This window comes from Callithrix jacchus, chromosome 13, assembly GCF_049354715.1.
Source record: "Callithrix jacchus isolate 240 chromosome 13, calJac240_pri, whole genome shotgun sequence".
Taxonomy (NCBI): domain Eukaryota; kingdom Metazoa; phylum Chordata; class Mammalia; order Primates; family Cebidae; genus Callithrix; species Callithrix jacchus.
This window is the reverse complement of record NC_133514.1, coordinates 122,116,151-122,238,897: the sequence shown is the minus strand read 5'-3', so window position 1 is coordinate 122,238,897 and position 122,747 is coordinate 122,116,151. Positions and strand designations below refer to the sequence as shown.

Sequence of the window (122,747 nt, the reverse complement as noted above, 5' to 3'; positions counted from 1 at the left end):
CTCATGAGACTCTCATGTTAACCAGCCCTCACCTTTCCTCATGGTTCTACTGCATGTCTGTGTCTCTAGGTCATGTTTGGCTTTGCCTGTGTTTAAACTTTACATAAGCCGGATCATTTAGTCCGGTCCTCTTCAGCTATGTCTAACCTTTTTGGCCAATTCATCCTGTTTCTAATGTTAGTTATCCTGATTTTCATTTCTGGGAGTTTCACTTTTTTAAGGGAAACAGAGCATAAAAGTTTAGAAAATCTGCAGCCTGACTATGAGATAGAAAAGAAAAACCCATTTTCTGCGGAGAAATTCAAGCCGGCTGCAGAACTCTGCATAAGTCATGAGGAGCTACTTTTCTTTTTCTTTGAGACAGCCTCCCTCTGTGGCACCACCTTGGCTCACTGCAACCTCTGCCTCCTGGGTTTAAGTGATTCTCCTGCCTTAGCCTCCTGAGGAGCTGGAAATACAGGCACCCATCTCCACATCTGGCTAATTTTTGTGTTTTTAGTAGAGACGGGGTTTCACCGTGTTGGCCAGGCTGGTCTCAAAGTCCTGATCTCAAGTGATCTGCCCGCCTCCCAAAGTGCTGGGTTTACATGCGAGAGTAAGGAGCCAAATGTTAATCACCAAGACAATAAGAAAATGTCTCCAGGGCATGTAGGAGGTATTGACTGATTGGTTATTGCTTGTATACGATTTTGTAGGAATTGAGAAATAATTGGAAAAACACAGGGTCCAAATAAGAGAAGGGCAAAGATAGTATTAGAGGACTAAGTATTGGAAGAAGCCTTGACTCCGTTAGCGAGTGTCCAGCCAGTCCAGCCAGGTCCAGAACAACCATTTGCCTGACTAATGAGCTTTGGGGCTCCGTCTTTTAATTTATTGATGGCATTATATACGAGGGCAGGCTGGTTTACATAAAAACAACATTCTTCATTTAGAAATAGGCGCAGATCTTTTTCAGCAGTCAGTAAATAAGACCTCTGAGGTTTTGGAGGACAAGTGCAGCCAGGGAATTTACTTGACCTTGAAGGAGGAATGACTGAATTAATTCTGCAGTGTAGCAGAGAAATCACTGGAGAGGCTACAGAAGGTGCCCACTGAAGTGGGAAGGCCTGTGCCGAGCGCAGCAGTAATTCCTAACCCTACAAGTAAGGGGATCAATGGAATGACCACAAGGGGAACAGGGAGGCTTTTGTCCCCGTTGGCAAACTGAATTTTAGGAGTAAGGAAAACCAGGGTACAAGTGCCTGTCTAGTTGGTAGGAAGGCAGATGTAAGAAGAACCACAGAGGAAAAAAAGGTCCTTGGCTTGGAACTGGAAGTGTAAACTGAAAAGGTGAGAAAGGGTCCGAGGGGGCTGGAGCTTTGGACCCAAATGCCAAGGGAACCAGCAAGGGCTGCTGTAGCAGGGCTCAGTGGGGTAACTGGAGGGAGAGCTTTTGTTTTCATGGTGTGTGAGGAAGCATGTGGTATCTATAAGCAACCACGGACTTCATTAACCAGATTGGGTGTGAGCAGAGAACAGGAGCCCGATGAAGAGTGAACAATCATTAGCTGTAATAGCCTGGAGGAAAATTGTAAACCTGAGACTTAAAAGCAGGACATGTGAAAGTTAACGCGTGCAGTGAATGTGGGCACAGTCAGACAGAAACTCATAGAAGCAGAGACTTTCTGAGGTGTGGTTTGAGCAGAGGGGCAACTACATAAAGCTGGAGAAGGCGAGGGGCTGAACGTAAGTGTGTGCGGTGCAAAGAGAACACTATGGAGGCTGTGAGAGCTAGAGGGTAAGTGGGAGCCTGTGACTGAGGGATTCTAAGAGCATCAGGGCCGCAGCTGCTGCCTTGCATGGTCATGAGGGCCAGCCCAGGACTGTGAGGTCAAGTTGTTTGGATAAAAAGGCTACAGGCTGTGGGCCTGGCTCCTGTGTAAGAATTCTGATGGCACAGCCTTTTATTTCTGCTGTGTAGCTAGAGAAGGGTTGAGAGGAGTTGGAGAGTGCCAGGGTAGGGGCTGTCTCTAAGGCCTTTTTTAGCGACTGAAAGAAGAATGGGGGACTTTTTTTTGGTTTATGGGGTTAGCTAAGTTTCCTTTTGCAGGTTTATAAAGTGGTTTGGTTACAGGGGCAAAAACCTGGTATCCAGAGGCAAAAGTATCCTACAACGCCTAGGAAGGAGAGCAGCTGTTGTTTACTGGATGGGGTTGGGGTTTGGGAAAGTAACTAGATACCGTTGGCAGGGAGAGCTCCTGTATGCTGGTGAAAGATTGTAACAGATGGGGAGGAAATCTGGGCTTTAGAAAAAGCGTTTTTGAGGTCAAGAACAGAACAGTGAGTTGTGGAAGGGGGTATGGGTTTGGAACAACCAGGCGGATGGTCTGATCTGACAGATCATCAGGTATGATCTGATTGATGAGGCAGAGGTCTTGGACTAGCCTGTAGAATTTGTCCGGTGTTTTGAACAGCCAGGATAGGGGAAGAAATTTGGGCTTTGGAAGGGGATACACTATACCCCTTTGAGTATAGATGCTGAAGAAGCAGGAGAGTGAATTAAAAGGCCATGTTGCAATAAACAGGTGATAACAGGCTTTATGCCTTTTAAAGCCTGTTGTGGGATGGGGTACGGGGCTGGGCAGGGTAAGGGTGGTTACGTTCCAAGGGGATCAGAAGGGGTGAGTGACTTGTAGCAACGGAAGGGAAGGCGGTGTTTTACACCCTAGGGTTAAGGTTGGGGACATAGGGCAGCTATTGAGGGAGGTGCAGGTTTAGGGAGGAGGGTGGCAATGAGGCGTGGCTGTAGCCCAGGAACAGTGAAGGAGGCAGACAATTTTTCTAGCATATCCCAGCCTAATGGGAACTGGACACGCGGGGATGATTAGGAAAGAATGTGGAGAGGAGTGCTCTCCTGACTGACACCCGACCTGGAGAGTTGTGAGAGGCCTGGAGGCCTTGCCGTCAAGTCCCACTACAGTTATGGAGGCCAAGGAGACAGGTCCGTGAAAAGAAGGCAGTGTGGGGTGGGTGCCTCCGTGCTGATTAAGAAGGGGATGGACTTGCCCTCCTCTCTAACAGTTACCTGACGTTCAGCGTCTGTGAAGGTTCGGGAGGCTTCCGAGATGCTCCGGCAGCCTTAGTCTTTAGCCGCCAAGCCGAGGATTGGAGCTCTGAGAGCAGCTACGTGAGTCAGACAGTCGACTTTCTGTGGGGGCCCTGCACAGAAGGGGCAGGGCTCAGGAGGAATCCTGGGCTACGGGCATTCCTTGGCCCAGTGGCCACGTTTCGGACACTTGAAGCAAGGTCTGGGAGGGGCGGCTGGACACGCTGCAGTCTGGGCACCTTGGTCTTTGTGAGCCAGTGGTGTGGCTGCGGTTTGTCTTACAGAGGAGGCAGCATCTGCAGTTCTGAGATGCGCTGCCGCCGGGCTGATTTTCCGTTACTGAACACCTTGAAGGTGAGGTCGCTTAATTCCTGTTGTGGGGTTTGAGGACCAGATTCTAATTTCTGTGCCTTTTTGTAATGTTGGGGTTGATTGGGTGATAAAATGCATATTAAGAATTCTTCAGGGATAAGAGTAGAAGTAAGGATGATATTTAATCACTCCAGGTGAGATTATAGGACTGGGTGAAGTATCTGAAGATCTGATGAAAAGGAGCCTAACTGCTGGCCAATTTGGGAAAGGTCAGGTAAAGGGAAGGAACATGCACCCTAACTATGCCTTTGGCTCCAGCCACCTCTGGAAGGGGGATTGTTGAGCAGAGGCAGAGGAGTCAGCTGAGGGACTAACTGTAAGCTGGGCCATGTATGAGGTGGGGAGAGGAGGGGGCATGAGGAAGAGGGTTGTAGGCAGAGGAGGAGGAGGAGGAAGGCTCTGGGGGTGGGGTTAGGTCCTGGATGAGGGCCTGGTTCAGACAGGCAGGGAGGAGAAAGGTCAGAAGGGCTGATGGACAAGGGGGATTCTGGGTTACTGGCAGAGGAAGGAGGGGCAGACAGAAGGGAAGAGGAGTAGAGATTAGGGAGGGACTGGTGTGTAAAGAACGGCCTAGAAGTAGGGAATTTCAGACCATTTGCCCATGTTGCGACAAAAATTGTCTAAATCTTGTAAAATAGAGATAGATGTCAAAGGTGCCATTTTTTTGCCAATTGGAGCCATTGTCTAACTTGTATTGTGGCCATGCAGTGTTACAGAAGAAGATGAGACATTTGGGTGTTAGGTCAGGAGACAGTTGAAGAGGCTTGAGGTTCTTTAGAACACAGGCCAGTGGAAAGGAGGGAGGGTTAGAGAACAGACGATTGCCCATGGTTCTGCAAGGGCAGCAGCGACAAGCAAAATGGGCACGTAACCCAGCCGCTCAACAGAGTCCCTAGTGGAATGTGGGCTGAACCTCCTTGTTGGTGAGTGGCCAAAGAGAGCGTCCTCTACATTAGCCTGAAACCAGTATTGGCCATGAGCCTGGTGGGCGAGTGACTAGGGTGAACGTCTCCACAGCAGTCAAACCCCTGGGGAAAACTGGGTCCCCGGATCTGTGACCTAGGTAAGATTTTTTTCCAGTTCTGAACCACACAGAAGAACCTGGTTTACCTGATTTTCCTTGTCTTTGTGGTGGAAAAAGGATAAAACCGAAAGGGAGAGGAAGTGGAAAGGAAAAGACAGAAGGATGGGAAAGCAGAAAAGAGAGACTGCTCACCACAACAGCCAGTGGTGCGTGTGGGCTGGTCTGATGGCTCCAGGTTGGTAGGTACATCCCTTTTATGAAAGCTGGAACAGGGGACTAATCACCCATGGGAGTTCCCGTCCCAGGCTTCTGGCACCAGACGTTATTCACGTCCAATGGTACTAAATATTAAACATTTAATAAAGAGATCTTCCAAACAGGCTTTGTGTGAGCACCATGGCTGTTCCCTCACCTGGGTGCAGGTGGGCTGAGGCCAAAAAGAGCATTAGTGAAGGATGATGGGATGGCAATTGGTTTTATAGGTTTGGGGTGGGCAGTGGTGTCACAGAGTAAGATCAGTTACAGTGGTGGGGGTAGAGGCATAAAGTATACAATACCATAAATTCAGTTACAATGGCAGCCAGGGTAAGGCGTAAGAGTAGTTCAGACGGCAGGCTGGGGCGGAGGGATATTCACAGAGCAAGAACAGTTAAGATGGCAAAGTGGGGTGAGGAGTATTCACATTATCATAAGAACAGTTAAGATGGCAGGGTGGGGAGAGAAGTTTAATGTCTGGGAGAAGCTCCTCTTTGAGATCAGGGACAATGGCAAACACAGGCAGGGGGTGGGGGGGGGATCAGCTGAGGCAGGCAGGACTTCAGACTTCCTGGGTCTAGGCTTGCACATGGAGGCCTGACGTCGACCACGTTGGGAAGTGTGTGAGACCCAAAGTGTGCTGCCAGGGGACCCAGCTTTTCAGTCCCATTTTTCCTTGAACCAGTTCAGTCCACCCTTGCTGCTATCTGGCACAGTGTGCTGGGTTTCAGGTGTGGGAGGGGTCATTATATGCATCCACTAGGTGAGATTAGACTCTAAGTATGTTCTTCTGAGGGGAAAACCGGCTCAGACTGCTGCATGTCTTAAGGGGCTTTCCTCACAGACACCCTCACATGATTCTTAGTCGCCTGAGAATGCCCCAGAAGGCAGTAAAATACTCTCATTTCTTTGAAATGGAGAATTCCACACTGATAAGCTAGAGGGTTTGGAGTTGGTCAAATCTGATAGGGAAAGGACTGAAATAGATACACACACACACACACACCCCAACACGGAAACATACAAGAAAACAGCTAAGCAAAACTAACAATGATCACACAAATCATATGATTTCTGAGCATTCTAAGCATAAGCAGAAATTAACCCCAGCTGGTTGTTAATGCTAACTTTAGTCATTTAAAAAGAATCTGCGAAGAAAAAAGCGAGGGAAGATCCAAGATGGCGGTTTAGGAGCAGCTCAGGATTGCAGCTCCCAGTGAAAGCATAAAGGGTGAGGGGACGCCACATTTCCAGACGGATCTTTATTGCCCACAGATCAGGAGATTCCCAGGCGGAGGAGCCCCATGGATTGCCAGCGTGGCTATTTTGGCCGGTGCAGCTATTTTGCTGACGCCCTGGTGTGGCGGTTCTTTGTACAAAACACACTGGTCTGGTTGCCCTTTTAAGCTGGTGATTGGAGCTCTGGGAAGGCAGAGTTGCCCATTCATCTGATTAAATAGGGAACAGAAACAGGGAGCCAGGCCAGGAGGTTCCCAGGCAGCGCCATTGTTTTAGCCAGAGCAGTGGGTCACCGCACAGGAAATCACACAGAAATCACACAGATCCCGGAGCCTTTTCAGCAGCCGACTGAACACCTGGGAGAGAGTCAACGGTTCAACTTAAAAAAAAAAAAGAAAAGGCTCTGAGGCAGGGAGCCAGGTGATCAGGCTCGGCGGGTCCCACCCCTACACACACCAAAAAAGAAAACAGCAATTGGAAATGCCCTGGGTTGAGAGTTTCACTGCAAGCACAGCGGAACCTGGGACGGTCCAGCTCTGTGGGGGAGGGGCGTCCGCCATTACCATGGCACGCCACCATAAAAAGATAAATAACAAGAATTTGCAAGGCAATATCCCAAACCACTTCCTTACCTGGGGATAGTGCCCAAGCTGAAGACTGCTCTCCACCAATGCAGAAGCGGACAGGCTGCCTCCCTTGATAGAAGCGAGTGGAAACTCCCAGGAAAAAAGGAGGGTTTTTTTTAAAAAAAAAAAAAACAGCAAATAAACCTCTGGTCCCCAACTGAAAAACACTGGAAGATCAGGATCCCTGCAATAAAGAGGTCCTGGACTTCAGCAAATTGTCCTGTTGGTTTGGCTATGTGTTAATGTACTTTGTGTAGGTCTAACCAACTCAGCCTTAATTGAAGAAGCTGGACAAACTCCATCTTAGCTTCTTCACTTACAGTTATTTTCCCTCCATTAGCTATGTAGCTGTAGGGTGTAGCTGGGGCCGGATGACACCAGGCACACCCAGGAATGCATTTGCTGATAAGATACCAAGTCAAGGGGTACCAGCAGCCCTGGGAATGCAGATGTTAAGTACCCAGAGCCCCCCGTGTCCATACATGGGGGTTGTATGTCTTTTGTGACAGCTTAAGCCCCTGCACCTGGTACTGTTTCTAGTTTATCTTTTAACTTTTTGCTTGCTCTGCTTCTGTGAGAAAAATTGCTTCAGTTAGGTTCCCCCTCCTTTTTCAAAGTAGGGCATATAAAACCACCTAACTCTTTGGGGCCGAGAGAAGTTTGGGCGTTAGCCGTCTCTTGGTCGCCGGCAATAAAGGACTCGTAACTCAAACCTCAGAGTGTGCTGCATTCCTTTACTTGCTCGGGTATAACAGCTGCAAGGCGCTGAGACCAGTACCAAGCACCAGCAGGAGAGCTGCTGCCGGCCAGGCCGGCTTCACTCAGGTGCCCTTAGTGGTTACCAGCTATCAATCGAGAAGAATGATGAGACCAGACTCAGTCATTTTAGGAAGCTTATTTGCCAAAGGTGAGGACTTGTGCTTCGGAGGCAGGTCTATGCCTTTCTCCAAAGATGATTTTGAAGGCCTTCAAATTTAAAGGGGAAAGAGTGGGATATTGAAAAGTACACATTTTTCAAGACGCGGGTAGGGAAAAATAGTCATTCATGCCTTTGTCTGGCTCAGTGAATCTGCATTATTATTATTTCACATAAGATGACATAGACAAATGGGGCAGAGGAATCTGCATTATGTAAGATAACATAGACAAAACAGGGCAGGGAACAATCAAATATGCATTTGCATCTGGTGGTGGTGGGGTGACTGTACCTGCAAAGATAAGCTATCAGTTCACATTACCATGGTGAAATTTTAACAGAACCACCTTAGGGAAAAAATCTTAGGGCTCACTACCAATTTCCTGTGGGCTTTATGGCTGGGGGAGGGGGGGGGGCATGTAGGTTTTCATCTTGTAGGCATCTTATTCAGGAACCCAAAGCGGGAGGCGGGTTTGCCTGACCCAGTTCCCAGCTTAACTTCTCCCTTTGGCTTAATGAGTTTGGGGTTGCAAGATTTATTTTCCTTTCACGGCATGTAAGCCCAGGGTCTAGGGGTGACGGCTGGGGATCGACCATCTTGTCTGACCACTGCCAGAGACACAGATGTGGTTTCTGTTCCTAAGTCCCTATTAAATGTTTCTCTCTAAGAAACTAGATTTGCCAGCCTCTTTCTTTGGCCTCTCAGCTTCCTCTGACTTTGGGACAGATATGTACTGGCCTGGCCACTGAGGAACAATCACTAACCGTTAGCAAAATGCAAATCAAAACCATAATATCATTTTATACCTACCAGGATGACCATAATACAAGGTTGTGAAAAGAAAAGATCTTGGGTCCCTTCCAGCTAGGAACTGCTCATGGCAAATCTGCCTCCCATTCTAGTCAGTCATCCCTCTGCTCACTGAGATAGATGCATATCTGATTGCCTCCTTTGGAAAGGCTGATTAGGAAGTCACAAGAATGCAACTGTTCATCCCTCACCTGTCTGTGACCTAGAAGCCCCTTTCCTGCTTTGAGTCTTCCTGCCCTTGCTTCAAGTTGTCCCGACTCTCCAGACTGCACCAGGCTGCTTCTTACATACACTGACTCGTGTCTCGTGTCTCCCTAAAAGGTATAAAACCGGGCTGTGCCCGGACCACCTTGGGCAAATGTCGTCAGGGCTTCCTGAGGCTGTGTCACGGGCACATCCTCAACCTTGGAAAAATAAACTTTGTAATTAATTGAGGCCTCAGATTTTTGGGGTTCACGAGGTACATGAATAACAAGTATGGGCAAGAATATGGAAAAATTGAAACCCTCACACATTGCTGGTGAGAATGTAAAATGGTGTAGCCACTTTGGAAAACAATTTGGCAGTACATTAAAATGTTAAAGTTACCACAGGAAAACTTAAGTCAGGCCGGGTGTGGTGGCTCACGCCTGTAATCCCAGCACTTTGGGAGGCTGGGGCGGGTAGATCACCAGGTCAGGAGTTCTAGACCAGCCTAGCCAACATAGTGAAACCCCCGTCTTTAAAAAAAAAAAAAAGAAAACTTAAGTCCACACAAAAGCTTGTACATGAATGTTCATAGCAGCACTACTCATAATAGTCAAAAAATGAACAACCCAAATGTCAATCAACTGTTGGATAATAAAATGTAGTATACCCATAGAATAGAATAGTTTTAAATTTTTTTGTTTTGTTTATGTAATGAAGTATTAATTAGCAATAAAAATAACTAGCTGCTGATGTCTGCTATAATATGAACCTTGAGAACATGATGTTAAACGAAAAAGGTCAGTTACAAATGACTCTGTATTTTGTGTTTTCATCTATATGAAATGTTTAGAATAGGCAAATCTATAGAGGCAGAAAATACATTAGTGGTTGCCAGGGGCTAGGGAATGGGAGGGAAATGGGAAATGACTGTTAATGGGTATAGGGTTTTTTTGGGGTGACAGCATTCTTCTAAAATTAGATTGTGGTATTGGTTCCACAACACTGAAAAACCACTTCACCTCAGATTGGCAAATTTTATAGTACACGGATTAGATCTCAACCAAAATGTTTATTAAAGATGTATCTGGAGATGGACAGTGGTGATGGTTGCGTAATATGAATGTACTTGATGCCCTTAAAAATTAAGGTGATAAATATTGTTATAAATAACACAATAAAAAAATGAGTTTCAATAAATGATCAGGGAACATTTGAGTCTTATACCTTAGCTTGGAACAACCCTTCTGTGAATAAAATGCTTGTGATGTGTTAAGCAACTGTGTTTGTATCTGAACTGTATGACTAACAAAATGACGGTAATTAATTTTTTAGAAGTCAATAACCTGACCTTAATAAGGGCTCAGATTTCTCCAGTGTGTACCTTGTGCCAATGAAGTACAGGGGATTTTGTTTCTTCATCCTATCTAACAGATGAGGAAACTGAAGTTTATTGAGATAACTTACACAAGGCACAGATGAACCTGAACACATCTTTATGAGTCCTCAACCACGACGCTTATGTTCTCTGCCTCTGCTTTACTCAATTATAAAATGAAAGAGAGTAAGATGATCTCTAACACCCCACCAACCTGAAATTCTTATTACAATAAAGCATTTCATATATAATTGGGAAATATTCTGTATTATGTAATAAACTTAATCTGGCCGGGAACGGTGGCACATGCCAGTAGTCCCAGCTACTCCGGAGGCTGAGGTGGATCGCTTGAACCCGGTTCTGGACTGTGGTGCGCTAGGCCAATGGGGTGTCTGCACTAAGTTCAGCATCAATATGGTGACCTCCCGGGAGCGGGGGACCACTAGGTTGCCTAAAGAGGGGTGAACCGGCCCAGGTCAGAAATGGCACAGGTCAAAACTCCCGTGCTGATCAGTAGTGGGATCGCACCTGTGAATAGCCACTGCACACCAGCCTGGGCAACATAGCAAGACCTCGTCTCTATTTAAAAAAAAAAAAAAAAAACTTAATCTGGCAGTCAGCTGCACTTGTGATTCTAATATTTACACTGTGGGTGCATATTATCAAAGCACCTTATGGTGCTCTGCCCCAGAGGAAACCAAACATGGAACCCATTTTTATCCCAAGGCCAGCAGGCTCCTCAGACTGCAGTTCTCACCATGCCACAGCCCATATGAGAGACACCACAACATCTGCATGATTTTTTTTTCTGTTGGTGGTGTTTTTGTTTTTTGGAGTTTTTTGAGATGGAGTCTCACTCTGTCACCCAGGCTGAAGTGGCGCAATCTCGGCTCACTGCAACCTCAACCGATTCTCCTGCCTCTGCCTCAGTCTCCTGAGCAGCTGCGATTGCTGGCGCGCCACTATGTCTAGCTAAACGTTTCTATTTTTAATAAAGACGGGGTTTCCCCCTGTTGGCCAGACTGGTCTCTAACTCCTGACCACAGGTGATCCGCCGGCCTCAGGCTCCCAAAGTGCTGGGATTACAAGCGTGAACTACAGCGGTCGGCTGTGATTTGTTTTAAATTTGTCATTCAAAGGAACAACAGAATGGCTAGACAGTAGACAAGAGTCCTACTGTCAATATCAGTTTGCAAGCCAGGGAGAGTCTCTAGCATGAACCCAAAGTGCCCTCTCAGAAGAACAAAGAGGTTAGAGGTTTTATTTTAAAAAGAGAAATGTTAACTTATTCCTCTTTGAGAAAGTTCATTGGCACTAATAAGGGCTTGGGGAGCTCTGACTGGTGAGCGAAGCCACAGGGCAAGATCAGGCCTGGAGGTGCTGCAGATTGTGCCGAAGCTATGGAAAAAAAAAAGTGGCTTCAGATCTGGCGCAGCGGTTCTCTCCTGTAATCTCAGCGCTTTGCGAGCCCGAGGCAGGCGGGTCACTTGAGGTCAGGAGTTCGAAGCCCCGCCTTACTAAGTACAAAAACATTAGCCGGGCTGGTGCCTGTAGTCCCAGCTACTGGGGAGGCTGAGGCATGAGAGTCGCTTGATTCTCCTGGGAGGTGGAGGCTGCAGTGAGCCAAGATCACACCACTGCACTCCAGCCTGGGCGACAGGGACTCCGTCTCAAAAAAAAAAAGTAATTTTTTTTTATAAAAAAAGAAAAAGAAAACCTGGTTTGGAGTTACAAGAGGTAGCTCCGCAGCCGGCCCGCTGGTGACATTCCTCATGGACCGCCCGCCCAGTGCTCACCCCATCCCGCCGCCCGACTCTGCTACGGCTGGACACGGCAACAACGACACAGCTTTTATGATCAAGTTTCACAAATGACACACGTGAACCATCTCCCTGACACACGGCACAAACGACCCGAAACAGGCACCAGAACGGAAGAAAACCAGCCCCATGACGGCCGTTCCGGGCCTCTCTGAAGACGTCCCCATCCGTGACGCGGGGGCAGCCCGGGCAGCAGCCGGCGGCCTCGGGGCAGGGCCCGGCGAGCCCGGGCTTCTCAGGACCACCAGGCCGCCTGGACGCCAGAGAAGAACCTCCATTCCGACACCTACCTGGAGAACCCCAACCGCGTTCCCACCAGCCAAAGACGCGCTCGCGCGGCGCCTACACGCACATGACGTCGGCACGCACGGCGCCTCTACGCGCATGACGTCGCACGCACAGCGCCTCTACGCGCATGACGACGCACGCACGGCGTCGGTGCGTGGGCGCACAGAGGTTCCGCCTGGCGGGAGTCCCAGTGGAGCTTGCTGGTACGGGCCGGAGTGGGTGTAGTGCGAGGGCCCCGGGGCTGCTAGGGCCGGGGAGCGAGGGACGGCTGTGCCTACTGCGCGGGGTCCTCCCTGGCGCCCGGCCTTGGGCCGCGGCGAGCGCGCGGGCCGCCATGTCGTACATGCTCCCGCACCTGCACAACGGCTGGCAGGTGGACCAGGCCATCCTCTCGGAGGAGGACCGCGTGGTCGTCATCCGCTTCGGTCACGACTGGGACCCCACGTGCATGAAGATGGACGAGGTCCTGTACAGCATCGCCGAGAAGGTAGCGCGCCGCGCCTCCCGCCCTGCCCGCCGCGCCTCCGCCCTGCTGGCCTCCCGTGGGGGCGCGAGCCGTTCCCCGAGGAGGGGCGGTGGCGCAGGCGTCGGGCGAGCGCTCTCCGGGATTGTGCCGGCGTTTCCCGCCTTTGTCTGGGGGGAGCGCCTATGTTTTTTCACATTTTAAAGGGTTTATGATACCCCTTTCCTCAAATGAATTAATTTCTGTTGATAAGGCGTTTTTCCCAAACTTAAGAGTGCAGTGAACAAAATACACTTGCAGATTTTTTTTTTTTTTTTTAAATTTTTTATTGGATTATAGGTTTTGGGGTACATGAGCAGAGCATGCATGACAGTTGCGTAGGTACACACATGGCAGTGTGCTTTGCTTTTCTTCTCCCCTTCACCCACATTTGGCATTTCTCCCCAGGCTATCCCTCCCCACCTCCCCCTCCCACTGGCCCTCCCCTTTTCCCCCAATAGACCCCAGTGTTTAGTACTCCCCTCCCTGTGTCCATGTGTTCTCATTTTTCATCACCCACCTATGAGTGAGAATATGCGGTGTTTCATTTTCTGTTCTTGGGTCAGTTTGCTGAGGATGATGTTTTCCAGATTCATCCATGTCCCGTTTGCGAATTCAACGCGGGCTCCAATCCTGGGTTGTTCTCACAGCGCCATCTTGAGTCCCCCTCCACACTTGCAGATTTTATTGAGAGTGCGGATCCTTACTTTAAAAGGATGTCATTTTTTGGTGCCTTATTTATTTGTTGTATATATAAAGCAGAACTTGGATGTTAATAGCATAAGAAATCTGTTTTTCTATTGGTGTTTTATCCCACCACGATTTTTGTAAGTCGTGTGATTTATAGCTTAGAGTGATTAAGAGGCAAAAAACAGGAGAAAATACAAATATGCATTGTTAGAACTAGTTTTCTGAATTATTATTTTTGAGACGGAGGAGTCTTGCTCTGTAGTCCAGGCTGGAATCCTGTGGCGCCATCTCGGCTCACTGCAACCTCCGCCTCCCGAGTCCCGGTTCAAGCAATTCTCCTGCCTCAGCCTCCTGAGGAGCTGAGATTACAGGCACGACCCACCATGCCCAGCAAATTTTTGTGTTTTTAGTGCAGTTGGGGTTTCACGATGTTGGCTAGGCTGGTCTTGAACTCCTGACCTTGTCATCCACCTGCCTCGGCCTCCCAAAGTGCTGGGATTACAGGCGATAGCCACGGCCCTGAATTTCTAATATTAGTACACTGAGTGGCCTTGGCACTTGCTTGCTGACGATAAAACTTCTAGGACACTATTTTATAACCAGAGATTTCATTCTTTTTCAATGGTTCCTCATAGCAATTTTAGGATGACTTTTATTTGGGTTTTGCAGCTGTAGCAATAGGGCAAAGGACAAAAAATATTAGGGTGTTAATAAAATATCTGCCATATTAATTTTTCATAAGTAATTTGAGAGGTTATTCTTTTTAATGAAGAGTAAAAGTAACATTGAAGCTATCTTTTATTTCACAAATGCTAAAGTAGGCTGGGTTAAAATAACTCCTTTGAGTAAAGAATAACAGATATAAGGATATATTTTATATTCAGGAAAGGAAAGACTATCTGGACTGCCATTTATTAATTTTTGCTATTTCTTATTTAGTAGGAGAGGCATGATGCTAGGAGCTGTTGGTATATTTTAGTTATCACAAGAATTTCTTGGCGTCTTACTAAAATGCATCAGAGATTCTGATTCTGTGGGTATGGCTGAAGTCCAGAAATGGCTTTTTAAGGAAGCCCCTCAGGGAATTCCGATATGACTTGACCTTGAACCACACACTGAGAAACCCTTCAGTGGGGTTCATGGACAGAGGAGGAGTGCTTTGATTACCAGCCGTCTCCCAGCCTCTTCCTCTTAGACACCAGGACGCTGACCACTGGAGGAGGTACCTAGGGGACTCAGGAGAGCAGCACTTCTCACACACTGGGGGTCCTGCCAGCCAGGGATTAGAGATGATGAGTGAGGCAGTGCGACGGCATCAGTTTTTCATTGCTTGAGCTGTAGTGGACAAGGGCAGATACTGGCAGTCCAGCCAAGAATTGACTAAGAGCAGTTTCCCAATAGGTAAATCACTGTGCTATTGACTGAGTTATGAGTTCTAGAATCTCTCACTGTTCTACCTTGCAAGTGGTGGCATAAACATCAGGTGGGGTTCCGATCCTGCTGCCTGGCAGCTTGAGGCTAGGACAGCTGGAGATGTGAGGGCCTTTGTCTCATCACATCCAAGCAGAGCTCAGCAAGATGCTCCTAGCTAGGAAACAGATTTTAGGTGTTAATGTAAGTGTTTAGGGTCTTCGGCAGCTTTGCTTTTTTCCCCCAGTTCTTCTATGTCTGTTACAGACCGAATCGCTGTATCATTAGTGGCCATACATAGTGGACACACACAAAATGAGCTCACTTTGGGTTTTTTTTTTTTTTGGTCTTTTAAAATAGTCTGATTTTGTTTTTGTGCAAAAATTTGCGTTACTTTATTAATTTTTAATGCAAATATTATAGTGTAGTTATTAAAAGCTCAAACCTAGTCGAGGCGTGGTGGTTCACCCCTGTAATCCCAGCAGTTTGGGAGAAGAGTGTGGGCAGATCACTTGAACCCAGGAATTTGAGACCAGCCTGGACAATATGGTGAAATCCCTTCTCTATTGAAAGTACAAAAAATTAGCCAGGTGTGGTGGCATGTGCCTGTAGCCCTAACTACTTGGGAGGCTGAGGTGGGAGAATCACCTGAGCCCAGGGAAATCAAGGCTGCAGTGAGCCATGATTACACCATTGAACTCCAGCCTGGGCAACAGGAGTGAGACCCTGTCTCCAAAAAAAAGGTGCAAACCTGAAATGCATGAAAAGACTATTCGTGTTTTGTGTTTTTCTTAGTATATGGGTAAAACATGACTTCCTAATTCTGGACGCACTTTTTGGATGAGCTCAACAGGAATTTTTGAAACGTAATATTTTAGTATAAAGAACAATATAACTATTTAAAAATTCCCCTGTGCAGAAATGGCAGACAATGAGGAGTCTTCCTTATTTTGTTATGAGTCCTGTCTGGATATCCCAGCTGTTTTAAAGTGAGTAAAAGTTGCAAATGTTCAGGCGGGACTTGAAAGGATTTCTCCTAGATGTGTTGTATTGATTTGCTGTTTCCGCAGGGCCCCCTTGACCTCATGCTGGATTAGAGTTGAGCTATAAACTTCAGGAAGAAAATTAGTCTGGAAACAGCTATGCTTTAAAGATTTCACAGGTGCCTAGGGTTTGCTAATAAGTGTGGGGCAATTCATTCGATAAAGTGATAATAAAAAATAAAGTTTTCAGCTGGGCACTGTGTCACATGCCTGTGTTCCCAGCGCTTTGGGAGGCCGAGGTGGGTGGTTCCCTTGAGCCCAGGAGTTTGAGACCAGCCCAGGCCACATGGTGAAACCCTGTCTGTACAAAAAATGCAAACATTAGCTGGGCATGGTGGCACATGCCTGGGTTCCCAGCTACTCGGTAGGCCAAGGCAGGAGGATGTGAGTCCTGGAGTTGAAGGCTGTGATGAGCTCTGATTGCACCACTGCATGCCAGCCTGGGCAACAGAGTGAGACCCTGTCTCCCCCGCAAAAAAAAAAAAAAAAAAGATTGGCCAGGTACAGTGGCTCATGCTTGTATTCCCAGCATTTTGGGAGGCCGAGGCGGGTGGATCCTGATGTCAAGAGCTTGAGACCAGCCTGGCCAACATGGTGAAACCCTGTTACTACAAAAAATACAAAAATTAGCTCGTGTGGTGGCACACGCCTGTAATCCCAGCTACTCAGGAGGCCAAGACAGGAGAATCGCTTGAACCCAGGAGGCGGAGGTTGTGGTGAGCTGAGATCTCACCACTGCTCTCCAGCCTGGGCGACAGAGCAAGACTGTGTCTAAAAAAAAAAGTTTTTTGTTTAGCAGCTGATTTAATGCACAGTTTTGAAGAGAGACAGTTGCATTCGTGTACCTTTGAGCTGTCTTTCCATTTTGTGGGAACAGTTTGTCACAGTAGTGCTTTGGGGTTCATTGTTCCTAAATCTCATGATGGGTGAGAAGACCGAATGGGACGTTTATTTTTTGTGTTAAAAAGCCCATGCAAGCCAGGCTGGCTCACAGATGTAATCCCAGCACTTTAGGTGCTGAGGCGGGTGGATCACAAGGTCAGGAGTTCAAGACCAGCCTGGCCAGCACAGTGGAACCCTGTCTCTACTAAAAAAAAATAGAAAAAGTTAGCCTGGCATGGTGGTGTGCACCTGTAATCCCAGCTACTCGGGAGGCTGAGGTAAGAGAATTACTTGCACCCAGCAGGTGGAGGTTGCAGTGAGCCGAGATCATGCCACTGCACTCCAGCCTGGGAGACAGAGAGTGAGACTGTCTCTAAAAAAAAAAAAAAAAAAAAAGCCCATGCAAATAGAGTCTAAAATAGCCTGAGTGAGTTGGGCATTGTGACACGGGCCTGTAATCCCTGCTTCTCAGGAGCTGAGACGGGAGATGAGCCCAGTTCAAGGCTGCAGTAAGCTGTAATCGTGCCATTGCGCTCCACCCTGGATGACGGAGTGAGATCCCATCTCTAAAATGAAACAAAACAAAAACATTCTTCAGTAGTATTACTGACTCATGATAGTTCGTTCTTTTTGTTTTTGCAAGAGTCATGTGTTGCCCAGGCTGGAGTACAGTGCCACAGTCTCAGCTCACTGCACCCTCAGCCTCCCGAGTAGCTGGGACTGTAGGCCTGCACCACCCCCACACCCTGCTAATTTTGTATTTTTAGTAGAGACGGGGTTTTGCCATGTGGGCCAGGCTGGTCTCAAATTCCTGGCCTTAAGTGAGCCACTCACCTCAGCCTACCAAAATTCTGGGATTACAAGGGTGAGCCACCATGCCTGGTCCATGATGGTACATTGTGATAAAAAGTGCATGAGGCAGAGAGATGTTTATACAACTTCATAGGTGCCGTATTGAGGGGGTCTATCTTCAGGGTCATGTTAAGGATCACAGCATGTCCATTGAACCAGCGGGAGTCAGCACTCAGCTAGATGAGGAATCTTGTAGGAACAAACGGGATGATTTTTGGTGTTTCCTATGGATTTTTGTCTCTGGATAAAAAGCCTTGTAGCTAGCAGCAAGGTACAAGGGGTAGTATTGAGTGGTGGTTGAGGGCGCAGACTCTAGCTAAGCTCTTGGTACTTTGTAACTGTGTGAGCTTTTCTCACCTGTGGAAAGGGGAGACCTGCGCCTAACTCACAGGGTTGTTGTGGGATTAATAGAAAGGTTTCTAGAGTACTCCTGTCACATAGTAATGTGAGAGAAGTAATCATAGTAATAACAGTGGCATTATTACCTAAGTTTGCAAAAGAGTTATTGTGAGAGCTGATTAGGACAAATATTAATTTAGGAAATCGAGTTTCTCAGTTTTTTTATGGCTTTGAAATGAATTACCTAAAAATGTAAAAAATCAACACTTCAAAAATTTGTTGTGCTGATCAACTCCCCAGAACACTTTTTCCAGAATTTCCAGTGTTTTCTTAGCTGGTTGAGGGAATCCGTACGAAAGTGTAGAACAGTGGTTGGTGGTATCATCTGCCAGCCTTTGGCTGTGTGTTTTGTAGTTATTTCATTGTAACTTGGAGGTGGACTTAAAGGCATGTGGAAGAACTGCTGAGCACTTTAATAACTGACTTGTGTAAAGAGAAAGAAAGTGGCCGGGCGCGGTGGCTCACGCCTCTAATCCCAGCACTTTGGGAAGCCAGGCTGGTGGATCGCAAGGTCAGGAGATCGAGACCATTCTGGCCAACATGGTGAAACCTCGTCTCTACTAAAAATACAGAAAAGCTAGGCATGGTGGCACATGCCTGTAGTCCCAGCTACTCGGGAGGCTGAGGTAGGAGGATCTCTGGAAGCCGGGAGGCAGAGGTTGCAGTCAGCCAAGATCATGCGCCACTGCACTCCAGCCTGGGTGGGAGAGTGAGACCCTGTCTGTAAAAAAAAAAAAGCAGCCTTTGTTGAGGAAGTCATGGGTGACTTGGCAGAGCAGTGTGGCTGCACCCCCAGCTCCTCCTCCGAGTGCTTGGTCATTGTGGAAATCCTGCCGCAGATGCTGCTGGCTGTCTTCTGATGTTTGCCCTCAGCTCGTGCTTCTCCAGTCACCCCACAGATGCCATTTCACCAAGAAAAGAAGGGAGTGGGGGTATAGGGAGCTCCCTTCTGCCTGCGTCTTCCAGCCTCTCCTATCTCAACTCCTAAGTCCCACAGCAACTTCCCTCTCTGTCCGTAGCCACGCTTCCTGAAATTTGTCCACACTGAAGTCCTCTGTTCCTCAGTTCTTCAGCCCCTGCAGTGTCACCGTCCTGTCCAGCCCCCTTTGGTGACCTTTCTGGGGCACTTGGCACAGCTCCCTGGAGTCTCCTGCCTTCGTTTCTGAGGCTGCCTCCCTGGCATCCCTTTCCTGCCCCCAGCTCTAAAGTGGGCTTCAGTGCTAACTCCCAGGCCTTTCCTGGCACCCACCGTCCTGGCTGGGGTCATTGCTGGGTGCAGGTGGCAGCGGTAAGGTAGCTCTCTCCAGCCCAGACTCCTTTGTCCAGCTTCAGGCCAGTCACTACCCGAGGGCCTTTTTCTGTGGGTGTCCTTTAGTTTTCTCAAACTCAGTGTGTACAAAACTGAACTCTTCAATCTCTTCTTTCTTAGAAGTAAGTACATACATAGCCCAGAATCCCCCAAGTGGAAAAGGTCCTCTGTAGGCCAGTCCACCTGCATGTCCCTCCCCATTGTCCTGCACCTCTGCTTCCTTGCCCTGGTGCTGGATCTGAGACCTGGCTGCTGTTCCTGTGTCTTTCTGTTTACACGTGGAATTCTCTGCAGACAGTTATTCCCCACCGCCCCGTGACTGTGCCACTGCCCCTGCCTCCTGTGGGTAGGCTGATTCTGTCGAGGCTTGGAGGAGGATCTGTCATCCAGAGCTCGGGTGTTGGAGCCAGACAGGGTCCATCGCAGCTCTGCCCCTTCCCTGTGCGGCCGGGTGTTGCATGACGTTTCTGAGCCAGAATTCCATCACTTAAAACATCAGTGACATCTATTTAGAGGTGTTGAAATAATTAGAATCCATGAGTGAGAAGTGCCTGATACATAGTGGATTCTCGAATGTTCATGAAACCTGTGGTGAAATCAGGGGACATCCAAGTTCTCGCGACACATGAGCTTGACGTGGTAGTTTGCTTCTGTTAGAATTGTCTGGGTTTGATGCAGTGGGCCAGAGCTTGAAGGCTAGAAGAGATTGACATTTGTATCTTTAAAGTGACATTTACTTAGTTGCCCTCTAATTGTTACATTGTTGCTGCAGCAGCTGCTACTGTTGTTACTATTATTTTGAGAAGGAGTCTCTGTCCCCCAGGCTGGAGTTCAGTGGTGTAACTCAGCTCACTGCAACCTCCGCATCCTGGGTTTAAGCCATTCTCTTGCCTCAGCCTCCCAAGCAGCTGGGATTACAGGCGTGCACCCCCACACCGGCTAATTTTTGTGTTATTAGTAGAGACAGGGTTGCACCATGTTGGCCAGGTTGGTCTTGAACTCCTGACCTCAAGTCATCTGCCTGCCTCAGCCTCCCAAAGTGCTGGGTTACAGGTGTGAGCCACCTCGCCTGGCCCTGCGCTCTGATTATTAAATGCCTACAAATTATTAAAAACCGCAGATGGTTATAATATTTACTATTTTTTACATGGAAGAAAAGGGATGATAAAAATTTGTTGTGACCTTTCTTTTTTCTAAGTACACAATTTACAACCCTGTCCAAATGATATTTCAAGTAATTTAGTATTTGCAAGGTAATTCCATAAGTTAATATAATGTTACTGGTGTTTATTGCATCTGTCCCTGATCAAGGTATTGAAAGGATAAAAATTAATATTATTTTGACTTTCCTAATGCCTGTGAACATTTTATTGGTCTATTTATTTTAGCTTCTGTAGGGAAGTACGTTTTGTTTAAGTCAAACCAAGACAGTTTATTAGTTTGCCATGAAAATAAAACTGAGTTCTGGCAACCTGACCAGCACATTCTCACCATGGGCATTGCAGGAAACCAGAGTTTCAGAAACGGGTGTTGTCAGAGTGACCGCACCCAGAGGGGCCCATGTCTAACACAGGCGTCACCTTGGGGTTTTGAAAGCAGATGGATGGCGAGGCACATGCTCATGCAGTGTGCCGTGTGCTGGAGTTCTGAAACAGTTTTCTTCTCCAAAGCTGAAGGCCAGTAGAGTCCTTGCGAGGTGTGAGCTTTCCCATTCCCCCCTCCCCACCCTGCTCTGTGGTTTAAATTTCCATCTTAATTTTTTTTAGAATTCCCAAAAGTAGAGAATATAGTGAACCCCTCTGTCCCTGTTGTTCCACTTCAACACTTGCCGGTGTTCGGCTAGTCTTGTGTTACTTACCCCTCATTTTATTAGGCTGCATGTTTCATGCAAAGCCCAGATATTATTATTTTGCCTGTAAGTTACAATCAGGTTTTAAGAATTAGTTTTATGTAGAGAAATGTTGTGCATATCCCATAGATTTCCTGTGATTGCTGTGATAGGACGCCGAAAGCTGAGGGGCTTCAAACAGCAGAAACTCACAGTTCTGGACACCAGGAGTCCAGCATCACGGTGTTGTCTGGGCCAGGTCCCTTTGAAGCCTGCCAGGGAGAGTCCTCGTGCTGCTCCCAGCTTCCAGTGCTGCCAGCAGCATCTTGGAGAGCCTAGGCTTACAGACGCCACTGCAGTCCTTGGTGCCCCCAGGGCCCCCATCCTATGTCTTCAAGTGGCCATTTTTCTGTAAGGACGCCAGTCACAGCAGATTAGGGCCCACCTACTCCAGTGTGACCTCATCTTCCCTTAACTAACTACGTTGGCAGTACCGCTTCCAAATAAGTCACGCCCTCAGTACTGAGGTTTAGGACTTCAACTGTTTTGGGGACACAGTTTAACTCATAACACATGTAAGTGGCTACAAGCTTTCTAAAGGGCATTGAGTCCGTATTTATAAAGAGCCTTTAAAATGTCATATTCTTTATTCCAGAATTTTAGGAATTTGTCCTTAGGAAATAGTGAAGCATGTATACAGATTTAAGGGGAAAATGTTCACAGGTAAATAATTGACGTTAATGAAAAATCAGAAAATAACAGAAGAATGGCGTAGGAGGCTCTTCTCATTTCTATAAAGAAATACATGAGACCGGATAACTTATGGGAAAAGAGATTTAATGGGCTCACAGTTCTGCAGGCTGTGCAGGAAGCGTGGTGCTGGCATCTGCTTCTGGGAGGCCTCAGGACCTTCCAATCATGGCGGAGGCAAAGGGGCACAGGCACGTCACATGGTGAAAGCTGGGGCGGAATGTCCCACACTGAAACAACTGCAGCTCATTACCCCGAGGACAGCACCAAGAGGATGATGCTCAACAATCATGAGAAATCCATCCCATGATCCAGTCCCCTCCCACCAGGCCCCACCTGCAGCACTGGGAGTTACGTTTCAACCTGCGATTTGGGCAGGCACAAATATGCAAACTATATGGAATGGTAAAGTAATGGCACAGCCGTTGGATGAATTTTTGGAAAGTAGGTAATGTATGTGAAAGTGCTCATAATTAAAGCAGGCTACAAAATATTGTAGTATGATCACAGTATGACCACATTTTGCTATGTAGTAACAGAAATCGTATGAACAAATTATTAAAAATATATCCATAAGAAAGATGGGAAAGAATATAGTAAAAATATTGCCGGATGTGGTGGCTCACGCCTGTAATCCCAGCACTTTGGGAGGCCACGACAGGCATATCACCTGAGTCTAGGAGTTCAAGACTAGTCTGGGCAAAATGGCAAAACCCTGTCTCTACAAAAATTAGCCAGGTGTGATGGTACGTGCCTATAGTCCCAGCTACTTGGAAGGGTGAGATGGGAGGATCGCTTGAGCCCAGGAGACCCAGATTGCAGCGAGCCAAGATCTCACCACTGCATTCCAACCTGGGCAGCAGAGCCAGAGACATCCAAAAAAAGATAATAGCAGTCACTCCTGGGTGTTGGGGTTGGAGGTGATCTTATTTTCTTTTTATTTTTCTGGCTTTTCTAAATCTCTGATAAACTTGCAATTTAAAAAAATTACAGAAAATTAGTTATATGCATTATTGGGGGTGCTATTAGTATTTGTAAGTGCTCAAGCCTAACTGAGGGGAAATGATGGCAGGATTCTACAGACATATTTTAGAGCAGCTGTGAGATGCATGTAACTATGTTTTTTTTTTTTTTTGAGACGGAGTTTCACTCTTGTTACCCAGGCTGGAGTACAATGGCGCGATCTTGGCTCACCACAACCTCCGCCTCCTGGGTTCAAGCAGTTCTCCTGCCTCAGCCTCTCGAGTAGCTGGGACTACAGGTATGCGCCACCATGCCCAGCTAATTTTTGTATTTTTAGTAGAGACGGGGTTTCACCATGTTGACCAGGATGGTCTCGATCTCTTGACCTCGAGATCCACCCGCCTCGACCTCCCAGAGTGCTGGGATTACAGGCGTGAGCCACCGTGCCCGGTGTAACTATGTATTTATAAAAGTACAAATTTTAAAAGTTCATGTAGATGATTATTGCTAGATCATAAATGATATATCTGTGGACATTTTCTGCAGGACTTCCATAACTTGTTACGTGAATGATATTTAATTCCTAGACTATTCTGGGAAATGGTAAAATGAGGCAGAAGGAGCCAGTGGCCGAGGTCCCCCTAGTGTCTCATGATCTTCTCACGTGTTTGCTGCACTGGGAAAACGTTGAATTAGTTTGAAAATTTCCCTGGCATGGTGGCTTACTCCTGTAATCTCAGCACTTTGGGAGGCTGAGGTGGGATGATCACTTGTGCATGGGACACATGGCAAAACCCCATCTTTACAAAAATTAGCCAGGCATGGTGGCACATCCCTGTGGTCTGAGCTGCTTGGGAGGCTGAGGTGGGAGGATGGCTTGAGCCGGCAGTGAGCCATGATTATGCCACTGCACTCTAGTCTGGACCACAGAGTGAGACCTTGTCTCAACAAAACAAAACAAAAGTTACCCTGTTCACACAAATTCTTGGTTTTGTTTTTTCAAGTGTGCTTTTATAAAATGAAAGCAAAAGTGTCTGTTTTTTCAGTTTGTTTGTTTTTTTTTAATCTCCTTTTAGGTTAAAAATTTTGCAGTTATTTATCTTGTGGATATTACGGAAGTACCTGACTTCAACAAAATGTATGAGTTGTACGATCCATGTACTGTCATGTTTTTCTTCAGGTACGTTGTCTTCAAGTAGTTACTGAAATTCAATGTTGTCAGTTTAATGTAACCAAGATCGCTTTATTTTATTTTGAAGGAAGTTGGTTAGAGAGTCATATTCCAATATCATTTGTATCACCAGGCAATCAATCAGTGTGAATCCTTTAAATAATTTTCAAAGTAACAATTCTAGTTTTAGCATTTACTCAGTAACAAATTATCCTTTTGAAATAACTTTGCCGGGAAACTTAGGTGAAGTGTAATTCAATGCAAGACATTTTACTGACATTTTAGCTACCTTTAACTATAATCTGTTCCTCAAAAATGTTTTGTAAAATAACTAATTTATTAAATATGATATCATCAACTTTAGTGGTCCTTTTTATACCCAAGAGGAACACCGGAATTACTTTGCTTGTAAATACAGTATTATTTTAACAGCTCAAAAATTTCATTATGAAATTTAATTGGGAAAGAAATCACCATCTGATGCTGTTTTTACTTCTCATAGTTACCATAGAGGTTCGCGAATTAGCTGTATGAGCATTAGCGCATTCTCTTAGAGCGGGGCCTCCTACCTGGTGAGGAAGGTCAGGGGGGTTGTGTAGGGTATGTATTAGTTTTATACTCGTTGTAAGGAATTAGCACACATTGAGCAGCTAAAATCAATACCCTTTTCTGAGCTCACAGCTCTTTAGGTCAGACGTCCAGGCAGGGTCTGCTGGATTCCTGCTCAGGGTCTCACAAGGTCCAAACCATGGGCTGGGTGCTTATCTGGAGTGTTTGGGGGTTTGTTTGGGTTGTGGGCAGAGTCCGGCTCTTTGTGGTGACGGGTCTGAGATCTGCTGCCTTGCTGCTGTTACCTGAGGCCACTCTGCTGCAAGAGACTCTGACTTCCCAAAAAGTTCTGCCTGAGATAATGCTCTGATTTTAGAGGACTGTTAGCAGATTAGACTTGCCCAAATAATCCAGGATAATCACCTCATTTTATTTATTTATTGATATGGGGTCTCTCTCTGTCACCCAGGGTGGAGTGCAGTGGTGCGATCACAGCAACCTTGAACTCGTAGCTTCAAGCCATCCTCCCGCCTCAGGCCGCCACAGCGTGAGCCACTGCCGAGTTTCTGGGTGCATTTCTGGGTGTCGGGACACCCTCCCCTGGACGTGCCCTCAGGCTCCCTAGCCACCTCCTATTTGGTTGAGAAGATCTGTGAGATGCACCCTGCATTTATTGTGAACTTTGGATCTTTCCTAGGTTTCAGCAAAGGTTGCGTGACTGACCCTCATCCTTCACTGTGCATTCAGCAGCCATTTCATTTCAGCACGTTTGGCCCTCTGGAGAGGCTTAAAGATTTTTTTCCTTTTGCTAACAGTTCTTACACCAATTTGTTTCTTTCCGCTCTTGCAGGCAGCACCTTCGAGACTTTGTGTGGAAGTTTTCGCAGCTAACGATCCCAAGTGTGCTGCTCGTGAACTCTGATTTCCCATAACTGCAGACCCCATGTCCCTGATACTCGGCCACTCTGTAATTAGGGTCCCCTTTCCTCCATTTCTCAGTAACACACTCCTCACTTCCTTCCGAGCCCACACCACGCATTCCCGAAGTCCGTATGTTAACATTTTGTTTGAGGCAGTATAGGCCTTATCTATCTTGCCTCTCAGAATTCTTCAGGTGAGAACAGGGAGGGTCATCTTAGGTTCCTGTCCCCCACAGTGTGCAGCGGAGGCCAGTTTGGGGCTGGAGATGCTGTGAGGGGCAAGGAGGCTGCAGGGAACAGCCTTGGGTGGCAGCAGTAGCTTAGTATTGTTTGATATTTTTAGGACTGAGCTGTACTCAGAAGAGGAGATGAACTTCCTTCTGCTCTTTCTGTGACTCAGAATTTTAAGACAAACGGGACTTTATGCACCAGACTTACATCTTAAGCCACCACCAGGTTGTGGTCTAGTGCTAGGGCCTAATGTCAGCTAAGACAGGGTTCCCACGCTCATAAGGCTTTGTCTGATAGAAGAAACAGCTGAGTAAGTTAGCAGAGGGTACTGAAGAAGTGAAAGGAGGCAGGTGTTTATGAGATGTAAATATTGAAGAAGTAATCCTGTCAGATAGGGCTGCAGGGAAGGTACTACCGGCAGCTTCCAGTGTAGAGGGAGCTTGGTGCACGCTGCGTGTAGGGCCTGCCTGCAGCGTGGACGGTGAGAGGGCAGCCAGGGGTGGGGTCCAGAGCCTGATCAAATTTGCCTTTCCTGAACCAGAGACTTCACGGGGAATACTTTTCATAGAATAGTGGGTGGAAGCCAAATGCATGATCTTGTGGAAGTGAATGTTGAATTAAAAACCAGTCTTCAGGTGGGGCACACCTGCAGCCCAGCCACTCTGCAGGCTGGGATGGACTGGAGCCCAGGGTTTGAGTCTGACCTTAGCAACCTAGACCTCGTCTCTAAGAAAAATCATCAGGCCAGGTGCAGTAGCTGATGCCTGTAATCCCAGCACTTTGGGAGGCCAAGGTGGGAGTATCACTTGAGGTCATGGTTTGAGACTAGTCTGGGCAACATAGGGATACCCTATCTCTACAGAAATACTAAAAATTAGTTGGGTATGGTGGAACATGCCTGTGGTCCCGTTACTTGGAGGGCTGAGGTAGGAGGATCATTTGGGCCAGGCAGTTGATTTTGCTGCTGTGCCCTAGCCTGGACGACAGTGAGAACCCATCTCAAAAAAAAAAAGGAAACTTCAGCAAACCAGGATAAATGTATGCCAGTACAACGAAGGGTTAATATCATTATCTTGTAAAGCGCATTCAAGTATTCATGAGAAAAAGCACTAGTCTCTTGAAAGAAAAGTATGTAAAGAATCATCTACTTTCCTAACCATAAACATGCAAAATGTCATCTTCATTTCATAGTTGTAGGGATTTATTTTTTTTTTTTTTGAGACGGAATTTCGCTCGTTACCCAGGCTGGAGTGCAATGGTGCGATCTTGGCTCACTGCAACCTCCGCCTCCTGGAGTCAAGCAATTCTCCTGCCTCAGCCTCCCGAGTAGCTGAGACTACAGGCACGCGCCACCATGCCCAGCTAATTTTTGTATTTTTAGTAGAGACGGGGTTTCACCTCATTGACCAGGATGGTCTCGATCTCTTGACCTCGTGATCCACCCGCCTTGGCCTCCCAAAGTGCTGGGATTACAGGCACCGTGCCCAGCCTTGTAGGGCTTTTAATAGCATTTATGTCAGTGCTCAGAAGAGCACCATGAAAAACTTAGTTTTTATCAGGTGAATGAGTGCAAATTAGATGGGGTCTCATTTTGTTATCCATGTTGGTCTGGGACTCCAGGCCTCGAGTGATCCTCCTGCCTCAGCCTCCCAGAGTTTTGGGATTACAGGCATGAGCCATTGTGCGTGCCATCCTTTTGTAGCAGGAGCGGCCGCGGGAAATGGATCTCTCAGACACTGAATACAGGAGGAAGGAGTTTATTTGGCCGGGAGCAAGGTGGCATAGTTGCCTAACAGCCAAGCTCCCCTAACAAAGGAAGGTTCCTTCTTTATGGAGGTTTATACCTTAGATGTTACATGTTGAAGAGTCTTAGGTTCATAGCTTAACATACGAAAAGGGTCTCGGTTTACAGTCTCAGGAATTACGTATGAAAAGGGTCTCAGTTTACAGTCTCAGGAATTACATATGAAAAGGACTTTGGTTTACAGTCTCAGGAATTACATATGAAAAGGACTTTGGTTTACAGTTTTAGGAATGAAAAGGGGAAGTTTACAGTCTTAGGAAAAAGGGGAAGTTGATCTGAGATGCCTGGGTCTCCCTGGTCACTTTGACCTTTTAATTTCCCCTTAGAATATTTGTCCTAAATACAGAAAAATGCAGGAAAAAGCATGGTGGACAACGCTTTGTATTTTTACAAACACATTTAGACATTTTAAAGAGGTTTTCATGAGAATGGATGTCCGTGTTTCTCTGCAGGAACAAGCACATCATGATCGACCTGGGGACGGGCAACAACAACAAGATTAACTGGGCCATGGAGGACAAGCAGGAGATGGTTGACATCATCGAGACGGTGTACCGCGGGGCCCGCAAAGGCCGCGGCCTGGTGGTGTCCCCCAAGGACTACTCCACGAAGTACCGATACTGAGGCACCCTCGGTCTGCGTGGTCAGTGTTGTGCAGCCTTTTTTGTGAGGAAATGTTTTAAGTTATTTAAAGCCTTTGGAGCTCCAGGGCTGGAGGACCTCTGAGATGGAATTGATTCCAGGCCTTAACTAACTGAAATAAACAAGCACGTCCTACTTGTTTGTTCTTAGGAAACTTGAATAGATGACTAATTTTCCAAGTCAAAGTTAATTCTTATCCTTGGAGTAAAATGAAGGTGTTTATCCATTGAGGCTTTGTGTTTTGCATACTTGATTTGTTTGCTGGGGGTGTGTGATGGCAAACCACAAACCGGGTGGCCTCAACAGAGATGTATGCTTTCACATCTTTGCCCGCTGGAGGTCCAGGATCAGGGCTTCGCAGGGTGGGTTCCTTCTGAGGCTGTGAGGGAATCTGCTGAGGCCTCTCCCTGGCTCTGGGGGCTGCCAGTGATCTTTTCCGTTCCTTGGTTTGTGGATGCTTCGCCCCATCTCTGCCTTCACTTTCAGTTCACATGGTGTCCTTGTGTGTGTGCTGGTCTCAGGACACCATTAGTGTTGGATTGGGGGCCGCCCTGCTCCAGCATGTCCTCATCTTAACAAATTACATGTACAAGGATCTTGTGTCCACAAAAGTCACAGTCTGAAGTGCTGGGGGTTAGGACTTCAATATATAAATTTTGGGGTTACACAGTTCAACCCATGACAGAATCCAAAGGCTTATTCTTACTTGGTTATAAATACAGTACAATAAACTGTTGTTTAGAGCCTTCCCGTTAAGGAGTAGGACATCTATGTTTTTTATTTTTCCCAGGATTGTATTTGATGTAAACATATTTTCTGTAGCAGCCATGGCGTTTTCAGTTCGTATAGTTAGAAAATTTCCTGATTGGCCGGGCACAGTAGCTCATGCCTGTAATCCCAGCACTTTGGGAGGCCAAGGCGGGCAGATTGTAAAGTCAGGAGTTCGAGACCAGACTGACCAACACGGTGAAACCCGTCTCTAATAAAAATACAAAAATTAACCAAGCGTGGTGATGCATGCCTGTAATCCCAGTTTCTCAGGGGGCTGAGGCAGGAAAATCGCCTGAACCTAGGAGGCAGAGGTTGCAGTGAGCCAAGGTCGCACCACTGCACTCCAGCCTGGACAACAGAACAAGACTCTGTCTTAAAAAAAAAAGAAAAAAGAAAATTTCCTTATGTACAGCCTCAGGTTTCTCTTGTCTCCCTCACCCTAGCAATGTGGATGGGGTTGGTTGGGATCTTCATGTCCCATCTCAGCACACTCACAGTTTGAAGTGAAAGTGAGAGAGGGCAGAGATGGGGGGCACCTGAGCACACCCTGCGCCCTCTGACCTCAGACCCAGGCTCTACGCCCACCGAGTGACCTCAGGCAGGGTACCTTCTCTGAGCTTCCGTTTTCTCCTTGGTAAAGGCAGATAAGAGTGTCTGCCCTGCACACAGATGTAAACACAGGGAAGCACATGGTGCTTGCTGGGCACAGGAGTGGTGCACAGGGCTCACTGCTGTCAGTGGATCCATTGCTGTTGTGAAAACAGGAAGGTACTTACAGAATGAAGCACATTTTTTACACATACAAATGAGTATATGCTTTTTAAATGGATTTAAAATTCAAACACAAATCTGCAGTTTAATCTCCTTAGTGCTGATTTTCCCATGTATGAAGTAGGAGAGTGTAACACCGTATCAGAGTGAGGGACTAGGGAGAACATCTAAGTGACCTCAAGAACCTGGCGTGGAGTAGACACTCAGTATTACACCCCTGATGTTTCTCCAGAGAGGTGGAACAGATGGCCAGTGCGCACACGAACAGACACTCAGCATCACTGCTTTTTAAGAAGTGCAGATCCCAGAACCACAGTGAGATGCCACTTCACACCCACGAGTTCAGCTGGATTCAAAAGGAGGTCACGACAAGCATTTGCAAGGATGTAGAGAAGTTAGAGCCCTCACACACTCCTGGTAGGAAAATGGTAACATAGACAGGCAGGTCATTGAAAAGTTAAACATGGACTGGGTACAGGTGTCATGCCTGTACTCCCAGCACTTTGGAAGGCTGAAGCAGGCAGATTGCTTGAGCCCAGGAGTCCTCAACCAGCCTGGGCAACCTGGTGAGACCCTGTCTCTACAAAAAATACAAAAAAAATTAGCTGGGCACGGTGGTGTGTGCCTGTGGTCCCAACTACTTGGGAGGCTGAGGCAGGAGGATCACTTAAGCTCAGGAGGTCAAGGCTGCAGTGAGCCATGGTTGTGCCAATGCACTCCAGCGTGGGCAGCCGAGCAAGACCCTGTCTCATAAACTTGGTGTTACCCTTTGACTCAGCAGTTTCATACCCAAGAGAATTGAACGCATATGGCCACATAGAAACTTGTACACAGAAGCCAAAATGTGGAAACCCAAGTGTCCATCAACAGAGGAATGTTTAAAATGCCCATCCAAACAATGGAATATTATTTGGTCATAAAAAATAAAGTGCTGATACATGCTACAGTATGGGTGAACATTGAAATCATTCGGTTAAGAGAAAAGCCCGTTGCTTTGTATTGTGTGATTCCATTTATGCGGCTTTTCTAGAATAGGCTGATCCATAGAGACAGATTAGTGGTTGCTTAAGACTGGGAGGGAGGAAGAATGGGAGGTGACAGCTCGTGGGCACAGCTTCATTTTCGACATAATGAAAATGTGCTTGCATAAAAAGAAAACGTGTCCTAAGATTGCGATAATGGTTGGCACAGTTCTATCAAAACCCACTGATTTGCATCATTGGTGTATGGTGTATGACTTAGGTCTCGTGTCAGCTTTATCGGCTGTTAGCAGAAAAGATAAAACAATGACATTCCACATTTGTAAGTTTATCATGATTTATTGTAAATGTGTTGCATATTGTAATATTCTGCCTGGGACTGCCATAACAAAATACTTCAGGTTGGGTGGTTTAAACGACAGGAACTTGTCTTTTCACAGTTCTCTTGTCTGGAAATCCCAGATCAAGGTGCCAGTCTGTGTGATTTCTGGGGAGGGTGTTCCTTGGCTTGCGATGGCCGCCACCTCTGGTGCAGGCAAGGGGATGGCAGGCAAGCCCCTGGCGTCTCTTCTCAGAAAGACAAATCCTGTTGGATGAGGGCCCCACTCTCAGGACCCATGTAACCTTAATTACTTCTGTAGACGCCCATCTCAAATACAGACATGCTGCAGTTAGGTCTTCAGCTATTCAGGGAGACAGAAACGTTCAGTCCATAACATATCAGGTGTAGTACGTTTGTTCACCCTTGATTTTAATAACCTTTTCATTGGTGCTTTGTGACTACGATACGGTTGAAATCCTAATGATTTGGACTCTATTTCAAGTTTATCTCATTATGTACCTACTGTCTACCTTGCCCTGACCTAAGTGCTTTGCAATTTTCTCAAATCCTTAAAACCACCTACCAGGTAGATACTTTGCAGAAAAGAAAACTAAAGCTTAGATTTCCCAGATTACAGCCAGTAGCAGAGGATAAGAATTTGAAGCGTGGGCCTGCATGGCTGCACAGCCATGCCTCGTCTGTGGCACTGTAGTGCTTTAGTCAAGTTGCATTAACTAGTTCTTGGGGCAGCTAGTGATTTCTGTTTCCTGTCTTCCCAGGATGGCTTCAGGCAAAGTCCAGAAATTACGTGTGGCAGCTAACTCAGGCAACAAGTCCATAGGTACAGAATAATCAAGTTCCCTAGAGAAACTGGCAACATGTATACAAAGAAATAGACCAGAATATCGCAGCACTGTTTGGAAACTTAGTGAAATACAAAGTGGATCATCAGAGGACAGGTAGGCGGCAGTTAGCGACTGACCTAGAGCCACACATGTCAGCATGAATCAGTACTGAACAGAAAAGCATAGAGTGTGGGGCCACTGACACTGCCTTAAGACTTTCAGAATAAACTTCCGAAGGTGAAGATGCCAGTGTATCTGCAGGAGGCTTGACTAGGTGTCTGGGGCAGATTGCCTCTGCTCTGTGCTCACGCAGAGAAGGGATGAGGACTTCAGTTCACCCTCAGAATCAGAGCACTGCCATCCCTGCCTAGGCCAACAGACCACACCCCAAAGTTAAAGTGCAGGGTGACTTCATGGCTCACAGCTTTCTGACCTGGAGATTCACAGGGTCCCTGGGAAAGCATCTGCGTGGGCACAGGTGGGAGGACCTGCTCTACGTGGGCGCTGTTCTCTTCTACATCGTCTTTACTAACGGCTTTCAACGTGCCTCTGGTCTAGCATTCTTTAGTGGTGTGTTTACATGCAGCATCAGAAGCTGTGAGAGTGCCCACAGCCCTGACGGGGTTTGGCCTCCCACAGTCCTCCCTGTGGCTTCTGTAAAGTGGTCATGGCTCTCAGCGTCTCCATGGACAAAAGGCATCCTATGAAAGTGCAGAGCATTTTGAAACTCTTGAAATTCATTAACTGCAAACAATCTGAGCAGTACTGGGTTGAAGGGTTTGCGCCCGGCGCTGGGCAAAGTGGACGTGGCTGCCGCCTTAGGGAGGAGGTGGTGTGACGCCCTCAGGCAGGTAATGACACAGCGGAGCCTGGAGTGCGCCAGGCTCTGCGGAGAGGGCAGCTGACCCCAACAGGCACTTTCTGTTTTACTAAATTTTACTAAAATAAATTTTAAAATTAAATGCTGAACATCAAATTCATATTGTATAGAGTATTACTCAAAAAGTACACTGTGCCCAGCTTAAGTGACTTCTTTAAATGGTTACATGAACACATATCTGAAGCAGAAACTACTACTTATAATCCTTAGTCTAATTTGCTGTCATTTGATTCTGTTGAAGACTAAGGAGGAGGGGTAACAAGTACTCTAATAAAACTCAATTTTTAAATCATAGAGGTTTTCATTTGAAATGTGTACTTTGGCCAGGCGAGGTGGCTCATACCTGTAATCCCAACACTTTGGGAGGCCGAGGTGGGTGGATCACCTAAGGTCAGGAGTTTGACACCACCCTAGCCAACATGGTGAAACCCCTTCCCTACTAAAAATACAAAGATTAGCCAGGCATCCTGGCAGGCACCTGTAATCCCAGCTACTGAGGAGGCTGAGGCAGGAGAATTGTTTGAACCTGGGAGGCAGCGGTTGCAGTGAGCTGAGATCATGTCACAGCACTCCAGCCTGGTCGACAGGATGAGACTCCATTTCCAAAAACTAATAGTATTAAAATAAAATAATAAAATGTGTGTACTTTAAAGGAATTATGTCGAAGCGTGTTTTAGTTGGTCTATTTAGAAAAGCATTTGTGACTGGGCATGGTAGCTCACGTCTCTAATCCCAGTACTTTGTGAGGCCGAGGTGGGCAGATCACTTGAGGTCAGAAGTTCCGCGACCAGCCTGGCCAACATGGTGAAACCCTCATCTCTACTAAAAATACAAAAATTAGCTGGGCGTGGTGGCACATGCCCATAGTTCAGCTACCTGGGAGGCTGAGGCAGGAGAATGGCTCGAACCCAGGAGGCGGAGGTTGCAGTGAGCTGAGATTGCACCATTGTACTCCAGCCTGGGTGACAGAGCGAGACTCCATCACAAAAAGAAAGAAAGAGAAGAAAGAAAAAGAGCATTTGGAAATTTATTCCTGGCAGTTTTCATGCAGCACAAAGGCAGTAATTCCTACAGTGAACAAATATGGGATTGTATTTTTCAAGGTGAAAGCAATCAAAAGATACGTAAAAGGTTGGCGTATTTCCTAATAATGCCCTTACCGTTTGTTCTTTAATAGAATTTTCAATGCCAGCTTGTATCATTAAGTCGGTGACATTCTTCTGTAAGTCCTCAATGCGATTTCCCATTTCTTCCAGTACAACGTTAAGGACCTCTGTGCCTAGAGCTGGAGTGCAGAGCAGCCGAGGTGAAGCCAGGATGCCCTCTGGGACCCTGCCTCCCATGGCCCCTGCCGTCCTCGTGCTCGTGGCAAAGCCATGGCAGACGCAACTTTTAAAATGAGGGAATCAACGACAGGCTTTAGTGTCTGTGCAAGTCAGCTTCTTTCCCTGAGTCCCTTTAGCTTTTAAACTGTGAGCTTTGAAAATGTGGCTTCCCTTGGTTGGACATGGACTTGAGGACAAGAGATTGTTTTTTTATAGTCAAACTCTGGGTATGTAAAAATTAATATAATGGAAATTAATTCTTTTTTGCTTGTTTGTGGGGTCTTGCTCTGTCCCCCAGGCTGGAGTGCAGTGGTGTGATCACAGCTCACTGCAGCCTCAAACTCCTGGGCTCAAGTGATCCTCCCGCCTCAGCCTCCTGAGTAGCTGGGACTGTAGACTGCCACCCAGCTGAAGCTAACTCTTTAAAAACTAACATTCATACGGTTTAATTTTATCGTGTTTAAGAATCACTTTTGTTCTGGAACCGATTTACAAAATCAAAAGCTGCAAGCACGCCGTATTTAAGGAATACATCTAATAGTGCTGCCTGAGCTCGAATTGGGCAAGTCTTGGGGCCTAGATTTGTTCCAAGTCCAAAAACAATTCTATCCTGATTCTGTTTGATTTAATGTTACTAAGACAAAACAGTAGGTTGCTGGAGTTAAACGAAACAAAAGACAGTTGGGGAGAGCCGCGTGTGGTATCGTGCTCTGGAGCCTGCAGCGTCGTGTTCTGTAGGGTCTGATTCCCTGCGAGGGCCTGTGGCCGACGGTGCATTGTCCGGCTGGGGACTGACAGAAGCCTCACTGTGAAGGGCTGCGTGCTGCGCTCTTGTCCTTTATGCGCAAGACATCCTGTGTTGCCCGTCAAGCAGGAGCTTTTGCTGCAGGTGGGGGGTAATTAATGCATCAGAAAGCCACCGAAAAGCACACATGTAAATACCGGGAAATCTTAAGTAAACTATTATCTACGACTAGCAGGCAATGAAAAGCTACTCTGTGGTAAACTACCAGTCCGAAAGCACAGCATTTGTTAAAGGTAGAAAAGGATATTTCTGAGGTTTAATGTTGCAGTCAGAGCTTGAAAATGTTCCTGAAGTTCTTGAAATAGATTTTCTGCCTGAAAAAAATAAACCAAAAGCAGCTGAATAAATATTTACTGTTGGCATATATGACTTTTTTTTTTAAGTCTCGCTCTGTTGCCTAGGCTGCCGTAAACTTCTGCCTCCTGAATTCAAGCAATTCTCCCACCTCAGCCTCCCAGGTAGCTGGGATTACAGGCACATGCCACGAGGCCCAGCTAATTTTTGTACTTTTAGTAGAGATGGGGTTTCACCATATTGGCCAGGCTGGTCTCGAACTCATGACCTTAGGTGATCCACCCACCTCAGCCTCCCAGAGTGCTGGGATCACAGGTGTGAGCCATCACACCCAGCCCACATAAGACATTTTAAATATCACGGTTAGACTCGTCCATAAATCTGTTGACTTCTGACAAAGGTGCCGGGGCATTGGATTCAGAGGGAAAGGAAAGTCTTGGGAACAAGTCGCCCGGGGCCGGAATCATGAGAGGGCCACGTGCACACTGAGCAGGGACCCGTCCCCTCCTCACACCACACACCACACACCAACAGAGGATCACACCCCTCAGCCCAGAGCCAAGACCATAAAGCATGCAGAGGAGGAAGCAGGAGAAAATCTAGTGACCCTGAGCGTCTCAAGAATTCTTCAGAAATTACTTCCCAGGTTATGCAGAGATACCACCACCTACTAAAAGCGTTTCCTGTTTATGTACTGCCTCGTAGTTTACAGATTGATGTCCCACACCATTCATGGTGTAATTTACTCCTCACACCCGTGGCCAGGGCAAGATGAGAACAGTGAGGCTGAGAAGCACAAACTTCTCCCAGCTGGGGGTTCAAGATCCCAGGGAGCCCCCCGTTCCAGAGTGTGAACCTAGAACCCCCGTGGGCACAGGACCGAAGCATGCCAGGGCTTTCTACCTCAGGAAATTTAGGTTCAGGCTTGCATAAGGCCCAACACATTCCTTCAAATTCCAGGTCTCATAGCCGGTCCTCTTGTGGGCCTGGAACTCTCTTGGCAAGTAGGAAGGCCCCGGGGGCAGGAGGATTTCCAGGAAGAGGCGGGACACTCGTGGGTCCCCTCTGAAGGGACCTTTGGGCACCCTTTGCCCAGCTGTTTCCCCACTGACCTCGATCTCAATGTCTCCCAGAACAACTGCTGGGTTCCCCACAAGACCTCAGGTCCCCACGAAGACTGCAGACTTCCCCCAAGGACCTCAGGACACCCCAGGACCGCAGGGACTCCCCCAGCCGGGGAGGAGCGGAAGGGGGACTCACCGCGTCCCGCAGCGCGCACCCGCCAGGAGCTTCAGGGCCCCGCGCGTCCATGTGGACCCCGGATCGGGGGCGTCAGCAGGGGATCCCGTGGGCCGCCTGGACCTGTCGTGAGTTGGCGGCAGCTAAGCTCCTCGATTCCTGGGTGGGCCTCCGGGAGGCCTCGGGCGGGGCGCGCTGCGTTCCGGGGCGGAGGCGGAGGCGGAGCGGAGAGGCAGGCGCTGCACCTGCAGGGACGCGGCGCCTGGTCACCGAGGGGCCGCCTCGGAGGCCAGATCCGCGCCCTCGGACTCCCCGCCTTACCGAGTCGAGCTCTCCGGACAGCCTGGCGGAGCCGCCTCACTTAGGAGGGCCCGTGGGCGCCACCTGCGCCCTAAAACGCTCCTCACGGGCAATGCCTGGGCCTCGGTCACCCCTGCTGCGTTCTCCGGAGACGGGGCTCGCTCTGCGACCCCGGCTGAAGTGCAGTGGCCACCGCGGCTCCCTGTAGCCTCGACTTCCCGGGCCCAGGAGATCCTCCTGCCTCGACCTACCTAGTAGCTGGGACCGGCGCACGCCACCAGGTCCGGGTGATCTGTTTTCATTTTTTGTAGAGATGGGATCTTACTACGTTGCCCAGACTGGTCTGGAATTCCTGGGCTCAAGTGATCCTCCTACCTCGGCCTCCCAAAGTGCTGGGACCGCAGGCCTGGGCCACCACGCGCGGCCTTCCCTGCCTCCTTTACACCTGAGTTGTGGCTCATGCGTCACTTCGTGGTCGACCTTCCAGGACGGTGTTTTTAGGGTCACCTGTCTTGCTGCGGTGTCTGTGCCCTGTGCAGCACTGTGGGAGCAGGGCTGTGTCTGGTCACCCCAGCATCCCCAGGGCCCAGCCCAGTGACCACACCTGGAAGCACTGGTGCCTGAATGTGCGGATAAATGAAACGCAGCCACCCAGCACCGCTGCTGTGGCCTGACCGTCCCCACTAGGTTACTTTAGGGCAGATGTCCGCAGCCTGAACCCCGCAGGACAGGTGGTGAGTCCAGGCCACAGTGCCCAGCGAGGAGCGGGTGTCCGAGAAACACCCCGGACGAGATGTGAGAACCACGGAGAGCAGGCCCATCGCACACATGATGTAAAGAACCAGAAAACTAGCTCAATGCAGCTTAGGGACGGAAGTGCGCCAATCTCCAGAGCTGTCCTGCTGCCCACAGGCGCCCCGCATGCGAGTCCTAATAAACTCGCCCACTCGCCAAGCTGGACCCTGCCCATTCTTTGGTCTCTCGGCAACTCCCACTTTGGGGTAAGGTTTTAAATGTGATTCTCGGTTTTTCTCCTTACACCTGGTCATCAGGAAAATACAAACCGAAGCCACAATGAGCTCCCACTTCACCCCACCAGCATGACTAGAATCAGAAACAGACATATAAGCACGGGGAGTGGGGTGTGGGGACCGCGGCCCCGCCCACAGCTGGTGGGGCTGTGACAAGCTGCAGCGCTGTGGAAAGCTGGTGGGTCCTCAGAGGTGAAGCAGAGTTTCCACAGAAGCAGCGCGAGCGCACACGGAAACGTGGGCACAAATTCTGCAGCAGCATCTGTAATGCTGGAAGGATGGAAACCACCCAGCTGGCCACACCCCGATACGAGGGTAACAAAATGCATGTGATGGAATGTTCCTCAGCCACACAAAGGAGTGAGGGAGGCGCTGACGCACGCGTGGAGTGGGTGGACCTCGAAGACAGCGCCGGGTGGCAGGGCCAGGCAGGAAGACCCTGGGAGTAACTGTAGGCACGGAGAGCTGGAACAGGCCGCGGAGACAGAAGTCGGCCCGTGTTGGGGGCCGCAGGGAAGAGGGAGAGTGCGGAGAGGCTCACGGCGTCAGGGGTTTCCTGCGGGGGAGCGGGGCGAGGGGGGACAAATGTTCTGTGCCCTGTGCAGCGCTGTGGGAGCAGGGGGTTGGAGAACAAATGTTCTAAACTTAGATTGAAAGAAGTTTGCACAACCCTGTGAATATACGGAAACCCGCTGAATTATTCCCTTTAAATGGGTGGATTTTGTGGTATATGAATTGTATCTCAATGACGCTGTTAAAATAATTTTCTAAAAGCCTGGCCGTTTTGCCACTTTTTGTGTCCTTTTAGCATCCTCCTCTTCTTTCTGTCTTTGAGAGGGGCTGAGACACAAACGCAGTTGTAGGGGCCAGTGTGGACGGCTGAGAAAGCCGCGGTGTGGGCGGAAAGTGGCTGCTACACTCACCTGGACCATTGGGGCCTGAGGAATCCTGCTGGACGGCTTCTGGCTTCTGGGAAAGCAGATGTGGGCGGCTGCTGAGGAGGAGGCAGGGCCCGGAAGATGCCACCATGCAGGGTGGGTGGCGTGCACTCAGGAAGGTGCCACTGGGGACCCAGGAAAGCCTGCCTGACATGGGGGGCCAGGAGTGTAAGCTGGTGGAGTTTCAGGGATCAGAACTCTCTCACGCTAACAAAGGAAAAGCAGGAAATGATTCATAGAGGAGGCAGACACAGAGAGCTGGCATCAGCCCCTCCAGGCTCTTCAGGGGTGCTCCTCTCTGGAGGCAGGAGGAGCTGGGCACTGGTGCCCCACAGCAGGGCCATGACAGGGTTTCTCATCAGCCCACAGGCATGAAACCGGTCAGGCTGCCCTCCTTCCTTCCTTCCAGAAAGTTCTAGAATGTCCACCCTTCTATTGCTCTGCAAGCACTGAGCCTGAGGCCAGCAACTTTACTCCAGTAACAGCCCAGCATCCAGTTCATGGCTTCACGGGACGGTTCCCTCGTGGTGGGGACCCATGCAGACCCAGGGGCTTTCAGCATCTCCAGGGCAGGGCTGCTCCTTGTTCAGGCAGGGCTGGGGCCACAGAGCTCTTGACTGCACTGAGCTCACCAGTGATAAAGTGCTTGGGGCATCTGCGAAGGCAGACTGGTGTTGGGACTTTGGAGAGCTTGTGGGCACCCCGTGGAGCCCGTTCAGGTGTTGACTGGCTGCCCCCGGGTGCAGGTTCAAGCTGAGCAACCTTGCCTCACGGGCTATGCTTTCCTAACTAAATGAGCAGGGAGCCCCAGCGGCCCCCATGAGCCTGGAACTGGCCATGCAGAAGACAAGAGCCTGTCTGACCTGGGAACACCTCTCTCCTCTCCACACAGCCTTGGCCACGCTCACATTGGCCCATCCCTCCAACCCAGCAGCTCTTTCAGGTCAGGCTTCTGGGACACCCTGAGCAGGATCACCCAGCACTGCTGCCCACAGCAGCCTCAGGCCCCACCGAGATAGGCCTGGGGGTCTGGGGAGATGACAGGACTGCCTTTCTTCTCTCTCTCTTTCCTTCCTTTCCTTCTTTCTTCTTCCTCTTTCTTTTTCTTCTTCTTCTTCTTTTTTTTTTTAAAGATTGGGTCTTGCAGTGTTACCCAGGCTGGAGTGCAGACGTGCAATCATAGCTCACTGTAGCCTTGAACTGGGCTCAAGGGATTCTCCTCCCTCAGCCTCCCAAGTAGGTAGGACTACAGAGGCACACCACCATGCCCAGCTACTATTTTTTGTTATTTTTCTAGAGACAGAAATCTCCCTATGTTGCCAGGGCTGGTCTCAAACTCCTGGGCTCAAGTGATCCTCCCACCTCACCCCCACAAAGTGCTGGCCTTACAGGCAGGAGCCACCATGCCTGCCCAAGGACTAGGTTTCAAACAAAGCTCTTCAGCTGGATCTGATGGAGACAACCCAGGACTACCCTTCAGGAAGCAAAGCTTCAAGAAGCCTTGCAGACCCCCCCTAAGAACGGAGTAGGGGTCCCACATAGTGGGGCCAGGATCCCTCACTGAGTTGGGAAAACAAGGCTCAGGGCCTGGAGGTGGCGGATCATGGCAGTAAGCAAGAGGAGAACCCACAGGATGGGAGGTCGAGGCACGAGAGGCATTTCTAAGGCAGATGCTGGAGGTGGAGCCATTGCAGGAGGTGGCAAAGTCCTCCACGTGGCCAGAGGAATAGGTGGTTGGGACATGCTGGAAATAAATGCTCAGTGCCACCAAGAAAAATTAGTACTGGGACAAAGGATCTCTTAGCAAAGCAATTCTTTTTACTTTCTACAGAACGCGTACTGCCATAGCAATCTTGCCATGAGAGTACAACGAACAAAAGAAGGCAGACGTATTTATTTCTTATGCGTTTGGGGTTGTCCTTACTGCTATGTCTCATCTCCGTTGGCTGGAGCCAGACCTCACAATCTAAACTAAAGCCCGATTGGCTAGTAACTTGAAACATTTCTAAAAGGTAAAAGCAATGGAGAGGGAAAAAAAGGAAGTACAAATAAGGAAGGGGCGTAGGCTGCGAGCTGGGACCTGCCTGTGAGCACATCCAGCACAGACATCTTGGTTAAAGAACAAGGACATAGAATGTACTACGCACCTGTAAGCATGTCTAACAGCTACAAAGGATAGGGCTTCTAGCAAAAGGGCAAGAAGGCTTTTAAAGAAAGTGTTTAAAACAAACTATGTATCTATATATATATATATAGAGAGAGAGAGAGAGAGAGACAGAGTCTCACTGTATCACCCAGGCTGGACTGGAGTGCAGTGGCATGATCTCGGCTCACTACAACCTCCGCCTCCCACGTTTAAGCAATTCTCCTGCCTCAGCCTCCTGAGTAGCTAGGATTACAGGCATGCACCACCATACCCAGCTAATTTTGTTTTGCATTTTTAGTAGAGATGGGGTTTCCCCATGTTGGCCAGGCTGGTCTCGAACTCCTGACCTCAGGTGATCCACCTACTTCAGCCTCCCAAAGTGCTGGGATTACAGGCATGAGCCACCACACCCGGCCCAAAGAAACTACTATTTCTAACAGGCCAGGACAAAGTTCGCTGCAGTGAGGGCATCAAGACCGAAGTGGTTCAAACAGCATATCTCAGGCTCTTTGGCCACAGCACCCAACCCCCGGGGGAGCTGGCCCCTCCAGAATCTACTCACAGCTTTTGCCAGAGCTGAGAGTCTTGAGTCTGCATTTCTAGGAGCTCAGCACACAGTGCTGGGGCACACCAAGGAGGCTTCTCAGCGCTGGGCCAGCGAGGAAGTCGGTGGATGCCAGTGGGGCTCAGGGGAGAGAAAGGAAGGCTCAGCCTTGTGTGGGATGTGGAGGTGACACAAAGCTCCCAGAATCTCCAGGATGGTCAGCAGAGCGCAAGTGGGAGACAGGAAGGTGTGTTCTCTGTGCCCAGGGCAGGAAAGGTTTCAGAGGGAAATGTCCAAATGCCATTGCTGGAAGAGCAACTGGTATGATTTCCCACATTCTCATTAAACCTAGACAGTAGCCCACATTTGGCAAATGTCGCTATCCACTGAAGCATGCAGGATGGGATTTGGAATTCAAATGAGCTGACTCTCAATTCTGTTGTCTGAGGTCATAGGACAGTGTCAGGAGCAGGGGGCTGCCAGAGGACCCAGGGCCAGCGTGGAGAGGCCACCATCTTCCCTGTCCTGGTCAGCCCCAAGGACCAGCAGAAGACACAGGCAGGACAGAGGCCAGGGCCACCCAGGTTCCACTCTGCCACCCCTTGCTCATTCTGTCTGGTGTGTGAGGGTGCCCAGGAACCTTTGTTCTTAAAGGTCTGTGGGAGGCCAGGAATCTGGGCCTCAGGTGGGATGGTGTTACTGAGGCGGTAGAACAAACATAGGGGAAAAATGTCATAACACTGGATTTAACAAGGTTTTTTTCTTTGGATATGGCACCAAAAGCACGGGCAACAAAAAATTAGACAAACTGGACTTTGTGAAAGTTAAAAACTTTTGTGCATCAAAGGACACTATCAATAGAGTGAAAGGTGTGATCGCAGCACTTTGGGAGGCTAAGGTGGGTGGATCACCTGAGGTCAGGAGTTCAAGACCAGCATGGTGAAACCCCATCTCTACTAAAAATACAAAAATTAGCTAAGCGTGGTGGTGGGCAGCTGTATTCCCAGTTACTCAGGAGGCTGAGGCAGGAGAATTGCTTCAACCTAGGAGGTGGAGGCTGCAGTGAGCCGAGATCACACCACTGCACTGCAGTCTGGGTGACAGTGAGACTGTCTCAAAAAAACAAAACAAAACAAAAAACAAAAAGCAAACAACAAAAGAGAGTAAAAAGGTGATTCACAGAACAGAGAAGATCCTGTAGATTATGTATCTGATGTGGAACTGATGTCTGCTTTATAGAAAGAACTCCTGCAATCTAGCAACAAGACAAACAAGCAACCTGATTCAGCAATGAGGAAAGACAAAGCACTCTACAGATTTCATGCTATTCCTCTCAAACTACCAATGTCGTTTTCACAGAATTAGGAAAAAACGACTTTAAAATTCATGTGGGACCAAAAAGAACCTTAATGGAAAAAGCAAACCTAAGCAAAAAGGACAGAGCTAGAGGCACCACATTACCCAACTTCAAACTACATTACAAGGCTACAGTAACCAAAATAGCATGGTCACAAAAACAGGCACACACAGATCAATAGAACAGAATAGAGAACCCAGAAATAAAGCTGCACATCTACAACCAACTGATCCTCGACAAAGCCAACATAAATAAGCAATGGGAAAAGGACTCCCTGTTCAACAGATAGTGCTGGGATAGCCGGCTCGTCATTTGCAGAGAATGAAACTGGACCCCTACCTCTCGCCCTCTATAAAAATTAACTGAAGATAAGGAAAGATTTAACTGTAAGACCTCAAACTATAAAAAGCCTAGGACAGTCCTAGGAGATACTTTTCTGGGTATTGACCTAGGCAAAGGGTTTATGACTGAGTCCGCAAAAGCAGTTGCAGCAAAACCAAAAGTTGGCAGCTGGGACCTAATTAAACTAAAAAGCTCCAAAGAAACTATCAACAGAGTAAACAGAAAACCTACATAATGGAAGAAAGTATTTGTAAACTAGGCATCCAGCAAAGGACTAATATCCACAATCTATAAGGAACTCAGACAAATCAACAAGAAAAAAAACTCCATTAAAGGGCAAAGGATGTTGAACAGATGCTTCTCAAAAGAAGATACACAAGGGGCGGGCGCGGTGGCTCACACCTGTAATCCCAGCACTTTGGGAGGCCGAGGAGGGTGGATCACGAGGTTAAGAGATCGAGACCATCCTGGTCAACATGGTGAAACCCCGTCTCTACTAAAAATACAAAACATTAGCTGGGCATGGTGGCGTGTGCCTGTAATTCCAGCTACTCGGAAGGCTGAGGCAGGAGAATTGCCTGAACCCAGGAGGCGGAGGTTGCGGTGAGCCGAGATCGCGCCATTGCACTCCAGCCTGGGTGACAAGAGCAAAACTCCGTCTCAAAAAAAAAAAAAAAAGAAGATACACAAGCAGCCGACAGACATGAAAAAAAGCTCAATGTTACTAATTATCAGAGAAATACAAATCAAAACCACCATGAAGCATCAGCAGATGCTGGTGAGGCTGCAGAGAAAAAGGAACACTTATAATACACTATTGGTGGGAATGTAAATTAGTTCAGCCACTGTGGAAACCAGATTGGAGATTTCTCAAAGAACTAAAAATAGAATTACCATTCAATCCAGGAATCCCATTACTGGTATATACCCAAAGGAAAATAAGTTATTTTGCCAAACAGACACCTGCATTTGTATGTTTAATAAAGCACTAGTCACGATAGCAAATACATGAAAACACTCCAGGTGTCCATCAGCAGATGATTGATATACACCATGGAATACCATGAACCATAAAACAAGAACGAAATCATGTCCTTTGCAGCCAGGTGGGTCCAGCTGAAGGCCGTAAGCAATTTAACACAGGAACAGAAAACCAAATAGCACATATTCCTGCATATAAGTGGGAGCTACATATTGGCTACACATGGATGTAATGACAGACACTGGGACTCCAGAAGGAGGGAGGGAGGGCTAAAAAGCTTGCTTTCTTTTTTTTGAGACAAAGTCTTGCTCTGTCACCCAGGCTGGAGTGCGATGGTGCGATCTCAGCTCACCGCAACCTCTGCCTCCTGGGTTTAAGCAATTCTCCTGCCTCAGCCTCCCAAGTAGCTGGGACTACAGGCACACGCCACCACACCTGGCTAAATTTTGTATTATTATTATATTTTAGACGGGGATTCACCGTGTTGGCCAGGACGGTCTTGATCTCCTGACCTTGTGATCCACCTGCCTCAGCCTCCCAAAGTGCTGGCATTACAGGTGTGAGCCACTGCGCCCAGTGTCTTTTTTTGTATTTTTAGTACAGATGGTTTTGCCATGGTGGCCAGGCTGGTCTCAAACTCCTGACCTCAGGTGATCTGTCTGCCTTGGCCTCCCAAAGTGCTGAGATTACAGGTGTGAGCCACTGCGCCCCGCCTATAAAGCTTTCTATTGGGTCCTGTGCTCACTCCACACTTCAGCATCATGCAACATACCCTTGTAACAAACCTGCACATGTACCCTAGGAATCTAAAATTTAGATTTAAATTTAAAATAATGGGAAAGGACTTGAAAAGACATTTCTACAAAGAAGATAAGAGAATGTCCAGTCAATACATGAAAAGATGCTTAATGTCACTAGTCATTAGGGAAATACAGATCAAAACCACAAACCACAGCCAGGCAGCACTTGCTATGGTTTAAACGTGTCCCCCAAAGCTCTCTCTCCTTTCTCTATGTCTCTCTCTCTCACTGTCTACCTGTCTCTGTCTCTCTGTTTCTCTGTCTGTCTCTATCTCTCTCTCACTCTCTGTCTCTGTCTGTCTCTGTATCTCTCACTCTGTCTCTGTATCTCTGTCTCACTCTGTCTCTGTCTCTGTATCTCTCTCTCACTCTCTGTCTCTGTATCTCTCTCTCACTCTCTGTCTCTGTCTGTCTCTGTCTCTCTCACACGTGCACCCTCTCTTGGCCCTTCTGCCTTCCACCGTGGGATGACACAGCACAACCGCCCTCACCAGAAGCCAGCCACTGCATCTCAGACTTTTCAGCCTGTGGACGTGTAAAATATACATCTCCGTTCTTTACACATTACCCAATCTTGGTTCTTCTGTCACAGCAGCACAAAATGAACTAAGACACAACTTCACACCTACTAGGATGGCTAGAGTCAAAGAGAGATAAGTGTTCACGGGGATGTGGAGAAATCAGAACCCTCATACACTGCTCATAGGAATGGAAAATGATGTAGCCACTATGGAAAAACAGTCTGGCGGTTCCCCAGAAACTTAAGCATAGAATCACCACATGATCCACCAATCTTACTTCTGAATCCACACCCCAAGTGGAAAGCAGAATCTTGAACAGATATTTGCACACCCATGTTCAAAGCAGCATTGCTCACAATCCCGCAGAGACGGAAGCAACGGAAGTGTTTGTGGACAGCTGGAGGGATAAACAGAGTGTGGTGTACGTGTTACCGGAGGGTGCTGTGCAGTTCCAGGCTCTTGCTGCCCTGAACAAAGAATCGGACACGACTCACACGAATAGCAAAGCAAGCAGCGAAAGTGTATGAAGCACAGTATTACGCTCTCAAAGAGGGGAGAGTGGGCTTCCCTCTGCGAACGCGACCAGCCAGTTTGGTGTATTTGCGGTTCTCTGTGTTGTTTTCTTCTTATCTTCCCCAGGCTGCCTGATCTCTAGCCCGCGCTTGCCTTTAATTGTAAGTACATGCATGATTTAAAGTCCATATGCATGAGCTTTAATGAGCTTATTATCAACGGGGTCATATGAAGGGTCCTTGTAGGGCACGTGGGGAGCCAGATGTAGGGCTGAGGGCCCCACAGGGTCATGGGGTGAGCCTGATGCTGTGCTGAGGTGCAGGATCCGAGAAATAAAGAGACAGGACACAGAAGTACAAGGAAAACGCAGCTGGGCTCGGGGGTCACGCCACCTATGAGCGGAGTCAGGCGAGGCCCCGAATGTCCAGAAGCCTGAGTATTTATTGTGTATAGATGAGGGGGCAGGGCAGTGAGTGAAGTCATCTCTAAGGATAGCGATAGGGTCGTGAGCAATAAAACAAGGGGTCCACCCCATTAGGTCACCTAGGCCAGGTGGGCAGTGCACAGCAAGGGGCCCGTTCCCATGAAGGCAAGGGCCATGTGCAGTAAGGGGTCCACCCCCATTAGGTCACCGAGGTTTGAAGGTGGGCCGTGCGTGGTGTGCAATACTTCTATCTTTGGTCAAACTACTTCTAAGAAGATTTATAGGAAGATGCTTTAAGTCACACAGCAGTGACAGAGCTGTCAGGGTTACTGCCACCTTCTGGCAGCTTCCATTGGGTTCTATGGGAAGATGCTTTTCAAGCAGCACAGTAACAAGAGCTGATAGAGTTGACAGTCACCAAGGTGCGATTGCGGGTCTGAGGGCAGCTTTCCACAAGAACTGGAGCAAGGTCCTACAACTCCTTTATCAGGAGAGGTGGCTCTCGCCCCAAGCCTGCCACACAGCGGGTATCTTTATGATACTGAACGCTGCCGCCTGGGCCGTGGGTTCTTGTCCTGGTATAACTGTTTTCCCTTAAATCATGCTCTGCATTGTGTCTGCTCTAGGCATTCCTCCGATTATAAGCTGCTTATTCCTTAATTCATGTTCTGTACTGTGTCCACTCTAGGCATTCCTCCGAATGAACTAAGATGTAATTATAGGTATACGTGTAGGGAAATATTCTTTAGGCACTCATACTATTAACTATTATATGATTATATATAGAGGATTATATAAAGGGATTCATCAAGCCCTAATTCTGTAAACTAATACATGATTATATAAAGGATTATATAAAAGGAAATAGCTGAGTGGTAACACTATAAAGTGAGATATTCCTCAAGCCCGAACTGTGCCAGGGTTCTGCTTAGCTCTCATTCCTCGGTGCCTATATGGGGGGTTACCCACAGGTCCTTTTTCTCACTGTGTATCCCATCTCTGAGGGGCTGCCCCTGACAGGTTTGGTCCGGATGTAGCCAGCTATGTAGGCTTCTTGCGTTTTTGTTTTTTTGAGATGGAGTTTCACTCTTGTTACCCAGGCTGGAGTGCAATGGCGCGATCTCAGCTCACCGCAACCTCTGCCTCCTGGGTTCAGGCAATTCTCCTGCCTCAGCCTCCCGAGTAGCTGGGATTACAGGCACGTGCCACCGTGCCCAGCTAATTTTTGGTATTTTTAGTAGAGACGGGGTTTCACCATGTTGACCAGGATGGTCTCGATCTCTTGACCTAATGATCCACCCGCCTCGGCCTCCCAAAGGCCTGGGATTATAGGCTTGAGCCACCGCGCCCGGCTTGCTTCTTGTGTTTTTAATGTCACTTTTGTTTTGGCTGCTCAACTTCTGTTTTTTTTTTTTTTTTTTTTTTGAGACAGAGTCTCCTTTGTCACCAGACTGGAGTGCAGTGGAGTGATTTGGCTCACTGCAACCTCCGCCTCCCAGGTTCAAGCGTGTCTCACTCAAAATCCTGGTAGCTCATGCCTGTCATCGCAGCACTTTGGGAGGCCGAGGCAGGTGGATCACCAGGTTGGGAGTTCAAGACCAGCTTGGCCAATATGGTGAATGGTGAAACCCCTTCTTTACTAAAAACATAAAAATTAGCCAGGTGTGGTGTCATGTGCCTGTAGTCCCAGCAATTCAGGAGGCTGAGGCAGGGGAATCACGAACCTGAGAGGCGGAGGAGGTTGCAGTGAGCCAAGATTGTGCCATGGCACTCCAGCCTGGGCAGCATAGTGAGACTCTGCCTCAAAAAAAATAAAAGATTTATTTCAAGAGTCTTCCTTTCATATTTTGATGATGATTAATAAATATCAATAATACAACTATATATTACCAATTTTATTTTCTAACTTTCTCAATTTCTCTAAACTCTCTCATTCTGTTGATGGAATAATCTCAGTTCTCACTTTTGAAAATTACTAAACAATCTTGTGTATTCATTACTCAGAAGCTGGAGACCAACTGTAAATAATAGGTGCCCAGGCCAGTGAGACTGCTCCCATCTGCAGCTGGAGGAACTGAAGCCAGAGGGTGGTGACTGCTCAGCGACTGGGCCATGCCCTGCTCTGCTCTGACTCTACAATGCCAATATGGACTGCAGGTCTTCAAAGCCATCTTCTCTACCTTAGGAGCACAGCAAGGAAACGATGTGTGTTCTCGATTTCACAGCTGCTGGAGGAGTCAGCGGCCAGATCAACCTAGCAGTTGTTTCTTTTTGACCTGATAAAATTATTTTTAGAATAGCTCTGTTTTCCTGCTCATGTTTGGCTGAGGATAAATAGAGAAATTGTGCCTTCCTCAGCATATGCTGCCTGGTGGTGCATGAGCATTAGCCCAGGATGAGTAATGACCGTGGGAATCTAAATATTAAAGAATACTAATGTGTACTCTGAAGTTATAAAAATTAGGCAGTGTTTCCCTGGTGTGAGGGCAGACAGTTGGGAATAATGAGTGTCTGACCATTCATCCTCCTATGGCTGGGAACTAAGGTGTTTTTTCCTTTGGTTTTCTTTTTTTGTTTGTTTTCTTTTTTGAAATGCAGTCTTGCTCTGTCACCCAGGCTGGGGTGCAGTGGCACGATCTCATCTCACTGCAACCACCACCTCCTGGGTTCAAGTGATTCTCCTGCTTCAGCTTCCTGAGTAGCTGGGATTACAGGTGTGTTTCACCACGCCCCATGCCCAGCTAATATTTTTGGATTTTTAGTAGAGACGGTGTTTTACCTTGTTGGTCAGACTGGTCTCGAACTCCTGACCTCGTGATCCCCCCGCCTTGGCCTCCCAAAGTGGTGGGACTATAGGTGTAAGCCACTGCACTTTTTTTTTTGAGACAGTGTCTCACTCTGTCACCCAGGCTGGAGTGCAATAAAGCAACCTCAGCTCACTGCAACCTCTGCCTCCCAGGTTCATGGCAGGTCAGGAGTTTGAGACCAGCCTGGCCAACATGGTAAAACCCTGTCTCTACTAAAAATGCAAAATATTAGCTGGTGTGGTGGCATGTGCCTGTAATCCCAGCTACTTGGGAGACTGAGGCACAAGAATCACTTGAACCCAGGAGGCAAATATTGCCATGGGCCGAGATTGAGCCACTGGACTCCAGCCTGGGCTACAGAGTAAGAGTCCTTCCCCCACTCCCCACAAAAAAGAAAACAGATCTCATGTGAACTCAGAGTAAGAGCTTCCTCATCGCTAAGGGGATGATGGGAATGACCCAAGCCATTCACGAGGGATCCACTCCAATGATCCAAACACCCCTCACCAAGTCCCACCTCCAAAATTGGGGATTACAATTAAACCTGAGATTTGGTGGGGACACCCACTCAAGCTATGTCAGTTGACTTTTTTTTTTAATTCCCTTTTCTCCTTGCATTTCAGTTTGGGAAGTTTCTGCTGACTTACCTTCATAATAACTGATCCTTTCCTTCATTCTGTCTAGTCAACTAATGAACATTCTTTATTTCTGTGAGTGTGCTTTTGACTTCTTGCATGTTGCTTTTATTATTACTGCTTCTTTCTCTCTGCTGACATTACGTATCTGGTCTTGCATGTTGTCTACTTTTTCCATTAAAGCCAGTTTATCCAGGAGTTTCTGCTTTGGGTGAGCAGCTCTCGGGTGCTGTGTCTACCTGGATGTGCCTGTCTCTTCAGAGCAGGGTGCCAGCTTCTCTGGCAGCCTCAGTTTTCTGATGGGCCCATGAAAGGCTGCTTGGTTGCCATGTGCTCTGCTTCTCCCTGCTGTAAGGATGGGGGTGGTGACTGCCAAGCATGTCACATGACACCAGAAGTTCTCTGTTGTGGAAATTCAGAAGCCAGGCTCCTACAGTGGTTCCAATCCACCTTCTGCACAGGTTTCCTTAAAAAATGGGGTGTGTGGCCAGGCGCAGTGGCTCATACCTGTAATCCCAGCACCTTAGGAGACTGGGTTAGATGAATCATGAGGTTAGGAGTTTGAGATCAGGCTGGCCAATATGCTGAAACCCTGTCTCTACTAAAAATACAAAAATTAGCTGGGTGTTTTCGTGTGTGCATGTGGTCTCAGCAACTCAGGAGGCTGAGACAGAAGAATCACTTGAACCCAGGAGTCGGAGGCTGCAGTGAGCCAAGATGGTGCCACTACACTCCAGCCTGGGTGACAGAGTGAGACTCCATCTCAAAAACAAAAAAGAAAGAAATGGGGTGTGCAGCTGGGCACGGTAGCTCACACCTGTAATCCCAGCACTTTGGGAGGCCTAGGTGGGAGGATTGTCTGATGCCAGGAGTTCAAAGACCAACCTGGCCAACATAGCGAGATCTCGTCTATAAAACAGTGGCTCCAGTCTTCTCCCAGCTCTCAGAGCGAGGTCAGTTTGTTTGCTTTTCATTTTACAAGCATCATGTGTTAGGCACCTTCTTAAGTGCTTCCCAGAGGTATTCATGCTCCTACGTGACACCCTCGTCTGCTTGGGGCCAACCCAGCGACCTGTTTCTCATGAGCAGAGCCTGGAGAGCATGAGGCACAGCTCTGCTTCCTCTCTGTGTCACAACTCTGATCTCATCAGTCACTCATTTGGCTCCTGTATTGGCTTCTGGTGGCTCCTGTAACAAATGACCACAAGTTGGGTGGCTTACAATAGCAGAATTGTATTCCTTCACAGTTCCAGAGGCCAGAAGTCCACCACCACTTTTCCTGGGCTGATCAAGGTGTTGGCAGGGCCAGGCTTCCTCGAATGGCTCCTGGGGAGAATCTGCTCCTTGTTTCTTGCCAGCTCTGGTGGCTCCAGCGTGACTTGGCTTGTGACTGCTTCACTTCCCCCTTCAAGGCCCCATCTTCATTTCTGCCCCATATTCCATGGCCCTCTCTTCTGTGTGCCACCAAATTTCCTTCTACCTTCCTCTTACAAAGATACATGTGGCAGGTCACAGTGGCTTGTGCCTGTAATTACAGCACTTTGAGAGGCCAAGGTGGATCATTTGAGGCCAGAAGTTCAAGACCAGCCTGGCCAACAGAGACTCTGTCTGTGTTGTATTTTAGTTATTTATTTTTTAAGGTCTCACTTTGTCACCTAGGCTAGACTGCAGTGGTGCAATCCTGGCTCACTGCAGCCTCGACCTCCTGGGCTCAAGCGATCCTTCCACCTCCGAAGTAGCTGGGACTACAGGGTTGCACCACCAAACCCAGATAATTTTTCTATCTTTTGTAGAGAGAGGCCTCCGCATGTTGCCCAGGCTGGTCTCGAATGCCTGGGCTCAAGAGATTTGCCCACCTGGGGCTCCCAAAGTGTTGGGATTATGGGCACGAGTCACAGTGTTTAGGGCTGACCTGGATAATCCAGGACAATATCTTTCTCTCATAATCCTTAATGACATCTGCAAAAGAAATACTGTTTTCCCATATGAGGTAATATTTACAGGTTGCAGGGATTAGGGCTTGTGTCTTTATAAAGGCCATTTTCCAGTTGTGCATGGCTTGGTCGGCTTCTCTTGGTTGCAGGAAGTCACGTGACAAATGAAGCACCTGCAATGAGCTGTGATTGGCTGATGTAGACTGGGTGGGTGGGGCCCGGACCCCGGGCAGGTGGTGATGGAAAAGGTACAAACTCACTGTGCAGTCATCAGCTCACCTCTCCGGGTTCCTCCGAGGGGTGAGGCCTGTGGGGCGAGGTCGGAGCATGCCAGGTTGTGTCCACTGGGCCTGCTCCTGGAGGCCCGTGCACAGGCGCGGCTCCAGGCCCCAGGCTGCGGCCTCACCTTGCCCAGTGCCTCCATATCCCCTGGATTAGGACAACCGAGGCCAGCGTCTGGGACCCCAGTGCTCCAGCGAGGGAAGCCCGGAGCTTACTTCAACCTCCAGGGCAGAGAGGGCGCAAGATCCCAAAGGCCCAAGGGCTGGGGGAGGGCGCGGCGGGGCAGGGGCAGCTGCTTGTTCTCTCCCAGGCTTCCCGTGCGCCTTTTGCTCCACTCTTCGTTTCCGGCGCCCCGCAGCGCTGGCTCAGAAATCCTGCCAGCCTGGGGTGCAAGGCGGGAGCGCCGTTTCCTCGACTGTCGGGGACTTTCTCCTAGTTAGGCGGTGACTGTCCTTATGATCCCCACAAAACCAGCCGCGCAGGGGGCAGAGGGCCGGGCCGGGGCAGGAGGCAGCGGCTGAGGCAGAAGCAGCCATCAGCATAAACGCCTCACCCGCGCGCCCCTCACCCCTCACTCTTCACCCGCGCCCCCCTCACCCCTCACTCTTCACCCGCGCCCCCCTCACCCCTCACTCTTCACCCGCGCCCCCCTCACCCCTCACTCCTCAGCCGCGCCCCCCTCACTCCTCACCCGCGCCCCCCTCACCCCTCACTCCTCACCCACGCGCCCCTCACCCCTCACCCGTGCCCCCTCACCCCTCCCTCCTCACCCGCACGCCCCTCGCTCCTCACCCGCGCCCCCCTCACCCCTCACTCCTCACCCGCACGCCCCTCACCCCTCACTCCTCACCCGCGCGCCCCTCACCCCTCACTCCTCACCCGCGCCCCCCTCACCCCTCACTCCTCACCCGCGCCCCCCTCACCCCTCACTCCTCACCCACGCGCCCCACACCCCTCACTCCTCACCCGCGCCCCTCACCCCTCCCTCCTCACCCGCGCGCCCCTCACCCCTCCCTCCTCACCCGCGCGCCCCTCGCTCCTCACCCGCACGGGCCAAGAGGGTCCTAGGCTAGGGCAGCTGCCTGCGGGCGGGTGCGGGCTCGGAGTCGGGTCCGTCTGGAGCCCCGGGGCGAGGCGGGCAGCAGGGCCGCGGTTCCACGCACGCCTGGCCCCGGAGTCCGTCTTGACGCTCAGGAGCTGCCGTTTCTGCAAACGGGCGCCCAACGGTTCAGCCCAGAAAACTGCACGGGGGGTGGGGAGAGGCCGCCGCGTTTCTGCCGTGAGGCGACCGTGGCCACGGTGAGGACGACGGCTCCGTTTCCCGAGACTCCGAGCCGGGTCCCCGGGTCACCTGGGTCAGGAAGGGGCTGGACGAGACTCGGGGACCCTGCGACCCCGCCCTCAGGTCCGCGCCGTCCGCTCCGTTGGCTGAGCGCGGGGACTGCTGGAGACGGGTTCACGTGGGTGCCAGGTTGAGGGACCGGCCCTGCCCGGATGCTGTGTCCCGACCGGGAGGGAGGAGCCGCGCGACCTCGCCGCCTCCACAGCCCCGGCTCCGCGCCCCGCCGCGGCCAGCCCTGCCCGCGCGCTCTAGGACCGGACGGCGCCGCCACCACAGCCCGGCGTGGGAGGAGACCGGCATTGTGACGCCACGGGGCGGGGCTTCCCGGAGCCGGGGCGGCTGACGCTGGGACGCGCGCTGGGGTAAGCGGCGCCGGGGCGCGGGGCGCGGGGCGCAGGTGAGGAGCGCGGGGGCGGCGTGGGATCCTCGCCGGGCGGCCTAGGGCGGCTGAGGACGCAGGGCAGGGGGTACCCCCCACCCAACGTGATCCTGTGGGGTTCCCGGCCCGGCACCCCTTCCCCGAGCGGTGCGCCCCCTTCCCCGAACGGTGCGCCCCCATCCTGGGCCTTGCGCCCCCTCCCCTGATCCCATCCCGGGCCTCGCGTGCACCCCTGTCGGGTGAGCACACCCGGGCAGTGACCCCAGCGGCTGCGCCTGTCCTCGCCCCCGGCCCTCGGGCCCCTCCCCAGCCCCTCCGGCCGCGTCTCAGGGACCCCCAGACACCGCAGGCCCGAGGCGGGGGCCGCCCCTCGCGCACCCCGCGTCCCTGGCGTCCCGGCTCTGCCCGGGGTCCTGCGGCCGTGCGGGTCAGGTCCGATAGGGTTCGTGCGCGCCTGGCCAGCCTCCCTGGCGGGACTCGAGCCTCTCCCCGCTTCCCGCAGGGCCTGAAGCCGCAGGAGCGCGCGGAGCGGCGATGAGCGGGCGGCCGGCGGCCCGCGGGGCTCGGAGCCCGTGACAGCCTCGGCCGGGTGGGCGCCGCGATGGAGGCCGAGGGCCTGGACTGGCTCCTGGTGCCGCTGCACCAGCTGGTGTCCTGGGGCGCGGCCGCGGCCATGGTCTTCGGAGGGGTGGTGCCCTACATCCCGCAGTACCGGGACATCCGCAGGACGCAGAACGCTGATGGCTTCTCCACCTACGTGTGCCTGGTGCTGCTAGTGGCCAACATTTTGCGGATACTATTCTGGTAAGTTGGGAGCTTGCTTTCCTGGACTGCGCTCGGAGAAGAGGAGTTCTCCTTTGTACCTTCTGTTTGAGGCCGGGGAGCGGCAGGGTCCATACATCTCCGCTGGGCCAGCGCCCCGCTCTGTCGTGGACCGGGTCTGTGGCAGCAGGAGAGTCACTTCTTAGGGTGAGATTATTTTTCCTGAAAAACCGTGGGGTTGGAGCACAGAATCTCAAATACTATCCATCCTCAGATCAGTCTCCTCGCATAATGTCCTGCACGGGTACTTAGCAGGGACCTCTCTGCTGGGCACTGGCCTAGGCCTGCCTGTGGGGAGGAGCTGTTCCTACCCACCCTTCTCATGTTGTGTAGTTTTTCATTTTTCTGAGGACGGGTCTTGCTTTGTGGCCCAGGCTGAAGTGCAGTGGTGCGATGACAGCTCACTACAGACTCCACGTTCCTGAGCTCAGGCGATCCTCCCACCTCAGCCTCCTGAGTATCTGGGACCACAGGCCTACCACCATACCCGGCTAATTGTTTTTTGTAGTTTTTGTAGAGACAGGGTGTGTATGTGTGTGGGGTCTCACTGTGTTGCTCAGGCTGGTCTTGAACTCCTAGCCTCAAGCAATCCTCCCCAGTGGGCCTCTGAAAGTGCTGGGGTTACAGACTGAGCCATGGTGCCCAGCCTGCCTTATTTGAATAGGAAATCATGCTCCCTGGAGACTTTGTCTTGTTCCTCTGAGGCCAACTTCCTCTTCGTACTTGCATTTGTCTAAGGAAATGGAAATTAATTTTAACAGTTGTTGAAGCTGGACATATTTGGGAGAGTGAGTTTTCAGAGGAATTGAAGAGGTCTCACGGCTGCATTCTAAGGCCAAAAACCTCTGGCATTTTTCTTTCTTCTGGGTGACACCAGCTCCTCTGTCCATGCAGACTGGAAGGCGTCTGCTGCTCTTCCCACGAAGAGGGCCTGATGGAGGGGTGGAGAGGAGGACTGCAGGCAGCTGGTGTCAGGAGCTCTGCCTCCGACTCTGGTCGCAGAGTAATCAGTAATCACATACCTGCTTCTTTGCCTTATTGAGGTGGGATTTGCATTCCATGAAATGCACCCCTTTCTTGTCCATTTGATGAGTTCTGATGCTGGACTGTCCCCTGCGTTCATGAGCTGGGGTGCTCCCTGCTCTATGGCCTTTGCCCCAGCCCTGGCTGTGGGCAGCAGTTGGTCCACATGTCTCTGGGTGCCAGTTTTGCCCATGTCTGGGATTTTTAGGCGAGCGAGTGGGTTGGCTGCCTGTTTCCCAGAGTTGTCTCTGAGGCTGGGAGGTTTGTCCCCCACGGCAACCTCGGAGGAGGTTTTTGAGTCTGAGTTCTGTCTCGAGGTTTGTCTCCAGGCCAGGCTGAATGCGAGGGAGGGTCAGAGGTGCTCATCTTGGAGACTCCTTCCTTCTTTCGCTTGGCCTGCTGTGGAGACAGTGGGTGCGGGTGCTGTAGTGGCCTCAGTGAGCGTAAGGTTGACTGGAAGCGGGTATCTAATTGTCTAAAGCTGTTGTTTACTTGAGTGCACGTTGTGGGGGTTGGGGAGACGCTGGTCACAGGATGCCTGCTACAGCCCCAGCTCAGGTGTGTATTTTTCAAAAGAACACTGCATTTATCCTTAGGGTTATAGAATATACTTTCTGCAAAATAATGGAGGTAAATTGCCTGAGGTCAGATTACCATATGGGAAGAAAGTTGCACTTAGAGGTTTCCCCCACCAATATGCTCACAGTTCGAAGTTGCTAAAAGAAAATAGGTTGGGCACAGTGGCTCACTCCTGTAATTCCAGCACTTTTGGAGGCTGGGGTGGGTGGATCGCTCCAGGCCAGGAATTCAAGGCCAGCCAACACAACATAACAAGACCCCCATCTCTACAAAAAATGGAAACATTAGTTTAGGTGTGGTAGCATTACCTATATTCCTAACTACTTGGGAGGCTGTGACAGGAGGATCACTTAAGCCCGGGAATCCGAGGCTTCAGTGAGCTGTACTCCAGTTTGGCCAGCAGAAAGATGCTCTGTCTCAAAAAAAAAGAAAGAAAAGAAAAGAATGTGTCTAATGTCCATCTACGAATCTGGTTTGGAGAAGTCAGAAATTAACCCTGTTTCCTGGTACCGTCTTTCACTGCCTCATGATCTAACTGACACTTGACATAGGGGTTTGAAGCTGGGAACAGGAGTTCTTGCTTTACAGGCCTTTGAGAGACGCTTGAGCTCTTTGTTTGTGGAGCACAGGGCAGCCTTCCAGGGAATTCTGAACTTTGTCCATGGGTCTCTTCCTAGAATCAACATCTCGGTCTGTCCTGGTCATGGATGGCTTCTGTGACCACTGAGTGTACACACAGGGCCCCAGCATGTTCCAGAAGACAGTGGGATGAAAGGGGGGAGAGTAGAGGGTGCTGGTCCCTGCTGGGCATCCCTCCAGCCTGAGGAGGGGCGGGCCCTGCGCTCCTCACAGGGAAGCCCAGCTCCCTACCTACCGCACATCCCCTATGCCCACCCAGTCCCCAGGTCCTGCTGTGCGGAGGGGATGATGATGTCTTCTGTTTCTGTCTGGGGAGCCTCTTGCGACCCCGATTCCTGGCTTCCCCTCTCGAGGCTTTGTAGGTTCACAGTCTCTTTTGATTTCAGGGTTTGTAGGGCAGTGTTTATGTTTAGCAGAAGTGACACATGGGACACATCACACATGACCCCAGCTCCATGCATATGCGCGCACACTTGGTGTTTGGGTTGGGGTGGTGGGGGTGGGAGAGCAGAGGTGGGGCCGGGGCAGGCTCTGGTGAGAATGGGCTGGGGCAGGCTCTGGTGAGAAGGGGCTGGGGGAGAGCAGAGGTGGGGCAGGTTCTGGTGAGAAGAGGTGGGGGTCCACCAGCACAGTGGTGGTGTTAGAATCTTCATGCTTTTGAAGCTGCTGGGGTATGGTCCTCAGAGCTGCAGGGCTTTTGAGCAGCCCCCCTCCATTGGGGACTTGGGGTACGTGGCATATGGGCTCTGCAGTCCTGCAGGGGCTGCTTTAGCAGTACAAACCCAGGGATTCTGAAACATAGGTAACTCATGTTTTTGTTTCTTACAGTCCTTACTACCATTTTGCAAAGCCAGCAATCAGCAGATCACACTGTGAAATGCCATGGTGCAGGATTTGGGAGGTTGGTGCCAGATGCCATAAGGCCTAAATGATGCCTCCTAGCTGGTGTTTAACGGCTGTATGTGGAGGAAAAGGGAGAGCCAGGCCGGGAGCAGGAAACACTGGGCTGCAGGTCCCTGAGAGCCTCAGCTCCATCCACAGTGGAGCCCAGACTGGAACACTGTTAGATGAAGGAATGAAACATTGTATCGGAGAAGTCATAACATTTTGTTACTAAGGGTGATAGTTTTAGCAGGTGCCTAAGAATAGATGCAGAGCTTTTCTGCTTGAGTTTTTCTGTGAGATTTTGGAGCATGGAGAAGTTTTTCTGTGGCTTGGTCAGCTATGGGGCACCCTATGCACTCTCTCTCCCTGTGGGTGGGCACCTGGGTGTGGTCACCTGTAGAGCCCAACTTAGGTGTCTGGGTGCTTCCTGAGGAGCAGGCTCCTGTGCCACACAGGTGGGCTGCCTGGCACCTGCCATGAGAAGAGGCATGGGAGTCAGGCTCTCAGGCAGGAGAGGAAGGAAGAAAAAGTTGAGAAGTAAACACGACATCCGTTTTAATTAGCTTTTAACACTGCTGTTAGAGCTGGATTTGTTTTCATTTTGTTCCTTGTGCATCTTTTGTGGAGCACTGCTTTTTGATTGTCACCCTAAAATTAGTTCCCTGTTTGCCTCTGTGCACCCCCTCACTTAGTTTTAAATGGCCTCATTCCTTACTATGCATATTGAGTTCCTCTAGATTTGATTTTTGATGTGCGGATTCTGGGAAGTGCAAACCTTGATTCCCCCACCTTCCCCATAGTCTGTCTGGTCATTCATTGCTTCTGTTGAACTTTTAAAAAATGCGGGTGGCCTTTCGCACAGTGGCCAAAATGGCTCACACACAGCCTCACTGCTGGAGGTGAATGTGGTGTGACGAGGCTTGGTGCGTCCTAGGGGACTAGCCTGTTTTAGATGCCTGCCCAGCGTCAGCTCCTCAGCCTCAAGTTGCAGTGGGTGAGCTGACCTGTGCCCAGGCTGCTTGGTCCAGTGGAGAATGGGTTCTGGAAGTGACGTGAGATGGGCTGTATCCTCTAGCCTTGGGGGTTGTGATCTGTGCTTTATCATGCAGAGGCCAAGGAGGCCTGGAGGGGCCGGTGTGGGGGCTGGAGCCAGCCTGCAGGCAGAGTGCCCGTGTCCCCTGCACTCACGCTCCCACAGCGTCCCCGCACCCCTGGCCTGTGCTTTAGGCCCAGGAAACCCTGTTCAAGCTGCCGCTTTCCTGCTGCCACCCTCTGTACCAGGCCTGACACTGTCCCTCCCTCCCTTTGCCTCTTAGTTTTGCCTTGTGCGCCTCTCAGAGGCTTCCTAGAGAGGCCTCCAGTGAGGCAAGGGGACTACAGTGGCCCCTGTGACCTGGGTGGTATTCCTGGAGGTGCAGCTTGTCTGACTGCCTGGTGTCCTGTTCACCCTGGGCTGAGGCTGCTGACCTGGGTGGTATTCCTGGAGGTGCCCCTTGTCTGCCTGCCTGTCTGGCCCCCTGTTGGTTCTGGGCCTCAGCTGCTGTTTTCTCTGTCCTCCTTTCTGCTCCCTGAGTCTCTGTGACCTCAGGCGGCTGGTCCGTCCACTCAGGAGCTCCTAGGAGACAGGGAAAGGCCTTGGTCTCTGGAGCCAGCAAAGAGGGAATCAGCGTGGCCACCCTCTGAGAACTGCATCCTGGCTTCCTGTCCTCCCAGGAGAATGTCTGTGGCTTTTTCCTGGTTGCTGCAAGAGCCTCACCTGCAAGTGGCAGCTTCTCACCTGGGCTGGGGCTTCCTGTCCAGGGCAAATCCCTGGTTAAACGTGCAGGCTGGCAGGCTTCTTATCTGTGGGTGCAGATGCTTCAGAGCCCCTCTGAGAAGCCAGCTGGGAGTTCACTCTGACAGTGAACTACATGCACAAACCTGGACTCATCACATTATAGGGTCTTGCAGCATCTGAGGGTCAGTTCTACATTTATGGGACATTTTTTCTTATCACTTAGAACCTTCCAAAGATGTGCTCTTCTAAGGACAGGAGATCAGGCTGCATCCAGTTTCGTCATTTACGGATTGCTGGTGATGCGGATCACTGCTGAGCTTTGTGAATTTTTTTTTTTAACGTTTCTTGAGTGATTTTGGTGTAGCTGCTTCTCATGGTAGTCAGCTTGGATGGGGTCGTGCCTCCTGAGGCTGACTCTGATGGCTTCTGGGTCAGGGAGGCTGTTTCCACAGGGGGCTCCCCCTGTTTCTGCTCTGTGTTGATAAGGGGGTGGCTATGCGGACTGCGGGGTTCCCCCTGCTTCTGCTCTGTGTTGATAAGGGGGTAAGGGGGTGGCTATAGGGTTCCCCCTGCTTCTGCTCTGTGTTGATAAGGGGGTGGCTATGAAGGCTGTGGGGTTCCCCCTGCTTCTGCTCTGTCGGTTAGCGGTGCTGATAACGGGGCCGGCTGTATTTCAGGAGCTGTAGGAAGTGACTTTTAGCAGTGCTCACCCCTAAAGTGGCCTCTCTGGGAAGCGGATGGACTGGGGTTGCAGGTGCTGGCCCACGATTGCCCTGCTGCTTGAGAGCTGGAGAGAGGTGGGGGCAGTGGTGGTTCTTGCTGGGTCTTCTGGTTTCTCAGGAGAAGGTGGGAAGTTAGGCTGTTCTCTAGGATCTTCTGACATGTTGGTGACCAATTCAAGTTTTGAAAGTTCCCTTCAGACCAAACAAACTGCAGGCTGAGATTGCTGCCCTTGAACAGTCGGGGGAGGGTCAAGGCTGGGGCTTTCGATGAGTGTGTGCCACGGCCCAGCCTCGGAGATGATGCTTCTGCAGGTCCCAGCTCTTTGGTGACTCTGGGGAGACGGGAGACCCCAGGGCTTGCCAGTCACTGGCCTGTGGTTCTGCGCTGCAGAGGCTCATGGCTGAGCTGATGAGATGCCCAACCCGGTCAAAAGTCAGCAAGACGGCCTGGGAGTGGGCAGCCAGGGGAGCTCGGGGCCAGGGAGGGTGAGAGGCTCTGGGCAGGGAGGCCTGGGGGTGGGGTGGGCCTTAGGTTGGGTGGCAGCACAGAAGCTTGGCTGCCTTCTCCTCTTCTGTGGGAGTGTGTGTGCATGTGGAAATTTCATGTCCGGTCCCCTTAATGCTCTGCACGCTGACCTCGCCTTCCCCTGGCAGGAAGTAGGGCTACTCTGGGCTAGAAATGGCTTCTTGCCAGGTGGCAGCCTGGAGGCTGCAGGGAGGGCCTAGGGCACCTGGGCTGAGCTGTGGGAGGGGACTGAGGACCACCAGACTGTGGTACCAGCACCTGGGCACTGATTCTGGGGAGGGCTGAATATGCTGAGGGGTCCTGGGTCAGGCCCCTCCCTGGAGCCCCACCCCACCTGAAGTCTGGGAGATGGGCAGCAGGTGCCTGGACACTGTGGTGTTTGCCACCCCTTGGACTCCTTCCTCTGGATGCTGCTTGGGGCCTGGGAGAGGTGACGTGGTTGGGCCTCCCTCCTGACCTGGGTCTCTCCCACCGCAGGTTTGGGACTGGGAGAGGCGATGTGGGTGGGCCTCCCTCCTGACCCAGGCCTCCCCCTCTGCAGGTTTGGGACTGGGAGAGGCGGCATGGGTGGGCTTCCCTCCTGACCCAGGCCTCCCCCTCTGCAGGTTTGGGACTGGGAGAGGCGGCGTGGGTGGGCCTCCCTCCTGACCCAGGCCTCCCCCTCTGCAGGTTCGGGACTGGGAGAGGCGGTGTGGGTGGGCCTCCCTCCTGACTCGGGTCTCTCCCTCAGGTTTGGACGGCGCTTTGAGTCCCCGCTGCTGTGGCAGAGCGCCATCATGATCCTGACCATGCTGCTGATGCTGAAGCTATGCACAGAGGTCCGAGTGGCCAACGAGCTCAATGCCAGGCGCCGCTGCTTTGCAGGTTGGTGGCTGGTGCTTCAGAATAGAGTCCCAGGGAATCAGGGCAAAAGGTGACTGCTGAAAGGAAGCCACTCTAGTCTGTTCTGATCGAGGCAGCTTTCGTGTCACCAAGTGGTGCTGTTACCGGCAACTGACAGCATTTTCAGTATGTTAAATGACTTAATTAAACAGCTTATAATGAAACAATTCAAGATAATGCTTTCTTCACTGGAATTTGGGCTTGGCCTTCACACGTCTTCACAGCTCCTCTTGGCTGTGGGCGCTGTCCTTGGCGGCTTGTGTGTCAGAACAGGAAGTGCTCCTCTGTGCCAGGCTCCATCAAGTCAGATGGTGCCAGGGAAGGTGTTTCCTGTCCGTGCATGTGGCCTGTCACAAACACACCCTCTTGGTTTTGCTGTGACTCATGGGCTGTGTTAGCCCAGGTCTTCCTCAGAGACCTCGGTAAACAGACCCAGAGTCACCCTGCGGGGTCAGGCAGCCCCTTTATCCAGAGCACACTGGCAGGCCCACACACTGCTGTGTTGCTGGCTGTGCAGGACCAATTACATGCTTAGCACGTGCTTGGCACACACCACTCCTTCACCTTCGGCAGCTCGGAAAATAGACATACTTCTTCCAGTTTTTGCCTTTTGCAGTTTGTTCCCGTCTGACCTCTGTTTGAACATGCAGGCTGGTGGGCTTCTTGTGTGCAGGAGGGTTAAATCCTTCCTTTTGTTTTTCTTCTAATTAGTAAATCTAAGACAGTGCTCACTTTGGCTTTGAGAGAGATTGATCTCAGCGGTTGCTTGGAGAAGCATGTTTTCCCCAGAGTTTGTTTACTTTGGGGTTGCTGGGATTTGAGATCTCCCCCGGGAGGGTGTCCCTGTGTTTCTATTCCCGATGATACCACTTCCTGTCCGAGAGGATCCCCGCCCCTCCCACGTCCTCCTTTTTCTCTTCTGTTTTTAGAGCGAGGTGAATATGTGCTGCTTTCAGCCTCTGTAGAAAGCAGACCAGCCTCCAGCCCGGTGCGTGGCCTGGGCCAGTTCGTGTCATTGTGGCCATAAAGATTTGCTGTGGTGTTCTGTTCTTTTCCCCCATTCGCACCATTCTCCTCTCCCTTGAGCCTCTGCTCTGTTCCTTCCTGTGGTGATTTGGGTTTGAAATTACACCAGAGACAGTGTGCGATACCACGGATCTTGTGTAGAAGGCAGGCTTTCAAGAACCAGCCAGGATTCCCTGCGTACCGCGGAGCTGTGGTTTTACGTTTCTGCTTAGGTGACTGCGTGCTTCCCGCAAGGCTTTGCCCCTTCTCTGGCCTGCGCCCCTGCGCCTTTGAACTCAGCATTTAACTTTGGAACGGGAATGTTCTCACTGTGGGAGGAACGGAGGCTGAGAGAACGGTTTGGCCTAAGATGCCCAGTGTGCTTCTGGGTGTTTCTGCTGTCCTCAGGCTCCAGTCATGAGGCCGGGCCTGTGACTGTGTTGACGGTGGCCTGATGCGTGTTCCCAGGGAGGGCAGGTTGTGAGTGCTCAGGCAGCATGGCCAGCTTGGAGTTTAGTGTGTGTGCTTACCAGCAGGTGCGGGTGCGGGTGCAGCCAGCCTCGTCTTCCTGCCGGTGGCATCACCTCGCAGGGGAGGTTGTTGCCTCTGAACATGTTCTTTTTTTTAAAGCTTTTCAGTTTGGGGTACGTGTGCAGGTTTGTTATATAGGTAAATTACATGTCATGGGGGTTTGGTATACAGATTCTCTAACTCCTGAACTCCTGACCTCAAGTGATCCACCCACCTCGGCCTCCCAAAGTGCTGGGATTACAGGCGTGAGCCGCTGCATCCAGCCAGTGTACAGATTATTTCATCATCCACGTGTCAAGCCTAGTATCCATTGGTTATTCCAGGTTCTCTCCCTCCTCCTCCCCTCCACCCTCCCATAGGCCCCAGTGTGAGTTGTTCCCCTCTATATGTCGATGTGTTCTTATCATTTAGCTCTCACTTATACGTGAGAACATGCAGCATTTGCTTTTCTGTTCCTGTGTTAGTTTGGTAAAGATAATGACCTCTAGCTCCATACATGTTCCTCTAAAGGATATGATCTTATTCTTTTTTATGGCTGCATAGTATTCCATATTGTACATGTACCACATTTTCTTCATTCAGAAGAAAATCTGGATGATTTTCATTGATGGGCATAAGTTGATTCCATGTCATTGCATTTTTAAAAGACAGTTGGATCCAGAGGCCCGATGGGACCCAGATTTAATACTTGTGTTTTGCAGGACGATTGCGTCGCTCCACCAGAGGCACCTCTGGTCACCAGAGGTCCACCAGAGCCCCACTGTGGGGCTCATGCTGAGTCCGTGAGCTGATCAGGGGCTGCAGGACGTTTGCCGTCTGTTAGCTGGAGCCCCTCTGCAGAGAAACGGCCTGGTACCCATGGTTCGGCTGTCCATGAGTACAATTCCTAAAGGAAATTCAGGTCTCTCTCTTTGTGATTTGGATGTTTTGGATGTTACTGGATTATTGCGCGTGTTGAAGCTCCAGTTCTTTGCTCTGGCCTGGGAGCCGCGTGGTGGTGTGGGCCCTTTCGATGGGTTCCACACAGGATCCTGGTATACCAAGGTGCTCGTGTGGCAGCTCCAACTCCTGCCCCAGACCTAGAATCCGTTGTTTCTCCAGGGAGCTCTGGTATCTGGGATGCAGTATTTGGAGACCACAGCCTAGGCACACATGAGGGCTGGCCTGGAGGTTGCTTTTTGGGCTTTCTCAGCAGCTAGAGCTAGGGAATTTTTTTGCTGAGGTGAAATACTTCATGAGTACACACCAGTTCTTCCAATTTGACTTGAAGCCTGTAGGCTTGGCCACACCGCAGCCTGGGCTCAGCTTCCCTTCTGCCGTGTCAACTCCCTTCCTCGAGGACCCCACAAATAACGGAATGTGACGTCCTCGTGCCTCCCTTAGCCCTCTCTGTGTGTGGCAGTGTGAGGTCATCACATCAGTGCCATCCTCAGGGCACTTCCCACTGGGGACACAGGCCAGGCTGCTGCATTTATGTCACCAGGAAGTGCACCTCGTCATGGGTGCAGCAGAAACTGGTCATTTGTTTCATTTTATTTAAAACTTTTGCTTTTATAAAGTTTAACTTTGCTTTATCATGTAGCTTTTTCCTTTTACGTTCCTCCTAGGGGTTGAGAAGTAATTGTGGCTCAAAGTCAGGTGGCTGAATTTACTTGAAATTTGTCTCAAATCTTAATATTCAGAGTTCAGGTGTGAGGCCAGGGAGAGGCAGTGGCTGCTTGTTAGTTGAGGGATTCTTTTTGGGGTGCTGAAGATGTCCTAAAATTAGATAGTGATGGTGGGTGCACAACTGTGAATATCCTAAAAACCATTGAATTGTACACTTTAAACGGGTAAGTTAGTTACAGCTCGAGAAAGCTGGAAAACGTGTTGTGTGTGGGGCTGTGTGCCATCTTGCATGCATTTTCAGGGGTTTAATGACATTCTTGGACGTCACATTAGGAACCCCTCTGCCTGTGTACCTGCCATTGCGGGCTCACCTGAGCCACTGTGATCATGTGCTTTCCCCAGTCCCAGGCCAGGCGGCACCTCCCTGTCACTATCACCCCTGCACTCCCCAATCATGCTGTACAAACAGGGTATTGTGCAAACCTTTCTTCCTGTGCCCACAGTAGTGGTCTCCAGTTGTGACATGGACCAGAGTCCCAGGAAGCAGGTGATGGCCTCTGTTGCCCAGCCAGCCTCCTTCCTGCTGGCCATGTGGGACTATAACTTGTCCTGTCTCTTGTTCCAGTCTCTTTGGCTATTCCACAAGTTACCGCAGATCTTAGGACTTGGAAGAACAGCATTCATTTTGCTTGTGTGTGCATTTTGGGTAGAGCTTGGTAGGAGCAGCTGGTCTCTGCTGTCCTCAGTAGCATCTGGGGAGGTGCAAAGGCTAGGGCGGCAGCCCTCGAAACTCATTTTCTTGCCTCCTCTCTCTCTCTCCCCCTCACTCGCTCTTTGGCATGGCTGGTGCTGGCCATCTGCCAGGACCTCTGCCCGGGCTCTGCAGGGACACCCACCAAGGCCTTGTGGCCGGGTCCCAAGGTGGAGCTTCCTGGGGAAGCAGATAGAAGGTGTATCTTTTTTATGACCTAAGTCTTGGAAATCACAGCATTGCTTCTATGGACTGGAGTGGTCACAAGCCCACCCGTGATCTAGGGGGAGAAGACACTGACACCACCTCCCCAAGCCAAGTGTTGAGGTTCTGAGGAAAAGGAAAATGTTGCTGGGCCCTTTTTGGATACTGAGTGCCTGGGCTGGAGGACGTGTTCAGCACAGATTTGTGGAAATATGTGACTGTTGAAAATGTTCCTGACAGCTCTCTCAGCATCAGGACTCTTTGCAGTCTGCCCTGCACAAACGTGGATCTGATCACACTGCTTTCCAGGCAAGGAGCCTTAGATAGCTTGAGGCTGTGGCAGGACACAGCCTGGTGTGCAGCCTGAACCCCGCCTTTTCCCCAGCCTGCCGGCTGGCTGCCTCCCACCACTGCCTGTTCACCCCCTAGCTGTGCACAGTCATGCCTGGATATGAGAAGGGAAACAGGGTGGACTGAGCAGTACTGCCTGGGGTGGGCCCTCCCTCCCTCCCTCCCTCCCTCCCTCCCTCCCTCCCTTCCTCCCTCCCTCCCACCCCTTGTAGATCTGGGTCTTTAGAAGAGGCACCAGTGAAGAGGGATGTGGTGTAAATAAAAGCAACAGATGGGGAGAGCTGAGGGACCCATAGAATCTAAGAGGCGGTGCTGGGGGAGCCAGGGAGAGGAGAGGAGACTGGACTTTGTATGCTGCATGGATTTATAAAACCCTCAAATCTGGCAGAAATATTGCAATTCCTGCCTTGTGAGTGGAACAACACCCTGAGTCCAAGTAGCCGAGGGCAGAGGTCCGAGATCATGTTGTATTTGCTTTTAGCTATTCGCTTGGAAAATTTCCATTTTAAGTTTGCATTGCCCGGGGCAGGCAACACGCAACCTTTGATCCCACCTCCGCTTTCTGAGCCCAGGACTCATTTGAGTCTCTTGTTTATCAAGGTTCTTTAATCCCAAACCCTGTGTGGCTTCCCAGGAGCCACCTGGAGGCCACACTGTTTTCCAGGGCCTTGGCTGCTGTCTTGTCCTGGGGCTGCACAGACTGGGAGGTTGGCTCATAACCTGTCATTGTAGATGCTGAGCCCTGGAGGGTGCTGGGTCCCTGTCATGTTGTCCCCATGTCTCTGTGTCTGTGCAGAGGTGCTTCTCCAGTGCACCTGTCGACCCAGACGTCCTGTTACAGCAGAGTGTACTCTGAAAACAGCTTTATCAGGCAGCCTTCCAAAGGGTTTTGACCTGGGGCAGCTATATTGCAACCAAAGCTTGCATACAGACGAGTTTCTAGGAAAAGGGAAGCAGGATCTGCCTTGCCCGTTTTTGTTAAAGAAATGCAGAAAGTTCTGGGAACACAGCTGTTTACCCATGTTAAAACCAGTCTGTTTCTGTCTTTTTCCCCTTTCTGTTTCTGTCTCCCTTTTTAACGTAGCTGCAGATAGCAAGGATGAAGAAGTCAAGGTCGCCCCCAGGCGGTCCTTCCTGGGTATGTACCCTGCTCGTTCCTTTCACCTCCTTCCTGCAGCTGTACTTCCTCCTGTCTTCGCTTCCATGTGTGCATGTGCGTGCGTCCACTTTACCAAGTGTGGCCGAGTCTATAGCATAATAAACTCCTAGCTCTGCTGTTTCCAAGCATGAAGTAGTTCTTAGAAGCCTGCCCATGTGCTTCTGTGTGTGGGGGAGGGGGGCGGGAAGGGGAAGAGGGAGGGAGACAGGAAGGGAGGAGAACATTTTAGAAACAAATTTTGGACTTTGTTAAATTTATTCCAAAAATTTTTATCATCCTTTTTGATGCTATTGTAAATGGAATTGTTTTCTTAATTTTACTTCTTGTTCATTGCTACTTTAGAGAAATGTAATTGATCATTGCATGTTGATCTTGCATCATGCAACTTTGCTGAGCTGAACTGATTTGTTTAAGGGTTGTTTACTAGATTCTCTATATACGACTCTGATGATTCTGTCATCTGCAAATAGAGACTGTTTTAATTCTTCCTTTCCAATTTAGTTGCTTTTATTTCTTTTTCTTAGTTACCCTGGTGATAAGTAGTGAGAGTGATGTGCCTGTCTTGTTCTTCATTTTAGTGAGAAAGCATTCCGTCTTTAAGCACTGAGTATGATGTTAGCTGATGGATTTTCCATAGTTGCCTTTCATTAGGTCAAGGCAGTTAGTTCCCTTTGATTCGAGTCTGTTGGGTGTTTTTTATCATAAGAGTTGGAATTTGCCAAATGCTTTCCTGTGTCTATTGAGATGATCCTGTGGGTTTTGTCTTTTATTCTACAATCACGATGTACAACATTGATTGATATTTGTGTGTTGAACCAACCTTGCATTCTTGGGATAAATCCATGTGGTCATGGTGTCCAACACCTTTTATCTGTTGCTGGCTTTTGTTTGCTAGTATTGTAGTGAGGACTTTTTTTTTTTGAATTTGTGTTCATAAGGGATAATGGTCTGTAGTTTTCTTGTGATGACTTTGTCTGGATTTAGCATTAGGATGATACTGGCCTTATGAAATAAGTTGGAAACTATTCTCCTCCTTTTCTGTCTTTTCAGAGTTTGCGAAGGATTGATACTAATTCCTCTTTAAATATTTGTAGAGTTATCCAGTGCAGCCTTCTGGACTTGGGCTTTTCTTTGTGGGAAGTTTTAAAATTTCTAATTCAATCTCTTGTTGTAAGTCTATTCAGGTTTTCTGTTTCTTCCTAAGTCAGTTTTGGTAGTTTGTCTGTATTGGAATTTTTCCATTTCACCTAAGTTATCTAATTTCTTGCCATATAATTTTTCTTAGTATTTCCTTATAATCCTTTTTATTTCTGGAAAGTCATTAGTAATGGTTCTTCTTTTATTCCTGCTTTAGTAATTTGATCCGTTCCTTTCCTTTCTTTTTTTGTTAATCTAAAGACTTGTCAATTTTTTTGTTCTTGTCAAATAACCAAGTTTTTAAAAGGTGGGTTTTTTCTTTTCTTTTTTTTTTTTACACAACACACCCTCATTGCCCATCAAAGAACCAACTTTTGGTTTTGTTGATTTCACGCTAATATTTCCTTCCTTACGGTTGCTTTGTGTTCAGTTTGCTCTTTTTCTTAAGGTGGAGGTTAGATCATTGATTTTTTTTTCTCTTTTCTCTTTTAATGTAGGTGTTTACAGCCATAATTCCCCTCTAAGCAGTGCTTTACCTGCATTCTATACTTGGATGTGTGTGTTTTTGTTTTCATGCACCTTAGTGTTTAAAAATTTACTCCAAGATTTCTTCTTTGACCCATTTATTATTCAGGAGTGTGTTAACTTCCACATATTTGTGAATATCCTAAAATGTTTTCTGTTATTGATTTTGAATTTATTTCCGTTGTAGTCCTAGAACATACTCTGTATAATTCCAGTACCTTTTTTTTTTTTAATTTTTGGAGACATAGTCTTGCTCTGTTGCCCAGGCTGTACTGCGGTCATGGCTTACTGCAACTTCTGCCTCCCAGGTTCAAGCAATTCCTGTGCCTCAGCCTCCTGAGTAGCTGACTCTACAGGTGCACACCACTGCGCCTGGCCAGTTTTTTGCATTTTTTGTAGAGACGGGGTTTCACTATGTTGACCAAGTTGGTCTTGAACTTCTGAGCTCAAGCAATCTGCCCACCTCAGCCTCCCAAAGAGCTAGGATTACAGGTGTGAGCCACTGCACCCAGCCAGATTCCAGCACTTTTAAATAGAGGCACATCTTATGGCCCAGCACAGGATCTGTGCTGGAGAATACTCCATGTGCACTTGAAGAGAATGTGCATTTGCTGTTGGGTGAAGGCGGAGGATTGTCTGTTAGGTCAAGTGTAAGATTTCTTTATTGTTTTTCTGTGCAGTTGTTAACATCCATTACCAAATGTGGGTGTGGAAGTCTGTAACTATTTTTGAATTACCTTTTCCCCTTGTTACTTCTGTCAGTTTTTGCCTGTTGTATTTGGGGCACCGTTGTTTGATAGGACGTATGTGCATATTTTCTGTTTTGGTGTCTATTGCTTCTGGTGTTAGTGTCATCACTGCAGATCTCCTGTGGTTGCCATGTGATATATTGTTTCCATTGTGTTACTTTTAACCTTTTTGTATCTTTGAATCTAAAATGAGTCTTCTGTATACCTGCAATGGATCTTTAAAAAAAAAATCCATTCTGGCAATTCTGCCCTTTGATTTGATTGCTTATTTCATTCACACTTAATGTTGTAATATGTTCAGATTTACATCTGCCACTTTACATTTTGTTTTCTGTATATCCCATTCCTTTTCCCCTCGGCTGTTATTCATTTACAGCTTTTTTTTATATTAAGTGAATATTTTATAGTGTAACATTTTAATTTCTTTAAGTAATGTTTTTTGAATTATTTTCTTAGTAGTTACTTGAAGGCTTACAATATGCATCTTAACTTGTCAGAATCTACTTCAAATTTATACTAACTTAATTCCAGTGATAGGAACCTAACTCCTCCTCCATGGTTTGATTTCCTCCTCCCTTTTTAAATGGTATGATTATTATACATATTATGTCTACATACATTATAATCTAACAATATATTGTTCTGATTGTTCCTTTATATACATTTTATATCATTCAAGAACTTGAGAGGAGAACAAACATATATTATGGAGTTATGATATTAACCTTATTTACCATTTGTGGTTCCTTTCATTTCTTTCTCTGACTGAATTGCCATCTGCAGGCATTTTCTTTCTCTAATACAACAGTTTTGAGCCCATCCATCTCATTTGTGCTATTAATATTATTGTCAAGCATATTACATTTCTTTATGTTAAAGGCCCCCAAACAATACAGTGCATATTGTTTTATGCAGTTACTTTTAAGTGAACTAGAAGAGGAAAAGAGAAGAAATCTAATCATCTTTTATAATGACTTACATAATTGTCTTTACATGTACTCTTTTACATGTGGATTTGAATTACATCTGATGTTACTTGTTTTCAGCATGAAAAACTTGTTTTCTGTAAGGTGTGCCTACTAGCAACAGATACTCCAAGTTCTTGTTTATCTGGGAATGTCTTTATTTTCCCCTTATTTTTTTAAAAAATAGTTTTACTAGATATAAGAATCTCGGTTGATGATTTTTTTTTCTTTTCAGTGCTTTGAATATGTTATTCCACTGCCCTCTGGACTCCGTTGTTTCTGATGAGAAGTCAGCTGTTAATCTTATTGGGGTTTCCTTGTAAGTGATCAATTATTTTTCTCTTGCTACTTTCAAGATTTTGTCTTTGTTTTTCTGGCATTCATCATTTAGACTGATGTGTCAGAGTGCAGATCTCTGTGTTTATCAGGCTTGCGATTTGTTGAGTTTCTTGGGTGTGTAGTTAATATTTTTATCATATCTGGGAAGTTTTCACAAGTCACTTTCCCCTTGGATATTTTTTTCTCTGCTCCTCTCTCTTCTCCGGGAGCTCACCCATTCTGCATGTACTGGTGTACTTTCATGCCATCCCACTTTCTCTGAGACTGTGTTCTTCTTCCTTAGTTCTGTTTTCTGTGTGTTCTTTAGGCCGCATAATCTTCATTGATCTTTCTTTGAATTCACTGATTCTTCTGCCAGCTGAAATCTATTGTGGAGCCCTTACAGTGACTTTTAACATTTCAGTTGTGTTTGCGATGCCAGAATTCCCACTCGGTTCTTTTTCAGAATTTCCGTCTCTTTATTGACAGTGGCTTTTTGATTAGTTGTTGTCATATTTTCTTTTAATCCTTTATGCATGGATCCCTTTAGCCATTCAAACATATTTACAATAGCGATTTTAAAGTCTTTTTCTACTGAGTCCAACACCTGTGCCTCTTCAAAAGCAGTTTGTGTCCTGCTTGTCATTATTTTTTTCCTTGTGTATGAACCACATGTTGCTGTTTCTTTGTATGACTCATTTTTTGCTGTTGTTGCAAGCTGGATATTTTAGGCAAACTGTAGCAGCAGCTGGGGGTATGGATTCCCCCCCGTGGGGGTAGGATGACTTATTGCTTGCTTTGTGATCTGGCTGGACTAATGCAGTCTCTGGACCTCTCCTCATGAGCAAGCTGAGGCGGGGAGGTGAATGCTCGGTGAACAAGCTTAGGCAGGGCCATGGATGCATGGTGAGCAAGCTGAGCAGGGACGTGGATTCTCGATGAGCAAGCTGAGCAGGGCCGTGGATGCACGGTGAGCAAGCTGGGCAGGGCCGTGTATGCTCGGTGAGCAAGCTGAGGCAGGGCCGTGGATGCTGGGTGAGCAAGCTGAGGCGGGCCGTGGATGCTGGGTGAGCAAGCTGAGGCGGGCCGTGGATGCTGGGTGAGCAAGCTGAGGTGGGCCGTGGATGCTGGGTGAGCAAGCTGAGCAGGGACGTGGATGCTGGGTGAGCAAGCTGAGCAGGGCCGTGGATGCTCGGTGAGCAAGCTGAGCAGGGCCGTGGATGCTGGGTGAGCAAGCTGTGGCAGGGACGTGGATGCTGGGTGAGCAAGCTGTGGCAGGGACGTGGATGCTGGGTGAGCAAGCTGAGCAGGGATGTGGATGCTCGGTGAGCAAGCTGAGCAGGGCCGTGGATGCTCGGTGAGCAAGCTGAGCAGGGCTGTGGATGCTGGGTGAGCAAGCTGAGCAGGATGTGGATGCTCGGTGAGCAAGCTGAGCAAGGATGTGGATGCTCAGTGAGTAAGCTGAGGTGGCAGGGACGTGGCAGAGACGTGGATGCTGGGTGAGCAAGCTGAGCAGGGCTGTGGATGCTGGGTGAGCAAGCTGAGCAGAGACGTGGATGCTTGGTGAGCAAGCAGAGCAGGGACGTGGATGCTCAGTGAATAAGCTGAGGCGGCAGGGACGTGGCAGAGACGTCGATGCTCGGTGAGCAGGCTGAGCAGGGCCGTGGATGCTGGGTGAGCAAGCTGAGCAGGGACGTGGATGCTCGGTGAGTAAGCTGAAAAGGGACGTGGATGATCAGTGAGCAAGCTGAGGCAGGGCCATGGATGCTGGGTGAGCAAGCTGAGCAGGGACGTGGATGCTCAGTGAGTAAGCTGAAAAGGGACGTGGATGATTGGTGAGCAAGCTGGGCAGGGACAGGGATGCTCAGTGTTCTCTGCCCCTGTGCTATGGGTGGGGGCTGGGTGGAGGAAGGGAGCCTGGGCAGATAGGAGCTGAGCAGGTAATGAAGAGTGCCTGCCACTCCTGCAGTGGCAGTGTGGGGAGGGAGCCCCATCTTCTTGGCTGCCTGCTGGGAGTAGAGCTTTTGACACAGGGGGATGGGAAGGAGGTTGTGGCCCAAGTGTCACAAAGTTGCTGTTTCTGTGGCCACTTAGGTTTTCTTGGATAAGTGTTCCTTCATTTGCCGTGTGTCCCTAAGACACGTCCGAGACTTTAAGTGGCTGCTGTTTGTAAAGTCCAACACTCACAGTGGTTTTGTTGGAGAGGGTCCATGGAGACCCTTGCACCGCTGTTCTGCAAGTGCCCACTGCCTCTGTTGTTTCTGAGCGGGCTGAAACCCTGATGGCTGGAAGTATGAAGAATGTTTCAGGCTGGGAGAAGAGCATTCTTGTGTTTCTTCTGTTCAATGGCACATTGAGTAAAGGCAGCGGCTGAGCATCCTCTGCTGGTATGTCACGGAGGAGCGCCTGGAACTGTCCTGAAGTCCTCCTTTGAAGTAGGTAGCCCTGGCTGGCCGTGGTGGCTCACGCCTAATCCCAGCACTTTGGGAGGCTGAGACGGGTGGATCACCTGAGGTCAAGAGTTTGAGACCAGCCTGACCTGTGCGAAACCCTGTCTCTACTAAAAATACAAAAAAATTAGCCGGGCGTGGTGGTGGGTGCCTGTAATCCCAAATACTTGGGAGGCTGAGGCAGGAGAAGAATCGCTTGAAGCTGGGAGACGGAGGTTTCAGTGAGCCAAGATTGTGCCACTGCACAGCCTGGGCAACAGAGGGAGACTCTGACTCAAAACAAAAATAACAAGCAGTCCTCAAACTTTCATTTTAAAGTGACTTGGGGAAAACTGTTTATTCCAGTGCCATCTGGGCTGGGGCCTTTCTGGGCTATTTCTGCTGTGTACGATGATGTGTTTGTGTCCTGACTTCGGGCAGAAGCATTCAGGCCAGAGGGCGGTGGTGCCCTTTGAGGCAGTGACAGCCCAGCCCCTCCCCTCTCTCACCTGCCAACCGTTGGGTGCCCCACTGAGCAGACTCTGAGCACAGGAGGGGCCCGGAGATGTCGATTAGGATAAAGGGGGGGAAGCTCCTGAAATTGAGAGGAGGCTGAGAGCAGGCAAGGCCACCCCACAGGGCCTGTCCGGGTCCTCTCTCCCAGGGCCTCCCTGGCTCTGGCTGAGGAGGCTGCAGGAGCGTGAGCTTCAGTGGCCGTTAGGGAAGTGCGGCGGCGAGGGCGGCTGTCTGGGCAGCCTTGGATTGGGATGCAGATGCTGGTCTCCGCAGTGGCTTGTTTTGTCCTTGCTGAGTGGGAAGGTGTTTGTTTCCTGGGGGTCCTCTTTGGAAGCTGGCATGGCTCTCCCTCTTGCTCAGTCCCCGCTCTGCCTGTCCTGCTCACCTGGGGTGGGGTGGGGGTCTCTGTCACTCTCTGAGGGTCTTTGGCGGGGGTCCCTCTGCGTCCTACTCTGGCCCCAGCCGTGCCATCTCCCTGTCCCTGTGCTGCCTGCTGCACAGGTGGCAGGATTAGAGGGGGTCGATGAGGCCAGTGCCGGCCTCGAAGGCTAAGAAGGGCATTTATACTCATTCTGCAGCAGGTGGTGTGGCCGTGTTTGTTAAATCCTTTCATGTCCCTGATCCTTGGGATAAAGTAAAAGTGGGCCCTGGTGGCCTCGGGAGCCTCCTGTCTGTGCTCTCCCCGCTGCAGCCTGAGCCCCTCGGGTCCCTCCAGATGAGCCCCTGTGTGCCTGGGGTCCTGCTGAGCCTTGCCTCCAGCTCCGGGCCTGGGTGGTGCCTGTTTGCTTCCCTCCAGGTGGTCTCGGGGCGTTTCCCAGGACAGGCTCTGTCTGCTTAGCGGAGTAGGGGGTGGAGAAACAGATGCAGCAGGTGGGGCTCAGACATGTGCCGAAGGGCAGCTTGCAGGAGGCTGCGGGAGCCTGGACCAGGGATTTGAAGGAAGGGAGGTTTTTTCGTTTTTTTATGGGGAGTTGATTTGTATTTTTAACAATATTGAGACAGTTGCAAAGTTAAAGTGGGAGTATGATACAGTTTAGCTGCTACACGGATGCGTGATGCCACCATGTGTGTAGCGCACAGGACCCAAACCAGGACATTCTCCGTAACCACACTCCAGCGTACACACTGGGACCCCGACCTTGATGATCACCTCCTCCCTCCTGAGACCCCAGATGCCTCCCCGGCTGTCTCAGTGACATCCTCTTAGGGAAGGAGTCCTCACAATCTGCCCCCTCTTCACTCTGTCACCCCACACTCTAGAGATGAGTCGCAGACCAGCTGTGTTGTGGGTGTCCTGGGGCGGCCACTGTCCTCTGAGGACTGGAGTCCTTAGAGAGGGATGGGGCTGGTCTGAGTGGTGAGGGAGCCCCTCCTCCAAGGCTGCCTTGGCTGGGCAGGGGGTGGGGACAGGCAGAGAGAGAGGGAATGGGAGCGCCAATCTGCCTAAAGGAGCAGTTTCCTCCCCTCCAGAATGTCCCTGGGCTGCGTGGCCCTGTGAAAGTCACCCTGTGGCTCAGGGGTGGAGCTCAGCATTACTGAGATACCATTCATGCCCTGTGATCACCTGTCGGTCCCGACGGTGCCTGCAGGCGTCTGAGGTGCCAGGTTCACTCTCAGCAGTTCCCCGTTGTGTTTGAAACCCGTGCTGTGATACCCTGCAGCCGTCCCAGTCCGTGCCTTTCATGTTTGTTACTAGAACGGGCTCCGCACCCAGACCCCAGGAGAGGGCTCTTGGCTCTCACGCAAGAAAGAATTTGAGGGGAATCCATAAAGTGAAAGTGAGTTTATGATGGAGGTAAAGGAATAAGAGCATAGGCAGAGCGCCTGAAGGCTGCCGGGTGCCCATTTTTATGGTTATTTCTTGATGATATGCCAAACAAGGGGTGGATTACTCATGCCTCATGCCTCTCCTTTGAGACCATATGGGGTAACTTCCTGACGTTGCCCTGGCACCTGTCAACTGCCATGGCTCTGGCCGGAGGGTAGCAGTGAGCACGACACAGGTCACTGCTGTGGCCATCATGGATTTGGTGGGGTTTGCCGGCTTCTTTACTGCAGGCCGTTTTATCAGCAAGGTCTTGATGACCCGCATCTTGTGCTGACTCCTGTCTCATCCTGTGACCGTCTGGGAAAGCAGCTCGGCGGTTCTCAGCCTCATCTTACCCAGCCCCTGTTCATGTTGGACATGTTGGCCTTCAGATCCTCTTACACCAGGATCTCTCATGTGTTTCTGTGGACATAAAAACAAAGTCTGATGAGAAATCGGATCTTCCGTGCCCATTTGGAGACAGTTTCCTGATACACATTCCCCAAGTGGTAGAATTGCATTTTAATCCAGCAGCAGGTGGACGGATGGAGGCCGAGCGCTGGTCTGTTCCTGGGGGGTCCCTATGGGGGGTGCTGGAAGAGCAGACCTCTCTGTGAATTGAGGGCAGGTGCGATGGAAGGTTCTGAGAATCAGCTGTTCTCTGCAGGCAGCTGAGGGTCCTGGGAGCTCAGTGTACACCAGGGTGGGGCTCCGGTCAGTCCCACGGGCCTGGAAACATTCATTCAGCATTAAGTGCCTCGTTTTCAAGCCTTATCTTTGGTGCTGCTGTCTAGAAACACAGCATAGGAAGTCATGGATGTGAGTCAGCTGTTCTGTTAGCACCTTGTGTGGCCGGGGGCGTGTGTCCAAATTGCGTTCTTGCTCTTTTGTTCTTGTTCTCGGAGTCCCCTCCCCTCCCACAGCCACCTGCCCTCTCGGTGTGGGGGGCCCAGTTGCTTTGGAAAGGGGGGTGCCTTCCCCTCCTGGGTGCCTCAGGATAGGGCCAGCTCTTCCAGGAGGAATGCCAGGCCTCTCTTCTTTATTACCTGATGTAAAAACTTCTAATGAAAATCTTCTGACACACTGGTCTCTCAGAATGGTAGAAAACATTCTATTCCACCTGACAGATGAGGAGTCTCCTGCATCCTCTGACTTCTCCTGACTGAACTTAGAGATCTCATTCCTGCTTTCTAAGCCTTCCCAGGTCAGCCTCAGCCAGTGTCTTCCTTACCCAGCTCCTCCCCGCCACCTGCTCCAGTTCCCCAGCACATGTGAGCTGACAGCTAACGGTAGACGGCTACTGAATTTGTTTCATGTCCTGGATACAGATGACGGCACCTTAACTCCCAACTGTTGAAGGAACTGTTTTCAACTTGAGCATCAGAAAATGCTGAATAAGTTTTTACTAATAAGTAGTTATTAATGAAATAAGCAGATACTACCTGCATCTTCTGGTAGAAGACAAACCATATACATTAAAATTTTTATTTTGTTATATATTAAAGATACAATTTTAACATCACATAAAATTCGCCATTTTATCACTATTTAAAAGTACACAGTTCAGTGGTTTTTAGTGTACTTACAGAGTTGTGCAGCCATTACCACTGTCTCATTAGGGAGTTTTTCAGCACCCAAAAGAAGCCCCTTTGAACCAGCTTCCCTTTTTCCTGAGTTCCCTCTTCCCCCAGCCCCACAGCTGCCCATGTGCAGCTCTGTGGACTTGCCTATGCTGGAGACTTCACAGGAATGGACTCATAAACGTGTGGTTCCTGTGTCCGGCTCTTGTGACGTGCTGTCCTGTTTTAAGGTTCATCCGTGCTGTTGCATGAATCTGCCCTTTCTTTGGCTGAGTATATTCCACCGCGCCCCAGGCCACCTTCTGTTTGGAGATCTGCCCCCACCTCACCCGTGCATCTCAGCTGCCTCTCCTGTTTCTTACCCTGCCACCCTTGCAAGCCCCTCTGCTGGCCATGACTGGCAAATGCATGCAGGTGTTTGGGGTGTGTGGTTAAGCTCACTAGTGCCTTTTTTTGTTGAGATGGAGTCCCACTCTGTCACTCTGTAACCCAGGCTGCAGTGCAGTGGCTCAGTATCAGCTCAGTGCAGCCTCTGCTTCCTGGATGCCAGTGATTCTTGTGCTGCACACTGTGCCCGTCTTTCCTCTGGCCCTGCTTCCTGTGTGGCCCCTTTCCAGCTCAGAAGCTGGGCAGTGTCTCACTCAGTGAGGGAATGTGGAGCAGGAAGTGGGGCACAGATCTAGGGTCAAGAGGGATGGGGAGAAGGTGCACATCCTGACCACCCCTGCCCTCACTGCACTGCCAGCCCCACAGGCAGTCAGCCCAACACCCCTGGCCTCTCTGCCCTCTGATGCCCCAAAGCTCCGCTAACTTCACCACACCCCAACACCCCCATCCTTCTTACCTCACCCCTCAGCACCCCCCAGCCCACTGGACTTCACCGCCTCCCATCACCCCACCCCTGCAGCCCGTGCCCTGCTGCTGTAAGGACAGGTCAGGGGCGGGCACACTATGCGCTGCCCAGGCTTCTTGGCAGCTCTGTCTTCGTTTACCTTTTCCCTGCAGCCGCTGTGTCCCCAGGACTGCATGTCCACCAATTTGCTAATTTCTGTGAGTGCTTCTAGAAAATGACATGGTGCAGGAAGGGCATGGCGTGGATTTACTGAGCCTCACTGTGCTAAAGCATGTTACAGAACTCAAGAGCAACTCGCTGAATCCTCAGAATGTCGTAGGAGTGGTCCCTGTCTCTTCCTGCTAACAGCTGAGGAACAGGAGACCGTGGTTAACCCTGGGGGCTGCGCCCCTAACCCGGGCACCAGATTCCAGAGACTGCAGGGCACCCCCGACACTGTTCGGCTTCTCAGAGATTAATTCATTTGAAGGACTTTAGCAAGTTTTTGTTTTGTTTTTAAAGAGACACGTGTCTCTCTGTTGCCTAGGCTGGCCTCAACTCCTGGTCTCACTGATCCTCCCTCCTCAGCCTCCCGAGTAGCTGGGACTCAGGTACCCACTGTACCCAGCCCGATGTCAGCGGCTTTTACGTTGAGTTAATATTTGTTTCAAGGCTCTTTCACACCTTGATCACCAGGGTGTGATCAAGAACATGTGGCTCCTCCTCTGACCCTGACCTGTCACTGGGTTCCTGTCTCTCCTCCTCTGACCCTGACCTGTCACTGGGTTCCTCTCTCTCCTCCTCTGACCTTCACCTTTCACTGGGTTCCTGTCTTCTCCTCTGACCCTGACCTGTCACTGGGTTCCTGTCTCTTCTCCTCTGACCTTCACCTTTCACTGGGTTCCTGTCTCTCCTCCTCTGACCCTGACCTGTCACTTGGTTCCTGTCTCTCCTTCTCTGACCCTGACCTTTCACTGGGTTCCTGTCTCTCCTCCTCTGACCCTGACCTGTCACTTGGTTCCTGTCTCTCCTCCTCTGACCCTGACCTGTCACTGGGTTCCTGTCTCTCCTCCTCTGACCTTCACCTTTCACTGGGTTCCTGTCTCTCCTCCTCTGACCCTGACCTGTCACTGGGTTCCTGTCTCTCCTCCTCTGACCCTGACCTGTCACTGGGTTCCTGTCTCTCCTCCTCTGACCCTGACCTGTCACTGGGTTCCTGTCTCTTCTCCTCTGACCTTCACCTTTCACTGGGTTCCTGTCTCTCCTCCTCTGACCCTGACCTGTCACTGGGTTCCTGTCTCTCCTCCTCTGACCCTGACCTGTCACTTGGTTCCTGTCTCTCCTCCTCTGACCCTGACCTGTCACTTGGTTCCTGTCTCTTCTCCTCTGACCCTGACCTGTCACTGGGTTCCTGTCTCTCCTCTCTGACCCTGACCTGTCACTTGGTTCCTGTCTCTTCTCCTCTGACCCTGACCTGTCACTTGGTTCCTGTCTCTCCTCACTGACCCTGACCTGTCACTTGGTTCCTGTCTCTCCTCACTGACCCTGACCTGTCACTTGGTTCCTGTCTCTCCTCACTGACCCTGACCTGTCACTTGGTTCCTGTCTCTTCTCCTCTGACCCTGACCTGTCACTGGGTTCCTGTCTCTCCTCACTGACCCTGACCTGTCACTGGGTTCCTGTCTCTCCTCACTGACCCTGACCTCTCACTTGGTTCCTGTCTCTCCTCACTGACCCTGACCTCTCACTTGGACCCTAAGCTGTGCTGAGGTTGCTTCTCCCTTTCACCCTAGACTTTGACCCCCACCACTTCTGGCAGTGGAGCAGCTTCGCGGACTACGTGCAGTGTGTCGTGGCCTTCACGGGCGTGGCGGGCTACATCACCTACCTGTCCATTGACTCCACCCTGTTTGTGGAGACCCTGGGCTTCTTGGCTGTGCTGACCGAAGCCATGCTGGGCGTACCACAGCTCTACCGCAACCACCGCCACCAGTCCACGGAGGGCATGAGGTAGGCCAGGGCGCCGCCACAGAAGCACCACTGCTCCAGAGGTACCGCATGGCTGCAGACTGTAAAAATAAGCCTATATGTGTCTGGCTATGTATTTCACATGTTGACCTGCGAAGCTGCTGGTTAAAGAATGGTCAGGTTCACAGGCCATGGCCCCTTGACCTCAAGTTGGAGCAGATGAGCTCACTTGGGCTGCGTGAGGGGCAGCTGAGACCCTGTTGTTGGCAGGTGACCCAGCATGGGGTTGGGAGCTGCTCCTTCAGGGCTGTTGAGACAGAACCTTCCAGCGGGAGGGATGTCTGAGGGCCTGGCCAGACGAGGCAGAGCAGCCTCGGCACCCCCAGCCAGGAGGAGTGCAGGGCAGCCAGCTGGCCTGGGGGCAGGGTGGGTCTGGTGGGGCAGGGACGGCGGTCTGCGGGCTGCCAGGGACACTGTCCTCCGTCTCTCCCCATGGGCCCTAGCACAGCCTCTGGCCTCTGAGGTATGTGGTAAAGGCTGGACAAGCTGAAGTTCAGAACCACAAAGCATGCCTGGGCACCCCTGTGACCACCTGGGACCCGCGTGACCACCAGGGACAGGGCACAGCGTGAGCGGCACGATTCCCACCAGCTCAATCGAGGTCCTGGATGGAAAACACATTGTAATAAAAACTGAACTGCTGGCTGCAGGGGGGACAGAAAAGTCTTGTCCCTCACACTTTCTACCCCAGGGCCCACTCCTCGATAAGGACCCCCCTGTGCCCGCCCTTCACTGAGGACATCCTTGTGCCCACTCCCCACTGAGGACATCCCTGTGCCCGCTCCTCACTGAGGACACCCCTGTGCCCGCCCTTCACTGAGGACACCCCTGTGCTGCCAGCTCCTCACTGAGGACACCCTGTGCCCGCCCTTCACTGAGGACATCCCTGTGCCCACTCCCCACTGAGGACATCCCTGTGCCCGCTCCTCACTGGGGACACCCCTGTGCCCGCCCTTCACTGAGGACACCCCTGTGCTGCCAGCTCCTCACTGAGGACACCCTGTGCCCGCCCTTCACTGAGGACATCCTTGTGCCCACTCCCCACTGAGGACATCCCTGTGCCCGCTCCTCACTGAGGACACCCCTGTGCCCGCCCTTCACTGAGGACACCCCTGTGCTGCCAGCTCCTCACTGAGGACACCCCTGTGCCCGCCCTTCACTGAGGACATCCTTGTGCCCACTCCCCACTGAGGACATCCCTGTGCCCGCTCCTCACTGAGGACACCCCTGTGCCTGCCCTTCACTGAGGACACCCCTGTGCCTGCCCTTCACTGAGGACACCCCTGTGCCTGCCCCGACTGAGGACACCCCTGTGGCCGCTCCCCACTGAGGACAGACACCCCTGTGTCCACCCCTCACTGAGGACATCCCGGTGCCCACTCCCCACTGAGGACACCCTGTGCCTCCCCACTGAGGACACCCTGTGCCCGCCCCTCACTGAGGATATCCTGTGCCCGCTCCTCACTGAGGACACCCTGTGCCCACCCTTCACTGAGGACATCCCTGTGCCCACTCCCCACTGAGGACATCCCTGTGCCCGCTCCTCACTGAGGACACCCTGTGCCTCCTCCCCATTGAGGACACCCTGTGCCCGCTCCTCACTGAGGACACCCTGTGCCCATCCTTCACTGAGGACACCCCTGTGCTGCCCGCTCCTGACTGAGGACACCCTGTGCCTCCCCACTGAGGACACCCTGTGCCTCCCCACTGAGGACACCCTGTGCCCGCCCCTCACTGAGGACACCCTGTGCCCACCCTTCACTGAGGACACCCCTGTGCTGCCCGCTCCTGACTGAGGACACCCTGTGCCTCCCCACTGAGGACACCCTGTGCCCGCCCCTCACTGAGGATATCCTGTGCCCGCTCCTCACTGAGGACACCCTGTGCCCACCCTTCACTGAGGACACCCCTGTGCTGCCCGCTCCTGACTGAGGACACCCTGTGCCTCCCCACTGAGGACACCCTGTGCCCGCCCCTCACTGAGGATATCCTGTGCCCGCTCCTCACTGAGGACACCCTGTGCCCACCCTTCACTGAGGACACCCCTGTGCTGCCCGCTCCTGACTGAGGACACCCTGTGCCTCCCCACTGAGGACACCCTGTGCCCGCCCCTCACTGAGGATATCCTGTGCCCGCTCCTCACTGAGGACACCCTGTGCCCACCCTTCACTGAGGACACCCCTGTGCTGCCAGCTCCTGACTGAGGACACCCTGTGCCTGCTCCTCACTGAGGACACCCTGTGCCTGCCCTTCACTGAGGACACCCCTGTGCCTGCCCCGACTGAGGACACCCCTGTGGCTGCTCCCCACTGAGGACAGACACCCCTGTGTCCACCCCTCACTGAGGACATCCCTGTGCCCACTCCCCACTGAGGACACCCCTATGCCCGCTCCTCACTGAGGACCCCCCTAGGCCCCCACACTTAGCTTAGGTCTGGTCTCTGTCACAGATGCTGAGGCTGTGATTTGGAGGGAATGGTGTTCTTGGATTTGTTATTTGTGGGAAACAGCCTGGAAGAGAGGTGGCCAACGTGTGTTTCTGTGTTTGGGGCCATAGCACCCCTTCCAGGGCTTCCAAGGACCTCTGAGTATTTGCAGGACGTCCCCCTGTGTAGGCAAAGGTGTGAGGGGCTGCAAGTCCTGTGGCATGTAGGTTCAGGTGCCAGTTATACGTAAAGGTATGAGGGCTTGTTGCAGGTGTGGGGTGGTGGTAGGGGGTGAGATGTAGGTACAGTTCAGGGTTACAGGTGTGGATATTAATACTGGTGTAGGGCGCAGTTACAGGTGTGGGGCATAGGTTTGGGTGTGGGTGGTAGGTACAGGTGTGAAATGTAGGTACAAGTTGGGGTGTGCAGTGTGGGGTGTAGGGGTGTGTTGTAGGTACGGGTGTAGGGTGTAGTAGGTGTGGGCTGAGGTAGGGGTGTGGGGCATGGGTACAGGTGCAGGTGGAGGTACAGGTATGGGGTGCTGGCATGGGCGTGAGGTGTAGGTGCAGGTATGGGGTGCTGGCATGGGTGCGATATGTAGGTACAGGTATGGGGTGCTGGCGTGGGTGTGTGCTGTAGGTACAGGTATGAGGTTCTGGCATGGGCATGAGGTGTAGGTGCAGGTACGGGGTGCTGGCATGGGTGTGAGGTGTAGGTACAGGTATGGGGTGCTGGCGTGGGTGTGTGTTGTAGGTACGGGTACGGGGGGCTGGCATGGGTGAGGGGTGTAGGTAGGGGTAAGAGGTACTGGCATGGGTGTGAGGTATAGGTACAGGTGTGGGGTGCTGGCATGGGTGTGAGGTATAGGTACAGGTGTGGGGTGCTGGCATGGGTGTGGGGTGTAGGTACAGGTGGGTGCTGGCATGGGTGTGGGGTGTAGGTACAGGTATGGGGTGTTGGCATGGGTGTGGGGTGTAGGTACAGGTGTGGGGTGCTGGCATGGGTGTGGGGTGTAGGTACAGGTGTGGGGTGCTAGCATGGGTGTGGGGTGTAGGTACAGATATGGGGTGTTGGCATGGGTGTGAAGTGTAGGTACAGGTACAGGATGCTGGCATGGGTGTTGGGTGTAGGTAAAGGTACGGGGTGCTGGCATGGGTGTGGGGTGTAGGTAGGGGTAAGAGGTGCTGGCATGGGTATGAGGTGTAGGTACAGGTGTGGGGTGCTGGCATGGGTATGAGGTGTAGGTACAGTTGTGGGGTGCTGGCATGGGTGTGGGGTGTAGGTACAGTTGTGGGGTGCTGGCATGGGTGTGAGGTGTAGGTACAGGTGGGGACTGGGCTGCCTTAGCTGACGTGATTACAGTGAATCAAGACCACCGGGTTGCTGGCGTTTCCTGGCTGAGGGTGCATGCAGGCCTGAGAGGGTAGTCATGGCTGGAATAGGTTCCCTCACTGTTGGGTTGGGCAGTGGTAGCCCTGAGGGCTTTGGTGTCGGAAAGGCAGGGATGCTCCCAGAGAGAAAGCGGGTCTCTTGTGGCTGGTCACAATGGCTCACACCTGTAATCCCAGCACTTCGGGAGGCCAAGGTGGGTGGATTGCCTAACTCAGGAGTTCGAGACCAGCCTGAGCAACATCGTGAAACCCCATTTCTACTAAAATACAAAAGATTAGCCAGGCATGGTGGTATGTGCCTATAGTCCCAGCTACTTGGGAGGCTGAGGCAGGAGAATTGCTTGAGGCAGGGGTTGTAGTGAGCTGAGATCACGCCATTGCACTCCAGCCTGGGCGATAGAGTGAGACTACGTCTCAAAAAATAATAATAATTTTTAAAAACTGTACAGATAGTGAAAAATCAAATAGATAAAATAGGATATTTTAAAAATTTCAAATCTTAAGGCAGGAATAAAACAGCAGGGACAAGCTTGAGAACAAAAAAAAATGGTTGACCTAAATTCAAACATACCAATAATAACATTAAATGTAAGTGGTCTAATCATACCAATTAAAGGACAGAGATGTTCAGATTAATTTAAAAAGAAACACAGAAAACTCACTGTTAGTATAATGACACCCATAGCTGATGCCAGGCGTGCAGGGATGTATTGACCAGGAGGCTTGCAGTGACAGATTAAAAAAAAGGATGGACAAAGGTACACGATCCATATATGACTCAAACCTTGGAGTAGCTGTATTAATATCAGACAAAGGACATTTGCCTTGAATAAAAAGAGACATTGCATCACGATAAACAGGTGAATTCACCAAGAAGATACAACAGTTCTAAGTGTGTATGAACAACAGAGCCTCAAAGTACATAAGAGGCCAGAAGGGATAGGCAAAGACAAGCCCACAGTTACAGTTAGGGACTCCAGCTCCCCACAGTAAGTGATAGAAAAAGTAGATGAAATTAGCAAGGATATAGAAAATCTGACCACCAGCAACCAAGTGAACAAACGTACACATTCTTTTCAGACGCCCGTGGGCATCCACCAACGCAGACCACAGGCTAAGTCACGAAAGTTTATTTTAAACAACTGAAATGATCCAAAGTATTTTCTGTGACTGTAATGTAATTAAGCTAGAAATGAATAGCAGACATAGATCTTACGTCTCCAAAGATTTAGAGGCTAAACAATATACTTTTAAACAATCTGTTAGAGAATGTCTTAAACTATTGAGAATAGTTTGAACTGAAAAATGCAACACCATATCAAAATTTGTGGGATGCAACTAAAGCAATGCTTGAAGTTAGCTTTGTAGCATTAAATCCTGGTTTTAGAAAAGGAAAGTTCTCAAATCATCAGTGAAGCTTGAGGAACTAGAAAATGAAATGCAAAGTCAGCCACGCGAGCAGAAGGAAGGAAATAGCAGAGCTAACACCAGGCAACAAAAATGAAAGCGTAAAAAATGAGACCCAAAGCTGCTGCTTTGACACGAATCATCAGTGGACAAACCAGCAGCTAGAGTGACAAGAAAACACAGATTACCAGTATTTGGAATGGAGGGGGATAGTCTGTAGACCCCACAGGCATTCAAAGAGTGCTGTGAACAACTTCATACCCATACATTTGAAATCTTAGATAAAACGGACCAATTCCTTTCACCCAAGAAGAAATAACTTGAATAGCTATTAAATAGATAGTCCATATCAAGGAAATTGGATTCATCGTCTAAAATCTGAAAAGGCTCTTTTTCAAGGGAAGCCAGAATCTCTGTGTGTGTGTGTGTGTGTGTGTGTGTGTGTGTGTGTGTGTGTGTGTGTGTGTTTACATAGAATTAAGTCAACTGATTAAAAACAAAAGTGTTGAAACTCAAGTGTGAGCCTGCATGCCAAATAAGGCCATGGGCTTTGCATGGGGAGTAGCCTGTCCCTGATGCAGGCATGGCCGCCTTTGTGGCTCTCAGGAAGTACTCATCCTGGGAAATCTTAGCCGTGTGTGAAATCAGGTGATCGCTCTGTTTCCCGTCCTGGGTGTGAGGGGTCAGCCAGAAGCTGGGCAGGACAAAGGCAGTCACTGAGCAATGCTTGGGCACCTGCTGTGGATGAGTTGCCTTTGCTCGGGCTGTGGTCCCGGGGCCTGGAGCCCCACCCCAGGTCAGCTCTGCAGCCCTGCTTGGGCCTAAAGGAGGTGGTGGTGGGGAGGGATTCTGGGACCTGAGCTGACTGCTGGGGTGTGTGAGGCCCAGGTGCCCACACCACCTTCCCTGGCTGCCATCCAGCACCACCTCATCTTTTTATCTGTGGAGACTGGATTTTGTGTAGCTGAAGCTGCATCTGGGGGAAGATGTATCTCAGAGAATAAAAAAATGGAAGGAAAATCACCCTGTGGGTCAGGGAAAGCATTATACTTTAGCTAAACCCACCCAAGTGCAAGCAGTCCCAAAGCCTCCTGGTTTTTCCCAGTGGGTGTAATGATAAAGCCAGACTTATGTTCTCAGAGGCCAACAAGATGCCCCAGAACAGAGCACTGTGGGCTTGAGAGAGAGAAGAGTGCAGATACCAGCCCTCTCTTCCGGCGGGCTCCCAGCTCCAGCGCGGACCCCTGCCCTGATCCACACACCTAGCCACAGCTGTGCTTGAAGACCCTCGTGCAGGGCAGTCCCGGCACCGAGGCTGCATCAGAGGGCAGGTGCCCCCTCTAGTTTGGGGGCAGGACAGAGGCTGTGGGGTGTGGGAAAGCCGTGTCTTGTCCCCTCTGTCAAGGCAGCACTCCCTGCCCAGGCTCTGCCGCTGGCTTTGGGAGCTGTGGAAGGGTCAGCGGCTGCTGACTTAACATTTCACGTGGGAAAGCGCAGGGGTGCTCATGTTCACTGCTAGGCAAGCCAGGGCACGAACGCAGCGCTGGGGAAGGGTGTTCTCACGACTGTGGGTGACGGCTGCTCCCTGTTCACTCAAGGAAGGGAAGGTTTGCACCAATCACCAGGGAGGGAGGCCTGGCCAGCAGAGACCTGAGAGCAGCTGCTCTGATCCGCTGCATGCCCGGTGGCCCTGATGTGCATCCTCAGCACCCTCCCAGGCCTGGCCCCTCCCGGAGTTGCCGCCGCCCAACAGAGGCCCTGCCCGCCCCCCGCCCCCCCCCCCCCGTAGTCTCGAGCAGATCTCATTCTTCTTGGGTCCGATCCCCCTGGAACCCCAGCCAGGTGGCAGCTCCTGAGGCCACAGGGAAGTCAAGGGTGGGGTGTTGGGTGGGAGAGGCAGGGTCAGGGTGTATCCTGTGGCCCCCTGGGGTGGCCCCAACCTCCTGGTGTCCTTGACCCCTGGGTCACCCCACTGCCTGGGTGTCCCCAAGCCTCAGGTCACCCCACTGACTGGATAGGACACCCTGTGCCTGTCCCCTCAAACCCCTGGGTGCCTGGGTGTCCTGAGCCCTACGTCACCCGCTGACTGCCGGCTTGTGTCTCTGCAGCATCAAGATGGTTCTCATGTGGACGAGTGGCGACGCCTTCAAGACGGCCTACTTCCTGCTGAAGGGCGCACCCCTGCAGTTCTCCGTGTGCGGCCTGCTGCAGGTGCTGGTGGACCTGGCCATCCTGGGGCAGGCTTACGCCTTTGCCCGCCACCCTCAGAAGCCGGTGCCTCACACCGTGCACCCCGCCAGCACCAAGGCCCTCTGAGGGTGGAGAGGACGAGGATGTGGGACCGCCAGCCTTGGGCACTGGTGGGACCTGACCTCCCCACGGGGAGGGTGGGTGCTGTGGCCCCTGCAGGTGTGGGGGAGATGGAGTCCTGGTGTCAGGGTCTCTGTTAGCCTCTGCGGGGTCTCTCTGGGAGGGCAGTGGGGGCGGGGCTGGGATGCTGTTTGTGCTCAACGGGGCCGGCCAGGGTAGATCTGACCCCGAGGGCTGGGTTTCGGGTGTTTTTAGGGTGATATAGAAAGCAAGTGTTTCTCCTGTTTCCTCTCACGAAACACCTGAGCCGGAGGTACATGTGGGGAGGCGGAAGGCAGCCCACAGGACCCTGCTCCAGGTGGACATAGGGACCAGCAGCCTCGAGCCGTGAAGCAAGTCCTGTGAGCAGAGCCCTCAACCTCGAAAGGCACTGGCCGGATCCCCTGCTTGGACGAAGGGGGGCCTCTGCTGCTAGGGGCCGGCACAGGGGCAGGCCGGGGCTTTCTCTGCCTGGCACACATGGAAAGGCAGCTGTGGGGACGCAGGGTCACCTGCTCCTGCTGTCCCAGCAGTTGGAGGCACAGCCAGGCCCAGATGCCCTGAGGCTCCGCTGTGTCCAGCCCGGGAGGGCATCGCCAGAGCAAGCTCAGGCTGCTCTTGTCAGAGCCTCTGCTTCTCCTCAAGTCCTTGGGGACATGGCAAATGCCGGCTACTGTCAGACAATGTGGAGACTCTGGTGGGCTAAGGCTGAGGGCGCCGGGCTGAGGCTGTGCAGACGCAGCCCGCACGCCACCCCTGAGCTCCTCTGGCGCAGGAGCTTCCTTCTGGGCACCGAGTGCTTCACCCGATGCAGCTTAGCTGTCTTCCAGGAGAGAGATGGCCTCGGTCCAGGAAGTGGAGGGGGCTGGTCCTGGCTGATGGCCCCTCGCCCTGCCGTCCTGGGCTTTTGGCCTGAAGCAAATTCCTGAGTGGGAGTGCGGTGCCCTGCTGGGTCCTGTCACCTGTCCCCTGTCTACTGCCCGCCCCCGTGTGCCGGCTCCTGCAGTTCTGGCTGCAGTGGGAGCCACTGGTCTGACCCTTGTCACCCCATGTTCTGCCTCCACCCCATTTTCAGTTTAACTCGAGGTCACACCGTGTCAGCAGCACTGCGTTGACTGCGGCCGGCTCCCAGGCCTCAGAGTTCTGGATGCTTCCGTGCGGCTCCAACAGGCATCGTCTTCCCTTCCGCAGGCGGAGGGGCCGCTTCCCACAGGCATTTAAACTCTCTGCCGGGCAGTGGCTGTGGCCATGGGGAGATGCTCCAGGCGGCCTCCTCCTCCTCCTGAGTTTCCTCAGAAAAACTTGAATGTCTGAGTGAGGGTCCTGCTTAGCTCTCTGGCCTGTGAGATGCTTTGAAAATTTTTATTTTTTTAAGATGAAGCAAGATGTCTGTAGCGGTAATTGCCTCACATTAAAACGTCACCGATTGCAGGCGTGGTGACTGCTGAATGTACCCCTGTGGTGACTTGGAATCAATAAACCGTTTGTGGATCCCGTGTGGTGTGAGTGGGCCCCAGGCAGGGGGAGGGATCTGGTGCCGGCCTGGGCTCTGGCACCTCAGGAGGTCCCGTGCAACCTGGGCTCCTCCTAAACACCCAGATGACAGCCCAGCCCCCTTGGGACGTGTCACTGCCTGTGCCTGTGGACCGGGGCACGGGTCCTTTGGCTGCTCATGGGCGGGTCTGGCGCTGCCTCAGCTGCTTTGGCCTCTGCGGCTGCCACACCTGCCTTCTCCCTCCCACCACCAAAGCCTTAAAGCATGGGAAGGGTCTCCTTTAAAAGGAGGTGTTTCCAGATTTGCGATCTCGGAGCAGCACACAGAGATGGAGCTGTGTGCACAGTGATTTTTTTCTGTGCAGTGTTTTCAGTGGATGCAACATGTGAGCTTCTTGTGTGGGTGGAGGTGCAGGGCAGGGTTTGGGTTGAGGCGCATCTGGATGCGAGGAGAGGGCATGGTCCATATCCAGCCAGCATCCCTGAGGGAAGGTGGAGATTAAGGCCACTGTGTCTGGAACATCTGGGACACAAATCACTGCCCTCAAGTGGTGGATGGTGCCACATGAACCAGAGATCTAGTGCGGGGGTGGGAGACAGGGACCACTGTGGGTCACCCGTTATAACAGTGAGGAAATGGGAACAAGGTCTCAGCCCTGCATGGCGGGGGCTGGGCCAGAGGGGAACCACTGTGTTTCTAAACTCTCAGGTTGCTGCCACCCTGTGATGCCTTTGGATGGCTTTAATCAACAGAGAAGCACCAGGGAAGGAGGAGGCTAAGGAGGGCCTCTCTGTGGGAGAGCAGGTCATGGGAGCCTGGGAAGTTCACGTTCCCCTCGCCCCACGAGGACACTGAGGCCCGCTGAGCTCCAGCTGTGCCCTTTCCTGAGGCCTGTGTGGGAGGCTGACCCACAGGGCACCTGTAGAGTGAAAAAGAAGCCCGGGGCTGGGTGGAAATGTGCCACCTGTCTCAGCACAGCTGCCCAGCACCCTATCCTGGTGGCCCAGGGTGGCCTCTGGGGGACCCTGGTCTTGGAGGGCTCCAGGGCTCCCTGGCCAGACTCTGCAGCCCAGGATGGGGAGGGGCAGGTCTGAGACCCCATCCCCTGTCACTCCCCACCTCTGACCCAGCCCTCCGAGGGAGAACAAATTGGGTTTGTTTCTGGGGGTCTTTGTGGTGGTCAGCACCTCACCACACAGAAGGAATCCTGTCCCTGGGGTCACCAGTAGAGGGTGGGATGAGCAGCAGAGGGTGGGGGGCGCTGGTCTTAGCATGTGGCCCCTTGGGCGGTCCTCTGCCCAGGCCTCTCAGCCCAGTACTAAGCTCTGCCCATTCCTGAGCAAGACCCAAAGCTGTCACTGTGAGAGGCAGCCCCCAGTGTGCTGCCAGGCCTCAGGTGCCCCGCTGTGTGTCCGGGGCCCTGGGCCCAGCCAGTGTCATGGGCACCTGGGGCCCCAGCTGACCTGGTTGGGGGAGGCGGGTCTGAGCCCCGGTGGTCCCAGTGGCTGCTGCAGGCCCTGCCATGGAGAAGAGGCTCGGCACTCACCCGGGTCATGCCCGTCTCCTGCTCTTTGTCCACAGCTGTGTCCCTTACAGACTCCTGTGGCCTTGGTCTGGGAGGGGTTTGTGCCCCAGGGAGGCCAGAAGCCTGGGCAGGTGCTCAGCCAGCCCCGAGCCCTGCAGGGCCCCCACAGTGAGCCCCAGGGAGAGGCAGCGGTGCAGCCCCAGGGCTCTCTCTACTCAAGCGTGGTGCCAGGGCGGTGGGCAGGTTTCAGGCCTGAAAGCCACATCTTGCCTGGCTGATCTTGCACTGCTCTGTTTCCCCGTGTGAATGACGGGAGCCTTTTATGCCCGAGGCGCTGAGGTGAGGATCCCTGAAGAAGCAGGGCTTCCTGCACACTGGCGTCCGCCCACCTGACCCTGGAGGAACGATCGCTGATAAGACCAAGGTATTTCAGTTTCCCTGCATCCTGGACCCCTGTCCCTTGTCCCAAAGCCTTGACACTTGGAGGAGCCAAGTGCTGTGTGCTGCCGGGAGCTGAGGCAGCATCATGGTGGCCCCTCAGGCCTCTCCCAGCCCATTCCAGCCCTGGGGTCTCCTCTTGGCATCCCGAAAGCACCCAGCCCTGCCGGGGAGCTGGGGACCAGTGGCAGACTGGCCATTCTGTGCAGCCACAGGAAGGGGAGATGGGCTTGCTGCTGTGGACGCAGCTCTGCAAAACCAGGCCTTGAGTGCATGGACATCACGCTCAGGCGCCCTGGCGGTTCCTCCTGACTCCCCCATCATGGAAGGAAATCTCTTTCGGGCCGAGGAGTACCAGGCTCCAGGGCAGACCCCAAAGACCACAGGACACCGAGAGGAGCTCCGCCGCAAGCCGCGTGGGAGCAGGGGGTGGTTTGCATTGGGTTCCCACAGAGCCAGGAAATGAGCTTCCCCTTCTCCCAGCCACTGCCCCGTGCCAGGGGCCCTGCGTTAGCTGCCTTGTAATGGAAGGTGGGACCCTCCAGGTGATGTGTCCCTCTCCCGCTTCAGACTGTGGTCACGTCTCAGGTCTCCTGGCTGAACTCACTAAAGTGAATGCATATAGAGCAGCGTGAAGTGGAAAGTTCCTTCCTCTCCACCTGTGGGGAGAGGCCCGAGCTTTGGTGCCTGTCCCCGCAGGTGCCCCGAGGAATCTCAGCCGCTTCCTCCACAGCCTCATCCAGAGGGCAGGGCAGTTCTTCCATCTGAATGAAGCCCCAAGGAAACACTCCTGTTGGGGACAGGAGGTGTCCCAGAAGAATAAGGTCACGGTCCCATAGGCCCTGGAAGGGTTACAATGCCACACGCAAACGGTGCTAAGAAGGGAGTGTAGGAGGTACCCTCCCGGAGGTCAGGCCTCTAAGATTCCCTAGGGAAAGTGTGTCAGGGGATGGACGTTAGAGGTCAGGGCTGGAGCCCCCTGCCCCGATCCTGGAAAGGGCCGTTACTGGGGCGGACTAGGGGACTGTGAGTGTCAGCGTCCAACCTCTGTCCCATCCCTGGGAAGGGGATGTGGGCAGAGCTGGATGCCCAGGGCCGCCTCCTGCAGGGACCTGCCCATTCTGGGTGCGGGGGGGGGGGCCTGAGGGGGGCCGTGCTCCCCACTTCTCCCTGGAAGGCAGGAACGGTCAGAGGGGGAACCAAGTCATCTACAACAGGCGTGGAATTTCTGGGACTTACTAAATTTGTTTTTAACTAGGCATAAAAAATTAAAAATCCATGGAAAGGAGAGGGGCAAGAGGTCACAGGCCAGTGGCTTCCAGGCCGGGGTCCACCGAGTTCTGGGGCTGCTCATGCATGAGGGCCGAGGACGAGGCCTGCAGGACCCGCTCCCCCGGGCCAGATGCCCCGCGCGCCTCCGGGTTCCCTACGCTGCAGCTGCTGTGGAGGGGTCTCCGTGTGGGCGGTGCCGGCGTCAGGGCCCTGCCCGGGTCCACAGTGCGTCCGCAGAGTCGGCGGCCAGGCCCGCGCTGTCGGGGCCCTGCGAGCTGTCCTCGGTGGCCGTGGCCGAGCGCGTGCTGTCCTCACGCAGGGCCGGCTCGGGGCTAGCTGCGCGCTGCTGCTGCTCCTTGAGCTCGGAGTAGGAGCGCGAGAAGGTGTGGAAGATGGAGGTGACGGGGAAGGCCATGAGCAGGATGCCGCTGAGGATGCTGCTGAGCGCCACCACCTGGCCAGGCAGGCTGCGCGGGACCATGTCGCCGTAGCCCACGGTGGTCATGGAGATCACGGCCCACCAGTAGCTGGCGGGCACGCTGGAGAAGTCGCGGCGCGCGCCCAGCTCGCGCTCGGCCAGGTGCACCAGCGGCGCGAAGAGCGCCATGGCCACGCACAGGAACAGCAGCAGCAGCCCGAACTCACGCGCACAGCGGCGCACGGTCAGGCCCAGCGAGCGCAGCCCCAGTGAGTGGCGTGCCAGGCGCATCACGTAGAGCACGCGCAGCGCTCGCAGCAGCCGCAGCACCAGCCCCGCGCGCTCCAGGAGCTTGCTCCCGCCCGGGCCCGCCGCCAGCCCCAGCAGCAGCGACACGTAGAAGGGCAGGAGCGCCAGGATGTCGATGATGTTGAGCGGCGCGCGCAGGAAGGCGCACTTGCTCTCAGCCTGCAGGGAGCGCAGCAGGAACTCGAAGGAGAACCAGGCCACGCACACGGTCTCCAGCACGAACAGGCTGCGGCACTTGGGGGAGCACTCGCCCTGCGGGGAGAGGGGATGCAGGGTTGGGGTTAGGGCCAGGGACTGCGCCCCACCTTCCGCAGCACAGGGGGGTCCTCCAGGCCACCCTTCCTCCTCCACCCTTCTCGCCCCAGCCCAGGAAGCAGGCGCAAGGGATATTGACAGGCCCAATTCCTGTTAAATAAATAAATAAGGGAAAAAAACCCACAAGATTGAATGGTGATCACTTCCGGCATGAGAGCCGATGCGCTTAGCTGACCCAGGAAACTGGTAAGAATAATAAAGTTAAAACCCCTGATCTTTTAACGTCTTGGGAAATGGTCTTGAGAGCAAACAGCATAAGAAACATTTAAGAAATCGTCGGGCCGGGCGCGGTAGCTCACGCCTGTAATCCCAGCACTTTGGGAAGCCGAGGCGGGTGGATCACGAGGTCAGGAGATCGAGACCTTCCTGGTCAACATGGTGAAACCCCGTCTCTACTAAAAATACAAAAAATTAGCTGGGCAAGGTGGCACGTGCCTGTAATCCCAGCTACTCGGGAGGCTGAGGCAGGAGAATTGCCTGATCCCAGGAGGCGGAGGGTGCGGTGAGCCGAGATAGCGCCATTGCACTCCAGCCTGGGTAACAAGAGCGAAACTCCATCTCAAAAAGAAAAAGAAAAAAAAAATCTTGGAAAATTCTGTAGGAAAGGTGACATCTGTGTCAAGACTGCGTCCTCCCCTCAGCTTGACCAGAGACTTCATGTGGAATGGCTGCGGCTGCAGCCACAGCAACAGCCTCCCCTAGCTCCCCCACCCCAGCTCCCAGTTGTGGGGGCTTCTTCCCCAGGAAGAGGCAGACATCACCATCTCACATTCTGCTCCTCGGGGAGGCTGGTGGAGGGGTGAGGGCTCCCTCCTCCTGTCCAGTCCCCACTGTCCTGGGTGGGAGGCTGGCCCTGGGAAGATAGGACCTGACTGCCCTGGCCCCAGCTCACAGGGGAGTGATTCCAGGCCAGGAGAGGCTGATGGGGTCTCAAGGAGCTGCCCCCCTCCACCATTAAAGTTCCCAGCTCCGAGAGAGGGTGTGTCATTCACACTGAGGCTTGCCATTGTCCCCATCCCCCAAATCCCTGGCTCAGAGATTTTTGCCTGGAGGTAGCTACATGCAGGAAATATTCTCTTCTCAAAGGAACTGACTTCATTTGCAACAGAACATGAAGAAGTTTATACCTAAGGTATAAACTCAAAACTCCTGGAGGTGGTGGTGAAGGGACTCAGGAGATTCATTCGTCTGCTGACCATGTAACCTAGACTGCAGGCTGGCTAGTGTGCTGGAGAATGAGGGGATAAGACAGCCGGCAGGAGCCCTGCTGGGGTCAGAACAGTATCAGACTCAGAAACCACTGAGAAGGAGTGGCCATACCATCAGGTTGTAGAGGAGTAACAGCTCTCAGCTGGCTACTAGGAGTTTAATGGCTGTGGTCAGCGAGCGAGAGGAAGAGGTTGCTCCCAAGACCCTGTCATCCTAGGGTGCCTGTGGCACACAGAGGCTGTTGCTGGAGAGGAAGACGGGCATGGAGGTAACACAACAGTAACCCAGCCAGTGAGTATAGGCTCAGGACTGGGGAGTACCCAAAGTGCTAGAATATCTGTCTAAAATGTCTAGTTCCCAACAAAGAATGACAAGATATGTTGGGGGGGGGGGGAGGAAAGAAGGAAGAAAGGTAGGAGGAAGGAGGGAGGGAGGGAAACAATAAAAAGGAAAATATGACTCATACGTTTGGAAAAGCAACAGAAACTGCTGTTGAGAGTGACCAAATGTCAAATTTAACAGAATGAGATTTCAAAGCAGCGACTATAAACATGTTCACAAAACTAAAGGAAGCATAAATGGAAATGCCATAAATAGAGACTATTGGTAAAGAGATGGACATTTAGAAAAATACCCAAATGGAAATTCTGGAACTGAAGACTGCAATAATTGAAATTTAAAAATTTCAAAATCACTAGAAAAGTTTAACACTAGATTTTAACTGGCAGAAAAAAGAATTAGCAAACATGAAGATGGTGTGACAGGAACAATGCAAGCTGAAGAACAGAGAGAAAAGAAGCAAACAGAGCCTCAGGAAACACAGGACACCATTATCTGCACCAACAGATGCATAATGGGACTAGTCAAGGAGAGGGAGAGAAGGGAGAAGAAAAAATATGCAAAGAGATAATGGCTGAAAAAAACCAATAACTACATATCCAGGAAGCTCAGTGAAGTCCACGTAGGATAAACACAGAGACCTGCATATGGACACATCATAATAAAAGTAATGAGGGTCAAAGACAAGGAAAAAGTATTGAAGGAGCAAGAGCAGAATGAAGATGAAGATTTGCTCACAAGGGAACCTCAACAGATATGCAGCTGACTTCTCAGCAGAAAGACTGCAAGCCAGAGGGCAGTGGGATAACATATCCACAGTGCTCAAAGGGGAAAAAAAAACCCTGTCAAGCAAGAATTCTATATCCAGCAAAGTCATGTTCAAAAATGAGAGTGAAAAATATACACTTTCCCAGGGAAACAGAAATTGAGAGAATTTATTGCTAAAGGACCTGCCTCATAAGAAATGCTAAAGAAAACTCTTCAGGCTGAAGGCAGGGGACCCAGATAATAATCTGAATCAACATAAATACTGTTAGTAAAGGCATCACGTGAAACAGAAAATAAAATGGCAGACACAAACCCAACTGTATCACGTGAAGCAGAAAATAAGATGGCGGACACAAACCCAACTGTATCATGTGAAACAGAAAATAAGATGGCGGACACAAACCCAACTGTATCACGTGAAGCAGAAAATAAGATGGCGGACACAAACCCAACTGTATCACGTGAAGCAGAAAATAAGATGGCGGACACAAACCCAACTGTATGACTGAATAACATTCATGTGAATGGAATGAACAATCCAAAGGCAGACTGGATTTTTAAAAATAACTGAACTGTATGTTGTCTATAGGAGACATATTTTCGATTCAAAGGGAGAAATAGATACAATGGAAAAAGATGGGGAAAGAGACATCATCTAAAGAGCAACCACAGGAAAGGTGGAATGACTATACTAACAGACAAAGCCCACTTCAAAGAGTGTCATTAGAGATAATATATAACGAGAAAGTCAATCCATCAAGAAGACACAACAATTAAAACATATGCACCAATAATATAGCAACAAGCAAATGAAGCAAAAGCTAAAGAAAAACAGAAACAGAAATAGACATTCCGTAACTTTTTTTTTTGACAGGAGTTCTTGCTCTGTCGCCCAGGCTGGAGTTCAGTGGTGCAATCTCGGCTCACTGCAACCTCTGCCTTCTGGGTTCAAGGGATTCTCCTGCCTCAGCCTCCCGAGTAGCTGGGATTACAGGCGCCTGCCACCACGCCCAGCTAATTAATTAATACCCCACTTTCAATAACAGAGAGAACAACTACACAGGAGAGTCAAGGAAACCGAAGATGTGAACACTGTAAGCCAACGGACGTCACAGATGTCTACAGAACCCTTCACCCAACAGCTCAGGATATATTTCTTTCAATGTACACACGGAACGGTCTCTAGAAAAGCCCACATACCAAGCCATTAAAACAAACCTCAATAAATTTATAAGGATAGAAGTAAGACAAGTATAATCCCCATCCACGAGAAAATACTAGAAATGAATAACGAAAAAATTGGGAGTCTCACAAATATGTAGAAATTAAACATATCCTTAGATAATCAAGAGGCAAAACGAAATCAGAAGGGAACGGACTTGGAGATGAAGGAGAATGAAGATGCAGCTAGAGTAACGCTTCGAGGGCCAGTGCAGTGGCTCATGCCTATAATCCCAGCACTTTGGGAGGATTACTTAAGCTCAGGAGTTTGAGAGCAGCCTGGGCAACATGGCAAAAACCCATCAAGACATACAAAAATGAGCTGGGTGTGGTTGCATGCACATGTAGTCCCAGCTACTCAGGAGGCTGAGATGGGAGGATCCCTTGAGTCTAGGAGGCTGCATCTTCAGTGAGCCACGATGGTGCCGCTGCACTCCAGCCTGGGTGACAGAGCGAGATCCTGTCTCAATAAATAAATAAATAAATGAAAAAAGAAAAAGTAATGCTTAGAGGGAAATTTATAGCTGTCAATGCCTACAAGAAAGAAAGATCCCAAATTAATAAGCTAATATGCCAACCTAAGACAACTGGCAAAACAAAAGTAAATAAAACTGAAAGCATATGGGGAGGGAAGTAACAGCTGAGAGCAGGCATTAGTGAAACAGCACACACAACCTGTGAAACCGAAGGCTGGTTTCCGGAAAAGGTCAAAAAATCAACACATCTGAAGCTAGTTTGAGCAGGAGAAAAAGAGAGAGAAGATTCCAATTACTAGAACCAGAAATGAAAGTGGGGTTGTGACTCTTGCCCTCACAGGCGTAAAAAGGGTGATAAAGCGGGAATCATGCGGCGACACAGCAGGTAATGGATCTGTTCACAGAAACAGGAGGAAGAAACCGAATCTGAACAGACCCATCATCGGTGAAAACACTGAGTCAGAAGCCCTCCAACTACCCACCACGAAGAGCACAGGGCCAGATGCTTCACCCTGAATCCCACCAGACAAAGGCGAATACAGCCACAGAAAGAATGACGTCTTGTCCTCTGCAGCAGGAGGCCATTATCCTAAGCACATTAACGCAGGAACAGAAAACCAAACACGGTGCATTCTCACTTGTAAGTGCGAGCTAAACACTGGGCGCTCGCGGACATAAAGATGGCAACAGCAGACACGGCCAGAGGGGGAGGGAGCAAGGGAGCAAAGGCTGGAAATGTGCTGTTACGTGCTGTGCATGGTACCTGGGTGACGGGTCCGATCCTACCCCAAACCTCAGCATCACTCGATATGCCTGTAGCAAACCTGCACATCCACCCCCAAATCTAAAGTAAAAGCTGAAAGTAGTAAACAATTACAGAAATAAAATTTAACTCATAAAAATAAGAATATCATTTTCTGTTCTTGTGTCAGTTTGCTGAGGATGATGTTCTCCAGATTCATCCATGTCCCTACAAACGACACAAACTCATCATTTCTGATTGCTGCATAATATTCCATGGTGTATATGTGCCACATTTTTCCAATCCAGTCTATTATCAATGGGCATTTGGGTTGATTCCAGGTCTTTGCTATTGTAAACAGTGCTGCAATGAACATTCGTGATGAAAAATGAGAACACATGGACACAGAAAGGGGAGTACTAAACACTGGGGTCTATTGGGGGGAAAAGGGGAGGGCCAGTGGGAGGGGGAGGTGGGGAGGGATAGCCTGGGGAGAAATGCCAAATGTGGGTGAAGGGGAGAAGAAAAGAAAGCACACTGCCATGTGTGTACCTACACAACTGTCTTGCATGCTCTGCTCATGTACCCCAAAACCTATAATCCAATAAAAAATTAAAAAATAAAAATAAAAAAAAAATAAAGTGAAAGATGTAAATTAGAAAAAAAAATAAGAATATCAATTCCTCACAAATGATTATGAAAATACAAACGTGGAGAGAATGCTTCCCAGCTCATTCTATGAGGCCAACATCACACTGATACAAAAACCAGGTGAAGTTTCACAAGAAAACCACATATGAATACAGATGTAAAAAGCTTCAACCAAATATCAACAAGCTGAATTCAGCAGCGTAGAAAAAGAATTAGACATCAAGACAGAGGGGGATTTATCTCAGGCACGAAGGCTGGTTTCAATTTACGTAACACATTGTGTTGGTATTATGAAAAACAAAATCACACAATCACATCAACTGGTGCAGAAAAGCTTTTGACAAAATCCAACACCTCGTCGTAACAGAAACAATCAACAAATAGGAAACCCCCACAAAAAGGGCATCTATGAAAACCCCACAGCTCACACCATCCGTAGTAACGACAGACTCTGCTCCCTACATTCAGGAACAAGACACGCTGGCCTTGTCACTTCCAGTGGACTCTACTGGAGGTTCCGACCATGGCGATTAGGCAGGTTTAACACAACGTGTGCAGACGCCACCAGGCCAATGAAGAAGGTCATGTGGGTTCACTAATGACAGGATCTCATATATAGAAAATCCTCAGGAATCCACTAAAAACACCATGAAAACTAGTGTGTTCAACATGGTTGTAGAATATGCGATAATAGAAATCAATTTTCTCTCTATACATTTGCAATTAACAATTAATGTGGTTCCATTCACAACAGCATCAAAGGGAAGAAAACGCATCAGAATAACTGTAACAAAAAACAAAAGGACTTACACTCTGACAACTACAAAACATCGTTGAAAGAAAATCTAAATTCTGACCAGCGTGCTAAGACCATTCAGCAGGGAAACAGTTTGTTCACAAGTGACAATGGGGTGCCTGGATATCCATACACAAAAGAATGCAGCTAAGCACTTACTGAACCATACACAAAATTCAGGAAAAAACGGGCCTAAGTGCAAAACGTGGGCACGAAAGTTACAGAACTCTCAGGAGACACGGTAAAATCTTCATGACAAAGGACTGGCCAAGGACTAGGAGACATGGCATCCAAAGCACAAATTGATGAACTGAACTTAATAAAAACTAAAAACATTTGTGCTTCAAAGGACACCAGCAAGAATGTGAACAGACAACACACACAAGCAAGGAAGTTCATGGAAATCAGGTATTCCATGAGGGACTTGCATCCAGGGTCAGTAAGAAACTTACAGCTCAGTAACAAAAAGACAACCCAATTTTTAAAACTGTGCAAAGGGTGGCCAGCACGGTGGCTCACGCCTGTAATCCCAGCACTTTGGGAAGCCAAGGTGGGCAGATCATTTGAGGTCAGGAGTTCGAGACAAGCCTGGGCAACATGGTGAAACCCTGTCTCCACTAAAAACACAAAAAAACTAGCTGGGCATGGTGGTGGGCACCTGTAATCCCAGCTACTCAGGAGGCTGAGGCATGAGAATTGCTTGAACCTGGGAGGTGGAGGTTGCAGTGAGCTGAGATTGCCTGGATGATAGAGCAAGACTCTGTCTCAAAAAACTAACAAACAAAAAAACTAGGCCAAGGGTCTGAACAGACATTCCTCAAAGAGCTGTGAATTGTCAGGAAGCACATGGAAGATGCTTGTCAGGTAAGGGAGAATAAGACCTTACGCCCGGTAGGACGGCCAGAATCACGAGCCGAGATGGTGGCAGGTGCCAGTGAGGATGTGAGGATGTGCCTGAACGGGAACGGGAAATGCTGCTGGGAACCAAAGATGTCCCATCGCCTGGAAACATTCTGGCAGGTCTTTAAATGACCAAGCATAGTCACCAGCTGACCCAGCCCTGCACTCCTGGGTATCTGCCCATGGGAACGGAACGCAAATAAACGTTACAGCAGATGATTCCTAACAGCCGAGAGACAGAAACTCCCAAACGCCCATCGATGAACCATGGATGAGCAAAATGTGGGGTGTCCAGAGGATGTGGCATTGCTGGTCACACAGAGGAACGAGGCACAGACACACTGCATCACACGTGGCCCTGGAGACGTGAAGCCACAGAAGCCTGGCACCGAGCGCCACGTGCCTCACAAACCGGTTCATGTGGACTTTCAGAGGAAGGAAACCCACAGGCAGAGAGGTGACCTGTGGCTCCCTGGGGATGGGCTGGGAGGTGGTGGAGCTGGGGAAAGGCTCGGGGCTTCTTTTGGGGATGATGAAAACGTTCTAACACGGGCGGTGGTGGTGGCTGCACAACTATGTAAATATGTGGAAGGCACTGACTTGTACACTTTAAACATGTGAATTGCATGGAATGTGAATTATATCTCAATAAAACTATTAAAAACGCCAGATCTCTAGGCACATCCCAGAGTGTGTGGCTGGCTGAGCTGCCGGAATGCAGGCCGTGAGTACGCCAAGGCCTTGGTGAGATCCTGCGCTGGGGGCATCGAGGAGCCCCTGGGTATTTGCTGCTGAGCAGAAGACACAGTCCTCTCACCCTCGGGCCAGGCCACAAGCTGCAGAACCAGTGTATCCAGCGGCCTCTCTCACTGAGGGGGAAGCTGAGGAAATGCCACAGCCAGGTCCAGCTGCTTCCCCACCTGAGTCCTGGGCACACCTCACGCAGGGGTGAAGAGGTACTCGCCCCCAGCAGAGCCTAGCCCTGGTCCCCATGAGTATCCTAAGCCAGAATCCTCATATCTGTGGCCGGGGACACAGGCCCAGCTGTCACCAGGTGGGGTGTCAGTTCCCGGCAGATATGAGGCTTTGAATGGAGTCCTAGCTCAGCAACCTGTTTCTAAAAACTGCAAACGTCTGTCCCAGCCTGCTGGGCAGAGAGGTGAGTGGACCCCACACAGCTGCCCCCAATCCCTCAACTGCCCATCCTGTAGGTTCAGGGTCAGGACAGATTCATGACCCAGCCAAGTGAACTGGGCCTGGGGACACTTCACTGCTCCCATGAACATGCCGTGAGCAGGACACAGGAGCCCTAGGAACCCGGCCATGGGTCCCACAGGAGGAGCACACTGTGAGCAGGATGCAGGAGCCTGGGGCGCCCCGTGGTGGGTCCCACAAGAGGAGCACACTACGAGCAGGACGCAGGAGCCCGGTGCGCCCCATGGTGGGTCCAGCAGTCAACCCTTCTGTCCACCTCAGTGTGGATGAGCCACAGGCCTGGCCTCTGCCCTGATCGCCTCCTGTGGTGTGCTGGGAAACCCTGGCTGGCTGCTCACTTCCCTGCTGATGAGCAGGGGCAGCGCTCAGTGGCCCGGGACTTCTGCATGGGCAGGGGCTGGCACAGCTTCTTTCTGTCCTGGAGAGCCCCTGGGGGACATGCCCTGAAGTCTGCAGTGCTGGAGTGTCTCCCCTAAGCCACAGCTCCTTAGCCTGAGGCCCACGCTGAGCTGGGAATAAGGAGGGCAGGGGGCTGCAGCATGGAACATGGTGGGCACAGGGAGAGGCGTGTGGTGGGGGAGAGGGCAGGCGTCCCAAGGCCATAGCTCTCCCAGTCAGCCCGGGCCCAGGGCTTCATGGACACCCTGCCGGCAGTGTGAGTCCAATCCTGGATGTCAGCTCTTGCTGGGTCCCCTGCCTCCCCATCACATGAAGCCTCTCCCTTCCCCTGGGTTGAGACCAAGTCCTGCGCCATAAGGGCTGGTGATGAGTGTACTGACACGCCCCTCAGCTTACACCCCGTCCTACTGCACAGAGGACACAGCTGTGCCCCCAGCCAGGTTCTCATCCTCAGTGCCTGCCCTGCCCCCCCCAAGCCCACCTGCTCCCCTGCCTGGCTCCCACCTGTCTCTGTGCCAAGACCCTCCCCATCACGAGCTCTTGTCCCAAGGGTGCCCCTGTCCTAGCTGGATGACTCTGACCTGGCTTCCCATGCCACTCTCCTTAGCACAGCGTCCCTGAAAAAGGATCCTGTGGGGACCCACACCCAGAGCCAGGATGGTGGCAGTCAGAGAGTCCAACGGGAAGGGCCCCCAGGGCAGCGCCTGGAGCATGGGTAGTTGCAGTTACTGGTAGGGGCACAGTGAGGGACTGGCGAGGCCTCTCTGCCTTCTAAAAGTTTCCTTAGACCAGGGCCAGTCACACGCACTTTCCTTCACACTTGAGTTCCCGGAAGACCCGGGTAGAGCTGCCTGCCCTGGAAGGAACGAGGATGGATGCCACCGTTTCTGCCCCACTGCAGCCTCACAAGGAGGACGTCCCTGTGCCAGCCCCACTGCAGCCTCATAAAGGTGGACACACTGTCCCAGCTCCACTGTGGCCTCATAAGATGGACGCTGCTGTCCCAGCCTCACTATGGCCTGATAAAGATGAACGCCTGCTGTCCCAGCCTCATTGTGGCCTCATAAAGATGTTACAGCTTCTCTCTGTCCCGCTGGCCCAGCCTCACTGTGGCCTCATAAAGATGAATGTGCCTGTCCTGGCCTCACTGTGGCCTCATAAAGATAGATCCACTGTCGCAGCCCCACTGTGGCCTCATAAAGATGGTCGCTGCTGGCCCAGCCCCACTGTGGCCTCATAAAGATGGACCCACTGTCCCAGCCCCACTGTGGCCTCATAAAGATGGACACTGCTGTCCCAGCCCCACTGTGGCCTCATAATGATGGACCCACTGTCCCAGCCCCATGTGGCCTCAGGGCCAGACCGAGCCCCAGACCTGGGCTGGGGGCCTTCCTGGGAGTCTGCGGCCCATGGGCCCAGCTGGCAGAAGTCCTGTGGACCAGTCCCAGCATGCTGCCCCAAATGTGGAACCCTCACCACAGACAGAGCTGAGTCTGGGCCTGGCAGGTGCTCCCCACGGCCTCCTCCACCCGACGCCTCGGTCTGCGGCATGGGTTTTGTCTTAGCATTTTAAGGACTGTGGTAAATACATGTAACAAGACACCATCTGAACTGTTTTAAAGGGTGTTAAACGCATTTGTGGCAATGTGCGGCCGTCACCATCTGTCTCCAAGGCTATTACCCAGTGAGCCCAAACCGGTGGCCCCATCAGACGTCCACTCCACGCTCACCTTCCTCTGCAGCCTCCCCTGACCACGGACCACAGTGAAGTCCTAACTGACACTTGAGGCGGGGGGCTGCTATGTGCATCCCTGGCTCCTGTCCATTCATGAGCCTCACAGACCCTGGGGAAAGTGGGGGAGCCGCCCCCATCCATGCCCAAGGGAGCCCCTGGAGAGCCCTGCCCCACCTGACAGCGTGTCCAGGGGCTTGAGGGGCAGAGCTCAGGGCCTGGGCTCTCCAAACGCTGGGGCTCTGAGCCCTCAGGATGCCAGGCTCGGGCATCCATGCTGTGTGGGTGCCAGGGGGACTGATCCAGGTTTGAAACCCAGATGCGCCCAGTGGGCATGCACTGGGACTTGGGTGGTCAGAAAGTTCCTGGCTCGCACCCAGGCCAGGTTGTCCCTGCCATGTCTGTCTCTGCAAGGTGGTCACCAGGGAGGCAGCAAATTCAGGCTGGAGTAAGGCCTGTGATCCTCGAGGAACCAGCATGGGGCGTCTCAGCCTGGGGCGTCTCAGCCCAGGGCGTCCTGGAAACAGCCCTGTGGCTTCTGCGCCCAGGGCAGCCAGCCTCCACTGTCTCAGCATTTCTGTCCCTGTGTCCTCTCCCTGTGTCCCCTCAGGCATCTCCCTCATGTCCCCTATGTCCTTGTCCCGTGTCCCCTTGGGTGCCTCCCTCATGTCCCTTCCCTGTGTCCCTGACCCCATGTCCCCATCAGCATCTCCCTCTTGTCTCCTCCCTACATCTCTCCCAATGTCCCCTCCCTGTGTCCCCTGGGGCACCTTCCGCATGTCCCCATGTCACTGTCCCTGTGTCCCTATTCCCATGTCCTTACCTGTCCCTATGTCCCCATATCCCTGTCCCAATGTCCCCACAGGCATCTCCCTCATGTCCCTTGTGTGTCCCCATCCCATGTCCCCTGGGCAGGTCACTGGGTTGCACACCCAGGACTGAAGCCAGGCAGCTCGGCCACAGCGCACTGCCCTAACCACTGGGCGACGCTGCCCTTCCACACGAGCCCTTCTGAGGAATCCTGTGTCCCTGGCCAGGCTCGGGGACCGGCGGGGCAGGAGCACCTGGGCTAAATGTGTGTCCCGAGCATCCCCCTGCCCACAAGGAGGGACCCAGTGCAGCTGCACCCACAGGGTCAGCAACCGCCTGGACCGGGTCCATCCATGGTTAGAAAGAGACGGCCTGCAGAGCCACAGGTAGGATGGTCGGTGGGCACCGTTTCCAGAACTTTCAACCCAGAAAACAGACCCTGGTTGATCAAATTTGATGCACTTGGCCAAAAATCAGGTAAGAAAAACGTCTGCATTCAGCCTGGCTCATCCGGTTTGAAGCCCACATTGCCCCACCCTCCAGTTTTGTTTTGCTTTTCTGTGTGTTTTAACGGACAATCAGGGTTTTCTGTGGGGTGCCAGGGCTGGGCACCTTCTGACTCTGCCCCGCAGCCCCTGGCTCCTCTGCGATGTCCTGTGCTCTCCCAGTCTGAGGCTTGTCTTTTCACTCTCAACAGTCTTTTGTGAACAAAAGTCAAAAGAATTTTTAAAAATAGAGATGGGGGTCTCACTATATTGCCCAGGCTGGTCTTGAACTCCTGGGCTGAAGTAATCTTCCTGCCTCAGCCTCCCAAAGTGTTAGGATTACAGGCCTGAGCCCCCTCCCTCAGCTGAAAGTTTTTGATTGGAAAGAAGTGCAGCCTAACAGTTTTCATCTTTCACAAACCGCTGTCTGATGCCACGTCTAAGAACCCCTTCCTCGCTGTGCGTTAGCAAGTGTCGTCTCCTATGTTTTTTTTGACAAGTGTTACACTTTTAAATTTTATGTTTTATGTTTAGGTCCATGGTCCATCTTGAGTTGAATTTTTGTATAAAATGTAAGGCATGGGTTGTTTCTTTTAAAAAAAAAATATGGATGTTCAATTGTTGTAGCCCCATTTGTTGAAAAGATGATTCTGGGTGTCCCGCCTTTTCACTTTGCCAAAAGCCAGCTGGCCCCATTTGTGTGGCCCTATTTCCGGACGGTGTCCACAGCCCACGGCTGTCCTTCCCCCAGACACATCGTCCTGTGATGGCTTTAGAGTAAATCTTGAAAGTAGGCAGTGTGACTTCCAACTGGTTCTTTTTCAAAATGGTTCCTAGTGCTTTCCATAAAGATGTTAGAATTGGCTTGTAAATAACTGCAGAAAATGGAATTCTGAATGGGTGTCACCGAATCTGGGGGTGGATTACAGGGAGGACGGACATCTTAGTCACGCCGTGTCCTCCGTGTGTGAGCACCGCAGGCCTGTTGATTTCCTTCATCGGGTTCTGTGATTCTCAGCATATAGATGGACCCTAGACCTAGGCTGTGAGACTTGGATGTAAGCCTTTCATGGTTTTTGTTGCTATTAATGAACTTTAAAAAATTTGAATTCCAATTGTTCACTGCTAGTATATAGAAACATAATTGATTTTTAAACACCGATTTCTATTGTGACTTGCTAAACTCTCTCATCTTTCTAAGCTTTTCTGTGGTTTCTACACAGACAGTTCTATTCTCTTTGTTTCCAGTCCTGTGCCTCCTACTTCCCTGCTTCACTGCTCTGCCCAGGACTTCCAACAGCGCAGTGCTGAGCAGGAGTGGGGAGTGGGCATCCTTGGGTTGGTCCCAATCTTAGTGGAAAACACTCAGTCTTTTGCGATGAATGTTGTTAGCTGTAGGTTTTTTTTGATAGACGTTCTCCATTGGGATAAGGAAATTCCCTTCTATTCCTAAATTGCTGAAAGTGGTTTTTAAAAAATCATGAACGAATATGGATTTAGTCAGCTGCCTTTTCTACATCTACTAAAATGAACAGCTGGCACTGCTGCATTCATACTGTGAACTACAGGACGTTTTGTTCTTCCTGCAGTGCCACCGCCCAGCAGCACCCAGGGGCCCCTTGCTGTTCTGCCGTTGGTGGAAGTGGGCCCTCGTTCCTTCCCTTTCACCGTGGAAGCTTTTAGAATGTTCTTTTTTCCCTGAAGTTTCAGGATAAGAAACCCTGGCATGAGCGCATTTCCATTCAGCGTGGGGGATTCATGCCCCCTTCAGGATAATCCCGTCTTGAATTCTGAGCCGCCCTCCGAGCCATGACACCCTTTCTCAGCCTCGCCGTTCTGGAACCCTGGTCAGCTGGCGTGGGACTTCTGGACTAGCCTCCCTGGGATGCATCTTTCCCCCGCCTTTTCATCTTTGTCTTTGAGTGGTATCTTCTTTCCTAAGTGTGTCCTACTTCTTTTTTGATGAGAGTAATCCCATTTTTAGCTTCTGAGAACTCCTCTTCACCCTGGGTTCCTTTATCATGGCATCTTGTTCTTGTTTCATGGATGCAGCCCTGCTCTGCCCTCTTGGCATCCCTGATGATAACTCCTGTTTCCCCCAAGCCCATGTCTATCCTTCCTACAGGCTCCTCTCTTTCCCTATGCACCTCCCTTCCTCGAGAGAGGTCACTAACATGGGATGGACGAGGCTCTGCGGCCTGGGTGGGGCTTACCAACCACTGGGTTCACTGCTAATGTCCAGGCAGTGCTGACCTTCATCAGCCCGGAGTGCTGGCTGATGTCATTCTCCCCTTTGGGGTGCTCAGTTTTGCCAGAGACTGGCCCTTCGGCCCCTTGCGGGGCTGGGGGTCTGGCTGCAGGCATCCTGGGCAGGGAAGGCTGAGGGGTCATGAGCAGGTTCTCCCTCAATGCCTCCTGCAGCTGGCACACTACCACCCTCCAGGGGCCTGACCTCACATCCAGGTCTCCAGAGAGGTGGCACGGGGCCAGGGGCTGGTACCAAGGTGGGGGAGGCTGGAGCTGGGCTTACCACCTATTTTCTTCCCCATTCCAGCCTCAGTACAAGTAATATTTTTATTAGCAAAAAGCCCCTAATAATCAGGAACGGAAATGTTCTGCATGGAAGGAGAGCAGGCCGAATGAACTGCGGTATTGCCGAGCGGAGGAAGCCAGCAAAGCTGCGATGAGGGCTGCCCCTGGGACATTCGGTGCCTCCAGCGTCCTCTCTGCTGCTGTGAAGAAGCCGGTCCCCAGGCAGGATGTACAGTGAATTCTCAACTAGAAAATATGTGTAAATAGGAAAAGACCAGCAAGGCAGTCTCAGCACCCTCCCTGTGGCTCTCCATGTGGAATGGGACAAGTGAGGGTTCAGCTTTTCCTCCCAAGCAGTTACACATTTCCTGGCACGTCCACACACACGGCAGGCACAGGACCATCGGGATCCACGGCGCAGGACGGGCGCATCTATACCACACGGCAGGAACAGGGCCATTGGGAACCACAGCACAGTACAGGCGTGTCCACACCACACGCCAGCAACAGGGCCATTGGGCAGGACAGGCACGTCCACACCACACGGCAGCGCCGGTGCCACTGGGAATAGCAATGTGGGACGGACAGTATGGGGACAGCCATCTGACGACAGTCTCAGGATGCAGCCGCAGGAACCCAGGTGCCAGGCAGAGTGCGCATGCAGCCTGGTAGGCAAGGGCAGCAGAGGATGGCGTGGGGGCAGGCTGGGCAGGCAAAAAGATCTCGACCAGTTGCCTTCGGGAAATTAAGTGGGCTGGGAGCCCTTCTCAGAAGGCGAGGTCTCCTCTGACATGGTGTCTGCCCTGGCACCAAACTGCTTTTATTTCCTACTGACAGTAAACAGAAGGACCCAGCCACATTTCCCCAGTAACCATGGCTCCAGCTGCGCCTGTCACCCTGAGGCTCCAGAGACACTGGTGTGGGTACTCCTGGGCCTCTGTTCTCAGTTCACAGAATATTGCATGGCTTCAGCCTGCCAGGAACAAGGCTGATTCTAACTGAGTGCTGTCACTCTTGGTGGGGGGCAGGGGTGTGAGAGCAAGGAGGTCAGGAAGGGCCGGGTGCACTTGGTCCTGAGAGCAGGCAGCCAGCCCTGCCTGACCGCTGATGGTGGGGAGCAGCCCAGCGTGCAGGGACCCCGTAGCTCGTGGACTTCCCTGCTGGGGTCTGAGGTCTATTTAGTGTCTAGTCACATCCGCGGCCTCCTGTGGCCCTTTGCTGCTGCCTGTGTATTTCCTGGATGCTTCCTCTCCTCCACCAACCCATCCGCGAGCCTGGAGCTGACCCCTGGAGGGACACAGCCTCGCCGACGGGGTCACTCGTTCAGCAGCGACTCAGCAGACTTTATCCTTTCACTCCCTAAGTACCTGAGAGAAAATACCGACTCCTTTTACTGTGAATTTCTAACAGTTTGACTTTGAAGTGAATTGGGGTTTATTCTTTTCAATCATCTACAGAAAAGGCCTCTTGCAGCCAGATGAAGACAGAAGAGCAGAATATTAAATCCTTGCAAGGGAACAAGCTGTGCCAAAGCAGCCGCAGTCCTTTGCATGGAAACTGAAGGTGCTCATCTGGATTATCTGCACAGAAGCAGACATGCCAGTCAATTTCCTGCCGACCCTGGTTAACTCGTGCCTGTCTTGTGCCTGGAGATACAAAGCGTTTTGCTTCCAGGGAGGGCCCACAGGGTCATCTATGCTCCGTGATGTTGGACTGAGGGAGCCCCCGGGGCCGTCTGTGCTCCATGGTGTTGAACTGAGGGAGCCCCCGGGGCTATCTGTGCTCCGTGGTGTTGGACTGAGGGAGCCCCGGGGGCGTCTGTGCTCCGTGGTGTTGGACTGAGGGAGCCCCGGGGGCGTCTGTGCTCCGTGGTGTTGGACTGAGGGAGCCCCGGGGCTATCTGTGCTCCGTGGTGTTGGACTGAGGGAGCCCCCGGGGGCGTCTGTGCTCCGTGGTGTTGGACTGAGGGAGGCCCGGGGCCGTCTGTGCTCTGTGGGATTGGACTGAGGGAGCCCCTGGGGCATCTGTGTTCTGTGGTGTTGGACTGAAGGAGCCCCGGGGCCATCTGTGCTCTGTGGGATTGGACTGAGGGAGCCCCTGGGGCCGTCTGTGCTCCGTGGTGTTGGACTGAGGGAGCCCCGGGGCTGTCTGTGCTCCGTGGGATTGGACTGAGGGAGCCCCGGGACCGTCTGTGCTCCGTGGTGTTGGACTGAAGGAGCCCCCGGGGCCATCTGTGCTCTGTGGTGTTGGACTGAGGGAGCCCCGGGCCGTCTGTGCTCTGTGGGATTGGACTGAGGGAGCCCCAGGGCATCTGTGCTCCATGGTATTGGACTGAGGGAGCCCCGGGGCCGTCTGTGCTCTGTGGTGTTGGACTGAGGGAGCCCCGGGGCCGTCTGTGCTCCGTGGTGTTGGACTGAAGGAGCCCCCGGGGCCGTCTGTGCTCGTGGTGTTGGGGAGCCCTCGGGCCCATCTGTTCAGATTTGTCTTGGCCTCTGGGCAGTACCCCTTCCTCCTGGCATGCGGCAGGACCCTCGGGAATGGGGTATTAGGACCCCAACAGACAAGCAGGGCAGAGATCTCCTCGTGGCCAGGTCTTACACAGAAAGGTGGGAAGTTAGAGGGATAATTCAGGCTTTAAAAGAGGTTGTGGCTTCTATGACCCACCTTGGGGACAGAGGTTCTAGTTTCTCTGGCAGCCTTGGGGGAGATGCAGGCTGGGAGACCACAGGGCAGAGGCTGCTGCAGAGGCTGGCCTGCTGGGGTGTGGCTTTCCGGCCCGATCAGTCTCCATGGAGCCCATCATGTACTGGGAGACACCCCTCTCCTGACACCCTCCAGGATCTCCCCTCCTACCATATGAAGGATGGCAAGCGGGGAGGAGGGAACCAGAAGTCCTGGCCGGACAGGAGCATGTGTGACCCGGGCAGAGCCCTGGAAAGGGACCTGGTACCCTGGAGGCTCTCCCACCACCGCGCCTGAGCTGGCCTCTTGGAGATGAGGGAGCAGAGACCCACCAGGCACCACCTTGGAGACCCCAGCTGATGCCTCAAGGACAGAGCACGCCGACCACAGCCCAAACCCAGCCTCAGAATTCCCTGTAAACAGACGGCGGCCCTCTGAATCCACCATGCTTCAGGGAAGCGTGAGCAGCAGGAGATAATCATTCTGGGCGGGCCCCGCTCTTCTCCTTGTTCCCCAGAGTCCACCCGCTCATCTTCCCTGCAACGTCTCTAGATTTTAAAGACTATTTGTGAGAGTCCGAGATACCCCCTGGGACTCTCACTGGGTGCAGTAAGTGCGTGTGTTAACCTGGGGACTGGCTTCCCCATTCGGGACAGGTGTGCACTGCTCACTCATTTCTCCCCCTCTCCTGCTGGTAGACACACAACCTCTCTTGCTAAGATTCTTCCTAAGTCTTTCATATTTTGGTTATTGTGATGACCAGAAAAGCTTTTCCACTAAATTTTCTGACTAATGGCATAGAGGAAGGCGGCTGATTGTGCTGGTTACATAGCTTTTCTTCAATCTGCCAACAAAATGCAGTTCAGGAGCAGAATCCCCACCTCAGCCTGTGATAGGGAGAGGCAGGTGGAGCTCTGAGGGCCGAGAATTCCCAAGGCTGTCAGGAGAGCGGCACCTGCCTGGCCTCTTGCCCTCAAGCCCGACCTGAGGCTGTACCGGATCGGTTGTTCCCAGTGGGACGTGCTGGAGTAGGAGGCCGCCCTAGGGACGTCCCTGTCAGGGCCCTGAAGCTGCTAGAAACATGTCTGACTCTTTAGTGGCCTCTGCGGCATGGGCACGTCACTGCCAACGACGTCCCCTCAGCAGCGAGGCCTGCACATGTTACAGTCTGGACCTCGGCCCGCAGCCACTGCCTTCTTCAGGCTAAATCCACTCCCCCAGACTCCCAGGCGTCTCCCAGCCAAGTACGGAAGGCAGCTCAGCAGACACTGTCGTGGCCAGCTCTAACCAGGGCGGCTCCGCAGCCTCCCCTGCTTTCCTCCAAGGCTCCTGCTTTCCAAATTGAAGCTCAGATGCTGCGAACAGACACTGAGGACATGGGGTGTGCTGTGCTCCCGGGAAAATGCTCCTGCCCAGGGCTCACGGCTGGACAGCTAGGGCAGGACTCCTGGACGTCCCTTATAGCTGCACACACCAGGCATGGGCCTGGATGTGCTCAGAGGGGCCGGTGGCCACACGGAGGATCTGGGGAGGCTGCTGGGGGGGAGGGCAGCTGGAGTGGCGCTGCAGGCCAGCCATGTGAGCAACAGGGGGAACGTGAACAGAACAACAGCCCAGGAGAGTCCAAGAAGAAGAAACAGTCTCCTGAGTGATCCGGATGGAGCGGGAAATACTGAGCAGAGAGGACAGTCCCCAGCCAGGGCCACACCCTCAAGCCTGGGACCACGAAACAAGAACACACATTCCCTTTCTCCTGCCTGGGTGGTGCCTTTCCCAAAACCACCCTGGCCTGCCCTGCACCCCTCCTGCACCCGGGCCCCCCCACGGAGCTGCCTGGCTTCTTCCTAGCGGATCCCTTTGTGAGCCTCCTGGCTGTCTCTACAGACCAACAACTACTATCATTACAGGAGGGCAGCCCACGGAGGCCCCCACCCCACAGAGCCCTCCCCACGGCTGCCACACACAGGGCCACACAAGGCTTCCGTTTCCTGGTTTTCAAAAGGGGAGACACCTCGCTGTTTGATTCTGTGTGCGGAGTGCTGTCCAGAGCAATGCACTTATTCAACTTAATCTCAACAGTTCTGAAGAATCTGCATGTGGTTGAGGAGGAAGCCGAGGTTCAGAACAGAATGTTTCAAGCCCTGTTGCTGTCTGAACCAGAGCTGGAAGGGAGTGCGAGTCACACTCAGGGTCTGAGAACTGAGCCAGCTCTCGACTGTACCTCATATTGCGGCAAGAAGAGAGACCGGAGACCTGGGAGGGATTTTATGGAAAAAGAACTGGCCAGATGCAATAGCTCATGCCTGTAATCCCAGCACTTTGGGAGGCTGAGGCGGGTGGAATGTTTGAGGTCAGGAGTTCAAGACCAACCTGGCCACCATGGTGAAACCCTATCTCTACTAAAAATACAAAAAATTAGCCAGGTGTGGTGGCAAGCCTGTAGTCCCAGCTACTTGGGAAGCTGAGGCAGGAGCACTGCTTGAACCTGGGAGGTGGAGGCTGCAGTGAGACATGATCGCACCACTGTACTCCAGCATAGGTGGCAGAGTGGGACTCCATCACACACAGAAAATTGAAGTGTTTATATCAGGGATTTGAGGGGTGTGTGTGTGTGTGTGTGTGTGAGAGAGACTAAAGTGATAATCCAAAGCACAAATCACCCATTTCCCCCATCAGATCTGTGCAGGAAGCAAAGCAGAAAACGCAGCACTTTATCTTCATCCATGCCCAGTGGGCTTCCAGGCCTCCTCGAGCTTCCTTGGTGTCTCCAATCCCTCAACGGGGCGCTGAGGGCTGCCAGGGTCGGCAGCCGGCCACACGCACAGGAGCGCTGCCATCACTGGGCCCTGCCTGCCTCCCAAGCTCGGCCCAGCGGCACCCTGCGGCCCTGTGACACACCTGCTGAGGGTCCCCGCCTGGTGTTGGCAGGGGTCTGCTGCTGCCAATGTTGTGGTGGCAGTGGCTGTGGACCAGAACCTGTCTCCCTGGTAAAGCACAGCCACGGTTCGGCCTGGGCCTGTGGCCTCTAGGTTAGGATGGTGCTGCCCACCCCTCTGCGCTGCAGATGTCCAGGCTGATGGGATGCAGACGGAAGCAGCGGCTCTGCCAGGGCGTCACAGCGGCCGCCTGCCCCATCCTCTCCTGCCCCTGGGTGGACACTGATGGCACGCACAGGAGGTTCCTGGAATGTGGGAGGGCCACAGGCTGGTCCTGCACTGCCCACTTGGACGCTGCTCCAAGACGGGGGGGTCAGATGATTACCAAGATCCCTAAGTTCGGATCTGCTATGGCCCTAACACAGCCCTTGTTATACCTCATGGATGGGAAGGGGCTGCAGCCCCGTGCAGCTGCCCTAGGGAGCCCCTCTGCCTGCTCTTTCTGAAGAAATCAGCTCTGAACGCAGAACCTGCCACCTGGTGCTCAGGTCCGGGACAACTCTGCTTGCAGCTGTAGAGCCAGGCGAGGACTTGCCATGCCCCCGTCCTGCCCTTGCCACGCAGCCAGTCAGGGCGCCAAGGGTCTCACAAGGATAGGATGCGACAGATGTGACCACGTTTTGTGCTGCCGGGAAGTACGATTTGTTAGCTGGCAGGGCTCAGCCTCACGCAGGTGCAGGTGGACAGACACCCCAACAGCGGAACATGGAGGCCTGCGCCTGACCCTCCCCAGTGAAAGGGAATCCTCCTGCCTGGCCTCAGGCTCGATGGAAACCACAGCTCTTCCTGGTCTCCCGGTGCTGGTCTTTGGGCTGGAGCTCAGACCTGGGCTCTGCTGGTCTCCTGTGTGCTGACTGCAGTGTGGGGCCTCCCAGCCTCCAGGACCGGGTGAGCCGACGCCTGCCAATCAACCCCTTTCTAGGCCACGCCCTTTCATCCTGCACCTCCAGAGAACCCTGGTCAACACAACCTGGCATCTGCAAAGCTCTCGCTCTGCAAGGCCACACAACTTGGCATCTGCGATGTCTACCCACATGCAGAAGAAACTTGGCCACCAGTTTTTAAAGCTGTTGCAAAAATGTTCTCAGTGAGTTCAGTGCTTCAAATCCTAGTCATGAAATCTATAACTAATTATACTAGTCTTAATTTAATTATGTGAGTTTAAAAGAAAAAATCAATTCACAGAGCCAAGAATCAGCCTGAATGTACGAGGAAGCGATGGATTTTAAAAACAACCTCCAGCCACAAACCTCCACGGACGGCGGGTGGGCCAGCAGGCAGGTCTCCAGCGGGAGGACGCACGGCCTGTTCTGGCCTCCAGCCAGCCCGCGGGTGCTCGCACCAACCAAGCTGCACGGCAGCCCCTGGCACAGAGGGAGCATGCAGCTCTGTGGGCACGGACACTGCCGCCGGCGCCCATCTCTCCACAGTGTCCAGATCTTCAAGGTGCGTGTCACCAGGCCACATCCACTGGCAGGAAGCCAACAGAGCCCACGAGACACCAAACCACACATCGTTACAATCATCACCTAATTTCACCCCAGACACACGTTTCTCAAGAGACACTGCTCCCCGCCAATTATCCTGTGGCTATTAGGGCCGATGGCAGCTGAAGCCAGTGATCCCGTCCATATGTTCATGGGGCACCTGCGGTGTGGGGGCCTTGCCTGGGAGCAGAGAGGTGGTGTGGCCTCCTCCAACAGCTGTCCACAGCCTAAACTCCGAGAGGCCACAGACTTCCTGGAGGCCCCACAAGGGCAACGGGAAGCGCAGGCGGTGCCACCAGCCCACATGGCTGGGCCCGGAGGTGGGAGGTCCTGCCTGGCTCAGCCTCAGCCAGCTGGGAACAGGTGACAACTCCCACTCCAGCTCTGACCTCAGGCCCGTTCTGTCCCTACAGCCTGGATTTAAATGTCTACGCCATGGCTAAAAAGCAGCCTGAAAAGCTGGGTCCCACCAGCACAGGGCTTCACAGCCTCACAGAGCCACCAGGAGCTGGGCGCCATGGGGCAATGAGACAACGTGGCTTCAGCACTCTAAGAGGCTGCATACAAATACACCTAGGCTTCCTCCAGCCCCAGACAGCAGCACCGAGCTGTGGCATGCATGCCCCCTCCTCCGGGTGCTTGGACCCTGGCGACTCCCAGGTGTCAGGGAGGATGGCAGATGTGTGTCGGGCACATCGGGAGCTGATTTGCCAATGTGGGATGCATGGCAAACCCAGCAGCCCTCAGCCTGGGGTTGCAGCACAGAGCTCAGGCTTGCGTGCCTTCATGACTGTGGTAGGCTGGATAATGGTCCTAGAGAGGTCCACGCTCTGGTGCCCGTGACCCATGAATGCAACACCTCACAGGCGGGAGGGGCTCTGCAGGTGCAGGTGGGACTGAGCCGAGAACCCTGAGATGGGAGATGGTCCTGGGTGGCCGGTGGGCTCAGGGTCCTCAGGATGTCCCCATAGGAGGGGATGCTGGAGGTGAGAGGAGGCAACACAGGGAAGCAGAGGACAGAGTCCTGCTTCCAGAGTCAGGGGAAGGGGCCACGCACCCATGGCCCCCACAAGTGAAACAGGCAGAAAAAGGCTCCCTTGGAGCCTCCAGAAGGAACTGGCCTTGCCACACCTTGATTTTCACCCCAGGACCCCCACTGTGGACTTCTGCCCAGCAGAGCTGTCAGAGAATGAAGCTGTTGTCTGAAGCTAAGCAGTTTGTTTTGTAGCAACAGGGAGCACGAAGGATGACTGCTGACTGTGCTCCCAGCGGGTGTCCTCCCAGCAGCTGTCCTCAGCAACACCCACATTTGTTGTTTTTTGAGGTAGGGTCTGGTCTGTCACCCAGGCTGGAGCGCGTTGACACAATCATGGTTCACTGCAGCCTTGAATCTCTGGGCTCAAGCAATCCCCCCACCTCAGCCTCCCGAGTAGCTGGGACCACAGGCACGCACCACTGCACTTGGCTACATTTTTGTAGTGATGGAGTCTCCCTATGTTGCTCGGGCGGGCCTCCAACTCCCAACCTGCTGTGCTCCTCCGGCCTCAGCCTCCTGAGGTGGTGGAACTACAGGTGTGACCACTGCATCCGGCTTAATGCCCACGTACAATAGCTTCTTATTTAGCCAGATGTCCCTGCTAATCAGGTCTAACCATTATTAACATTATTGCTACTTCAGGACTGTGGGCTCTGGTGCCCTGGGCTGAGGCCGTCTGCAGCTCTGCCCACCAGGCCCAAACTACAAAGTCTCTGGTGGAAGGCAGAGGAGGGCCGAGAGGTGCATCTGTGCCATGGAATATTATTCGGCCATAAGAAGTCAGAAAACCTGGACACGAGCTAGCACGTGGATGAACCTTAATAAGCCAGTCACGGAAGGACAGACTGTGATTCTACTTTCAGGAGGTCCCTGGAGTCCTCAGAGCCCTGGACACAGCAGCAGACAGAGGCGCCAGGGCTGGGGTGGGGAGTCCATGTTTTGTGGGGACACAGCTTCAGTTTGGGAAGATGGAAAAGTCCTGAAGATGGTGGTGGTGACGGCTGCCCCCCAGCAGCGAACGGCTTAGTGCCCCTCAACTGGGAGCTTAAAACGGTTAGAACGGCAACTTTTCTGCAGAGTTTGCCAAATAAAGAAGGGATGGTGGATGGAATGTGAGCCTTTTTCCTCCCGAGAGGCAGTGATACCATTTCCTACTTCTTCAGCACCCACTGTCTGCAGTGGACCAGGCATTTCCCCACAGGCAGCTGCTGCCCCCATCCGGGTCACAGTCCAGGGGCAGGAGACTCAGCAGGGGGCAGGCACTGAAACCAACCTGCGCCCTGGACTTCCCAAATTCTCTGAGGCACCCAGGAGACCCTGGGAGGCTGTCCTGGCTAGAGTCTGGCTTGGGGTCTTCCCAGTGTCTGCAGAGCTGTGTGTAGGGTGCTCATGGCTCCTGCACCCCCACTCCTGCACCGCGGACAGCACAGTGCATGCAGGAAACCCTGCAGAAGCCAACCCTGTGTAGCAGCTGGACTTGATCTCATCAGAGAGCTCACATTTTGTCAGTAACACCAGCTCCTATTTCTCAAGAACTCGTGTTCTGGCAAACAGCACCGAAGCGCTTGCACCAGTGTGCTCTCCAGGGAGCACGGGGTTAGAGTCCCACCGCCGACCCTCGGTGGCTAGCTTGGGACGGTCAGCCAGCGACTCAGCTCGTCTGAGGCCTGAGCTGGGCAGGGGCTTGCACTGTCTCGGATTCAGCATGTATTTAATTATAAGTGAGGCTGAGCGATTTTCGTGGGAAGCACCATTTTACCGTTCCCCACATCCCATCAGTCAAGTGGACAGGAGGTGACATCCTTAACTAGCCCCTAGCTGGACGCTCGGAAGTGCCCTGGCTTCTGGTTTTGTGACGTCACTAACGTGTCAATTCGCATGCTTTGGAATACTCCCTTAGGACGGGGGTGAGAACCATCCTGCTCGGCTCTTCACCCACACAACAATTACTGAGGCCTTTGGTCAGCTGCAGCAGCTGCAACACTGGGACACGTGTCACCAGGCCCCACGCGGAGGGCGACTGCTTCTTACCGGGACAACCGATGTAGGGGCGCACATCAGGATGATCTGGGGTTTTGGGGTACACAGCAAGGGCTAGGGCTGGTGTTCCTGGGGTGACTTCTGTAGCTGGAGCAGCCCAAACTTCTCAGATTCTCTAACGTGACACAAATGAATGTTTCCTCCTGGACATCCGCCCGAGGATATCCAAACACTTGGGGGCCTTTTGGAAGCATAATCAGGACCTGGACCTCATGAGGATGACTGGGGAAGGCAGCCCGGACGCCAGACAACCAGACTGTGTGGCAGCACGTGGCTTCCAAATCTACACTGACCTCAAATCTGCACTGGGACCACGGCCTTGGGTCAGTTCAGCTCCTTGCTGTGCCTTTCAATGACAAGGTGTCCCCCAGGCGGCCATAGGGTCTGCGGTGCTGAAGGTGGGTGCTCTACCCTGTTAGGAGTGCAGGGGCCTCCATGCAGTCCAGGGAGGCCAGTGCTGAGGGGAGGGGTGCCCGAGCCCCACCCTGATGGGGTGCTCTGTCTCCTGGTGTGGCCATCCGAAAATGCAGGGAGATTTTTCCAGAGTAATACCCAGCTATGTCTGTTCAGACACAGTCATGGCCCCTCGTCCAGATATCCCACCACTCCGACAACACAAACTCCCAGGCCTAGGGCTTGGTGCTCATAGTCCTTCCCCAGACACTTCCAGAACGTTCCATGACACACACTGGCAAGTTTTCGTCTTCTCCTGCCTCCTCATGGTAACAGAGCTTGATCCACAATGACACACACTCTGCACAGGTCTTATCAGGTTAGTGGGGACAGGATGGATGGGGCAGGAAGTCCAGGAGAGAGGCAGGAAGATCCACACCCAGACCTCAGCACCCAGACCACTCAGCACCCAGACCTCTTAGCACCCAGACCACTCAGCACCCAGACCTCAGCACCCAGACCACTCAGCACCCAGACCACTCAGCACCCAGACCTCTTAGCACCCAGGCCTCCCAGTGTGGGAGTAAAGTCTCATAAGTGCCAAAGCAGGAGACTGAAGCCTCAGCCAGTTCCTGTCTGATGTACAAAAAAGACTCTAGTTAGGAGTAAGTAACATGAGTGATTGGATATTCATCTTATTGAATATGAAGTATCATGAGTGACGAGATATTAGTCTTACCGAATACTAAGCCTTGATTAAAGGCTTCTTGTGCTTTATGCATACTTAGGAACTTTAGGTCACTGTGGTTAGCGACTGATGAGAAATGCTACGGAATGTGGCCAGGAGGCAAGAGCGTTAATACCTGGGGAACACTGACTGGTGGTGAATGCCGAAAGCCAGCCCTCTGTCACACTTGCATACGGGTTGCTGGAGGGCATCTAAAGGCTCTGCAGTAGCGCCAGTGCTCGGGGAAGCACCGGCTACTCAGCAGACCTTGGAAGGGAACATTCCTGTCCTTGGGCAGGTCAGAGAACACTCGACTCCCCTGAGCTATCGTGGAAGGACTGATATCAGTCAGCCCAACCCGCAGCTACCCGGGGGTTGACTGTCTCTCCGTGGTGCTGTGCTATATAGGCCAGTGTCTGCCTTCGCTCCCTACGTGTGCACCTGGTTCCTCTTTTGAAGACAGTAAGAAGTAGCATTATTTTTGGCGCCTTTGTTCTTACTTGGCAAGCGCAGCATACAGTGCTGACGCATCTCGCTGTCCCCTTCCTCGGCTACTTGAAAGTCTCGGCCCCTTTGTTCCTTAGCCATGTGATTTGCTTGAACTCACCCTATTCTCCCGACCCCTACTTTGTACCCAATAAAAGTCAGAGTGTCCAGGCACTTGGGTCCACTACTGGGACTCCGTGCAGTGGGTGGTAGTGGACCCCTGGGCCCAAACTTTTTACCTCTCTATCTCAGTGTCTTGTGTTTTTATTTCTACAGTCTCTCGTTTCTGCACCCGTAGAGAATACCCTCTAGACTCAGCAGGGCTGGACCCTATAACATAGCACCCAGATCTGTCAGCACCCAGATCTCCCAGCACCCAGACCTTGGCACCCAGACCTCCCAGAACCCAGACCCTGGCACGCAGACCTCTCAGCACCCAGACCCTGGCACCCAGACCTCCCAGCACCCAGACCTCTCAGCACCCAGACCTCAGTTCCATAGCCAGAAGCCTGCCTGGCCCTGGCACTGTCCTCCAGCCCTGGAACAATGTGGTTGGGTCTCCTTGGTCCACAATGACCAAATGTCTCACAATTCTCTAGGCCCTAGATACCCAATATTTTAGCTCCATGTTGTTCAAACTTTGAGGGTCTGACGAGCAGAGCAGTTTCTGGCGGAGGCCTATGGACCGATGCTGCGTCCTGAAACCCAACCTAACTTGGAGCCTCTGCTGTCTCCCGCTGGGGGGGTGGGGTTTGCCAAGGCCACCACCAGTGGTGCTTCCTCCGTCCCAGGCGCCTCCAGCTCAGCCCTCCTCCCGCTTCACTAACCCGCAGCCCAGCCCCAGCTCTGCCCCGTCCCCACCCCGTCCCCGCCCCGTGCTCACCCGCTCCTCTTCGGCGCGGATGTCCGGCATGGTGCTCAGGCAGAGGCCCACGGCCGTGACGGCCACAAAGGACACGGACACGCAGGCGAAGAGCTTGCCCGCCAGCCCCGAGTGCGGGTTGTCCACCACGTCGCGCAGGCGCCGCCGGCCGCGCTGCAGCCGCCCCCGGGGCCCCAAGGCGCGCGCCGGGCTCCCCTGCGCCCCGCGCTCCGCCGGCTCCGCGCGCGCCTCGGCCGCCTCCTCCTCGCGGCGGCGCAGGCGGCGCAGGCAGCAGCGCTCCAGGCGCGCCTCGTCGATGCCCCAGTAGGCCAGCTCGTCGCGGAAGGCCAGCGCGCACGGGCCCCGCAGCAGCCGCAGCTTCCCCGCGCGCAGCAGCGCCACGATGGCGCGGAAGGCGCACGGGCTGCGGTCGAAGAAGAACTCGTCGCGGCTCACGTCGTAGTCGTCGCACACGCGCAGCAGCTCGTCGTGGCCGCGGCAGGCGCGCAGGCGCTCCAGGCGCGCGAGGGGGCATTGAGCAAGCGCGGCCCAGGCCAGGCGCACGCGGCAGCCGCCCACGTTGATGATGACGTGCCGGGCGCGGGCCGTACCGCCCACAGCGCCGCCGCCAGGAGGCTCCGCGTGCCCGGGGAGCAGGGCCATGGCTCCATGCGCGGGACCGGACGGACCCAGGGGCTCCCGCCGGGCTCAGGAGGCCGCGCCTGCAAACGGAACGGAGCGCGTTAGGGCCGCGAGAGCTGAGCTGGGGAGCGCGTCCGCCCGCGGGGATCCAGGCTCTGGGCGGGCACGGAACCACGGCCCCTCCGCCCGCCCCGCTCCCGTTCCCGCTCCTGCGAAGGCCCCACGTCTGCGCCTGGTTCCCGCGGGGGCGCCTCAGGCGTCCGGGGACCCCGCCCAGTGGCGACCTGGCCTTGAGTTATCGCCAAGAGAACAGCCGGGTGTTCTCCAACTATGGGCCTGGAACAAGTGTCCAACGGAGTTTTGACAAATCGATGCAAACTGAAAAGAGCCAGATGTTTCAGGACGGACCCCGCCGACCAGTAAGGCCGTCGCGATGTCTGGAGGGAGAGACGCAGCCCCCGTTTAGTTTGTGCGCCGCGGACCAGCCACGTCAGAGCACGAAGGGGACCCTACTCAGGCGGAGAGACTGCAGGGTAAGGAGCTCCGGAAGTCCATCCCTACCTTAACACAGTGAAAAACCTGGGAAAAAACCGTCGAGAGTCAAGTTTTTTGGGACTCCGGAAACTAACCAAAAGCTTGCATCACCCATGGGACACTGAGGAAGAATAGCTGAGACTTGGTCACAATAACAACAAACGGCTTTGGCCGTTTCACAGACCCTGCACCCCCGCTCCGCGGAGGTCTCGAAAGTAGCAGTCTGCATTCCCGCTACCAGCACCAGCACTGGGAGGAGACGGACAGGCCTCATTCACTAAGGATCGTAATTATTGTGGCTCCATAGAGGATTGCTCAAAGGGCCTGCCTTCATCTCCTGTAACTTGGAAATCCCTCAGTGCAAAGGCAGCCACCTGGGCAGTTTTTGTCAGAAAACGTTTATAGGAAAGTGTTTTAGCTATTGCTGCCTGAGGCAATGGATGAGAGTTAGGACCATTGCCTAACACAAAGCTTGGGATGGAAGGCTGGGGAATGAGATGATTTGGGAAATAAGGGCGTGAAAAAGTTCCAACAAATTCCTGAGAATGCGGAAGGGCACGCACATGGTGGGGTGTGCACATGCTGGGAAAGGCCGGAGAAGTCCCAAAAGTCACTTTTCTGGCTGTCCTTCAGATTCTGCGAGCAGGAGGTGATAAGACAGAGGTTTGACCAGCCTGGCTGATGCTGAAGGTGGCCCCAAGACACACACACAGCCCATCTGCAAAAACAAGTTTTAGTTTTTATTCCAGACATTTAAGGATCTATGTCCAATCACTTGCTGCCCACTAAGCTACTGGAACAGAGACATCAGGGGCCACATAAGACAAAGAATAGTTACTAGACAAACCACAGTAGCTACAAAAAAATCCTGGGGAGAGGGAAGAGTCTGATTCCAGAACTGTCACTTATTAAAAATCTACAGTTTTCAACACAAATTTACAAGGCTTACAAAGAATATAAAAGTGTAACTCATAGACAGGAAAAAGCAACTAATATTCCTGAAAAAGCCCAGATATTGGATTCACTGGAAAAAGACGTCACATAAGCTGTATTTAATATCTTCAAAGATCTAAAGTAATTTGTGAGAACGACGTCTCACCAGAGGATATCAATAAAGAGAAGTTATTAAAAAAGTGATAGAAATTATGTGTTGAAAGCATAATAGCTGAAATGAAAAGTGTATTAGAGGATCTCAACAGCAGATATGAACAGGCTTAAGAAAGAATCAGAGAAATTGAAGATACATCATTTCATAGTATCCTATCTGAGCAGCAGAAAGAAAATAACCGAAGCAAACTGAGCAGCGCCCAAGAGACCTGTGGGATACCATCAGATGTACCAACTTTTGCATAGTGAGAGTCCCAAAAGGAAAGAGAACAGGAAAGAAAGAATATTTGAAGAAATAATGGTTTAAAAAAACACTTCAAATTTGATGAAAACATTACACGTCTAAGATATTCAACAAACTCGAAGTAAGGTAAATTCAAAGACATCGACA

At 51.8% G+C, this 122,747-nt stretch overlaps 4 protein-coding genes and 1 long non-coding RNA gene across 16 annotated transcripts; 2 read left to right on the top strand and 3 right to left on the bottom strand.

The window, feature by feature from the left end:
• Positions 1–6,176: 6,176 nt before the first annotated feature.
• On the bottom strand, positions 6,177–8,662 carry LOC108587918 (uncharacterized). Its single transcript, XR_013525973.1, has 3 exons — positions 8,520–8,662; positions 6,608–6,785; positions 6,177–6,331 (listed from the first exon to the last, which is right to left on the bottom strand). It is a non-coding gene; the product is annotated as an uncharacterized LOC108587918 (long non-coding RNA).
• A 2,782-nt stretch (positions 8,663–11,444) lies between these two features.
• TXNL4A (thioredoxin like 4A) lies at positions 11,445–28,942 on the top strand. Of its 6 annotated transcripts, none has more exons than XM_078348309.1 (4): positions 12,147–12,203; positions 22,829–22,926; positions 23,705–23,808; positions 27,756–28,942. In XM_078348309.1, exons 3-4 carry the CDS (start codon positions 23,765–23,767, stop codon positions 27,925–27,927), a joined length of 216 nt encoding a protein of 71 aa, XP_078204435.1. In that variant the 5' UTR covers positions 12,147–12,203; positions 22,829–22,926; positions 23,705–23,764; the 3' UTR covers positions 27,928–28,942. The 6 variants fall into 6 exon arrangements, 5 of the variants coding, with proteins under 5 accessions (XP_078204434.1, XP_078204435.1, XP_054100320.2 ...); XM_054244345.2 differs by having other exon boundaries at positions 12,147–12,487; XR_013525967.1 differs by lacking the exon at positions 27,756–28,942 and having other exon boundaries at positions 11,445–12,203; positions 22,804–22,926; positions 23,705–23,809.
• Positions 28,943–30,786: 1,844 nt separating this feature from the next.
• Positions 30,787–53,349, bottom strand: HSBP1L1 (heat shock factor binding protein 1 like 1). 2 transcript variants are annotated; one of them, XM_017963575.5, is made up of 5 exons: positions 52,778–53,349; positions 36,199–36,422; positions 34,892–34,958; positions 33,675–33,769; positions 30,787–31,150 (listed from the first exon to the last, which is right to left on the bottom strand). In XM_017963575.5, exons 2-5 carry the CDS (start codon positions 36,247–36,249, stop codon positions 31,139–31,141), a joined length of 225 nt encoding a protein of 74 aa, XP_017819064.3. In that variant the 5' UTR covers positions 36,250–36,422; positions 52,778–53,349; the 3' UTR covers positions 30,787–31,138. The 2 variants fall into 2 exon arrangements, with proteins under 2 accessions (XP_017819064.3, XP_078204436.1); XM_078348310.1 differs by lacking the exon at positions 30,787–31,150 and having other exon boundaries at positions 33,421–33,769.
• A 52-nt stretch (positions 53,350–53,401) lies between these two features.
• SLC66A2 (solute carrier family 66 member 2) lies at positions 53,402–88,868 on the top strand. Of its 6 annotated transcripts, none has more exons than XM_008980029.5 (6): positions 53,402–53,437; positions 53,957–54,258; positions 61,158–61,291; positions 66,844–66,897; positions 79,570–79,786; positions 87,137–88,868. In XM_008980029.5, exons 2-6 carry the CDS (start codon positions 54,056–54,058, stop codon positions 87,342–87,344), a joined length of 816 nt encoding a protein of 271 aa, XP_008978277.1. In that variant the 5' UTR covers positions 53,402–53,437; positions 53,957–54,055; the 3' UTR covers positions 87,345–88,868. The 6 variants fall into 6 exon arrangements, with proteins under 6 accessions (XP_008978277.1, XP_002757395.1, XP_035127311.1 ...); XM_002757349.6 differs by having other exon boundaries at positions 53,402–53,472; XM_035271420.3 differs by having other exon boundaries at positions 53,402–53,601.
• Positions 88,869–92,060: 3,192 nt separating this feature from the next.
• On the bottom strand, positions 92,061–120,769 carry KCNG2 (potassium voltage-gated channel modifier subfamily G member 2). The gene is given in 3 exon segments (XM_035271418.3): positions 92,061–93,086; positions 120,095–120,721; positions 120,724–120,769. Coding segments are annotated over 3 exon segments (1,425 nt in total). The 5' UTR covers positions 120,745–120,769; the 3' UTR covers positions 92,061–92,309.
• Positions 120,770–122,747: the final 1,978 nt, after the last annotated feature.

Coding starts and splice junctions, on each gene's coding strand:
- TXNL4A (XM_078348308.1), top strand. CDS start 11,842: ATGACGGCCGTTCCGGGCCTCTCTGAAGACGTCCCCATCCGTGACGCG. Junction 12,204..27,755: donor AGTCCCAGTGGAGCTTGCTG/GTACGGGCCGGA, acceptor GTTTCTCTGCAG/GAACAAGCACATCATGATCG.
- HSBP1L1 (XM_078348310.1), bottom strand. CDS start 36,249: ATGGACGCGCGGGGCCCTGAAGCTCCTGGCGGGTGCGCGCTGCGGGAC. Junction 34,959..36,198: donor GGTGCGCGCTGCGGGACGCG/GTGAGTCCCCCT, acceptor TATTTTTTTCAG/GCAGAAAATCTATTTCAAGA. Junction 33,770..34,891: donor TGCAACATTAAACCTCAGAA/ATATCCTTTTCT, acceptor TTAACGTTGTAC/TGGAAGAAATGGGAAATCGC.
- SLC66A2 (XM_008980029.5), top strand. CDS start 54,056: ATGGAGGCCGAGGGCCTGGACTGGCTCCTGGTGCCGCTGCACCAGCTG. Junction 54,259..61,157: donor ATTTTGCGGATACTATTCTG/GTAAGTTGGGAG, acceptor TCTCTCCCTCAG/GTTTGGACGGCGCTTTGAGT. Junction 61,292..66,843: donor CAGGCGCCGCTGCTTTGCAG/GTTGGTGGCTGG, acceptor TTTTTAACGTAG/CTGCAGATAGCAAGGATGAA.